The sequence below is a fragment of the Pecten maximus genome, chromosome 6 (assembly GCF_902652985.1).
Source record: "Pecten maximus chromosome 6, xPecMax1.1, whole genome shotgun sequence".
In the NCBI taxonomy this organism is placed as follows: Eukaryota; Metazoa; Mollusca; class Bivalvia; order Pectinida; family Pectinidae; genus Pecten; species Pecten maximus.
This window is the reverse complement of record NC_047020.1, coordinates 38704701-38848879: the sequence shown is the minus strand read 5'-3', so window position 1 is coordinate 38848879 and position 144179 is coordinate 38704701. Positions and strand designations below refer to the sequence as shown.

General features: G+C 37.2%; 6 protein-coding genes across 16 annotated transcripts in view; 3 read left to right on the top strand and 3 right to left on the bottom strand.

Annotated features, from left to right (window-relative positions):
• Positions 1-29354, top strand: part of LOC117329737 (leucine-rich repeat-containing protein 24-like) — a 57292-nt gene extending 27938 nt beyond the window's left edge. For 2 of the 7 annotated variants that reach the window (XM_033887840.1, XM_033887837.1), the window contains exon 2: positions 21768-29354. In XM_033887840.1, the coding sequence (XP_033743731.1) occupies positions 22169-24202 (2034 nt within the window). In that variant the 5' untranslated portion in view covers positions 21768-22168 and the 3' untranslated portion in view covers positions 24203-29354. Of the gene's footprint in view, positions 4-11136; positions 11185-14615; positions 15148-15708; positions 16067-21767 lie in introns of those variants that run through there. The other 5 variants (XM_033887836.1, XM_033887839.1, XM_033887838.1 and 2 more) reach the window with 5 other exon arrangements.
• The window catches only part of LOC117329739 (protein YIPF5-like), an 80742-nt gene extending 43050 nt beyond the window's left edge, over positions 1-37692 (bottom strand). The window contains exons 1-4 of the mRNA XM_033887842.1: positions 37633-37692; positions 35218-35344; positions 32535-32707; positions 32084-32118 (exon numbers count right to left, since the gene is read on the bottom strand). Of these exons, the coding sequence (XP_033743733.1) occupies positions 32084-32118; positions 32535-32707; positions 35218-35324 (315 nt within the window). The 5' untranslated portion in view covers positions 35325-35344; positions 37633-37692. The remainder of the gene's footprint in view (positions 1-32083; positions 32119-32534; positions 32708-35217; positions 35345-37632) is intronic.
• LOC117329740 (60S ribosomal protein L9-like) lies at positions 37645-42636 on the top strand. Its single transcript, XM_033887844.1, has 5 exons — positions 37645-37750; positions 38895-38945; positions 40612-40817; positions 41661-41874; positions 42489-42636. The coding sequence occupies exons 2-5, from the start codon at positions 38900-38902 to the stop codon at positions 42587-42589; spliced, it is 567 nt and encodes a 188-aa protein (XP_033743735.1). The 5' UTR covers positions 37645-37750; positions 38895-38899; the 3' UTR covers positions 42590-42636.
• A 5316-nt stretch (positions 42637-47952) lies between these two features.
• Positions 47953-58291, bottom strand: LOC117329736 (protein YIPF6-like). Its single transcript, XM_033887834.1, has 7 exons — positions 58221-58291; positions 56865-56981; positions 55907-55985; positions 53874-53916; positions 53063-53194; positions 52150-52307; positions 47953-51310 (listed from the first exon to the last, which is right to left on the bottom strand). Exons 1-7 carry the CDS (start codon positions 58248-58250, stop codon positions 51192-51194), a joined length of 678 nt encoding a protein of 225 aa, XP_033743725.1. The 5' UTR covers positions 58251-58291; the 3' UTR covers positions 47953-51191.
• A 56-nt stretch (positions 58292-58347) lies between these two features.
• LOC117329735 (coiled-coil domain-containing protein 134-like) lies at positions 58348-97622 on the top strand. Of its 2 annotated transcripts, XR_004533256.1 has the most exons (7): positions 58348-58638; positions 66504-66625; positions 67310-67394; positions 76017-76195; positions 88283-88363; positions 93350-96029; positions 96151-97622. XR_004533256.1 is itself a non-coding variant. In XM_033887833.1 (6 exons), exons 1-6 carry the CDS (start codon positions 58491-58493, stop codon positions 93449-93451), a joined length of 717 nt encoding a protein of 238 aa, XP_033743724.1. In that variant the 5' UTR covers positions 58348-58490; the 3' UTR covers positions 93452-97622. The 2 variants fall into 2 exon arrangements, 1 of the variants encoding a protein (XP_033743724.1); XM_033887833.1 differs by having other exon boundaries at positions 93350-97622.
• A 16160-nt stretch (positions 97623-113782) lies between these two features.
• Positions 113783-143504, bottom strand: LOC117329734 (proton channel OtopLc-like). Of its 4 annotated transcripts, XM_033887828.1 has the most exons (8): positions 143373-143504; positions 142504-142583; positions 138334-138573; positions 128247-128367; positions 127511-127853; positions 126392-126552; positions 118951-119119; positions 113783-118672 (listed from the first exon to the last, which is right to left on the bottom strand). In XM_033887828.1, exons 3-8 carry the CDS (start codon positions 138549-138551, stop codon positions 117771-117773), a joined length of 1914 nt encoding a protein of 637 aa, XP_033743719.1. In that variant the 5' UTR covers positions 138552-138573; positions 142504-142583; positions 143373-143504; the 3' UTR covers positions 113783-117770. The 4 variants fall into 4 exon arrangements, with proteins under 4 accessions (XP_033743719.1, XP_033743722.1, XP_033743720.1 ...); XM_033887831.1 differs by lacking the exons at positions 142504-142583; positions 143373-143504 and adding an exon at positions 139990-140098; XM_033887829.1 differs by lacking the exons at positions 142504-142583; positions 143373-143504 and adding an exon at positions 139135-139596.
• Between the last annotated feature and the right edge of the window lie 675 nt (positions 143505-144179).

Genomic DNA, 144179 nt, shown 5'->3' with positions numbered 1-144179 from the left:
CAGGTAAGTGTTTATATATATGTATATCGGGGAGATATATCTACCGTATAGGTATATAACTGCATGTACCTGTGCAGCAATGACGCACACGTGTGCACCGCTTATATGTGTGTCGGTGTTGATGGGAATGTTTTTCAGACAACAGGGAGACATATCCCCCGGAGTGTGACTGACAAGTAGTTACAGAAATTTGTAGCTGAAGATGACCATTGAGATGTATGTTAGGTTTGACAGCCCAATAATTATAGTCCTTTGACTGAGGTTGTCAGGTTTCTAAATATGACGAATGGGGAATGCGTTCATAACAGCGAATATTACTTGTTTATTTGACAATTCAGTTTCAATAACAAACAGGTTTATAAGACAATTCAGTTTCAATGACAAACAGAGTCCGATAATGTTGAAAGATTTTATGATTTACTGAAATATGTATCATTCTCATTGGTAATACAGAGAAAATTTGCTTTGACATTGAAACAGACACCTTGATGAGAGAACTGATGTCTATATCAGAATCCAGATGTCACGTTACCATTTCAAACCAATCAGAAACCTGAGGCCCTCTGTCAGAATCATAGGTAAACACAACTAGTAATTATTAATGATGTCTGAGACCTATCGGCATCTTCCGCCATTAAGATACATTAGTAGATGTATTAACAAAATCAATCTCCGTCGACTCGATTGTAAATCAGTAGTGGTTTCCTCAAAACCTTCTTTATTAGTTTGGCTTCCAGGTGATTGTCGTTGGTTACGTAATTTTTGCCAAACAATCATAATAAACTTGAATTCTGTATATGACAGACTGTTTCTGTCACACATAATACCTTGTCACTGGTGCAGATTGAGTCTACGGGGCTTCAGAAAACTTACGGTATACTTGACGTTCAATTTATGCATAAGAAAAAATCTCTACTCTGCATAAGCTTTTAGCTTGTGTCTATATATATATCTGAAAATAGATCTGACACATTTTACTCCTATAGACTGAAACCTGTCTAGAGTGACACATAAAACCAAGATTTCATTAGGAACATAAAGAATTTTGTATTTTACAGATTATAGTTGTACTTAGATAAAATATTAGTTTCAGGATTACACAAAAGTCAGTGCGGAATATCGAGTTACACTGCATTAATTTAATTGGTAAAAATAAGACAGCAAAGTCTTCTAAGTTGAGGACAACGCCATGACAGATCAAATCCATACATGTATATATATCACCCTCTTCTAGTTCACGATATTAATAACCCACCCGGTATAAAGATTTATGATAGCTTGGGTGGCAATGAAACAGAGTGCTCTGTATACACAACAAAATTCAACATAAAATTTCTACTTAAAATCTTAATGGTTTCACAAAATTCACTCACATGACGCTATATAGCTTTCAAAGCATTTTTTATCAGTGAAATGAGTAATTATGTTTCAATATATAGGTGGATGAATTGTCGAAAAATCTTCACAAAGTTCGGATTAATATTCCATCCGTGTTTCATCCTGAATATATACCAGAACACAGGCCTCGGCAAAAAGTAAATATAGCTAAACCACATGTAGATTTCTAAAAATGTGGAAAAATAAGTCTGTACGTCATCTTGAGCTAAAATGGTTCATTAGAGAAAATAGGTATGTGTTTCCATTTAAACCAGAAGTAAACAAAAGAGTTAGCCAAAGATCTGTTTCTCTGCTTCAACTCCTGTTTCTGAGGGTTCAATGCAAATGCCTACACCGGACTTCTAACAAAATAGGCTCTTAAAATTTTTGGTAATGCATTGTAATAAGAGCTGTATTTCATGCATTCAATTCTCAATTCTTCAAAGTTTGGTTAGCTCACAAATCCAACTATAAAATGTTTTCCCTAACTAATTTAACAAATCAGGATTTCTAGTTAAGAATTAATCATGATTTCTAGTTAAGAATTAATCATATCATATAAACTTGAATTTTTTCATATAATATAAATTACATTTTTGAAAACTTTTTTTACTCATAATACTTCAGTAGGCTCAAATGTAAGCTACCCAGAGTCTACTACTCAGACATAGAAATTTGGACTGTTGTGTATATGTTAGTATAATTTGATTCTATTCAAACCAATTACAGAATTTTGTTGCTACATATTTTCACAAAGGAAACGTTACTGTTTTAAACAAGAGCTATTTGAGTCAGACAATTCAGCTATAAATAATGTCTTGCCTATGAAAATAGGAAAAACAACAAATATGCTCTTGGGTTTAATGTCAATATTTACGCCTGGTCAATAAACTTCAGACATTTTCCTGCATCAAAAACTACACGATCAATTTGGCACATCCCCTCGAGATCTACTCTTTCTATGAGGTATTCCTATTTTTATATGAATGAAATACAAACATTTATACAGATACATGCAGGTGGACTTCAGGAAAACCCATCCCAGTTCCTTGTCTAACTTGTTGAGAAACAGGCTGGTCTGTGCTGTCGTGGTTGTGTCCTTGCAGGGCAAGACATTTTACCCTGATTGCTCTGGATGGCATGCAACAGGCCTCCTGTATGTTGTTCAGTGAGGTAGTCACCAACTACTACAAGGAGACCTCAAAATGACCCTGGCTGTTCACAGGATGATAAACCCAACAAACAAATTCTTTTGTGGTTGGTTTCAAGATGCTATTCAATCACTCTGACATACATTAATGTAGAATTTGATCTGTTTATGGTGTTGTTCAAGGGTAAATTACTGTATCTAATTAAATAATTTGATTTTATTTACTGTTAAAGCAAATTACTGCATATAATTTAATAATTTTGTTTTATTTACTGTTAAAGCTTTATTGTCTCATAGAATTGATAGATCTTGGCATTTTCATCAAAAAACAACTTCAGCATTCTTAAACTTCACATAATAAATTATTCTGGTTAAAGCTGAAGTGTCCTAATATATGATAACAGCACAATTTGACTGTGAGGTGGTAGTGATTGGCCACCCTGTCAGGTTTCACACATTCTCAAGGTAGTTTGGAGATATTTCATGGCTGTTTTCATACTCTATTGATAATTGGAGGATAACACCAGCTAAGTCATTCTCCTTCCAATCAGGGACGTCCTGCTGGCAATCTGAATCGTCACCACTCACAGCATTGTTAGCTTAACCACGCTATATAGCAACTTTTGACTGTTGCAAATTTCAAACATATAAAAATTTGTTGTCCTTCTACAATATCTGAATTCTATACTAACAAGATTATAGACAGAAAAGGGCAGAATACCAATATCACAATACACTTATTCACAGATTATTCTTTTTCTTTCTTTTGTCGTTAAGATAACAAGTTTAAAGAATGCTGGTGTTTGAGGAGCCTACTGACAAGGCATTGTGTGATTTTACTTAACCCCTGTCCTTGTTACCTCACTTCTGTTATTGAACAGATCATCCCTGAACTTCTGACCCTTTAATTAAAGTCTCCCCAACCATGATCATGCTAATTTGACCTTCAAATTGGATATTTCATAATAGGACAATTAATTCTCTCTAAGCCAGCAAATCCAAAAGAGACATATGACTTCTCTCATGAGCAATTATGACAATGATTTCTCATTCATGATCAACTATGATAATGATTTTTCATCAGAATAAGCGAATTTCATGAAAATATATGTCTCATAATAACAGAGATCTATAAAGTAATTACTTCTCACTCGAATAATAAATGTGTGCATATTAATATGATTTACACTACAGACTTCTGAGTGTGACAAACTAGCTCCCTGGTAATTTCATATGAGAGACAATTATAGTTGGGACAATTTTCTAGAACACGACAGTTTGTGACATTATCACACCTGTTCCAGCCTGTATTTTACACTGTCTATAAAGGCCTGGGGACTTTTATATCTATATACACCAGACGATCAAAATCAATACCCAGAGTATTACTTCACCAGAACAGCCGATAGGATCTGTCTGTGAATGTATATACATCTGTCCGATTAAATGTCTGGTAAGTCAATGTGATGAATCTGCGTGAATTTCATGTCCAACATTGTAACATCAAATTGTATAAACCTAGTATTTCAGAATTTTTGTTTTGTTTTCAGAATTGGTATTACATTCAATATGTTGAATCTCTGCAATATCAGTTAGATTTAACCCTTCAAGGGTATAAGTTACCTTCTTAAACAACCATTTATCATAATTTATTAGTTATCTTTCTTAATTTTGATAGTCGATCGTTTCTCATAAATTCAAAGTATTAGCATAATATTGACAGATGCAAAATTATGTGTCAACCAATCAAATTTAGTCTCAAGTTCTTCCTAGATCTGCATTTTTACATAATATTGCATGAAGCCATAAATTTTGTCATTGTGTTGAGGTATAGAATCTAGTAACAATAAATTATTGCTGTTTTTAAGGCCATAAACAAAAAATTATATGTTTTATAGTCATAAGTATAACTCATGTCAAGAATTTGTAAAATCAATAATTTTTAAGACCATGAATATAGTGCCAGAGTTAAGCTGTCAACTAAACTGTGAAAACAACTGTTTATGGCAGGCCTTATCAAACCGTTCCCTATAGAATGAAACTCATTTCAGTCAAAGTTCTGCGTAGTATAGTAAAATATTTTCAACAAATTATCATTACTTATAAACAAATTTTCATTGCTTTTCCCCTGGGTATAATTACAAATGTCATTTCTCTTATGAAATTCCCTCAGGTTCAACCCATGTGATATTTACCACATGCCGGTAAATTTCTACACCACAACAGTCTGTCACCACTGACAGCTATATTGTACTATAATTATCAACGCACATGCATCCTGTGACAATTGCATGTGAATTTGGCTCCTGGGTATGCTTCATGCCTGGTTAGACTGTGTTCCTCCTATAATGACTGGGACTTCACTGTTGTCCTAGCAGAAGCCTCTGGGATTATAAATGTCACTCTCATAATCACAGGAAACTTGTGGGGAGATCCTATCCAGCTACTATATCAGTAGCTATCTGTCAGAAACCGTGCCATTAGCTGGATGTGCTACGATTTAAGACTTAACCGATAAAACTTTCACTGGATTTAAAACAAAATCTTCTTCTTTATAAGGTAAGGCCATTATTTTGAGGACCAATTTTCTTTTTATAAATGTTGCTTTCACTGGATTTAAAACAAAATCTTCTTCTTTATAAGGTAAGGCCATTATTTTGGGATAAATTTTCTATTTATAAATTAAATGTTGATATTTTTTTTATAAGAACCATCTAAACAAAGGAATCAGAGGCCATGGAGATGATGATCAATTGTTTTGCTTTCTTCCAAGTTTTCTACAAATGGTTGATTAATTGCTCAACAGGCACACAAGGTCTTCAGCTCCATCTGATAGCTTGTCCACCTTTAATGTGTAATACAGCTTCTAAATCTGGGTTGAAGTGTGGAGTCTGGTACAACAGCTGACCCCTAGAAGGTCAAAGGTCAGTCACAGACAGGTGCTAGTAGTCCTCAGGGGTGGGGCTCCAGAAACTGGCATAGCAATAGTAGCATCAACAGACAGGTATATTATTTATATGATGCTGAAAGGGGGAGGGGGGTGTTATTTTTGATGGGAATGGAGTCATATGTTTTGGGGATTCTATATATACATGTATACATATATATACATTTATACATGTAAACATGTATATAAAATCTCATTGCAAAAGAATGGCTCCTTAGGGGTTAGGAGGGGGTTAGCTGGCATACAGGGAGTTGGTAAGAGGGGTTAATTTTACACAGGGGTGTAGAGACCAAACACTACTATAATAGAACAATGCTGGATAGCATGAAACTGCAGAATGAAAATAGAGTTATCCATTAGGTACAACAGCCAGATGACAGAGGGTGGAGTTCTATGGGAGGGGCTCCCAATGAACAGACAGATGTCTGAGAGGCAGAAGGGGAGAACAAACTGCATCAGGCTCGGTTAAGGTATTTATAGAAACCTCATCACTTATTGGAACAAATCAAGACCTCAATTGTCTGGAAAGGCCATGAATTTCAAGATGGTGATTTTCATTTGAAACCACCTCTTGTCCATTGTGCAAGTCTCAGCTGGACATCCACTCAACAATTATCGCCCATCTGACCATTGTAGCCATGTGTGTATAGCAGGTCAGACTCGATATGTCTTCATTCTGTTTAAAATTTGTAACACTGAGACAAACATCTGGCTGTGCCTGAAGTAATAATCTAACATCAAGACTGATTTGAACCAGTTGGAAGAACATCAGTCAGGTAGCCACACTTTTGGTAGGTTAAGCTTCCACCCACTGTGAAACAGGTAACTATATCATTTATCATTGATGACTAGGGTCATCTCCCCAGAATCTATTCACCTGAGCCCTTTAGTTCACTATCCCTGAAAACACAGAGGGTCTGGCCAGAACAAGATAGCAAGTCTTTAGTGAGATTGGTTTATCATTATAATAAGCAGATCATGATCAGGTCAAACTTTACATGGAGCTTCCATGCTGATGTTGTGGAATTTCATTCTTGTATAAAATCAAAGCCAGTGCTGTTTTGGGGATTACTGACTGAGCAACACATCTTTAGTCTGTTAAACAGGCTATTGAATGAACTCTAACTCTTTAAGTAAACATATTACTGTATAACCAAACACTCCGAGATAAAGATCCACACGATCATCTCCGATTCCTGGTGGTACTCAACAGTGCACAAGTCACAACTGTCCTAAATTTAGATCATAACTATTGACATTTTATAAGCTAATATTCGGTCACCTAATATTCATGGTAGATCCTACCAGGGGATTGTCTTTATACTCTCTATACACACTGAGATACACAACTCTACAGCCCCAACTCCACTCAGTCAAATAGTCATTATCAAACGATGTATCCCAATTTGTCAGTATTATTTGAGTGCTCGTTGACCCGATTCATTAGCCCTATGTGCTTGCTTTGTGTTGGCCCAGAGTGAGGGGTTGCAGCGTGCAGGGTGATGTGTATTGGCAGTAAGTACATCTGATATATATAAATACTTCCTACACATTTGACACTATACCGTGCATAATCAATTAGCTAGGTACCCTAGCACATTCCAGGCCACAGGCAAATCACAAGTAATTGTGGCTGTCTTCAGTAGCCTCAAGCTTCAGATATCATGCAATGTTTTGGCTTTGGGCTAGAAGTATAAGTTTCCCTAGTCCACACCAGAAACAGCATGCAGGTACCTGTGCCAGGTGTCGTAGATATGAGTTTCTTTCATTCCTCAGGGCTAGGTGACTTTTATGTTATGATATATATCCCTGATAAAATGCTGACTTATAATTAAAACAGGATATGTCACCAAGTTTTATTAGTCCTTAGACACTTCCTTTACTTCACAATTGTCTGGTTATAGAACAGGAGGAAATGGAGAACTCTGAACTGAAGTTGAGCATACAGAGCAGGTAGCCAACATTCTGATACATTATACAAATGATATTATCCAATGACATTTAACCAGCATATACTGAGATCTTTGAACTAAAGGCCATACACTGAAATATATAAGATTTAATGTCATGGCACAATTATATTACAAAAACCAGCTATCATAATTGGATTCAATTTGCCAGCACAATATTGTACTCAGTATATGAAATTTATCTTAAAATATTTGAATCTCAGATACTGAGTTTATACTAATTGTATGCAAGTCATTTATTTCAAATTACAATATGTGTTTATGAATATGCCTGCATGATGTAAATACTTCTTCAAAAATGAACTAAGGTTCGAAGTCTTCTCAGAACTCTAAGGAATTCAATGTTATGAGAATGGTCCAAAGTCGGGTTCGGAGAAGGTATGCATACCTGATAGATTCTGAGATTACATTATTCTGAGAGGTACAAAGTGGGCGCTGACATTCATAACCTATAGTGGGTTGATAACAGATCTGAAAATTCGGAGCTCAAAAGAAATAACAAAGAGTGCCGAGAAACGGATAACTGATCTTTGGTCAGATTCACAGGAAGCAACAATACATAAGACGTTGACCAGGAATTCACTATCTCCGTGTTTTTCGAAATCGACAGAGATTAAGACGAGTCCTGATCTATATCTGCATACAGGAGATTCTCCTGTCGAATGTGATGTGAAATGGGAATGAGTTCAAGAGGAAGCTACCAGTCTAGGGTTAGCACTACTTGTAATTCTTGTCCAAACAAATTTAGGACATGAAATGGCTATATATGGTCAATAGATGGCTCTCTCTGAGAAACGGTAATAACCTGCGGCCTGCTGTAAGATAGTATTGACCATGTCGGGATCGTTTCCAGTCATGTGGAAGATGACCGTGGACAACAACAGGCTTATATACCCATACGTTAGTATATACGTACCAGGAAAGTTTGCAGAACGCCATTGCTAAGCAGTCATGCGAAAGGCAAACATGGTACAGAATTAAGACCAAGCTAATAGCTACATTGTGTGCATATTCCTGGAAAACTTGGAGAATTCTGATGTATAAGCAAGTTCGGTAACACTGGTTGCAGCATTCATTGAGAAAGGTTATAAAGATTCGTAGTAGAGATAAACAATTACTGTTCGGCCTTACCTACTTTTTAGAATAGGCAATCAGCCTGGGATTCCTAATAGAGTTACTGGCCTGGAAGTGGCTTTGACAGTGTTTGGTGATGGCAATCCCAGGACAATAAGTGGGTCGATGTCAGGGAGAATTAGCATTAGTTGTGTGTGGTGGTCTTTCACAGGAGACCAACTGTCGGGGAGGGTGCAAGCCTCCAGATAATTCAGCGCCAGTTGATCCCTTTGGGAGCCAGCTCTATTGCTATACTGGTAGGTACCGAGTGTGGCCGAGTGTGGCGTTTAGAAAGTGTGAATGACATGCAATGGAGTCAAGAAATTGCATTCAACATGCAATTAACTTGATGGATGTCTCAATACATGTACTAATTATATATCAATGCCTAGATCTAAAACATTCATCAGACATTCAAGTGTCATTAACCAAAAATCTATTGTTTATACAGTGCACATATCAAACATTAATCAATATGTGGAAATAGATAATTCCTTAAAGGGGCTATAACTCTACAAATCGCTATTAGAAAATATTATCTGGTGTGATATTTTTTTCAAAGATATATCATAAAACTAACACTTTCCCTTAATAACGAAAATCAAAAGTGTCTACAACCATCAAAGGGTCAAGGTCAAATCAGGCAAAAGTAATTTGTGTATCAAAAACATCTATTGGCTCATCAACCAGCCATTTAAAAAAAAATTCAAATTTTGATTTTACTCAGTGCAGTTTAAAATTTACCATACCTGTATTTTACACATTCAAATTTTATATTTACCATGTAATATAGGTATTGGGTATTGGTTTTCAACAAATGTTTTGAGCCTTTTTGTTCAGTTCAACGCCTTTGAAAATGTCTCAGTTTTAAATCACTGCAGTTACATAGAGACATTTTGAAATTCCTTGTATAAATTGTTTCCAAATACCTGATATACATAAATCATGTCCTTCCCCACACATTACTAACTATTAAATCCCAGAACATCTCCTAAGCTCCAACACAAGCCTGTAATTTTAAATCCAAATTGATCATGCAAATATGTACCGAAGCCTGTGTCTAACCCCTCATTAAGTTTTAGAAACGGCAGATGCGCATTTTGCAGGTGTGCGTTTGATTGCAAGTTAAAACGCATCAGAAAGTTTTTATATCCAATCTTCGTAGGAAAACATTTTTGTAGTTTTGTATCGTTTGAAAGTAATTGTGCTATCAAGTAAAGGAAACAGGCGTCCTATAAAAATGGCGCTGTGTTGTAGAAAACGGAATTCAGATATAAAGGTCAGTGTACTTTATCTTTCCAAGGTTCCAATACATTCCAATGAAACTCATTATCTATAACAGTGAGGTCTATACTCCAGCCCAGAACCAGGAGATATGTTCGTCGATGAAAAAATTATCTTGTTGGAAAGTTTTGAAAAATCAAGAATGGAAATGTAGAAATGACTTTTGTATGAATTTAAAATGTGCAACTGAAAGAATTTATCATATTTACAAGAAAGTATGAACAGATTTTAAAATTTATTTAACTAATGATAATCTTAATAGCTAACAATGCTTTGATAGACTCAGCACAGATGATAGCTAAGTGTCCTTAAGGCTATAAGAAATATATTACATATTTTATTTATGGGACTTGAATATATTCTAGGAGACAACGGCTCACCTATGATGTAAGCTATAACCCCCCCCCCCCCCCCCCCCCCCCCCCCCCCCCCCAACCACCACAACTACAAGGTTGTCGGTGACATCTCCAGGTTTTCATTAAAAACAGCAATGACATCATAACATTAATCTCTACAAAGAAACCAGAGAAGGGCACATTGAGTAGTGTCCTGTCCAACATGTTCTTAAAAACAAATTTACAAAATTTTTAAATAGGTATATGCCTGTAATTCTATATCCTGTTTTAGGCCGTAAATACATGTAACTAGATTTCGTTTCACCATGACGTCAGAATATTTTTCATCTTGTATTCACATATTGTGGTTAATGCAGGCAAAAAGCCATTTAATTTAAATGTACGTCTGTCTCATCCATCTTGTTCATGTGTTTTAAATAAAACAAAGGCAGTATTAAACAATGCAATATTTATCATATTACACTTGTTAAATTCATTAAACAATACAATATTTATCATATTACTTTTGTTAAATTTGATCATATGAATTAATATGCAAATTATGCTTTGAACTTTATTTTACAAATGGCAGGAAGACATTTAACGTGTGTATAGTTCTTATTTGATAATAATAAAAGGTATTAGACAAAGAGCAGTCCTTCGACCACTTTTGTTATAACAGATGTCACAACTTTTCAATACTGGTTATCATAGTTGGGGTCGTCAGGTACACTGGTGATAAAAACTGGATCTAATCTACATGTACCTGTCACATCCAGACTGACTAGCTAGGCCATCATCAGGTAACTACATGTCTCAAAATATACAGTATTTACAGCCGATGAGCCAGGATAGAAAAAACTACCTTCGAACAAATTTGATAAATATTGGCACCTGGATTTAGCCAAGCTATATCTACAATCGTCTTCTATATACGGTGTGCCATGGATATATACCGGTGGGAGTGTAAATGGCCTGGACACCATTAGCCTGCAGAATTTATCTAAAGTAGGTAGTAATTATATTAAACTGATCAAGATAAATTAAAATTCCTCTGAATTCATGAATTTTTATATAAGATCTTTTTTTTTTTTTTTCTGATGACCTATGTTAAACTTGACAGTTTGGACAGGATAGGACAGAGAATGACCGTTTATCATTTCTAAAAATAGATCTGATCTAAGAACATCTGTTTGTAATTTTTAAGATAGGGGAAATGAAATCTTGATAATACAGATTTTGTATATAGGAATATAAAATAGAGAGAAATGTTTTCATTAACTCTTTGTTCAGGACAAGATTCTGTTTGTCTATATATTTAGAAATCTTTGTATAAACACAGATTAAGTGAGAAGCTGGCTTAGCAGGATAAGTAATGTACACAAACCAGACCAGATGATGAAGGCCTTGTCAGTTTAAATCTACAAAGAACACAACAGAAATTTTATTATAGATATTACAGGTCGGAATAACGATGTCATTCCAGGTTCCAGTAGGTTGCAGGACCCAAGAAAGTATAAAATTTATAAAGATCTGATAAAGTATTTCCTGGAAATTATTTAATCAGTACCTGCAAACTTGACAATTTATAAAGCTACAATAGATAAATATCTGTACTCACTAGATCAATAATGACCTAAGCCAATAAGGCCATAATGAAGCCAATCTGTCCATTTCATGCACACTCTATCAATTTTTAAACAAAATTTTAATATTTGTCGGATACTAAGATGCAGTTTCCTCAAAAAGAAAAAAAAAAGAGGAAAACTTCTTATTAGAAAGAAGAAATATGAAAAATAAAAATAAAATTGTTTTAAACAAGGTGTAGATGATGGCTTCTAATCACAAAATCCAGTTGTAATGAAAACCACCATGACAAAACTGCTTGAAGGACTGTATACATATATACTAGAAGTGCACCTGAGTATATAATCAAATGAGGATGAGTAATGCTATCATCTATAACACTGTCATTAAGAATTTGCATTGTTACTGTATACCGCGGTGTTCTGTCAGGTAATACATATACTTTATATGTGATATATGTATTGGTATGACACTCACTTTTGAGTCAGACATGGTACAGCTGACACACATGTTCTCACACTTGGCTGTACAGAGTCACAGCATGACTCTGGACATACATGTTCCGAGACTCGAGAGACTCGTATAATGGTACATGTATTGTACATCAGGATTACATATAATTAACACATGGGAAGTTTAAGTTACAACATACAAAACTAAATTTAAATGTCAAGTTAATTAGTTTACTGCAAGGGGTGATGCTTTAGGGTGAACTTGAGTGGTGGTGGTGGTTGGTGGGTGGGTTGGGTTTGGGGTTGGGTTTGGGTTTGGGGGGGTGGGGGGGGGGGGGGGGGGGGGGGGGCAGATTAGGATATATGGATTGTAACTGACATGACAGACACAAGAATGAAGCAAGTTGCAGCATGATCATAACAGCGTGTTAATCATACCTATTGCTAATTGTCAGCAGTGTAAGACACATATAGTATGTCTCCTATCATCATAAAGTCTCTTCCTCTAGGGTGGTACGGACAATCTTGATCATTCCCAAGTGAGAGGAGGCATTAATTGTCAGAGGTGATTTATTAAGTCATAGACAACCTTGATCATTTCTGAAATCTATCAACAGTTAATGATTACAGAAACAGACATCCTTTGTTAAAATAAAAACCTGGGGCGTTTCTAACTACTAGAGGATAGCAACGTCAGAATTAAACTGAAGTACCTATTTATGAAATAATCGGAATTTATGAATTAATTAGTATCCAAATGCAGAACAGTTAAAGGTAACCGAAATGGAATTTGGACACAATTTAAAATGAAATGAACAAAATTTTATATTTTGAGACTAGATAGGACATTAAACACAATACTGTAGGAAATGATAGGAGATGAAAACTGGTAAAGTCAGGTCTAGTGGTAGGACACAGGGCTATGTGACTTAAGGGTCACTAGTTCAAGTCACAACTGTGTTGTATCCTTGTACAAGATATTTTACTTTGTTGTGTTCCAGCTGAATCAGCTGTTAATAAGTATGTGGTAGGGCAGTGTAAGAAATGTCATTTGTAAGCTGTAAGTGCTGAAATGGCAGCTCCAGCTGTATGCTGTTAGGGCCGAAATGGCAGCTCTGGCTGTATGCTGTTAGGGCCGAAATGGCAGCTCCGGCTGTAAGCTGTTAGGGCCAAAATGGCAGCTCCGACTGTAAGCTGTTAAGGCCGAAATGGCAGCTCCGACTGTAAGCTGTTAAGGCCAAAATGGCAGCTCCGACTGTAAGCTGTTAAGGCCGAAATGGCAGCTCCGACTGTAAGCTGTTAAGGTCGAAATGGCAGCTCCGGCTGTATGCTCCACGGATAGCAATTTGTGAACCGCTTGAGACGGCTATGTAGCTGTTATATAGCTGTATAAAAAACTCCATATTATTATTATTTTGAGGAGATGGGATGGGAGATTTTATTAATTTCCAAATGTTACAGAGGCTGAAATGTACGTGAGAGGTATAGACAGTGATGTACCTTGTTAGAAGTGCTGTAATCTTCAGGAAAGGCTACAGCACAGATTTGTCAGCATCCCAGCTGTTACCTAACTGCATACTTTGTGATAACTCATTGTGCTGGAATCCTTCGCACTGTAAACCAATTGTGTCTTTTCCTACATCAACTTGGCCGAGTTCTCTAACACACAATATCAGAGAGCATATGGCAGGTTATACAAAATATCAGAATATTTATCTATATAAATATATTTGACTATTGATACATTTGGATCAATATTTACGCAGAGTTACTCCTTTTATTTGCTTAGTGAACCAACCTATAGATCAATATGTACACCAGGTATACATTTAACAGACCAACATAGATGTGCATTTCCCAGGTAATTGTGGACACAGCTGTCGCCGTTACAATAGATAAAGAGTGTATCTACTGTACAAACAAATGTGTCAGATCTGACCAGTGATTCCAATTAAATGTTGTAATGTAGCTTTGCTAAGTTACAGATCTCGATCCTCTTATACTTGATTATTCAGCTACCGTGCATTAAAAGTTAAATATTTAAAAAAAAAAAAACAATTCTGAAAATGAACCTGAAAAAGTACCCGCGCACTTATAATACATGAATGTGCACTATACATGCAAATTTTACAGTAATTAACGACTTCTTATATAGATCATTAAGATCAAAAATTAAAACTGCACTTTCAGTTTCGTAAATGAAACAAGGATTACCGTATAATCGATAGCATTAAACACAGTACTATGGATTATTTTTACCTCTTTAATTAATTACAGGTATATATATCTGCAGGTAACATCGGTATTAGCATACCTGTCTGTCATGCACAGATACACGTCACGTCACTGTATAAGTCACATGGTTGATATGACACATTTATGCTGTACAGAATCAGACGATCTCGAATCATTATGGGTCTGTATTACACAAGTCCAACAACCAGCTTAAGATATAGAATCACCTGTCCGTAACAGGAAAACCGATGAGTGAAGTATACGTGTTTCTGTGTCATTGACTGACAGGTGGTCTTAGAAGTAGATTGATTGTGACATTTTCAATTATACCTGGTTGTCATGGATACGGATATAAACGAAGCACAACAGAAAAAGTCATATGCTGCATTTATGAGTTTGCTATAGCAGTGATGCTGGGTATAATGGTGAAATGGTTAATGAGCTGAGGTACATCATACTTGGGATTTATACTTATAGCCATACTTCTGGTAACCTGGACATACAGTAGCCTATCTGGCCATATGGGCATACAGTAGCCTATCTGCATGGCCATACGTTATAGGGTATTGAAGGCTATCAGGATCCATAATAACTACAACAGGCTATCTGCAATGGTAACAATCCCTGGGTGTGGCTTCAGTAGAGAGCAGGAGTTGAACGTTGAACACTGATAAACAAGGAGTGTTGGCTTCTTTCTGTGAGTAATTAAGTGGTTTTTTTGTGTGTTTTTTTTTTTTTTACATTTTTATGTACCCTCTGACTTGAGCTGTATCTGAGAAAGCGTATAAACACCACAGAAAATGTGTAAATCAGATTATCCAATCTCAACACATAATTAATTCTGAATTTTTTCCCCTCATTGTGTGCCCATCCATCCACCTGGATAAGACTGGAAACCAGGATAAGAGGTATTGTCTTAAATGTAAGAAAGTTTTCACAATCAGACACAAGTTAAGGAAGGCTATATACTATTGTCTATATCGTAGTGTTGATCGAGACACAGGCCAGATCGTTCAGGGCAAGATATCTTTATCATGTCGACAGGAGTTTCCACGGCAGATAGACACTGGTTCTTCTGCTACACCTGAGAACGCGTGACTATCAGGCACACATGCACAGAGAATTATGTGTTTAATGACAGAAACACTGCTAATACAGAAGTATTATCGCTGAACTAATCACAGCCCAGTCTATCCGGGTTCATTTTTACAAATTACATAACCTGACTTTTTCAGTCCGATACTACAGGACACTGGATACTTTCACAATGTCTATCAGTGTTTTAGTCTTATCCAGTACTGTACCGCAAATACACTGTTCAATTTAACGAGGGCTGCTACACTTCCTCAGCGACTGATAACAAGCAACTTGATCTTTGGAACTTTAAACAGTTAGTTAAGATATGACATCATATTTCGTGTTTTCAAAGATTAGGATATGATATAATTCCTTGTGTAGGTATATAGGTATAGCCGAATAATGATTTCCGCCATTAGCAGCGCTGCAGGCCGTGTGTGTGGTTTAAAGGCCGGTGCACTTTAGGTTGGTATAGCACTAAAGTAAAGGATAGCATGGCGTACTGTTGTGTGTGGATATATATTTACATGAACGTAAAAGTAAGTAATTTGTTATTTCTAGAACCGTTTAATTTTGATAACAAATCTAAAATTCAATTTAATTATATAAAGTATATCATTCTAAAATTTCACTCTTTCACATGTTTTCATGTTTGGGTTTAGAATTAAAAGAAAGAAGCCGATAAATGTCAAAAAAACTCCAATATCTCAAATTACACATTTCTTGTAAAAGTAGGCACTCACGTTGTACAATAAACAGCCCAAATTATCTACACCTGCTAATCAATCACTGAATTGTTGAATTTCAAAACCAATCACCTATTTTTTACATTAACAAATTCAAATGAAAGAGATTAAAAAGATAGTTAAGATGTTTCTTTGAGTGTGAAACTCTTTTGAAAGGAGATAGATATGTCACATTAAGGTAGCATATCCCTTTAACAGGTAGGAAGCTCTGAAGGTCACTGTGGAGGCGATACTAGAAAGTGACAAGGATAATAAAACTAAGGTTGTTCATAGTTCAGCCTACAATGTCTCTCAAGTTTGGGGAAACTTTCAAGATTAACAATAAAATTTACATTGGAAGAGATTGTTTATCATAAACACTGACTGTTTATTCTGCAAAACAATTTTGATGTTAAAGACTTCTGAGCTACAAAAAACATGATGATTTTATCATAAGAGAGTAAAGCAAGATTGTACACCAAGATTAATCTACTACATGCTGATGAGCACGGATAGACACAAATTTTATAGCACTCTCTCCTGCTTCCCCTTCAAATCAATAATGATCTGATCCAGCTATTCATTTGGAACGTTGTATATTGAAGATTAGGGGTGCTAGGTTTAATAACATTAGATCCCGGAAACGGACAGGGTTTTCAATAATTTAAAACAGGTGTATTTAATTAGGTGCTGTATGTTTTAATTAACATCACACTGACTACCTGTCAGGTGAAGCAGGATGATGTGAACCCCTCTATGACATGTGTCTGGGGTTTTTATTTCCTTGTATTTCCGGGGGAGTATCCTTCCTCCAATTAAACCACATCTCTAACCCATATTGGATATTACACCCCACAAATGCATTACGTGTTGCAGTAAGGTTCTATAAAGTGAGTCCCCACGCCTCCAACATTTAGCCCTCCTACATATACAATGTATATTCCAATCCACTCCAACATATAGCAGCCATCATTTCCTGGCAGAGAATGGTCAGACTTCAGATTTTAATCCTCTTCAAACATGCCTTATCTGGGCCCTTTGTATGATTTAATTTATGAAGTTGGTTTCTCCGTGTGAGATAGAGATATATGGATACCGGGAGTTCCAGTATCCTGGAAACTCGTATACAAAATGGCTTCTAGGGGGAAAGGGTGTAAAATGTCTTTATGGAGAGTTTTACATTTCAGTGTTGAATCAGTGTTTTGTGGACAGCAATTTAAATGATGGAGTTGGTTTGTGTTTCTGTAGTTCAGTGACTCTGGGGACAGCCCACACTTGACAGCTACTGGGTAACTATGAGACTGTCCACACCTGACAACTACTGGGTAACTCCTGTGAAGTATTACATAACCGCCCTATCCTATCAGTCTGGCTACTGATTACACACAAGTGAAATTCATGCTACAATATTATAATATAGCTTATCACAGAGTTTGTAATTTGAGGAAGTGTGAAGCACAGACCTATTACAGCTATCCCCCAGGCAGATATGTACATTAACCTTCTTGTAACCAGATATATCTCGTTATACATTTGATCTTAATTACTTTATGTACTTTTGTATTTTGTCATTAACTTTTTCTATATAGAGAACAATATCCTGCCACTGAAGGTCTAATTTTAGATGTTCTGGAGGTAATTTATGACTTTTCTCTCTATCATTGTACTTTAATTAGTCATATTACATAGGGGTGGCAATCAGCTGGTGGCAATAATTTGTGGCAATGTCAGCTGGTGGCAATAACTTGATTATGGCAAAGTCAGCTGGTGGCAATCATCTACAGTATATAGCTACCCTGGGTCTGTACCATAGTTGATGAAAGCAAGTAACTCTATTATGGGGCAGCCAGCACACATTGATAAACTTTAAGGGTACAATTTACACTCCATTGAAAATTCTGATCATTTCCCTAGAGATTCTGATAATCTCCCTAGAGAGTACAATTTTCATCCCTTCCAAGATTCTGATATTCTCCCTTGAGGGTACGATTTGGACCCTTTGGTGATTTCTTATACCTCTCTGTAACATGCACAATTATCACGCTGTCTTAGTTTTAGACACACAAGTCAGCTTCTCAATGAAAAGACAGTAACTCTGTCAACAAAGGACAGGGTCCTTGACCCCTTCTACTACTGACCATGTCATAAAGTCTTATCAGAAGGAAGACAAGAGTCCATTTCATATAACTTGACCCATATATCTCCCATATTCCAATAAATATTGAAGTATTGGGGTAATACTAACAACTCAGCATTATTTTTTAGCAGTTCATAAAATAAAAAATAGTCTTCGGTCTTAGAAAGGCTTTCCAATGGGGGAAAAAAATAATAATACAGTCGAATCTGTCCAAACCACCATCTCTATTTAGCGACCCTCTGTTCTAAGCGACCATTTCAATTCCTCCCGAGCGTTTTCGCTATATATTTTAACTCTATTAAGCGACCCTCTGTTTACGCGACCAGCGACCACAATTTTTCGTTCCCATGATAACAATAACTCTCCAATAAGCGACCAGAAGTCTCCAAAATGCCTAACATTACCATTTTCGCCTTGAAAACACCCAAGTAGTACATATAAATAAAAAAAATTCTGAAGCTATATGGATCCACATTCATGATTTCTCCCAGGAATTTTGTCAATTTCTCAGAGAAATGGAGACTGATTATCCAGGTTCCACTTGAAATAAATAGGAAAACTTTCAAGAAATCTGATATATATGATGTATTCCTACAAGTGGATAAGTCAGAACCAGACTCAATAGGTCTTCACCCAACACTAAACAATATCTTAACCTACAGCAATACACACTGCCAGAAATCGTGCTTATGTAACGCCAGAAATCGTGCTCATGTAACGCTAGTCATACACAGAGTGCGAGAAAGGGATTGATTTCTCGGTAAGTGGGCCGGATGCTGTAGAAGTACCCATTCAAATGCTTGTCAATTTTCCTGGTGGGATTAATTCAACTTTTCATAAGATATTTTCTTGAAATGTTAATTTCAAATACTGGTATATTACAATATTTCTTGTCTTTAAGATGTAATTTTCAAATTGAATTGTCGAAACAATTGTAGTGAGAAAAAGATCTCAAAGAATTTTCTGACTGACATATTTCCTGCAAAAAACCAGAACAGTATCAGATTTATAAATATTGAAAAAAATAAAAAAAAAAGTAAAAAAGTATATCCTTCATACTGATGTATTAATGTGACATTTTCCAGGTAATTTAAATCTATATTGAAATTTAATATTTCTAATATAATCGGACCTTTAATTTTAACCACTATTAATTCTAAATTAAAAAAAAAAAAACCTGCTCTGGGTATTTTCTAGAGCAACTGTATGAAATTGACACCCCATTATTCTGAACAGTTCAACTACTGATCCCAATCTAATGACATTTTAAATGACTAATGCCATTTAAATCATGCAATTTTTTATTTTATAAACATTTTACATTTTGATGGTCCATCGGTTACAATGAAATCCACTGAAGTGTTACAAAATAAAACGTTTCCTTTTTGTTTTGACATTTTCTCTAGCATGCTGGCGTCCTATTACCTGTTGAAACTCAAAAACCCCAAACAAGACATCTGGAGATTTTAGGCATGACTAATTTTCAGTTTTCCCACGAAATGTGGGACGAATTGACTCACTTCTCCATTTTTTTACACTCCATTCTGATTACATGGTCTGATTATGAGGTTTCATCTGCAAAAGTCATTACCAGTATCTGCCTCATGTAAAAAGGGTTTGGGGATCTTGATAGGAACAGATGGCAGGACACATTATCAGGACCCCCTGATCTGGTCTCCCTAGCTACTCCCCAACTCCCTCCCTACTCTGCACCCCCCCCCCCCAATTCTCCATTTCCATTTCCCCTGCCCACATCTCCCCCAGCTCCCACCTCCCCAGACCCCCCCACCCCCTCCCCCTACTCTCCATCTTCCCTGCCCCCAGCTCCCTAGCTTTTCCCTCCCCCCGCTCCCACCTCCCCAGACCCAACATCCCCCCTCCCTACTCTCATTCTCCCCTGCCCCCACACCACCTCCCCAGCCCCCATCTATCCACCCCTACCTCCAACCTCCCCCCTCCCATCCCCACTTCTTCATCACTCCCATTTCCCAAGCTGCCTCCTCTCAACCCCTCCCTGCCACGTCCCCAACCCCCATCTATCCACCCCCTCCCTCCAAACCTCCCACCTCCCCAGATCCCAAATCTCCCCCCTCTCCATCCCTCCCATTTCCCAAGCTCCCTCCTCTCCACCCCTACTATTTCAACAGCTCTGGATGATGGTCCAGATAAAACACTATCATACATATAACTCACTATACTCCCTTGCCACTAGAACACATTATATCATTATTCTACACACTATTCTCCAGTTTTCAATACATACACAACCTACCCAGCTTTCTCTGTTAAAATTTAATAGATTAAACATAAGCTTCTTACTCTCCAGAATTTTTTTAAACTAGATAAACAAAAAAACAAGCTTATTCTTTACCCTAAGCCGGAGTATCAACTCCCTGTGTGTTCATTTGATCCCCAGGCTGCCTACCCAGAGTGTCCATCATCTCAGAGGTCTGAGAGTATCCCTACAGACTTTTAGAATCTCCCTCATCAGATTCCCATTGGGGGGTTCTCGAAAATGAGATAAACACCTAACTAATTTGTAGTGATTAATAAGGTGAATCCTACACCCAGACAGTAACCTCACCTCCCTGTGTGTATAGGAGGGGGAGGGGGGATAACCACTTAAGGAGGGGGGGATTGAGGGGTAAAAATGGGGGTCGAGAAGGGGGAGGGGCACCACTTATACCCCAGTAAATGTCTGTACATGTGTTCTGGTGATCACAGAAACAGGAAGTTTGTAGAGATCGGAGTTACCACTACAGACAGACCAGCATGTTAGACCATCTTAATAGACATCTGTTTTCTCGGTATGGACATTTTTAGCCAAAATAATGGGAATGTTTACAGAGTCTAATTCCTGGTAATCCTAAAACTGATTTCCAGGACCCATACAACCAAGTTCAAAGTATGTGTTGCTGTTCAGAAATCAAATTCATGATAATTCTGGAATATTCCAACTACTGTTTGTTTTCAATGGGATTTTTACTTCTAATAGCATTACCCTGGAATCAATGTTGCTGGTAGATATTCAAAAAATGGTTTTCAGTTCCTTATTTTACAGGACCAATGATATATTGGAAAGCTTTGTAAGCCGATATTTATGGAAACAGCCCCATTACATAGAAGCAATGATTTTACAGAATTCCTGAAATGCATCCCTTCATACATTTAAAACATACAATTTAAATTTAAATGAGACAGCCCAGTAAACACAATCTTTTATTTCACAAAATTTCTAAAATTTCCCAATAAACATTGGTTGGACTTTTACTTCATTTATCACAAAAGCAGACTTAGAGCTTTGCCTACTATTGCTGCTGAAGCTGTATATGTACATATAGATGGGAATCAATTTTCTTTTCTATTCATGTGTTGTAGGTTGAGATGCTGACAGTAGCAGCCCACCATGTGAGGAGTAAAATACCACGGCAGGATTAGAGTGAACCCACGCAGCCTGATTACAAATTACACACACAACTTGTCTCATATTAACCAGTGTATAGGGCTGGCATACTATACCACCACCACCACCACGCTCTGTCCAGATCAATGTGGAGAATCTCCAAGTATCTGCTTGGTGACAGTCGCAGGGAATGACTCAACAAGATTGGACACAATTCTAAAAGCTCAACAATTAATGGTAACGGCTCAATGTTCTGTCAGAGATATGGTACATAGTGATACTGGCTAGAATATCGTCAATACTGCATACTGATACACTGGGGTCTCAGAGACACACAGACAAGGAGGGCTGTGAATGCTGTAGAATGGGTTAAACCATGGACTGCTTTGAGAAGATGTTTCGTGTTTTTGTGTGTGTCGTGATCGTTGTGCTGGTGCCTTGTGTCAACCTGATGCACGTTCCGTGTGCGGAATTGTACGACATGAAGGATGGCTATTATTCAGCTAACTGTAGCAGCCGTGCACTACAACACATTCCCTTCGACCTGCATCATAACATTAAAGTATTGGACCTCCGGAACAATGAACTGGCAGAGCTAGGAGCTAGTTCATTTGCAAAATATGATACTCTCAGAGAACTTTATTTGCAAAACAATTCCATAAGGATCATTAAACGGAATGCATTTTCTCTTCTTGGACAATTACAAGTCCTGGATTTGTCAAGCAATCAACTTGCTACAGTGCCGTCTGCCTCCTTCGATGGATTACCGTCGCTGAGGAAACTAAGCCTCCGTGGGAATCGGATTAACCTTATTCAACCTGAGGCTTTTTCACCTCTTGTTAATCTGAGAGATTTACATTTGGATGGGAATTATTTACAAAGTGTTGCCGACGATGCTTTTAAAAATTTGGATTATCTCGAAAATTTGGAATTACAGCATAACAATTTGGAATATGTAAATGAAAATATAGTGCAATATTTCACCCATAGATTTACATCTTTTAAGCTGTATAATAACCCATGGGTGTGTGATTGTAAAATTCGTTGGCTGGAGGATTACCTTCTTCATCAATCGACCAATCAGAGTGAAGATAACATCCTCCAGTGGATATTTCCGGAGGGTCAGCCTGTGTGTCAGGGTCCTGCCGACCTCCAGGCACGTGCTTTTTCGACGTTGACCGAGAGGGACTTTGTGTGTCAGATAAGTATGTACACAAGCGGACAGGATGTGGTATTGGAGGTCGGAGGTCAAACACAAATGTATTGTAAGTACATGGCAAATCCACACGTTGATCCAGTGTGGACATTAAACGGGGACGTTTTAAACCCGTCAGATACTGAAAAATATGTCATTGTGACTGAGGGTTCAACAATTGTTACAAGTATTCTTTCTATCAACAATTTCCAGAAAAGTAATATCGGAGAATATAAATGTTCAGTTGAAAATGCCCGAGGGCCTGTAGCGATCGCATTCACGGTGACAGTTAATGGAGTTGACCCAATAGCTTATACACTTCCTGTGTCAGAACTGACCAATCAGACACCTGAAAATTCTCACACTGTCACCATAGCCCTGTCTGTAGTTGGTGGATTCATATTCTTACTTTTAGCTTCGGGATTTATAATTTTTGCAATTGTGAAGTGCCGTAGACAGCAAAAGAGAAGGAGTGAACAACGTAGCAAGAGATTTAAGGAACATCTAAAGACGAATGTTCTCAATCATTCCGAGATAATGGAGTGTAAAGACTATGAAAAGCCTGAAATATCTATGGCAACAGAGCTTCAAGAACGTGGTCCTTATGACCGTGACACCATTTATGACCCTCATCCATTATATGACCAGGTACCTGTAGGGTCAAATTTGGACCAATCAGAAAACAATACCTATGTGTCGTTCAAGTCCGAGTATGTTGAACCGGACGAGATGACTCAGTTATATACTGGGGCTAATAGAACTAAAGGAAGTGACGGGTCGCAATGTGAGTCGACGTCGCCCCTTCTGGACAACTGTTCTCCGATCATGTGTGATTCGCATGACCTACTTTACGAAACGAGCACGGGGAGCTCTATATATACCCCCGCTTTTTTTCCGAAGTCTCACACGCTTAATTCGCGCTACTTGCCCTCAATGAGTTCGTACGACACGTATTTATCATATACACCCTACAGCACTATGTCACATAGTTCTCAACAACCTACCTCCACGCCGCCCCTCAACCCCTCCGTACGTAGCAAAAGTGCTTCTGCCAGCAACATTGGGCCTGTGCTGCCCCCTAAGAAACCCCCGCGTGTGTTCAACTCCCGTGACAGTATGTGTTTGTCGAACACCAGCAGTAGTGGAAGTGACACTATTCCTAAACTCTCGCTCCCCAAACCTGGCACGGTGGACGAATTCGGCACCGCTGTATGACCACGCAGGATGTGGTTGTGGCACAAAGTGGGCGTCGACCCTCTGTGGGCGTCGCCGGCCAAAGTGTTTCTCAGTGCTCTTGTTATTTTCTGTATGTAACTTGTGTAGTTTGTTGTTTTCGATAAAACATGAAAGTCTATTTTTGTATCTGCGGTATTGATTGTTTAACGAGATATTGTTACTAGCCAGAATAAATTGGCTGGTCTCTGTACGGTACATAAATGTTTTATCCTTTTAGAATGGAACACCTACAGGATAGGAGTCTCAGAGCGTTACAATATAAATGCATAATTTAGTGATTTTATCTCTACAAATACAGTATTGAATGTCCACATACAGTTTTTATGATTATGTTTCTGAATGCTTCACATGAATTTAATAAAGTGTACTGTACAGCGATTCAAATTTATGAACCATGTCTGACCTCAAATTGTTACTGTTAAAATTATTAATATTTGGAAACTGTTACAAATTGATGAAATGTCTTTTCAAAATTCATCGACAATATTTCAATAACTTGGATTCATCACCAACAAAAACCAATATATTTTATTTTTGAAATTATGCTTAAAAGTTAAGCTAAATGGGCACAGATTCAAATAACATTCCATTTCAAGCCTGTAGCAATTATTGAAAAAAGCAAACTTGATTTTTGTTTTTCCCCTAAGAATTAATCAAAGAAACATCCCTAATTACCCGCGAGCAGTATATTGTCGCACTGTGGGAGAAGGCGATGTTGTCAAACATTCACCGATTTGGCAAATATTTGATTAATCAATAAAGCATTCTTAACAAAAAGCTCTGAAGCCAATTGTCTGTGTAAGTTTGTGATGAAGGTATATGAATTATGAATCGTACTGCACTAGGATGAGTTCAGTCAACCCCTCTGTGTTTATAATCACATTTCCATGGACGGTTGGGATCTCTGTTCCAGCCATGGGTTCTCCAGCTCCATTGATTGTGCATCTTAATTAACTTCCCAGAACGGAACATTTCCTTTAGGCAAAAATTCCACAGAATTCCAAAACAGCACACAAACAATTGTTATCCTTTGTTGTGGCGGATCTAACAAAATGTTTTTTGAAGTTTCTATTTAAACTATTTTATGTAAGATTTAGAAATATTGATTATAAAAAAAATTAAGAAATAAAGAAAAAGTCCTTTTAGAACTTAAGATAGTTTGAAAAAAAAATTAATTCTAGACCGAGAGAAGGAATCAGAAATTATTCTAAACTATGAAATGCTAATTAAAACAAACACTTCCGTGATCAATCGGTAAACATCTTTTGCACATACACAAATATTATGATAACTGAGAGCTTCATCTTTCCTAAATCTAAATCTGATTATAAAACTACACAACAAATGCCCACACAGCCCATCCCAACATCCTAGTACCCCAAGAAATTATACTAAACAAAGGTTAAACAATCAAAAATATCATGCCGTGCATCATATCCTCCACAGGTTTAATGATAAAAATATAAAACAAATATACACAAGTTTTCAGGATGTGTATTTCAAAGGTCAAAGGTTAAAAGTGTGCAATACAATCAAGTGTTAACAGACTGTAATAGATCCAGGATGGTGTAGAGTATTCGGGGACCAGATGGCTGTCTGATCCAGATGTCGGCCATTGTTTTTTTCTGTAGACATACCACAGTAATGGCAAAGGTGCCAGTAACGTCAGGTCCACTTGCTTCTAACATAAACACAACTATGAACACCTACAGTACATCTGAATACAGTCAACTTGAACAACTCCACTTCTTTGCCAATAATTTCACACAAATCAAGCTATACAACTTGATTCGCCTCAAACAAAAAAAAGCATGATTTCGGACTTCTAGGCACCCAGTAGACCTATGAGAGTATGTTTTGTTTCCCCGAAATGATATCTGACTTTTGGATTTATAGGGATACGTCTATATGTTTTGATCCTTCAGATTTCTGAGAAAAATAGGGATTTGACTTCTGAAATTGGGTTTTTCAAGGATCAACTGGGTGGACGTCCTGAGTATTCTGGACAATTTCAAATCCAGTTTCTGTTAAAAAAAAAACCCAAACCCCCCCAAAAAAACAATAACAAATAATATGCAATAAGATTTCATGTAGTTATCAGTTTGTATGTTATAGGGTTACAAGGAACCTTTATACTACGTAATTATACCCAAAATTAAGAATGACAGGTGCCTCCCTATAGTTTGCCAAATTGTAGCGGGGACCAATCCCTCAGAGTTTACAGCTGTATCTAGAGCTACAGAAGCTGGGAAGCTCAGGAAGCCACAGGACACCACAGGAAGCTGGATCAATAACTGTCCAATTAAACTAACACTGGGACCAATAGGAACTGTATCTATGTAAACAAACCCTACATCAGGTTTATGTAAAGATTCCTTACAAAATTCTTACAAATTCTACAATAACATCTACACACACAAATTTCCTTACAAGCAATGGCAGACCCTGTCACAGTGATGTTAGGAACAATTTTGAGGACACATTCCAGATCTTGGTAGATTCGTTTCCACTTTTGACTAAATGACTATATCTTTCTCTTTTTGCTAATTTCCTAAATCTTTAGGCAGGTTTGTGTTAAAATCATGATGACCAAATAAGATACATGTAATGACTAAAAAGATCTAAATAAATAATGTGTTTCCACTAATACAAGCCAGAACAAAATTGGGCAGGTAGAAGCAGAAATTTTTCATTTTCTTTTTAAATAGTTGATAGTAAGGTTATATAGCCAAGGAACCTCGACTTTAATAGTCCTTCCTTGAAAATGTTAAAAAAACTTCAGGATGGACACAAAAATATAGAGTAAGTAGGGTTAGCGAAACACAGGTATTTTTTAGGCCTGGGTCTTTGAAGCAAACTCTCATTGAGAAATATTTTAGAAATATATGAAAATGTTGAAAAATACCAGAACAATTTGAGGAATAATTTGAATTTTTGAGAAACATGTTATCAACATTTTTTCTCTTTAAGTACAGATTTTGAATCTTGAAATGTCTGAACACTAAACAGCTATTGTATACATTATATTGAATTTGTGTTATATTTTTTGCAATTATATTAAGTTGTTTGTATGATAATTGCTGGTGATGTAATATAATTTGCATAAAATTGCTTTTTTAATTAATGCTTCAGTAGACATTTATGTTCTGAAAAACAATTTAAAGCAAATAATTTTCAAATGACATCTTAAAATATGACTGCATGGTTCAACTTGACGTCCTTGGATTAAACATATATATTTGTGCCAAAACTCGTAGCTAGAGTAATCTATAAGAATAAAATAATAACAGAACGATTTTGTCCATGTTTTTGAGACCCCTGTAATTTGATGTGTGCAATATATGCTTAGCTGGTATTAAACGTAGTATTTATTGTTTGTTTGTCAAATTGGCAGAAATGTTTACAATGGAACGCAGGTGATAACAGCTCTAGTTACGTTCATAAAGCAATGAATTACAGTACACATGCATTCATACAGTCATGAACTACGGAACACAATACTGGATTTTAATATTGTATTCCATAAAATGTTGATAAATGTCTTAGTAATACTGTGTGACGCCACCTTTGTCCCCGTGACAAATGTAAGGCGCAAACGTAATTAAACAAAATAAAATACTTCTTGTTCAAATCCCACTTTAATCACCTTGACCCAGTTCTCAACAGAAGAAAATCCACATAAAACAGACCAACAACTTATAATGACAATAATCCATATACAATTCAGTTATGTACAGAATACACCACTGTCTATAACTACCAGATAGTCTATTGTGACACGAGATTTTTATCACAAAGGTTTTGGGGAGAGGAAATTCTGTCTTATATGTCTGTTACAATTGCGGCCCCCTCCTTATTCTATGATTACAGCCTGAGGGAGGGGAAGGGGGCAAAAGGAATGCTCGGGAGAAGAATGGTGGAGGGGAGGGAACTGGAAGGACAAAATATGACAAATATTCCACAACAGCTTGCTGCATCTGAGTAAGCCATACTTCTTATAAATAATAAACTGGGCTCTTACATTCATGGGATAACTGCCCTCATTCCAGAAGTTCCTTATTTCTCATTTTAACATCTAGATCTTTCTGTTTGTTAAAGTCCATTTTCACTTCTCACAAATTTCTTTCAACATTTCAAGCTGAAATGATTCACTGCAATCTACCCCAAAAATCTTCCTACCCCATAAAATCTATGATTTTCATTCTTCACCCCTAAAAATCCTCCTCTCCCCTTCCCTCACACATCCATAATTTTCTTTTCTTTTCCCCAAATATACCCCCACCACCAATATCCACGCTTTTCTTTTCTTAATTTACCCCAAATATTTCTACTTTCTACACAAACCCCCCTAAACATCCACAATTTCCATTCTTCACCCCCAAATATTCCTACCCCCTACCATCCATGATTTTCTTTTCTTAAACACTAAATGTTGATGTCAGAAACTTCAAAATTAGGATGTGTTTCATATTTGCAATAACTGTATTAGACCTAATTTGACCAAAGCTTTTTATTTGAACATAGCAATGGCTTCATTATTATTATTATTATTTTTTGTATAAGTGTTGTAATGTTTTCATGCTTAGTAAACTTTTTGCTATTGGGACAGTGCTGCTCTGCTATAGAGGTTTGGGGAGCTGATTATGTTGTAGTCCGAGTTTCCTCTGACCCTGACAACGGACTTTGAAATTCTGACAGATGTCGACAACAGACATCTATCTGTCAAAATGTCTAAGTCGGGTGCAACAGGGTCAGAGGAAACTCAGACTAATTATGTTGTTGTAATGTATATACTGATATCTCACCTAGATGCAGAGGAAATTCATCTGAGCAGTTTACCTGTATCACTGTATCTAATAGATGAGCATTGTTAATCCAAACAATTGTGATTCCAATTAAAATAAATTACTTGCATAATAACTTTTAAAATATGTTTTAAGTTTAAATCTTAAGCAAATACAAACACTTTTGAAAATATCAAAATCTGAGGCAATGTGTTCAGATCATTTGGTTTCACTGGAATGTTTTTGATTTTAAACTTGTAGCTTACAGCATACCGACATTCACGCAATCAATGCTCAACAGGACTTATAGAATCTACCATTGCTATTAAAGACATTTTCAGAGAATATTAACGTGTTTTGTTTTCTTTTTAACTTTCATGGTGTTCACAGTCAAATCTATCAAAAGGTCATCAATTTAAAACAATTAATTTGTGAAATTTAAATCTCATTGTTAGTAATTTGGAGAAGGTGGTGACCTTTGTAAAGATACTGTAATGCACTCTGGGTTCAATGCAACACTGGTACATACATATACCAATTATATACGGGGAAAATTGTTTGAGATTAACAATCTGGGAAACCAACCAGCCTAACCGAAATGGTGGTACAGACAACACGGTCTCAAAAAAAGTATTAAAATTTTAACATGGTCTCAAACAAAGTATTAAAATTAACTTGCAGGCACTGTCAAGAAATATCTGACTTCTGTTTTTAGATTTGAAATATTATTTGTACAGCAATCGATAATTTAATCACCAACTGATACTAGATACCATGGTCTCAAACAAAGTATTAAAATTAACTTGCAGGCACTGTCAAGAAATATGACTTCTGTTTTTAGATTTGAAGTATTATCTGTATATATAATTGATGTACAATTTAATCACAAACTGATAACTGAGGATTTATTGATTTTGACAGAAAATGAAAATTCATGGAACTTCCCCGTTAGAATTGGAATTATACAACTCATGGAATCAAACAAGTCTTGGAATCAAAGAACTTGAATTGAAGTTTTCACAGGTTGCAATAAAACACGCACTATGCTCCAGGCTCTGTACATTGGTGACAGACGAGACAGTGCTCTCTCAACACATCACCACAAAAATTAAAAAAATCTCACAACTGAACAGGTTTACAGTTTCCACAAGTGTGTTGCTTAAAACAATCCGATAAATTGCTTACATAAATCAGCTGACAGTCTGAGAAAAATGTACCAGTAAAAAAAACCTATCAGAAATAAGTGATTCTGTGTTAACTAGTATGGAGCCAGGCAGGGTAAGCCCGATACATGTTGGAGATTCGGAGGCTGACAGATGCTACAGTCACAGTAACAGACAAGGTCTGATAAGACACTCATTAAATGGAACATCCACCTATGAATTATCACAGCTATCATTGATATAACTAGTTTACGATTACTGATATACAGAAACCCAGGGAACTAACCATCTGGCTGACGCTAAAGTTTATTTCCAATTCCAACAAATCTTCCACAAATGAGTTAGTGCCATTGATATGAGGAGACTTCTGTTTGTTACAAATCAAACCCCACTCCTGTGTTTGTTATAGACCCGATACTGGAACAATTTTCCATCATTTTAAATGTGATGGTGAATTAAACATTCGCTGGAAAAAAATTGTATTAATAGAGTTTTGATTACTGGTCATTGTGAAACTGGGCTGAATTCAACACTCAGTGATTTTTTTTTTCAAAATATCCAGGGATATAATTTGGTGAGGTGAAAAAATTGGCAAATTCTAGAAAATATTGACAAGAGGCTTCTACAGGATTCAGTAATGGATGCTGGAAATTCTTGTAAAGAAACCCAACCATACTGAGTACAATCTATTAACACTATCGGCCCTGACTAACTATTATGGTCCTTTATAAATGTCTGAAGTTTGATTAAATCTCTCAAGGAATGAAGCTGTGTGAGCATCGACAAAGATTTATCGAAAATAGTATCGGCCGACCTTGATATACATCCAACAAACATGTTCTTCTCCGAGATATTATGGTCCTTTTTCATTGTGTGAAATTTGATGAAAATCTTTTAAGGAATGAAGCCGCTAGGGCACTGAGAAACTTTGGTGTTACATACATAATTGATGGAAAGGAAAACTACAAAGTCCCCACTCCCCTACCTCCAGTTTCACCATTAAGGGACTAATAACTGCTTTAAGAATACCTTAGCAATATAATCTATCTCACTGAAGTTTAAAATCAGTGGAACTAAAACCCTGAAGAAACTCCTGTGTATTTGTAAATGTTTAGCATGGGTGTTTAAATTCACATTACAAAAGATAAACTCTTTCAGGGGATTTCAAAATGAAACATTAAACTTATCCTGACTGTCGATATTACAGAAATGGATATATGTCTTACGGAAAGAAAATTTAAAAGATTAAATGAATGTAGTCTCTGGTAGGACTCAAATCCTGGATTATAGACTGATGATTCAGTGCTATTCCTACTAAGTAAAAGAGAAATTTCCTCAAATAGCCTGATAAGTAATAAAATGGTTCCCCAATGTGACACATAAAATCTATCATTTCATTTTCATAATCCTGAAAGGTAACAACTATGAAAATTACCTTAAAATGTTCTAAAATATTATGTAATATTAAGAAAAAATACAGTAATATTTGAACAGATAATGAAATGAAGCAACAAATTTGAATAAAATCAGAAAATAAGGAAATGAAGATCAGGTACATTTCAAAGTAAGGACGGAAGAGTTATCTCCCTCTATTTTTTTTAACACTACAATCCTACAAGGATACAAAAGTTATGTCCCTTGTATTGTTTGTCTATTTCCAAGAAATGTAATCTTATCTCCCTTCTCTCTCTTATTAAAAACTCATTCAATGACAAATTGCCACTTTAACTAAAGGGGACAAAATATCACAATGCTGTTTATATGGTTTCAATATAATATGAGCTTATACTATTTCAAATTACCAGTCTGAACTGAACTTTAATTTACTTAGTATCCATAATACATTTATACATTGTATAACATCTATTTACCTACAAGCCATGCTTAATCCTTTGACAAGAGCAGTCACTTACCTTTTGCGTGATGTGATCAAAGTTGATTCCAAGTTCTGAAACAAAACATTAAAATTTGAGCTTGCATGCATTTAGTATATTTCTTTAACATCACACCTAATATTGGGTATAATTTTCACAGATTCTTACTCAAATAAAAAAAACCCAAAGATTTACAAACAATTCTGGAAATTTTCTGATTAATTGCCTTTTTAAATCATCATCGATTATTGGTTTTATTATTTTTTTTACTAATCTTTTTGATTATTTTTCTATCATCGGTCAAACACTAATTAAAAGATACATAGTAGCTTTAGAAGTTATCGGTGAGTGTTTACAAAGTGTAATCATATCTTGAAAGTTCTAACTGTTTGGCAACAATGACAAAACAAACATTTAATACTGAATTTCCCCAAGAAATAAATGACTCAAATTTGGAGCCAGAATCACACCAGTAGACATTTAAACAGACCTTCCATGAGAGGCGGTTCATCCTCGAAGTTGTCGCCGCCCCCCTGACTTCTTGGTCCCGAGTAGGTGTTGGGTACCTCAGGTGTCATGATGGATCCCGTGTAGACATTCTGTGGGGCAGAGTAACTCTGGTCTCCTGTGTACCCCTGGGAGTAGTCAAACTGACCAAATTGTCTGGAAAGGTCAGCAAATATTAAGCTTTATATCACAGAATATTCATTTGTTTAAGTTACATACTTATTTTTTGAAAGACAATTATTGATTAGTAAACATGCAGCATTTTACAATATAAATTTAAATGTAACAATAGATATGTAAAATAAAGCAATTCTAACTCTTTCAGTACGGTTGTCGACTATAGTCGACATACTTTCAAGCTCCCTCTTCCCGCTGTCTACTTTAGTCGACAGGCTAAGCTGATGTTATTTGAGTGTTGATACCATGTTTATTCCATTGGAGTAATAGGTGATATTTTTTCAATAGCTTGTTAATGTAAACAATATGGCGGCTTGCTACATTTTCATTTTAGATATCAGCGTCTAGGACGTTTCATAGTATTCAATGTGACATCTAGATCTAATTTAGTTAAATATTTCTCATCAATGTACAATAGTAGCAATAACATTTGGTTAATAGAAGGCAAAATCCTGGACATTAAGATAAATAAAACAAAGGACAGAAAAATATATGGCTGTCTGCTGCCAAAGTGACATAAATTCTACTGGTATCAAAATATTGAAGTGTAAAAAGAATTGTACAACCAAAATACCACTTATGAAACCAGAACTACATGTTATGGTAGCAATCATACTGTGTTTCATGGATATTGGTTTAAAATAAAGTCAGACGATCTCTGCATTGGGCATGACTAAAATACTGAAACAAACAAAGGGCAATAACTCTTCAAAGAGAGATGCCCTGGCAAGATCAAAATACCGAAATAAACAGTAATATTTGTCTCCAAAATTGCGGAATCAAAAAGCTGCTGAGGAAACACAAATACATAAATGATAATAAAACGTACCAAGTTTCTAAGAGATCAGTTGAGAGTGCCAGAAGGAGAGACAATGCAATACCATAACAATCATGTCAAAACTGTCATATAAAAAGTCAGGATCAGGATTATCCAGCTATAGATTTCAAATCTGAACAAAAATACAGATGATTTGGTTTATTTTGTTTAACGTCCTATTAACAGCCAGGGTCATTTAATATAAGGACGAGCCAGGTTTTGAAGGCAAAGGAAAGCTGGAGTACCCAGAGAAAAACCACAGGCTTATGGTCAATACCAAGCAACTGCCCCTACGTAGGTTTCTAACTCACAACCCAGAGGTGGAGGGCTAGTGATAAAGTGTTGGGACACCTTAACCACTCAGACACCTCGGTGCCTTAAATACAGACAAGAGAAAACTCTAATACTGTGTTTGGTTTTTAGTTTTGCATTGTTTAACATCTCAATAACAGCTACAGTCACTTGAGGCACCAACAGTCATGGTCATATATATGAGGACAGGTGTCTAAGAGGAGGGGAAACGTGGCACCAACAGCCCTGGCTGGTCATATGTCTATACGAAAACGTGTCTTGAGGGGACACCAACAGCCCTGGTCATATGCATATGAGGACAGGTGTCTAGGTGGACATCAACAGTCAGGGACACATGAGGACAGTTGTCTATAGGGACACCAATAGCCAGGGTCATATGAGGATGGGTGTCTAGGTAGACACCGACAGCAAGGGTCATATGATGACAGGTGTCTAGGGTGACACCAACAGTCAGAGACATATATATATGGAGTTGTCTAGGGGGACACCAACAGACAGAGACATATATATATGGAGTTGTCTAGGGGGACACCAACAGCCAGGGTCATATGAGGACAGGTGTCTAGGGGGACATCAACAGCCAGCCCACGGTCAAATGAGGACAGGTGTCTTAAGGGGGACACCAACAGCTAGGGTCATATGAAGACATGTGTCTAGGGGGACATCAACAGTCAGAGACATATATATATGGAGTTGTCTAGGGGGACACCAACAGCCAGGGTTATATATGAGGACAGGTGTCTAGGGGGACATCAACAGCCATGGTCAAATGAGGACAGGTGTCTAGGGGGACACCAACAGCTAGGGTCATATGAAGACGTGTCTAGGGGGACACCAACAACCATGGTCAAATGAAGACAGGTGTCTAGGGGGACACCAACAGCTAGGGTCATATGAAGACGTGTCCAGGGCGAGACCCACAACCATGGTCATATGAGGACAGGTATCGCTAGGGGGACATCAACAGCCACGGTCATATGAGGATGGGTGTCTAGGGAGACATTGACAACCTGGATCATGTGTCTATGAAAACGGGTGTCTAGGGACATCAACAGCCATGGTCATATCAGGTCGAGTGGTTAGTGGGAACATATGTCTATATATATGAGACGTGTCTAGGGGGACAATAACAGCCAAGGTCATAATGAGAACAAGTGTAGAGAATGGAACCAACATATGAGGATGGGTAACTTGGGGGACACAGATAGCCAGGGTCATATGTCTATGAGGACGGGTGTCCACTCCAGGGGACCTCAACAGTTAGGGTTAAAAAATTCATTGTGTTACAGATCATGATCAAAAGAACAAGCTTTTTGAGCTTTTCCATACACATTTGACATCTCAAGAAATTCCTACTTACGGATCTTGTCCAAAGCCTTGTGTTGAACCACTGTTCATGTCATAACCTTGATTGGTTGCATCATAGTTACCGCTATAAAATCCCTCCTGGCCGAAATCTTGTGACATGGTCAACTTTGTAATGACTCCCTAAAAATAACAATATTTTCATGATCTAAAAATGCAATTTTTGATTATTTTTTAAAAATGTAAGCTGTTACATTTCAAATTTATTTTCAAATGTGCTTACAATAAAAATTAACATATAGGCATGTGCACATGCACATCAATTTAACATTAGTTACTTGTTTCTAAAAATAACTTTCAAAAATTGTTAACTTTAAGTGAACACATTTAAGCAGTAATCTTACAGCTATTTGTGCAGATGTATATATCTTTATGTCAGTTACTAGATTATTATGGCACCGATTTTCATTTTCTAGTTAATTTTTTCTGACAAATGTAAAGTTCAGTATGTGAATACATCAAAACTAATGCACTAACAGAACCTTCAGCACCTGTGACACTGAAAATGTACACATTAATCTCTCCAACAAGGTCATCATTTTACACTGGACATAATATACTGTAAATTATTTCATGGGTACAAACTTTCATGGTTAGCCCATATGCCACAATAATATCATAATAATACATACAAAAAAAATAATTGTATTTGTGTTTCCATTTAAGATTGTATGTCATTTGTCTCAATCATTTCCAGTTTATTGTGCAGTTCTGAGCTTTTTGTTACTGAAATTTGGGTTGTGTGGCTCCACAAGTGATCAAACCCTCAGCTTCACAATCCACCACTCTGCTGATCAGGAAATTTCCCTCAATGTTAAGTGTGAAGATAAATGGGACTGGTAACTGTATTCCTAATATGTTAGAAAAACTGTGCCACTAGTCTGTCTTTTTAAGTATCTATCTTTTCCAGAAATCCAGTTCTCTAGCTACAAACAACGTTAACCAAAACCTCTTCATTTCCTACAACCTGTGTTGTGTCTTGCTGTCTATAACATCTCTGTCAATGTCTCACGTCATCATTGCAAGATTCTTCAAAAATGTCCTAAAGCTTGTGCCCCATCAATGTGATCAAATCGGGTTGTAATCTGCTTTATCCTCTATTATTACAACCATGTTTTGTGCTGGTTCGGTTTATTTTGTTTAACGTCCTATCAACAGCCAGGGTCATTTAAGGACGTGCCAGGTTTTGGAGGTAGGGGAAAGCCGGAGTACCCAGAGAAAAACCATCAGCCTATGGTCAGTACCTGTTTTGTGCAACTTGTTTGGCATGAATATGGTTATATTCATCAATTTATTTTTTCGGATTATTCTCAAAGAACTAACTTGTAACCACTGGATTTAATATACATTCTGAGACAATATTTTGACACTACTCAATCTGCCTGGTGTTTTTTTTTTTTTTTTTTTTTCTCCAAATCTCAATTGAGACTCCTTACCACAGTTCCTTACTGACACTGCCAGATTTGATTGGGCACAAACTGTTGTTACAGAAATATAAGATAATTTAACTAGTACATGTATACATGTGTATAAACTATATACTGTTAGGATAATCTGATAACACGTCATTTTTTGTAAATTCTTTCAATCATCTTCTAATATAAATTCTGTTGATTTATACTGGTTAATATGTGATTTAAGACCTATAAACCTGTTGTCTCATCCTTTTTCACAAATGGTTTCTTTAATAAACTTTGTTGAAATCCAAAGCAAAAAAATGCATTACGGCCGAGACCACCTACAAGGGTCTCCAGTGTGATTAGTCCCTGGATCTACCAACTGAGAAAATGTGTCAAGATTATATCTTCTGAGTTGTGAAAACACCAAATCTGAACATTACATTCAGTCCATCATTTTATAAGTTTAGTAAGTACATGTATATTATAGACAGCTGATGTACATGTTTATCCTAAGCTGATAAATAATTACTAATAAATATGACATTTTATATTTGCCAGGCCACATGCATTTGAAATTCTGACAATACACTGAGGGCAAAACCCTAATATATAGCCTACATGTAACTCAATTTACTGTCAGAATTTCAAACGTCTGTGACCAGACTACTTAATCTGTTAATTAATGAGAAGCTAATGAAAAGATTAGAAAATTTCAAGACAAGGCAATGTATCACTGTCATTAACCATTCCTGCATGCCCCTTAGCAGAAAGAGACACATAATAATCAACATTGACGGTGTTCTCTAACAATGAGTCGAAATATAATACTCTGTTTCAAGAGTCGGGGGGGGGGGGGGGTGGGGGGGGTTATGGCGGATGAATTATAGTGTATTTCAAGCCATATACATTTGGTTCATGCCAATTTTCTGGAGTTTGCGAAATATGACTTTCTTTTACGAGTAAAGAATAATGTTCCGTGTGGTAGAATACTTAATAAAAACATAAATCACCTTTTAGGAGATCTGTGATTCAGGACAGACGACGTGTTGTTACCGGAAGTTGCTCTGACAGTCAACACAGGAGAGCTCTTCCGGTAAACTACCTTTTCCGGTAGGCAATACCACATAGGTATGAGTTAGAAATAACATGCAACTAAAATCTACCCAAATCAGCAATAAATAGATAGATCGTTGCAAATTGGATGTCCCTTGTGATACACAATGGATATCTCCATCTGTTTCTTTTCATATTTTAATCCTAGAGACCGTAGATTATCTCCAATAATGTTCCAACACTTTGTCGTTTGCTTTTCATGAAATATTTTCTGTTCATAATCTCGCTCACTAGAGTACGTTTAACATCTAAAATATTAACCAGACATACTTTCTCATTGGAATTGGTTGATGTCGTTGCGTGTTTGTTAATGTTAAGATCATGCCGCTTGGCTACAGTTACGAGAAAATACTAATGTAAATATATTTCACGATTCTGTTTTGATTCATCGTTTGACATGAACATATCCATTATGATTTAGTTAGTCTTCAAAATGACGATTGGGCGAGAAAATTTTGGGATGTAGAAGCATTAGTCTATATATGACAAAAGTAAAGATAAAAACAGAAGCCGAGACGTGTTATCAGCGTTTAAAGGTTTCAGATGTCTTCAATATTAATATAAATTCCTTGTATCATTGGTACATGTATATGTCGACCCTGACACATGCAACTGTTTCCAATGAAAATATACATTTAGCCTTCCAGAGCCGAAACACATGTCATCTCTAATAAAAGAAATGAGCATTGTAGCAAAATGCTGCAAAATTTTTTTACTGATTAGTGATACAATAGTATAAATGGGCAATCCTACATCCAAATTGTTTGTCAATGTCATACAATGCAACAAGATTAGGTCTAGACGGAGACCATAGTGAGATGAAAAAAGGAATAAGCATGCATGGCAATGGGGGGAACTTTAAAAAGTTGTTCATGATATAATTATATAGCCAAAATAGAGGAGGTTCCAACATCAATCAAATGGGCTAAAATCCTAAATTTTGATATGAATTTTGACATATATACTGTTAAACTATAGCTATATGCACTCAAAAATAGAATACAAACACTCCAAGAGAGTATGCAGTCTTTATTGTTTTGTTTCCTTTTGAAATAATTGATTGTTGAAATTTGAAAACAAAATATTATAATAGCAATTCAATGTCCAATTGAAGTATTGCATGTAAAGATATTAAATGTATTCTAAAATTTAATTTCAGCAAGCATGAAGATCGTGCAGAGTAACCAGCTTGTGAAGATCCCACTGGAGCGTAAGTGTTGCAATTGTTTTGACTTATTTGAAACCTGGTATGTGTACACATAGATTCTTTTGTTATTGTCATTTTGTACCCAAAACAGTTCCCTCCTATATTATAGTCCTCAAGATATTTTTTTGCACTACAGTGGATCCTACTTCTTATAAGATATTGAATATTATCATATCCCACTTATCATAATATGTTTCCCAGCACTGGAAATATGGTTCCTATGTAAATGCAGTTGTAAATATATATGCTGCTGATTTAATTGTTAAACTATACTGAATTTGGATTCATATAGAAAAACAATTAATTTACTGGCATCCAAATAGGCATATATATCCACTGAAATGCTTTTTGTTAGCTCACCTGGACCGAAGGTCCGGTGAGCTTATGCCATGGCGCGGCGTCCGTCTGTCGTCCATCAACATTTGCTTTAAATCACTACTTGTCATAAAATACTCGGTGGATTTTAAACAAATTTGGTCAGAAAGATCCTGAGGGAAGAGGAACAGATTTTGCATAAATGGTGACACTGACCCCCGAGGGGCCAAAGGGGCGGGGCCCAATAGGGGAAATAGAGGTATTTCCTTTAAATCGCTACTAGTCATAAAGTTATGAATGGATTTGAACCCAATTTGGTCAGAAACATCGTTGGGGGAAGGGGAACAGATTTTGCATAAATGGTGACTCTGACCCCCGAAGGGCAAAAGGGGCGGGGCCCAATAGGGGAAATAGAGGTAATTCCTTTAAATCGCTACTAGTAATAAAGTTATGAATGGATTTGAACCCAATTTGGTCAGAAACATCCTTGGGGGAAGGGGAACAGATTTTGCATAAATGGTGGCTCTGACCCCAAAGGGGCCAAAGGGGCGGGGCCCAATAGGGGAAATAGAGGTAATGCCTTCAAATCGCTACTTGTCATAAAGTTATGAATGGATTTTAACCTAATTTAGGCAGAAACATCCTTGGGGGAAGGGGAACAGATTTCGCATCACTGGTGACTCTGACCCCCAGAGGACCAAAGGGGCAGGGCCCAACAGGGGGAAATAAATATAATTCATTAAATCGCTACTAGTCATAAAGTGATGAATGCATGTTCTAAAAATAATTCTTGAGGTCTGTCAGACCTTCAAGAATCTGGACTTCATTAATCTTTAAAGCAGTTGGGATCCCCCTTTCTATAACCATATATAGCATTGTTTGAGATTTACAAATAAAACAAATTGAACATGTCAGAACATTACTTTGACATTTGGTCTAATCCAACTAGGTGAGCGATACAGGCCCCATGGGCCTCTTGTTTTTGTTTGGATTTAAGAAATTCAACAGATCATGATGAAATTTGATATTGATCAGTTCAACTGAATGTAACACTACAATGTGATTCCAGTTTAACGTAATTTCTTACAGAAGTTAAAAGTGAAAATTGAAACATGCTTTTATTTCAGTGCCTAGTTGATAAATAGGGTCAGAATACTGACGGATACAAAAAATCATCACAGATGATGTCAAAAGACATCACAATATAGAAATTATCAAATTATCACTATACCTATGTTGTATCTGATCAGTAATTATAGGTGGACATCACAATGTATCAAATCATCACAAATCATTCTCCTTCATGTCATGCTATTCCTGCATATTTTGATGTATATATCTTTCTTTATACCAGTCACTGGCTCCGTGAAATCCCGCAAGGTAACTATTACTGGGCCGAGGGGCACTCTCACAAGAAGCTTCCGTCATTTGGCAGTTGACATCAGTATGATCGGAAAGAACACCATCAAAGTTGAGAAGTGGTACGGCAAGCACAAGGAACTGGCTGCTGTCAGGACCGTGTGCAGTCATATTGAGAACATGATGAAAGGGGTCACCAAGGTAAGGTCATACAAAGGAAACTTTTTCGCGACAAAAAAACATGATATGATCTGTTGAAATCTAAGAAAATGGAGTCCTTAGTCAGTACAAAGCTACACTATAGGACTTGGACTTCAGTTATAGAGGCCTTACAACCCATCACTCAGTAAATTTGACACGAGAATTTCTGCAGAATGCTCAAATCTACATCAATGAAAGGCAATATGTATAAACAAAGAGTGAGAGAAAAAACCATTGGGAGATTTTAAATGATATTCTTCAAGGATTTTCAAGTGCCCCTCTTTATCCAAAAGAAATCTGCCCGGCCATTTTTAGCTCACCGGTTATGAGTAAACTTTAAAGTTTTTGGAGGAAATTTTTGGAAAGCTTGTAAGTCCAAAAGTATACCCCTCATGCCCTTCTAAATTGGTTTATACACTCATTTAGGATCCAGGAGTGAAGCAGAAAAAAATTGTGATTTGTTTTTGGCATTTTACCATTTAGTGGACTTACTTTTTTTGACACAAAAACCCACTTTAAAGATTTTGGGGGTTAGTTTTGGAAAGCTTGTAAGTCCACACCCTTCTTATTTGGTTTATACATCCATTAGAGGTCTAGGAGCGATATTATGACATACAATTTCCAAATGACATGCTTATACATACATAAAAAATGAATGCATAGTGATTGCTGCCACTGGTGAGCCTTCGCAATCATTGATTGCACTTGTCTAATATTCATATACTAAGAAAATAAGCAGTTCTCACAGACCAAACTAGATCCGGCTTTGAAATTAGAGTTCTGTGCATGTATTTGTTAAAGAAATTGTTTTGATTTAAGAAATGTTTTCCTTTGTCATTACAGGGTTACCTGTATAAAATGAGATCAGTATATGCTCATTTCCCAATCAACATTGCCATCCTTGATGGTGGAAATTCCGTGGAGGTTAGGAACTTCCTTGGTGAGAAGTACACCCGTAAAGTTAACATGTTGCCAGGAGTGTCATTCTCCACCTCCCCCTCTATGAAGGACGAGTTCTACATCCAGGGAAATGACATTGAGCTGGTGTCCAGATCGGGTACATTTTTTTACCGCAAAATCTGACTTGTACAAAGTCTGCTATCCATGTAGCTAAAGAATTTAAAGTTTTAGCACACTTGAATTTATATCTGACATGACAAATAATTATTGTTTAGGGAAAGACGACAGCAATTTGTTAACTGTACACTTGGGTCTTATAATTTTGAATTAGGCAGTAGCGAGAAGTCTCAAAATGACTTCAATGAAGTCTGTATGGAGTTCCAAAGTTTCTAGGGTTTACTGAGAATTTTAAGAGTAAATCATGAGTCATGACCCCTGTAATTTCAAACCCCTATGGAATTATATTTATGACTTGTGAAGTTGTGAAATGTCATTTGTCAACTTGATGCCTTGAACTGTCAACTCTCCCATCCTAATTAATAGCCATGCCCATGGAATTGTCCAAATTCTAAAATTACCACCAAAAATTGTTTAATCTCAAATATATCCAGGGTTTGCACTGGGTATTTTTTTTTATAAATGGGGTCCTTTTTAGATAAAATGATGGCTATAGGGATGGCTTCAATGCCAACTCTGACGTCTGTTTAGTTTGATTTTGCCCATATGACCACTATGACAAATGCTATAATGAAGACATTGTATTAATTTCAGCTGCCTTGGTGCAACAGTCCACTACAGTAAAGGACAAAGACATCAGGAAGTTCTTGGACGGAATCTACGTTTCTGAGAAGACCAATGTGGTCACAGAATAAAGGGACTGTACTGATTGCTAAATTAAAAAAAAAAAAAGGAAATATCAGTTTTGAATTTCTTTTGTTATTGGTCATGGTGACAGAACTGTGCTTTACCCAACTGTATGTCAAAACACAGGTGATAAATGTGTGGTGTGGGGGCCTTTGCAGAATCATGCCATCGTTGTTTTCTTATATCGACGTTTAAAAGGGGATATTGGAAGAACCAAGAGTAAGTCGGTCGTATTTCAAGGACATTTATATCAATAGAATCTAACATGGGTCTGTTCCGTAGACAGGGATATCTCAACCTGAGTGTAAGAGTTTGGCTAGTCAACACGGGGCTTACTGAGTGCTGGCCAGCCAAACTCTTATACGAGGGCCGAGATGTCCTTGTCTGCGGAACAGACCCATGTTTGATTATTTTCTCACATATTTGCAAACAAACATAAGCTTTTATGAAAGTTTCTTTATTACGCCATCTTCAATGCACCTTCGAATGCATATCGAAGTTAATGACATCATCATTTACGACATGGTTACTCTACGTAAAATGATGTTACGTTATTGTGAGCAGCGACATATAGCGCGTGTCAGCTGTCTTTATAGAGTGATCTTTTCCCTGGCAACCGCATATAACCCTGTGAAGTATGTGAGAAAGTGCATGGGTCTAAATTTTCTTCCTTGAATATTAACTTGTCAAAGTCTTCAATGCCTGTAGCCATGAATGAAAATTGAAGGAAGAGTTGTCCAGTCAAGAGATTGGCCAGAGCAAAGAGGGAACATAACGGATTCAAAAATATGCAAATGAAACAAAGTGCTGACTACAAATGAAGTTTTACAATATAAGGATGGATTATCCAGACAAGGAAAGTCGAAACAAGAGGCCCAATTGTCTATTGCTCATGCATCTTTAAAGGTGATATGGATGCTATTTAAAGCAGAATACTTGGTTCATTCTAATAGGAGAGTAAGGTAACTTAAATATCTTGAAACTAGCCAATTTTAATTCATTTAACCTGTGTTCTTGAAAGTAGGTAAAGTCATTTATTTGAACTGTCTTTGTTGCCCTTTATATATGCTACTGGTCCAATATATATGATCCTGGGCCTCTTTGTCGTCAGTAAGCTTGAAAGTAGGTCAAGGTAATTGATTTGAACGATCTTTGTAGCCCTATATGTCAGCATGTTGCTGGCTAGATATAACCCCAGGCTCTCATTCAATCAAAGGCTTTTAAAGAATTTAACATGCTTGACCCATGCGACTTCAGAGTAGGTCAAGGTCATTTATTTGAACAAATTTGGTAACTCTTCATCACATCCTGCTTACTGTCCCAACATCATGACCCTGGGCTTGGTTAAAGAGAAGTCTTCGATATTTTTACACATTTGACCTGTGATCTTGAAAGTAGGCCAAGGTCATTCATTTTAACAAACTTTGTTATCCTTCATCCCAGCATGCCAAGGCTATATATCAGAATCCCAGGCCTCTAAGGCAATGAGAAGAAGTTTGTTTTAAGATTTTAATATATATTTGACCACTGTGACCTTGAAAGTTGGTCGACATGATTTATATGAACAAGTTGGATTCCAGGCCACATGGTTATTGAGAAGAAGATTTTGGTTTATTTGACCCCTGTGGCCTTCAATATCAGTCAAGGGCATTCATTTGAACAAACTGTGTAGCCCTGCTTTCTAATGACCTTATATGGTGACCTTTCAGATATTTGGTTATTGTGAAGTATTTAAAGGGAAAAGTTGGATGGAAGGACGATGGACACCACAACACAGCATAAGATTGATTGCCCTTGGGATGAGTGAGCTAAACATAGTTACAGTTGCTCAGGGTGTGATGACTATTCCAGTGATTTTTACATCATTTGGATAAAATTGGTAGGAGTACCAGAAGATGGTCAGGCAAGATTTGGTCTACAATCTTTGTAAAGGGACTTGGTTTGGTTTGGTTTATTTTGTTAAACGTCCTATTATCAGCCAGGGTCATTTAAATTTAAGGACGTGCCAGGTTTTGGAGGTGGAGGAAAGGCGGAGTACCCGGAGAAAAACCACCGGCCTACGGTCAGTACCTGGCAACTGGCAAACGTATGTTTGGAACTCGCAACCCAGAGGTGGAGGGCTAGCGATAAATTGTCGGGACAACTTAAGCACTCGGCCACCGCCAAAGGGACATAATTGCTTGAAAAATTGGGTGAATCCATAGAATTGGCCCAAGTGCACATCTTGGCATTTGACAACTTATATTCCACATCCACAGACTTTCGCAAAGATTTGATGAAACTTTATGTCGAGACATACAGACAACCCAATTCCAGTATAACCCCCTGAATTTGTTGTATGGGTGTAATAAAAAGATAATTTTGTGTTAAAGAGTTTTGAATATTTAATCAGTGATCCGTTACTTCAGGTAACAAAAACAAACTTTCTCAATACATTATACAAACAGGTCAACAAAACAGGAAACATATAAAATTGTGTTTGTACAATTTATACAAAAACCCTTTCTTAGCAGTAAATGTGAAATTTTACATGTGCATCAATGAGGAGTGTCGATTGCATATTATACTCGACATATTGTTATACCATGGTTAATATATCGGGACAAATTCTCAGAATTCAGCTTCTTGTAACATAAAATAATCATCAAAAAAATAATGTTCTCAAAAATTAAGGAATTTGCAGTATTTCATTTTTCTACTCGTCATTACCAAATCGCTGACCGTTATGAACACATATTTAAATCTCAAAGATGCATTTTCAATGTTGAATATTTACGAAACTTAACATTGAAATGCATTGCATAAATTATAAAACCCCGGGGGCCCGGGGTTAAACTTTACTTTAGTTTATATAGGGAAATAACATTTTTGACTTTTATTTGTTTTTATTTCTATTGGAATTCATTCTAATTTGTAAACATTGTCAGCATGGGATGACAGTTGATGGCATGCACATGTGGGCCCTGACTGACCCCCAGGGGCTGATGGACGGGGGCTAAAACGGGTTAAATTGACTGAAATTTCAAAAATCTTCTTCTCAAGACTGAAATAAGGTGGAATCAAATACTCTTTATAGTTTGAAGGGTCTTATGGTGCTTTATTGAAATTTTTAATTTCATGACCCTGGGGTCACAAGTTTGCCCCTGGGGAGGGGGTAAATTTTACTATAGTTTATATATGGAAATCACATTTTGACTGATTTGTTTTGATTTCTATTGGAATTCATTCTGGTTAACATTTTCAGCATGGAATGAAAGTTTGATAATATGCATATGTTGGCCCTGACTGACCCCCTAGGGGCTGATAGGTGGGGGGGGGGGGGGGGGGGGGGGGGGGGGGGGGGGGGGGGGGTTGGGGGGGCAAAAGCAAAAAGGGTCAATTAAATAAACTGAAATATTTCAAATCTCAGGTGACCGTTAAGACCCATGGGCCTCTTGTTTATTATGCCATCTTCAATGCTCCTTCGAATGCATATCGAAGTTAATGACATCATCATTTACGACATGGTTACTCTACGTAAATGATGATGTTACGTTATTGTGAGCAGCTACATATAGCGCGTGTCAGCTGTCTTTACCCCCATATGAGATAGATTTATCTTTTCCCTGGCAACCGCATATAACCCTGTGAAGTAGGTGAGAAAGTGCATGGGTAAATTTTCTTCCTTGAATATTAACTTGTCAAAGTCTTCAATGCCTGTAGCCATGAATGAAAATTGAAGGAAGAGTTGTCCAGTCAAGAGATTGGCCAGAGCAAAGAGGGAACATAACGGATTCAAAAATATGCAAATGAAACAAAGTGCTGACTACAAATGAAGTTTTACAATGTAAGGATGGATTATCCAGACAAGGAAAGTCGAAACAAGAGGCCCAATTGTCTGTATTGCTCGTGCATCTTTAAAGGTGATATGGATGCTATTTAAAGCAGAATACTTTGTTCATTCTAATAGGAGAGTAAGGTAACTTAAATATCTTGAAACTAGCCAATTTTAATTCATTTAACCTGTGTTCTTGAAAGTAGGTAAAGTCATTTATTTGAACTATCTTTGTTGCCCTTTATATATGCTACTGGTCCAATATATATGACCCTGGGCCTTTGTCGTCAGTAGGCTTGAAAGTAGGTCAAGGTAATTGATTTGAACGATCTTTGTAGCCCTATATGTCAGCATGTTGCTGGCCCGATATAACCCCAGGCTCTCATTCAATCAAAGGCTTTTAAAGAATTTAACATGCTTGACCCATGCGACTTCAGAGTAGGTCAAGGTCATTTATTTGAACAAATTTGGTAACTCTTAATCACATCCTGCTTACTGTCCCAACATCATGACCCTGGGCTTCTTGGTTAAAGAGAAGTCTTAGATATTTTTTACACATTTGACCTGTGATCTTGAAAGTAGGCCAAGGTCATTCATTTTAACAAACTTTGTTATCCTTCATCCCAGCATGCCAAGGCTATATATCAGAATCCCAGGCCTCTAAGGCAATGAGAAGAAGTTTGTTTTAAGATTTTAATATATATTTGACCACTGTGACCTTGAAAGTTGGTCGACATGATTTATATGAACAAATTGGATTCCAGGCCACATGGTTATTGAGAAGAAGATTTTGGTTTATTTGACCCCTGTGGCCTTCAATATCAGTCAAGGGCATTCATTTGAACAAACTGTGTAGCCCTGCTTTCTAATGACCTTATATGGTGACCTTTCAGATATTTGGTTATTGTGAAGTATTTAAAGGGAAAAGTTGAAGTCGGATGGAAGGACGATCGACACCACAACACAGCATAAGATTGATTGCCCTTGGGATGAGTGAGCTAAACATAGTTACAGTTGCTCAGGGTGTGATGACTATTCCAGTGATTTTTACATCATTTGGATAAAATTTGTAGGAGTACCGAAAGTTGGTCAGGCAAGATTTGGTCTACAATCTTTGTAAAGGGACTTGGTTTGGTTTGGTTTATTTTGTTAAACTAACGTCCTATTATCAGCCAAGGTCATTTAAGGACGTGCCAGGTTTTAGAGGTGGAGGAAAGGCGGAGTACCCGGAGAAAAACCACCGGCCTACGGTCAGTACCTGGCAACTGGCAAACGTATGTTTGGAACTCGCAACCCAGAGGTGGAGGGCTAGCGATAAATTGTCGGGACAACTTAAGCACTCGGCCACCGCCAAAGGGACATAATTGCATGAAAAATTGGGTGAATCCAAAGAATTGGCCCATGTGCTCATCTTGGCATTTGACAACTTATATTCCACATCCACAGAGTTTCATGAAGATTTGATAAAACTTTAGATGTCCATACATACAAACAACTCGATTCCAGTATAACCCCCTGAATTTGGTATGGGTGTAATAAAAAGATAATTTTGTGTTAAAGAGTTTTGAATATTTAATCAGTGATCCGTTACTTCAGGTAACAAAAACAAACTTTCTCAATACATTATACAAACAGGTCAACAAAAAAGGAAACATATAAAATTGTGTTTGTACAATTTATACAAAAGCCCTTTCATAGCAGTTAATGTGAAATTTTACAAGTGCATCAATGAGTGTCGATTGCATATTATACTCGACATATTGTTATACCAAGGTAAATGTACCTGAACAAGTTCTCAGAATTCAGCTTATTGTAACAAAGAAATCATCAAAAAAAAATAATGTTCTCAAAAATTAAGGAATTTGCAGTATTTCATTTTTCTACTCGTCATTACCAAATCGCTGACCGTTATGAACACATATTTAAATCTCAAAGATGCATTTTCAATGTTGAATATTTACAGAAACACCTTAAAACATTGAAAAAATTGCATAAACCTCTCACCAAGAAAAACAATAAATAATATATATGATGAACATGTACAGTTGTTGGCTAAATACAATATCCCGAAGATTTAATTCTGCTATAAATGTATTTCTTACATTTTCGATCAAAATTACCCTAACTTTATTCGTGGATGGATTTCAATGAAACTTTGTGTCTTAAAAAATAAATACCTAGATTTTTCTCGCGTTATCTATATGTGCATTATACCGCAAATGATTGAAGAAATTGATATTGACAAAACCAAACTTCCTTCAAACACTCACCAAGGTATTGTCAAAACGGCATTGTAAAAAGTTCAGGTTGTAAAAACTTTTGTTTTCTCTATTCAATAGTAACAGAAATTATTTGAGTTATCTTAAATTTGGCCTATCAATAAATTCAGGAAAATTCATTGAAAAAAACTTTATATTGTAGAATTGTGTTTTCATATTAAACACGATATTGACAGAAGACCCATTTTTGCATTACCATTAAAAATAACTCTCACACCTTCACCATAATTATCTACAGTCTCTGAACAAAAGGTATTGTTTATAATGATATATACAACAAGAATGTAAAGATATATTTAGCTAAGTAACACCTTAAGTTCGAGAACAGCCCTGCAATGAGCATTTACACAATGAATAAAGCTGGTAGGATGAGTTTTAATTCATATGAGATTTTATGAAATGATCGAGACTCATTTGATAAAATCTTATATGAAATGAGTCTTAGCAGTCTCTATTTTTGGAAATGAAAACAAATTTAAGATAATATTGAAAAACACACCATGGTATATTACACTAGTGGCATATGCAAAATTATTACACGAACGAATTCACTGGATTTAACAGGTCGATTATGTGATAAATTATCTTCCTAACTTAACAATGATACCTTCATGTCTTAACTAGCTCCTAGCAAGAAATTACCTGACAAACATCAAACTCAACAGCTACAGTGACCTAGTTTCACAATGTTCTTTTAAATACTCAGTACGATTTTCGGCATGAGACCGGATCCAACTCGAAGCAGGTTTGTATTGTCTAATTACTGATGTTAATGCCATATGTATTTATATTTTTATATTTTTGAAAGATGACGGCTTTTGGGATTTTTAAAATGTTCTGAAGATGTTTATTTTTTATTTTGATTTACGGTATACTTTGTATGTATGTATATGTTTCATCTTTCATACGGTTATGGAAATTGCATTGATCACTACAAGGTATATATAAACTCTCAATCTGTCTTGTATTAAAAGTCATCTTACATACATACATGGACAGGAACTTTTCCTGAATTTGGCTAGACTTGAAATTAAAATCAACTTTAAATTGACACAATCATAATTGAAATAACAAGTTCATTGATGTTGCATTGACACATAATACATTTCCACACAAATTTGCGTAAGTTCTCTCTAGAATTCAAAAGATATAAGACAGTGATGTACGCATGTATACTATCAGTTGTAGATTGAAAGCTATAATTAACGTTTTTGAAAAACATTAAATCTGAATTTTTTAAGTATGATACGTAAATATTACAGTTAGTCACAGAGACTAGTCAAAATCAAGAATATTAACCAAGATCCATGTTTTATTCAAAAATGGAAAATATTCCACAAAATTAAGGATGTTTTACTACTCTTTGCAGCTCCGATATATTTGTAACAAATATTTACTCGGAAATTTCCTATAATACAAACAGAAGCCAGACACATTTTAACGGCTCGCATAGATTAACATTTCGTCAAAAGTATTCCACAATAGCCTCCTCTATTTAAGGTATTTTCCATTTGCCGAAAATGTAAGTTTCAAATAGAATCTGTATTGAAACCAGGCCTACATTTTGCAATAAGCCCCCTCCCTTTAAAATTTCTTTATTTCTGACATGTACTAGAGGTGGACGGCTTATTGAGTGTAAAATTCTTAAGAGTAATCTACAAGACTTTGTCATTAAAACAAAACCTGTCTAATCTGACACGCCTGTGAGAAAATATAATAGCTGGATTAGACAGGTTTTCAGAATATACAGGTGACATTATCAAAACTGGGAACTGGGATTGCAGCACTATTTTGGATCTGTCGAAATGTCAGAAAACTTAGGGGTCAGATTAGAGAGGTTTTATAGAAAATACAATATGTGATGCATCATGCCTAAAATGTTTTTTTCTGTACTACAAATATGATACGAAACAAATGCAGACTTGAGTTTCGGGCAATCCATGGTTTTACGAACCTAACCTGGAAAGTATTCCCCAAGGCCAAAAAAAGAAAACAAAACAAAAAATAAAAACTAAGAAAGATTCTTTAAAATACCTCATCACATCACCGGGAGGTCAATATAATGTTTCGCCAAGTCCATGCAATGTTATATTAACCTCTGCTAAAAATACATCTCAGCACAGATGACATAATTTCTATTTTTTAGCAGGAGTCAATATAAGATTCCACGGACCTGACAAACATTATACTGACTCCTCGTTGATGTCATGGGGTGTTTCCAAGGAAATAATTGATGTCATGTGATCTCATTAGGACCAATGAGTGATAGTGTTACATACCAATCATTTATACACATTGGAAATTTGAAAATGAAACCATTTGTTACTTATACCCATCTATTTTTTAAATATTAATTAAAAAACACTGAATCTTATAAAGTTGAACTCTTTGTATATATATGAAAGACACAAACTTTGTTCAACATGGAAAATAATTCATGGAAATGATCTACAGAATGGAATAACCCCGCAATTATTAAATTATATCTATAATAATATTAGTTTAAAAGCATATCTGCTATGTATGTGTATGAGATATAATTAACCAACTAATGATAAAATAAAACAAGAATATTGGATATACGGCCAGGGCCTTCCTGTTAGCGGGTTGGCTGTCAGCAAGGAATGCTGTGGAGGCTGAAAATTCAATAAAACAGCTAATTATCATTTGTACGAAACCTCAACTTTAATTTTGTACAAAATATGGATCATGAAACAGAAATATGACTAAATCTAACTTCAAACTTGTTCTTCAGAAATGAAATTAAAGCTTTCTGAATAAGAAAGTCAAAAACTCAGGAGACAATAGGATGTCACATTTCAAGGCTCAAACTAGAACAGACATCATGTCAGATTAGATATATGTATTATGTAGATAATCTGGGCTTGGGACTCCGATTTATGCGGAAATCAAATACTTTTGTCATTCCTTATTCTGATGTACGACTTTTAACATTTAAGATCTGTTTCAGTCTAAGATATCACTTTCTAGGAATCCAAATTAACATGGCACTATATATACTCTAAGTTTTCTTTAAAATAAGGATACACGGTATTGCTTAAGCAATACTATCATCTACCCACCCCCCGCTCAAAATAGCGAAAAAACACAAGCATAAAATAGTATCGCCACTATTGGCCCACACTAGTTATTAATGCCCTTTACAAATGTCTGAAGTTTGATCCAAATCCCACCAGGAAAGAAGGCTCTAGAGCACTGACAAGGATTTTCTAAAAATAGCTATGGTGACCTTGACCCAAAAAACTCTGAATTTAATCAAACTTATCTCAGATATAATGGTCCTTTATCAATATGTGAAGTTTGATCAAAATTCCTCAAGGAATGAAGCTGCTAGGGTGATGGCAAACTTTACATGCCTGTATACAAGACGGACATAGAGGACACCTTTAGACTAGTCCCACTAGTTTCACTGTTAGGGACTAATTATATAATAAGATTGAAGCAAAAAACTTACCAAAAGTGGACCAGGCAAATGCTATGACCACTATGATGAATCTGACGATAAACAGTGCTGTTGTTTGAGAGGCAATTAGGACAATACGACATACGATCAAGGCCACCGTCAACGGAAACACGCAGTAGCCCAAAACACAGATACTCTGGAAAAACGAGCTGCAAAACAACGAAAAGTTAGGTAAACAACTTCAGGTTACTATTGTACATAAAAAATTATGTATTTTGACAAGGACAAGTTATTTTTTTTTATAATCAAGCTGAAATATCCAGAAGATATTTTATCCATTATATTTCTGTAATTATTTATTAAAATCTTAGTACAGTACAGTACATGTATAGTATAATTGATTAAGTCGAACAGATGGATCATTACTTAGTTTCACCTTATATTGTTTAATGTCCTAAAAGCTTTGGTCATTTAAGGACAGCTTCCCCTGTGTGTGTGATGCATGCGTGTGGTAAATGTATGATTTCGGAGGCTGTGGTATATTTGTGTTTGTCTCTTTGTGATAACGCGGAACTGATGCTGACTTTCGTATGATTTAATATCATAACAGGAAGTTTTTTTTTCAATACTCAAGCAATAGTTTTATTTTTAGAAATTGTACATAAGATGTACATATATAGGTATAATATGGTATCTATGACAAACTTGTTATAACAAATTTCACAGGACCAGAGAAAGATTTTCTCACATCCAAAATTTGTTAAATATAGGATATTAAATATACATAAGGTTGAAACGATTTTTGAATTTTAATTTACTTCAAAATAAGCAGACTGTTCGATTTAAGAAAGATTTACTGTAAAACAGGCAGGTGAAAAAAAAGTTTCTGGACTTCGGGAGTTAAAAAATAGTGCCCCACCCCCTCCCTATGTTTATTTCTGATACTAGAAGTAATTTTACTTACATGTTCCCTCCTAAAAGTTTAGTGTTGAGTGTGACAACCACTGCTCCGACCCAGTAGATCACAAACACCTCTGCAAACTGTGGGCCTCCATCGTTCATCTTGTCTAGATGTTCCGATGAGCCCTGGAGCATCCTATCGATACAGATCAGAGATGGCCGTCAACACATGAATGATTAAAACAAAGATCAAATGATACATGACATATACATCGCACTTCTGTTATAACATTTTTACTGGATTTTTTATTCAGGTTTAACACCTATAACATAGGCAACATGTGTATCATTTCAGGTTGTTTATTTTTATATAATATTGTAGCCATGTATGTCATTTTTTTTATTCTACCAACATATCTTACATGTGTTTTTACCTGCTAAAAAATATTAAAGCAAATTACAAATAAACATAAATTTCTTGTGTTTCCTTAAAACAATGATGAAATGATCATTATTCAGAAGATTTTTAACTTCTTAAAATACAATATTTTTCCTTCAGAGTTTATGTCAATGTACAACAAACAATGAATTTTTTTCTTAACTGAAATTTATGACAGTTTAAAGGGATATTAAATTTCATAATGACTGTATTATCTTGAGTACTCATTCTCAGGGAAACAGAAAAATTCCATTATTTTCAAAATCTATATTTTCACAGTAAAAATTGACTAAAAATCTACTATAGGCCTTGGTTGAATGGTGATTGCTGTAAGTCTTTGATCATTGTGAAGTGAGCAAGCAGGTTCTGCTGATACAACATTCTGGACGGGTATATGGCTATATTTAGATATTGTTAAAATGGTACTTTTACTTACATTGCCATAAAGACACACAGGATCAGTGGTCCCCATAGGTCCCCTGAAAGCAAACAGAATTTGAATTTTCATGTAACATCCATAAATGTTTATATTTCTATAATATATGAGTATATTTTTATCTCTAAAATCTTATATCTTTGTATCTTGTGCAGTTTTCATTTTTTGATTCACATATTTGTGGTGCAATAAAAACAAGAGTTGTCAGAAGACAACATAGCTTGCCGAGTGGGTTGAAATTCATCTACAGCTTTTTAAAACTAGGTCAAAGGTCAAGGTCAAGGTCAAGGTCAGCAGATTTGCCATGGAAAGGTTTTGTCATAAAGAACACGCAATACCTAAGTTGTATCATTACTACTGAGAAAAAAAAGCAAATAATACCATACTGCTTTATAAATCTGACTGCATGTACTGACACTGGGTACTGTACTGAAATTTTGAGTCTAGCTGATACTTGATTCATGTGCTGAGAAGGGGATGGTGCCTATATGGTGGGTTGGTATATATGCTGACAATGGGATGGTGGGTTGTTGGGCTGACAAGGGGATGGTGGGTTGGTGTGGTGACAAGGGGATGGTAAATAGGTGTGGTGACAAGGGGATGGTGGATAGGTGTGGTGACAAGGGGATGGTGGATAGGTGTGGTGACAAGGGGATGGTGGATAGGTGTGGTGACGAGGGGATGGTAAATAGGTGTGGTGACAAGGGGATGGTGGATAGGTGTGGTGACAAGGGGATGGTGGTAGGTGTGGTGACGAGGGGATTGGTGGGATAGGTGTGGTGACAAGGGGATGGTGGATAGGTATTGGTGACAAGGGGATGGTGGATAGGTGTGGATGGACGAAGGGGATGGTGGATAGGTGTGCTGAGGAGGGGATGGTGGGTAGGTGTGGTGACGAGGGGATGGTAGATAGGTGTGGTGACAAGGGGATGGTAGATAGGTGTGGTGACGAGGGGATGGTGGATAGGTGTGGTGACGAGGGGATGGTGGATAGGTGGGGTGGCTGAGGAGGGGATGGTGGGTAGGTGTGGTGACGAGGGGATGGTAGATAGGTGTGGTGACAAGGGGATGGTGGATAGGTGTGGTGACAAGGGGATGGTGGGTAGGTGTGGTGACGAGGGGATGGTGGATAGGTGTGGTGACAAGGGGATGGTGGATAGGTGTGGTGACAAGGGGATGGTAGGGTAGGTGTGGTGACGAGGGGATGGTGGATAGGTGTGGTGACGAGGGGATGGTGGATAGGTGTGATGGCGAGGGGATGGTTGGTAGGTGTGGTGACAAGGGGATGGTGGGTAGGTGTGATGGCGAGGGGATGGTGGGTAGGTGTGGTGACGAGGGGATGGTGGGTAGGTGTGGTGACGAGGGGATGGTGGATAGGTGTGCTGACGAGGGGATGGTGGGCAGGTGTGCTGACGAGGGGATGGTGGGTAGGTGTACATGTGCTGATGTGGGGATGGTGGGTTGGTGTGCTCACCAGGGGATGGTGGATAGGTGTGCTGACAAAGTGATGGTGGGTTGGTTGGCTGAGGAGATTGTTGGTTGGTGTGCTGATGAAGGGATGGTGGGTAGGTGTGCTGACAAGAGGATGGTCGATAGGTGTGGTAACGAGGGTATGGTGGAATGGTGTGGCGACAAAGGGATGATGGGTAGGTGTCCTGACGCGGGGATGGTGGGTTGGTGTGCTGACGAGGGGATGGTGGGTTGGCATGCTGAGGAGGGGATGGTGGGTAGGTGTGCTGACGAAGTGATGGTTGATAGGTGTGCTGACATTTGAGGGGCATGATGGGTTTGTATGTTTACCAGGGGATATAATGTTTTTCCTTGATATTTTATGGAAATTCCAATTGACCAAATTGGGAAAATTTTACATGTAAATTATGTTAAAAGTTCACATGCTTATATCTGTTTCATGAGTGTCATACCAGTTCTATAATGCGTGTGTGAATTCTAGTTTTACATGTCGGTTAGGGAATGGTGTTTTGGTTTTAAGTTGACAATTCTATACAGAAGTGTATCAGGTAAAGGAGACTTACATTCCTTTAGAAGAGCCCTGCTTGTTTTTGGATACAACACATGGAAAAACTTTTGACCAACAGCTTTGACATCTCGCATCTGAAAGGAGAAAACAAAATTCATTGTGATAAAAAGTTCTCTCCGAGGAAAACTTATATACAATGATGTTACCTACTAGCATGTCAGACATCTTGGGGTGTGGGAATCTACCTTGTGCACAATGATTAGAGAATGTATGCTTTGTGCAATCACTTGAATGGAATTGTGATTTTAATAATTCATTGCAATCATAAAAGTCAAAAGATGGAGGTATTTCAGCCTTTAAAATGATACTTCCTGTCTCATTTTAAACAGAACCTTTCATTGAATAGTGGAACATGTATTTTCTTGGAAACAGGATTTTCTAGTATGGTTATCATTTTGTTGCCTTATACAACATGCATTGAGATAAGTAAAGCAGGCTAATGCTTCCCTGCTCCAGCATGCATGGTTTAGAATTATACATTGGACGATTACTTTTATTTTAAAATCTAATAGCAATTGTGTAAAGATAATTTGTTTATTTGTTTGCTTGGTTTATCATCCTTTGAGCAGTCAGGGTCATTTAGAAACAGGGTCTTCTTGTAGTAGTTGGTGATTATCTCACTGAATAACATACAGGAGGTCTGTTACATGCCATCTATATAGCTAGAGCAAATAAGATAAAAGTGTCTTGCCGAAGGACACAACCATGACAGCAAAGACCGATCCATTCTCAGCTTACCAAGAAACACAAACTGCCAAAGGAAGGGAGTGTCGAACCACGCAACTCAGATATTCACCCTGAGGTTATGTGGCCAGCACTCTTACAGACTTATATAATTAGCCATCGCAGCCGCTGTGTATAGATGAAGCACACTATACATTTAGAACAGTTTAATATTGGAAAAAATATTCAGTGACTGGATTTTAAGCTACAATTGGTTTTTTAGTACATACCACCGTGTCTTTAACAGGCTCGTCCAGTGTAGAGAAATGATCATCATCATCTTCTGTTTGAGGAAGGCCAGGAACAGTTATCTCCCCTTCCAGAGACACATCGTTCATCAATCCCTGCTGATGTAGTAGAAAAACAGAATAAAGTGTTCATACAAGATAACATTCAGAAATCACTCATAGCATTTGTACCCATGTAATATCACATTTTACCCCTAAAAGGTACTACATGTATAATTATAACATCTGATTTTACTTCATTAATTGGTACGACCTCAATTTAAATTTGCAGTCTGGACAGGCAATGATGAAAATGTCATTTAAACATCCTTTTTATACATGGACAGTATATGGGTAAAAGTAGAGAGAATAAGGTCACCTTACTATAGTTAAGACTAGTGGGAATTTCCCTTTAGCCTAGTGGTAGGATGTTTGCCTTCAGAGCAAAAGGTTGCTAGCTCTGACCTATGGGCAGGATATTTTTCATTACTCCTTCCTATTGCAGATTTGGTGCTATTGACCACTTCAAGTGAAATGATAGAAGATTATGAGGCTTCCTTGAAGCTAAAGAACCTGCAGCTGGTTGTGGTAGTCTTCGGGGGTGAAGACTTTGTGAAGGAGGGATCCAGAGGAATGTGAAAGTAGAGAGTATATAAGATAAGACTAGAGGGAATTTCCCTTTAGCCTAGTGGTGGTACGTTTGCCTTGAGAGCAAAAGGTCACTAATTCGAAGCCTGGCATGGGCAGAGTAATTTTCAGTTCTCTTTCCTATTATATATGCATATAATTATGATATTGGGGCCTCTGGCTCAAGGCAATCAATTTACTTCAACAAACTCACACACAACTAATATTTTGGACAAAATGTGGAAAACAAAATGTTGCTGTCATTGCACACACACACACACACACACACACACACTATGTATGAGATCTAATATATATTGTATACTACCTATAGTAAGTTTTGTAGCCAAAAAATTAACACCAGCCCAGGACTAGGAGCTTGAGGTTTTCAGTCCACTAAATACACAAACCAACTAGAATGTGCTTAAATAAATGCCATGGGAACTCCTTCCTTTGTTTCAGTTTTTAGCTGCTCAGAAGGAGGGACAAGGATATGTGGCAATTAGGATAAACTGGCAAGTTTCATGTCAAATGATAAAACCAGATGAAAATGAAAATGTCATTTGACAATCATCACTCAGTAACCAGAATGCTAAATTAAGAACAAACATCAATTATTCAGACATCAACATATTCCTACATTTGTCGAGTAGCGTACAACAACTTCACATAAACATTCAAACAAAGATCAAATTATAAAACGGCCAAAAGAAAAACAAATTTGTTGCTAACCTCTTGGCTGTGGAACTCCACGTCAGCCATGATGAGAAATTCCCTATTTCCGGTTGTGCGCGTGTGCACACACACACTCGTCACACTCTAGACTTATGAACCTTTTGCATCTTAAACCCCGAGGTGCTCTGAAAGGGGTGTTTCCCAAGTTTTTGTGTACGTCTTCCACGTGTTGACAGCTCAGAGAGAGTATGGATACCGACGCCGGCGGATTAGAAATCTGACATCGACTGTCATTTATCGGCGTAATGTGTTGCAAAACGTGATACAATGCATCTTTTACTCGCAAACGTATTTTTTGTGACATGTGTGATTATTGGCGGGGCTTCTGCTAATGACAGAGGAGATAGCAACACAGAAGATCTAGGCCTACAGAGCCACGAAGATGGTGAAGGGAAAATCTCACATATAGATGTGTGTATCCTTTTTCTTTATCGATGTGACCACATACAAATGTAGGCCTACAACATCCTAACAAGATGAACAAATAGTTGCAGTTATATTTGATACTGTTGCAAACGTATAGTGTAATATGAATGCATTTTATATCCTTTGTTGAGTAACTTTTTAATCAGATTAAAAGTTCAATGTTACAAAATTCTGAGATTTTATTCGCCACTAAATATGTGCTTTAAACATATGGACATTTGTTGTCGGTTATGTTGTTGCAACATTTAATGATACTCAACATCCATTTAATAATATGATTTTATATCCAATTAATCAATATTTATATAAAACTGTAAAAATGAAACAAAACAAAATTACTTGACTTGGTAATTTTTATCAAAAGGCTGTAGTAACTCAATTGGTCCTGTTCTCTTTAGCAAATCAATTGATTTTTTTCTGACAGTCATTCGTGCAATTATGAAACGCAGACCAAAGTTGATGTAATATTAATACCATGCATAATTAAAATATGCTAAAGTAGACCAGAGAGACACAGAACTCTGGCAACAGCGATAATAAAATAATCTATAGGAACAATTTCGTTTTTGCACTTGTAGTGGTAGTTGGAGTATTACAATGTCTAGCCAGAGAATTCTGTTTGGTCTTTATGAAATAATTTACAATAATAAATTTTGTATGATTAGGTTCTGTTCCAGACATATTAATTATTATTGTTCTATCATGGATGTATACAGTTAAGTAGCATATAGTTTGATATTAGCTTGATTCTTCATCGTGTAGTACAACAGAACAATATCTCATAAAAGATAAATTGGAGGGGAAATTTATCGGTTAGTTTTATGCTATATGTGTATATAACCAGAGGTGAACTGTTTTGGATATGGAGGCACAGCCTGCCCTATCTCCCAGTCACGACCATTAACAGCTATACGATGTGCCCATACTTCACCCAGTGGTATTGATCTGACTGGGGTTCCACTCCCTAGTACAAACAGGATTGATTTTTGGGTACTGAGCATCTTGATGGGAAGCTTGCAGAACTAGACATATTCCGAGGCTTTATTTGGGATGGACCATCAGTTTATTTGATTTTGTACTTGCAAGCATTTTTTGAATATTGAACACACATAAAAGTTGTAAAATAAAATAAAACCTCGCTGCTACTTCATATTTCAAATTATGCCAGCTTTTCAGAAATACTGGACCATTTTCCATCTTTACCAAAGTTGCTAGTGAAAGCATCCGTTTTGCTGTTAATTTCTTTATGGATTAAGAATGATAATTGATGTGCATTCTCGTCATTTTCAGCCATTTTTGACAATATAAAGGAACACTTTTGTTTGCTTACAGGGTCATCATAAAAAAAGAGAAATATTGCAGAAAATGGTCAAAGCAATTTTACAACTCTTTGTGGAATCAAATAAAACCTAATCTTTCACCCCAGTAATTGCAAAATTACAAAAATGAGTTTAAAGTACACAATTTGTGTGTTCCCATCATATATTACACTTTTTAACTGACAAACATATGCCATAACCTCATATCCGAGCATCCTTTTCTGTTTAGACATGAAATACATGTCCATCCCTATTGGAGTCAACACATATATAAAGATTAAGAAAGTCACAACAAGCTAGAATAAAAAAGTATATATATGTACATTTGGATTTTGGCACATTTAAAAATATTTATTTCAAACTGTGTAATATACATGTATTTTATGGCTAAGTAGATGCCTTGTACATACAACTAAAGCATTGTGATGAGTAAAATACAGTCATACATGTCAAGAAGATTGCTTGCTTTTTACAGCATATCATGATCACAATAGTTGAAATTATCAATATCTATCAGTATGAATTATTAAATATTATTTTAAGGGAGATAACTCTAACACAGAATACAGGTACAAGATTTGCTGTTGGTCTAAACATATCTTTATTGCCATGAATATGACAAAAAAGGATTAGGCACAAGTTCTTACAACTTAATTGAGCCCTCTCCAACTTAAATACATTTTACATACATCATGGCTGTCTTAACATGTACATTTAAGAAAATCTTAAACTAAATTGAATTAACAAAATATTTTGTCAACAGTTCTTTCTCTGTACCCTAGATGACCTTCTCTAGAGAATCAACCACAGTTTTCACACAGAATACAAGATTTTTTTCTTTAAACATAAAATATAAAACATTAATTGTTGTAATTAAGTGTCTTGGAGATGGTTTGTATCCTCAATGTATTTTACATACATTTTTAATTGTATTTTGGTGAAAATTTTACTATTTTGTTCAAAAGTGAGGAAAAGAGTTTATGTCAGTTAGGAGGATCTCTGTAAGATTTAATTCCTAAGATTTCTTACAATTTAGTAATATGGATATGTATAGACATAGTGATGTACATTTGCTACTTTCCCACATAAACATTTAAAGGGTTATCGCTGAAGTTAACTCTATCAAGATTATATTATAGAATGTTTTATTTTTACATCAGATACACTTCAGTTAGATAATGGTCCACGCACACATACATTACTGGATACTGTAAATGTACACATTTTAGTGGTAATCTTATTTTAGCATTTTTAATGCTGGAGAAATTCCTCTAAATTATGATTGCGCTAATTGTAGTTTATGTACCTTGGTTTCTATGGCAATCATGGTTGGTGCGCTTATTCATCAATACGCTATAATCTATTTCACTTTGGTTTCGCACTGAAATTTGAGTGCATCAAATTACGTTTACAGTATAGCAATGCAGTGGAACCTATATGCAGACTCTTACACATGTATACAAATGTAAATTTTGGGTGAAAATTAAATCGGTTGGCTATTGCCTAAAGACATTTTACTGCAAACTGAACCCTGGAAAGACTTGTCGATACGTGGTTTGATATTGGCCTAAGACTCTCCTGTCCAATGTAGACGGCCTGTTTTTCTGTTTAAAAGTATTGATGTCTATCCATGTATGGACAACTACACTTTTCTGCAAAACAGAAGCCTTTGTACCTAATTCACAGCCATTGATTGATACGTATGTATAAGCTCAATCAGTTACAAGTATTTGTTGTTGACTGATAGCTCCAGTCACATCCATTTCTATCTATGTACACAGCAAAATCAATGACATTTTTATGTTTTGAAATTTTTCCAACATTTAAAAGTTTTAAGACGAAAAAAGAGACGTGTCTGGTTGTCGAGAGAACCAATACCGGTAACATGTTTTTTGGTTGTATGATTCATAGCTGTATTTTACCAAATAAACTCCCCACTCCATCTGTTATGTTAGAACTGTATTTTACCAAATAAACTCCCCACTTCATCTGGTATGTTAGAACTGTATTTTACCAAATAATCTCCCCACTCCACCTTGTATCATAGAGCTGTATTATACATAATAATCTCCCCCACTCCACCTTGTATCATAGAGCTGTATTATACATAATAATCTCCCCCACTCCACCTTGTATCATAGAGCTGTATTATACATAATAATCTCCCCACTCCACCTTGTATCATAGAGCTGTATTATACATAATAACCTCCCCCACTCCACCTTGTATCATAGAGCTGTATTATACATAATAACCTCCCCACTCCACCTTGTACCATAGAGCTGTATTATACATAATAATCTCCCCACTCCACCTTGTACCATAGAGCTGTATTATACATAATAATCTCCCCACTCCACCTTGTACCATAGAGCTGTATTATACATAATAATCTCCCCCACTCTACCTTGTACCAAGAGCTGTATTATACATAATAATCTCCCCCACTCCACCTTGTACCATAGAGCTGTATTATACATAATAATCTCCCAATCCCACCTTGTACCATAGAGCTGTATTATACATAATAATCTCCCCACTCCACCTTGTATCATAGAGCTGTATTATACATAATAATCTCCCCCACTCCACCTTGTATCATAGAGCTGTATTATACATAATAATCTCCCCCACTCCACCTTGTATCATAGAGCTGTATTATACATAATAATCTCCCCACTCCACCTTGTATCATAGAGCTGTATTATACATAATAATCTCCCCACTCCACCTTGTACCATAGAGCTGTATTATACATAATAATCTCCCCACTCCACCTTGTACCATAGAGCTGTATTATACATAATAATCTCCCCACTCCACCTTGTACCATAGAGCTGTATTATACATAATAATCTCCCCACTCCACCTTGTATCATAGAGCTGTATTATACATAATAATCTCCCCACTCCACCTTGTACCATAGAGCTGTATTATACATAATAATCTCCCCACTCCACCTTGTATCATAGAGCTGTATTATACATAATAATCTCCCCACTCCACCTTGTATCATAGAGCTGTATTATACATAATAATCTCCCCCACTCCACCTTGTATCATAGAGCTGTATTATACATAATAATCTCCCCACTCCACCTTGTACCATAGAGCTGTATTATACATAATAATCTCCCCACTCCACCTTGTACCATAGAGCTGTATTATACATAATAATCTCCCCACTCCACCTTGTACCATAGAGCTGTATTATACATAATAATCTCCCCACTCCACCTTGTACCATAGAGCTGTATTATACATAATAATCTCCCCACTCCACCTTGTATCATAGAGCTGTATTATACATAATAATCTCCCCACTCCACCTTGTATCATAGAGCTGTATTATACATAATAATCTCCCCACTCCACCTTGTATCATAGAGCTGTATTATACATAATAATCTCCCCACTCCACCTTGTATCATAGAGCTGTATTATACATAATAATCTCCCCACTCCACATTGTATCATAGAGCTGTATTATACATAATAATCTCCCCACTCCACCTTGTACCATAGAGCTGTATTATACATAATAATCTCCCCACTCCACCTTGTACCATAGAGCTGTATTATACATAATAATCTCCCCCACTCCACCTTGTATCATAGAGCTGTATTATACATAATAATCTCCCCACTCCACCTTGTATCATAGAGCTGTATTATACATAATAATCTCCCCACTCCACCTTGTACCACAGAGCTGTATTATACATAATAATCTCCCCACTCCACCTTGTACCATAGAGCTGTATTATACATAATAATCTCCCCACTCAACCTTGTACCATAGAGCTGTATTATACATAATAATCTCCCCACTCCACATTGTATAGAGCTGTATTTTACCAAATAATCTCCCCACTCCACCTTGTACCATAGAGCTGTATTATACATAATAATCTCCCCACTCCACATTGTATAGAGCTGTATTTTACCAAATAAACTCCCCACTCCACCTTGTACCATAGAGCTGTATTATACATAATAATCTCCCCACTCCACCTTGTATCATAGAGCTGTATTATACATAATAATCTCCCCACTCCACATTGTATAGAGCTGTATTTTACCAAATAAACTCCCCACTCCACCTTGTATCATAGAGCTGTATTATACATAATAATCTCCCCACTCCACCTTGTATCAAGAGCTGTATTATACATAATAATCTCCCCACTCCACCTTGTACCGTAGAGCTGTATTATACATAATTATCTCCCCACTCCACCTTGTATCATAGAGCTGTATTATACATAATAATCTCCCCACTCCACCTTGTATCATAGGGCTGTATTATACATAATTATCTCCCCCACTCCACCTTGTATCATAGAGCTGTATTATACATAATAATCTCCCCACTCCACATTGTATCATAGAGCTGTATTATACATAATAATCTCCCCACTCCACATTGTATCATAGAGCTGTATTATACATAATAATCTCCCCACTCCACCTTGTACCATAGAGCTGTATTATACATAATAATCTCCCCACTCCACCTTGTACCATAGAGCCGTATTATACATAATAATCTCCCCACTCCACCTTGTACCATAGAGCTGTATTATACATAATAATCTCCCCCACTCCACCTTGTAACATAAAGCTGTATTATACATAATAATCTCCCCACTCCACCTTGTATTATAGATCTGTATTATACATAATAATCTCCCCACTCCACCTTGTATCATAGAGCTGTATTATACATAATAATCTCCCCACTCCACCTTGTATCATAGAGCTGTATTATACATAATAATCTCCCCACTCCACATTGTATCATAGAGCTGTATTATACATAATAATCTCCCCACTCCACCTTGTACCACAGAGCTGTATTATACATAATAATCTCCCCACTCCACATTGTATAGAGCTGTATTATACATAATAATCTCCCCACTCCACCTTGTACCATAGAGCTGTATTATACATAATAATCTCCCCACTCCACCTTGTACCATAGAGCTGTATTATACATAATAATCTCCCCACTCCACATTGTATAGAGCTGTATTTTACCAAATAAACTCCCCACTCAACCTTGTACCATAGAGCTGTATTATACATAATAATCTCCCCACTCCACCTTGTATCATAGAACTGTGTTATACATAATAATCTCCCCACTCCACATTGTATAGAGCTGTATTTTACCAAATAAACTCCCCACTCCACCTTGTATCATAGAGCTGTATTATACATAATAATCTCCCCACTCCACCTTGTATCATAGAGCTGTATTATACATAATAATCTCCCCATTCCACCTTGTAACATAGAGCTCTATTGTACATAATAAACTCCCCACTCCACCTTGTATCATAGAGCTGTATTATACATAATAAACTCCCCACTCCACCTTGTATCATAGCGCTGTATTATACATAATAATCTCCCCACTCTACCTTGTAACATAGAGCTGTATTATACATAATAATCTCCCCATTCCACCTTGTAACATAGAGCTGTATTATACATAATAATCTCCCCACTCCACCTTGTACCATAGAGCTGTATTATACATAATAATCTCCCCACTCCACCTTGTATCATAGAGCTGTATTATACATAATAATCTCCCCACTCCACCTTGTACCATAGAGCTGTATTATACATAATAATCTCCCCACTCCACCTTGTATCATAGAGCTGTATTATACATAATAATCTCCCCACTCCACCTTGTATCATAGAGCTGTATTATACATAATAATCTCCCCACTCCACCTTGTACCATAGAGCTGTATTATACATAATAATCTCCCCACTCCACCTTGTATCATAGAGCTGTATTATACATAATAATCTCCCCACTCCACCTTGTATCATAGAACTGTATTATACATAATAATCCCCCCCCCCCCCCCCCATTCCACCTTGTACCGTAAAGCTGTATTATACATAATAAGTAGCTATTTCCTGAGTAAATAACACATGCAATGGGTACTTTCTATATACAAGAATAAAGAGTAGGGTCTTGAGATTCTGAAAATCAAAAATATACACTCCTGGTATGAATAGAAAGATGTAGGATTCCAGGTGTAAAAAAAGGTGGGAATTCCCCAGGTCGGGGTTCCCCAGTCCAATGTAAATATCAGGGTAACTGTCTTCCGAGTATTGGTGTGCTCTTATATGCTGTTAAACCTATCCAATAACATCATTTTTCTGGAAGGGAAATCTTCAAACTTTAATTTGATATGAATTTCCCAATATTTGAACTTCAAATGAGCTATAAGGGGATTGAGTCATTAGTAATAACATTTAGTAAAATAATTAGTTGTGTGAGACCTTGTAAAGTTAAATTTGTTTATAGCAATTAAATTACTACTTTGATTATAAATGTGCTGTTAAAATTGAATTTAATGAAATTTGATATGACACATGTGATATGATACACTCTACATAAATTTAATGAATTATTAATTAACTATTTAATTGTATGATCACAGTCCTTGATATACTCAGTGAGATTCAGGGGAGATAACTGCAGTTTCCTTAGCCTTTTATCAGACAGAAGCCTATTTGAGAAACACCGTGTGATGCAACTTGATGCTGTGAAATCAATCCAAACATTCGGGGATTATGCTCAGCGTCACCAGCTGGTTAAAATCATGGTACAACAATTGTTTAAGGTAAAGACGTCATCACTTTCGACATTCTGATTATTTCATAATTGCCTTCAGGGACATTTTTTTTTCTTTTTAATTTTGAAGGTAAGGCTGTGTTATTTTCATATTGATACTTTGCACTGAACAAACTTGTATCATTCGAAGAAGATTTAATATTTAATTAAAAAAAAAAAGGAAAAATCAACTCAGACAACTGTTTTTGACATCTTTGATTTTAAGACTGCTGTAAGTTCTGGGTACAGTTTCATCAATGTTTTTTAATTTATAAAGGCTCCGTATAACTTAGAATTTCTCATAGGAAATCATTACAGAATTTAAGTAAGGTTCCTTAACTAAGATTGTCCCCTTATATCCAATATATAATGCTTTCCTATGGAAAATTTTAAGTTCATGAGTAATGTATATGTATACCTTAAGAATGTTGATGAAACTGCAGGGCCCTGCTGTTGTTGGTATACCATTTAAATGACTACCTTCAGTCTGATGTTGGTATTTTCAGACGATAGCACATGTAAATTGACGATTGACCAAAAAAATTGGATCATATTTTTAAAAAAAAACATGTATTACAAATTTTTCAGATAATGATGTAACGATAATTTGATGATTGATCATGGTTCTTTTATTTTCTTTAGTTGTTAAAAAAAAATTGAAAAGTTTTACAAATTTTTCTTTGCACATATCCAGGTTCTTGGTGAGGGTAAAGTGAACTTGACAGAATGGGGATACATGCCCGGTGATCCATTTCCTCTGAACACGACCATACGTGACAGTAAGTAGTCTTCAAAGGATGGTACAAAATTCATACAAATATGTCTTAATTATGTAACAATTACCATAAGATACAGGAACCTTCCTTATTTCACCAAAATTATGTACATATCACATTGTGAATATCACTATCAAATTTTTTCTCATAAAAATCATGGCTGTAGTAGGTGACCACCTCACCACAAGTCTAAAGACTTGATTTAGGTTACTTCGACTCTGGGTTAGAGACTTTAGTCTGGGGACGAATGTTAGATGTCATTAAAAGTTTCTCTCATCTTTTCTTAACATGGACTTGAGACCAGCTATGGAGGAGGTATTAATTTAATTAGCAAGTTCCTGTGGTGATGTCTCTATATATATCACAAATGAGAACAAGTGGCATCCTCTCTTCTCATATCACAGAATGAGGACTGGTGGCGCCCTCTAGATCTGTTCTCATATCACAGAATGGGAACAAGTGGCTCCCTCTGTTCTCATATCACAGATTGAGGACTGGTGGCGCCCTCTGCTCTCTTATCACAGAATGAGGACAGGTGGTGCCCTTCACATCACAATTAACAGGAGATTGTGACCCTGTTTTTCTTATTTTACTTATTGTACATGTAAGTGCTGTTTTCAGGAGATTCTTGATGTTTCACTTTTTTGGAAAAGACAAAATAGATGTCTTGAAAATAAAATTAATAGAAAATGCTGATCGTTCTTTTCATAAGTTCTGCATGAAAAGTGTTTATTTTGCAACAAATTTATAGTAAAAACCAACAAAATTTTAACCATCTATAAAAACAACTTTTGCAGTATTGTAGTAATCCATGTACCTGCCAACAGGTACATAGTCTCTAGTTTGTGCACTTATATCTCAATAGGTGGCAGCACCTGTACACATGACAGAATGACAACAGGTGGCGCCCCCTTCTATACATCAATCTGTGACTGACGTTTTGTGGTACCACTATCTTAGATTACAACAGGTGGTGCCTTCTGTAAATCCATCCTTCCTGATAAATCATCAACTATATGTATATATATATATCTGACTGATAAAACTGATCCCAAAGGAAATACAAACATTGACATTTCATGTAGCTAGGCTAATTTTTGACAAAGTAGACACAGGTTTATACTTGTAGCTGGTGAAGGGATACTTATTGCCAATATTATTTTTTTTTTGCTATAATTAGAAGTTTATCTGTCCGAGCTGTGAGTCATGAAGTTTGATGTGTCGGGTGATTAAGTGGGAGGGAACGGGAGGAATAGCTGAGGTTTGATAATCTACTAAGTTATACTAACACTGTACAGTCATAACAGAGTATTGGCTAAAGGTGAAGCACATGGAAGGATGGAGGAAAGCACAGAGGAACATAGATATGGGGTAGTGAGGAGATAGAGAGAAGGAGTTTAAGATGGATATGTATGAGAAGCTATATCAGGACAATAAGAAACGGCTAGGGTAACGAAAGGGTGTTATATTAAATGGAAAATAAAAGGAATTACATGGACAGACAAAAGATACATAGAAAGGATAGAGAGAAGGGATAGAGAGGAAGGAAAGAGAGGAGAAAGGATATGAAGGAAGGGATAACCGGAAATCATGAGGAGGAGTAGGGGTGGGAGGGATTTGAAGGATACAGCCACAGGGTTTTATCACATCAAATAGTGCTTTTATAGCCAGGCCCCTGGGGAGGGGACATAACTTCTGTACTGACTGATTATAAGGTTTTATTTTACTGTAAACAGGCCTATCTGGAGATCTGAGCATTAAAGGGCTATCTTTGTGGGTTAACACCCCCCTGTGTCAGGGCTCCAGTGGCTGGGTCTCTGCAGACCTCCATAGCTACTGATGAGGATGATCGGTCGTTACTCCCCTCCCCTCTCCCCCTGTATCCCCTCAATATCAGATTTAGGAGATTTGGAATCACATGCAGTGATCGGTTGCTTTTAAATCAAGGTTCAAGGAGAAAACATTTTATTGATAAATCTAGAAGTAAATAAGTATGAAATGTCATGTCACAAAGGTCATTCTTAATGCTGAACTATTCATCTTGTTTTTATATCAAAGGAGACTTTCATTTCATACTTGTTGGTTTTTATATGTTTAAAACATTCATTACAAAGCACAGGGGCTTGACAGTTTCCTATGATCCTGAATGAAAAATCAACCCCAGGATTATTATGGGTCTGCATGACCCCAGATTTAATCTTTTATTCTGGGTCATAGTAACATGTCATGCCCCTGTGTTACAAAGTACACATCAAATTCAGTTCGTGATAATATTACACTCTATTATCTTAATAGTGTTTGGAAAATTTGTTCGTGCCTATTTTTAGGCGATTGTACGTATCTTAATTAGAAAAAACATTAAATCGTAATAATAGAAGAAGAAATGAATGTACTTATGGATGATTAATCAGTAGACGTATTATTACTTATGAGTCATATTTATCTACATCTGCATCAATCAACAATTATAACAAGGATGTATTGAGGTCAAACTCTAGACTAAAAAAGTGTTCATAAAATGATCCGATTACAGCTTTATTATTTCAGTGTTAAAGATTTTCTCATTTTTACATACACTATACAAAAAAGTTATAAGGGAGTTCAGGGTTTTTCCCTGTAATTTTTTTATGCAGGGTTCCAGGGACTCTCAGATGTAAAAATTGGGAGTCCCTTTTTGAAATGCAGGCATGCCATTGCATGACAGAATCATTGTTAAGTAGTTCCAGCATTCAGGTTGGTCATCTGCCATCAGGTTTAACAATGTTGCCTTAAATAATCAAATACAAACACAATACCTTCATTGTATGTTAGATTTTGTAATTTTAATACATCCCGATGTTGCACAGACATTTAGTTCAGGAGTCCTTTATGTTTTTTTCTGTGTCAAAGACGCAGGAAACCTGCGTCATGGAAAACCCTGGGAGTTACAAGAAATACAAAGAGTTTACATCAAACATGAGCACATATGTAAAGACGGATAATGAACCAGAAAAAGGTTCATTAAAACACGTTTGTAATTTGTGTTAATTACTACTACGAGATCTTTACCTTAATTATGTTACCATAGTAACCAGTGAGTTTCGGCCTATATGTTTTATCTGGGAGATGTTTCATACCAGTGGGAACCTTTTATAAGGATGCTGAGTCTAGCTGGGTATAACAGCATCCTTCATCTCAAACCCAGGATCGGAATAAGCAACTGGTTAACTTTGTCAAAAATTGTCGAAACTTCATTGGATATTTTTCTATTTCACTCTTCACTCCATCATTTAATGCTGACATCATATGTGTATTATTTAATCTTTATCCTTCCTATTCTCATTTATTACTCGTAATAATTCATTTCTTCACAGATTTTATATTTATTTATCAACCGTACAAATATCAAATACACATACCTTAAATTAGTTAGTATTTTTAGAAACCAACGGTCAACACCAAGTTCATCCTGCTTTAATTGCTGTGATCATTTTCAGGGGAGTAGGGACATTATGTTAGGCAAAGATATTCTAGTCAGATAATTAATTTACATCTTTTCTTCTTGTCTAAACTGGATATTTTGAAATTACATTACCTGAGATTGTTTGTTTTCATTAAAATTCCATGAACATTTTCAGAATTTTCATTTTGACAATTGGGGAATTTTCATTAGTTTATTTTGGTACCTCAGTAATAAGGGATATTTAACAGAGATATTATCAGACTTGACCTCCATTACAGAGACTCTTGGTTCATAAAACCTGTAAATTACCATGTGTACAACACCAAAACCCTGGTTCTTACAAAGTCTGGTTAGCTTGGATAACAAGATAGACTCGACTCTTCTTCTCTGATCTCTAGCTTTTTCTTTGAAGATTTTACAATATTCTTGCTTATGTGATAATTTAAACACACTTAGGCATAAAAAAACATTAAAATGTTCGGGTATTTAAACAGAAACAGAAATATGTAATTTTGAATACTTTTGCTGATGTTGCCATAAGCTGACACACTTTCGGTCTGAGACTTTACCCAGCTGTTGGTGTCCATCAATAGACCAAATCTTCTGAAATATTTTTATTCTGAATCCTGTCAAGTATCTTAAATATTTTTTACATCCTGTAATATCTTCCTCTGATCTATTTATACATGGAAGTTTATTTATGAATCCGTCACATAAAAATATTTGAGATAAAAGATTTGCCTCTTGAACTTTTTCAATTTTTGAAGATTTTTAGTTTTTGACCTGTTGCTAAACTTTTGGGAAGGAGTAGCTTTCAAAATCAAAGAGTTACATGTGCATTTCATAGTAATTTCTTTTTCATCATATATCCCAGCTCTTATAGCCAGGAATTAACATACACAAAACAATTATTTATTTGATTTGCATGTATTAGTATGATCAGGGTATACTGACATCAGTATGATCAGGGTATACTGACATCAGTATGGTCAGGGTATACTGACATCACCAGTATGATCAGGGTATACTGACATCAGTATGATAAGGGTATACTGACATCAGTATGATAAGGGTATACTGAAATCATCAGTATAATCAGGGTATACTGACATCAGTATGGTCAGGGTATACTGACATCATCAGTATGATCAGGGCATACTGAAATCATCAGTATGATCAAGGTATACTGACATCATCAGTGTGATCAGGGTATACTGACATCAGTATGATCAGTGTATACTGACATCATCAGTATGATCAGGGCATACTGAAATCATCAGTATGATCAAGGTATACTGAAATCATCAGTATGATCAGGGTATACTGACATCAGTATGATCAGGGTATACTGACATCATCACTTTGATCAGGGTATACTGACATCATCAGTATGATCAGGGTATACTGACATCAGTATGATCAGGATATACTGACATCAGTATGATCAGGGTATACTGACATCAGTATAATCAGGGTATACTGACATCATCAGTATGATCAGGGTATACTGACATCATCAGTATGATCAGGGTATACTGACATCATCAGTATGATCAGGGTATACTGACATCAGTATGATCAGGGTATATTGACATCAGTATGATCAGGGTATACTGACATCAGTATGATCAGGGTATACTGACATCATCAGTATGATCAGGGTATACTGACATCAGTATGATCAGGGTATACTGACATCAGTATGATCAGGGTATACTGACATCAGTATGATCAGGGTATACTGACATCAGTATGATCAGGGTATACTGACATCATCAGTATGATCAGGGTATACTGACATCATCAGTATGATCAGGGTATACTGACATCATCAGTATGATCAGGGTATACTGACATCAGTATGATCAGGGTATACTGACATCAGTATGATCAGGGTATACTGAAATCATCAGTATGATCAGTGTATACTAACATCATCAGTGTGATCAGGGTATACTGACATCAGTATGATCAGGGTATACTGACATCAGTATGATCAGGGTATACTGACATCAGTATGATCAGGGTATACTGACATCATCAGTATGATCAGGGTATACTGAAATCATCAGTGTGATCAGAGTATACTGACATCAGTATGATCAGGGTATAATGACATCATCAGTATGACCAGGGTAGACTGACATCATCAGTATGATCAGGATATACTGACATCAGTATGATCAGGGTATACTGAAATCATCAGTATGATCAGGGTATACTGACATCAACAGTAGGAAACTTGCCAGTCTTAGTTGATAGTTTCTATGAAAAATGGACAGTAATAAAAAAGCATTACTGGTATTGGAACACAACATAATGTTCAGATTAGACAGGGCATTGGTATCTACAGTTAAACCTGCCTTATCTGACACCCTGTGGTACACAACATATCAGTCATATTAGACATGATGCTGGTAAACCTGTCTAATCAGACCCCTATGATATAAATATCAGTCATATTAGACTTGATATATGTAAACCTGTCTAATCTGACATCTGATATAAATATCAGTCATATTAGACTTGATATATGTAAACCTGTCTAATCTGACACCTGATATAAATATCGGTCATATTAGACTTGATATATGTAAACCTGTTTAATCTGACACCATGCAGTACACAATATATCAGTCACATTAGACAGGATGTTGGTAAACCTGTCTAATCTGACCCCTATGATATAAATATCAGTCATATTAGACATGATGTTGGTAAACCTGTCTAATCCGACACCCTGTGATATACATATTGGTCATATTAGACATGATGTTGGTAAACCTGTCTAATCCGACACCCTGTGATATACATACTGGTCATATTAGACATGATGTTGGTAAACCTGTCTAATCCGACACCCTGTGATATACATATTGGTCATATTAGACATGATGTTGGTAAACCTGTCTAATCCGACACCCTGTGATATACATACTGGTCATATTAGACATGATGCTGGTAAACCTGTCTAATCCGACACCCTGTGATATACATACTGGTCATATTAGACATGATGCTGGTAAACCTGTCTAATCTGACAGCCAGATGTACACAACATATCAGTCACTTTAAACAGGTAATGATGATGTCAGGTTGTTTGCAATCATTAGAACTTAGATGTCAGATTACTCAGGGTTCCAATTAGACAGCATTTTCTGTAGTTTAACTAATGTTAGTTATTTTTTATCTCCAGAATGTCTCTAGATAGAAATTTATATGCTATGTCTACTTATCATTTTTTATTATAAAATGAATATGAATATAAAAAAACCAAGCTAGACATTCACCAGAACTCATGGTTTTGATAATAAATCATGATGGAAACCAGTTATTAAAGATGTTTTAAAATGATAGCAAGAACACAATACTGTATATCAAATCTGTAAGTCCGGGAGTGAACTATTCAAGTCATCATAAAAACCTTCTCTGTTACCATGTGGTTTGTAACAAATCGGCATACATTTCCTATGGTACAGGTTTTACATCATATCTGATTATCGCAGAAATCGGTGCCAAACCCTCCAACAACCGAGGCTATTGTCGAATGAAAGTAATTGCTAGTTTCCTCTTAACCCTCGCTTAAGTTTACTATATCTGCCAATCTTTTCCTCCGAGGGGACCTGCACTCTTGTATTCACCGATGTGCCTTTAACATCATTGAAGCAGTTTATTGAATTTGTGGGAAAATTAGATTTGAGAAGATAAAAATTGTGAAAATTATGCATGGAGGGTGACGGTATGCCGAAATGTCAACACCGATCATCAGACATAGACAAACGTGGCTGTACTTTAAAAGTGGATAAATGTTTCATACCTTTTTATTTATTCTGACAGATACATGTGTTTAATGCTAGTAGACAAACATCATCTGATGTCCCATTGACAGACAACTTTCTGTACAAATGTAGGAGCTGTGCACTTTCCCAAGCTGCCTGTTAAAGTTTATGTAATTACTGTTAAAATTGGTACTCCCTCTCCCCTCCAGCTCCCCACCACCCACCCCCACCCCCAACTTTATCACATGTATCTTACTTTCAGCCATTTACCCTCCAACAAATCTACCCAAGGTTGAAATCAGCAATTAATGTTGAAACCTTTCTAATCTGACACCCTGTAGAAAAAACATTGTCAGATTAGACAGGAGTTGTGTGCCATAGTGACCATTCGTCCAACTCCTGCTCTCTGTCGACCATAACCAAACAAATTACGTGTCCCCCAAATCTTCAGATATTCACCCTGTTCTATATAATACCAGGCTGTATTTTCTAGTCATTATTTCTGACTATCAAAACACATGTTAGACACCTGCCTGACAAAAACTATAAGGATATTGTGTATTATATCGGGGTGTGGTGTCCGGAAATTTCCTGCTAAAAATCTCCATATTATAATTATCTTTATATAACAAACAATTCATCTATTATTATATACGCAACTATTTTTCTTTCTTGATTCAATAATGGGTTATTGTTCTCTGTTGCCAGGACAACTATGATTGGCATTACCCTGTATTTTCATGTAAATTTCAATAAAATGCAAGGCCCTCCACAGAATCTTGGATTTTCTTCATGTCTTTCATTCAGGGGAAATTTAAGAGACCAAAATAGATCTGCTGTCCCTGTCTTGTCTTCTTACTTTCCTGTCTTTTTCATTTCTTTCCTCTTCTGTTCTGTCTTTCTGTGCTGTAGGTGTTTCCTTGACAATCCTCCTCCTAAATCCTTATCTTGGCTATGTATTAAACAAAAACAAAGAATATATTGTAAATATGATATCATAACGCCGGTCTGTTCTTTAATACAATGGTTGTTGATATGATATTGAACAATACCAAACCAAACAAAATCGAAACTCCGGGTCAAAAGCAGTGCATGACTGCATGAGGCGTCAGAAGTCCCACAAAGATCTCTCACTAACAAATGTACAAATTAATCAGACAAGGCTTCGTAATTTTTTTACGGTAATTTCAGCTGTGATGTTATAAATATACAAGATAATGATAACACCAAGGTGATATTCATTACATGTATTTTAATGTGTGATATTTTTTTTCAGAATCGAGTATCGTAAATTAAAATCCAAAAGTTGAAGAAAAAGTTCTGGATTAATAATTAACATACAACCTTATACCCAAATTTACATGTAGACATGATTGTATTTTGAGATTTGTTTTTCATTAACAGGTATGTCGAAGGTTCTTGAGAACGTAGCCATGTTTGGTGACCTTGTACTACGACTACCAGACATCACCCATGAAATATTCGATAAGAACAAAGAATGGCACCTAATACTGGGCTGGGGTGTGTGGTTCTGTAACGAATCCAAGATCTTTCAAGGAAACAGTGCAAAACTTCTATCACTGGTAAGTTGTACATAGCTTAATTTGTCTCCAGGTGTGTCTTTAGGGTGACAACACAGAACACTGTTCTTAGTTATTCTAGTTTAACCCTTCCACCCCTACTGATCATATTGGACTCCAAATAATGAATGAATGGAAGAGTCTACTAAAGTTTCTTAGGGTTGAAAGGGTTAACACCTAGCAGAACTTGATTGGTTGTAGGTTCCCATGGTTACAATTGTAATGCCTTCAAAGAAAGAGACAAAACATGGCCAACATAGATTCTACTTTGGTTTGATTTTGTCAAACAGCCTGCTGTTTTCTATATATTTCCTCTTGAGTTGTCTTAATTGATGCATGTATTTATGTCATAATTTTTTCATTTCTCCAATTAACTAGCGTCCAATTCCTGGACATGATTCTCAAATCTCATATGCAATGTAAATATCTATATCATGGTCAGTGATGGGTTTTGTTAGTCCAGATTTTGTGAGGTACAAGTATTGCTGAATTCTGATGGCTATAGTTAATTCATGCCACTCGTGGACCTTTGCTTGGAATGCTGGGTAAACAAAAAAATGCATTGCCTCAGTATCAATGATTTATTTTTAGCGACATCTCTCATTGTTAGACAAAGGGTATACGCAGACAAAAGCCAGTAATTCATACTTTTATGTATAACCGTTGACAATTCCTGTCATTTGTGGCAAAAAGTTATGTAATCAGCAACAGATGCTTTGGCTGTGGTGGGATGTAACATGGTCCAAGGACAACAGGCTTGATGACAGCTCTTGTTTCCAGTGCATTGAGTAAACACTGTATGTGGTTTTTCAACCAGCAACTTAAAATATATTGGGGAAACCTTGTTATACTGCCACAAGTTAAAACCTTCTTATACTGCCTCAAGTTAAAATCTTGTTATACTGCCACAAGTTTAAACCTTGTTATACTGTCACAAGTTTATACCTGCTTATACTGCCTCAAGTTAAAACCTTGTTATACTGCCACAAGTTAAAACCTTCTTTTACTGCCACAAGTTAAAACCTTGTTATACTACCTCAAGTTAAAACCTTGTTATACTGCCACCACACTTTAACATGAAAACCTTGTTATACTGCCACAAGTATAACCTTCTTATACTACCACAAGTGAAAACCTTGTTATACTGCCACAAGTTAAAACCTTCTTATACTGCCACCACACTTTGACATGAAAACCTTGTTTTACTGCCACAAGTTAAAACCTTCTTATACTGCCACAAGTTAAAACCTTGTTATACTGTCACAAGTTAAAACCCGGTTTTACTGCCACGACACTTTGACAGAAAAACCTTGTTATACTGCCTCCACAGTTTGACAGGAAAACCTTGTTATACTGCCACCAGAATATTGTCAAGCGGATTCAAATATGCTGTGGCCTCAAACGATGATTTTTCACTTGTTTTGGCACATTTTGCATCAAAGTGGTATTGAATCGAGAAGTTATATGCATGTAATACTGTTTTCTTTTAAAATATTTTTTTTAAATGGTGCAAACAAATGAAGCCAGTTAACCTGTGCTAAGTTTTTAGTTCAAAATATGATGAAAAATATGCAACAGAATAGGCAACATGTAAAATACTGTTTTTTGGGAACAATAGATGTTCAGGTCAAGGTTGTGGCTGAGAGGACAGCTGGGAAATGTATTGGGTGTGTATTTCTACACCCCTACTATCAACAACCACAGACTCATTTTTTTTCTGCAATTGCACAATTTACAGATAGGAGCTTTTAACATAGTTGATTACTAACAGTGATTTAGGGGTCTGAGATGTAATATTTATAGAACTCCCGACCAATTAGATGTTGTTACAGCCACCGAAGCTACCCATAAATATCTACATCCGAACCGCAGTGATGATAGAATGTGACAAGTCCAATTTCAAAACAGACTTTGATAAAACAGTCAGTCTGATATACAAATTGGTATTTTATGAAATTTCCTTATCAATTTTTATGAATGTTTTTTTTTTAAAGAAATGATTTTAAAGTGGTGTAAATATGTTCCCACGATGAATGGTTACCAGTGTATGTAACAGTTACCTTATCTCTGATGGGTCCAGGAGGGAAAAAAAACATTACGGGAGATGTAGTTATCCTAGCAGACCAGAGTAAGGAGCCAGGGGCCGTATCCCAGGATCACTGGGTACTCAAACCGTTGGCAGGGTGCCAGATTTTTTAGGGAAACTTAGTTATCAGTTCATACACTTGGAAATGAATTGTGTCAAAGACAGAGCCATGGAAAGAGAATGTTGTAAAAGAGAACTGAAGGAAAGGAGCAGACATCGGGGTGTAAATAAACATTCCCAGTTCTCATGGTTAGTAAGAAATCAGGAAAGTACTGTAAATCACTTATCTTTCCATTTACCTGTCATATCCGACAATGATTGGTCCCAAAAATATCAGTAAAGTCAGGTTTCACTGACATATCCAACACAATGATTGGTCCCAAAAGTGTTGGTAAAGACAGGTTTACCTGTCATAGCCGACACAATGATTGGTCCCGAAAGTGTTGGTAAAGACAGGTTTACCTGTCATAGCCGACACAATGATTGGTCCCAAAAGTGTTGGTAAAGACAGGTTTACCTGTCATAGCCGACACACTGATTGGTTCCATAGTGTCAGTAGACAGGTTTACCTGTATACATTTTCGTTAGGGTTACATTATTCGTAAGACAAATATTTTTGGTTTCTTCCTTTAAATTGTTGTAGCATTGATAGCCTATTAGCCCAAACATGGCCCACTGTCTGGTCTAATAATGTCCATTTCGGGAGAAGATGATATTTCTTGTCAGGAATTCATTCATGGATGGTGATATTTTTTTTGTCTGGATTGCGTCCCCCAAAGATGATTTTTTTTATCAGGATTGCTTTCATGGATGGCCATTTTAGTATACCCCTGTACAAATGTGTCAGTAGCATGGGATTAGACAATGTGGTCGTGTAGCAGTGCTCCAGTTTACTACAAGTCCAATATGTGGGGCTTAGTTCAAGCAGAAAATATGGTTACCATCTGTTATACTAACCACAAAAAAAACTGTGTTTCTAGACAAGTAGCTATCTGGTGTAAACACATTTATGGGGCATCTTCAGCAGTATCATTAAAGGGCAGACGCTTAGAGTTGGGAGACCCATGCAGGAACAGAGGATCGCAAAATAGTAGAGACACCCAGCCTGGGAGAGAATTTGGGTGGGTGGAGGATCGCAAAAATGAAGAGACACCCAGAGATGGAGTTTGGGTGGGTGGAGGATCGCAAAATTGTAAACAGACCCAGGGATGGAGGTTGGGTGGGTGGAGGATCGCAAAATGGTAGAGACACCCAGAGATGGAGTTTGGGTGGGTGGAGGATAGCAAAATAGTAGGCACCCATTGACAGAGGTTGGTTGGGTGGAGGATCCCAAAATTGTAGAGACACCCAGGGACCCAGGGATGGAGGTTGGGTCAATGGATAGCAGTAGAGAGACCATGGAATGGAGGTTGGGTCAATGGATAGCATAAGAGAGACGAAGGGATGGAGGTTAGGTCAGTGGATAGCAGTAGAGAGACTCAGGGATGGAGATTGGTTGGTGGATAGCAGTAGAGAGACTCAGGGATGGAGGTTGGGTCAGTGGATAGCAGTAGAGAGACCCAGGGATGGAGATTGGTTGGTGGATAGCAGTAGAGAGACTCAGGGAGGGAGGTTAGGTCAGTGGATAGCAGTAGAGAGACTCAGGGATGGAGATTGGTTGGTGGATAGCAGTAGAGAGACTCAGGGATGGAGGTTAGGTCAGTGGATAGCAGTAGAGAGACTCAGGGATGGAGATTGGTTGGTGGATAGCAGTAGAGAGACTCAGGGAGGGAGGTTGGGTCAATGGATAGCAGTAGAGACCCAGGAATGGAGGTTGGGTCGGTGGATAGCAGTAGAGAGACCCAGGGATGGAGGTTGGGTCAATGGATAGCAGTAGAGAAACCCAGGGATGGAGGTTGGGTCAATGGATAGCAGTAGAGAGACTCAGGGATGGAGGTTTGGTCAGCGGATAGCAGTGGAGAGACTAAGGGATGGAGGTTTGGTCAATGGATAGCAGTAGAGAGACCCAGGGATGGAGGTTGGTGTGTGGATAGTAGTAGAGAGACTAAGGGATGAAGGTTGGGTCAATGGATAGCAGTAGAGAGACTTAGGGATGGAGGTTGGGTCAATGGATAGCAGTAGAGAGACTTAGGGATGGAGGTTGGGTCAATGGATAGCAGTAGAGAAACCCAGGGATGGAGGTTGGGTCAATGGATAGCAGTAGAGAGACTCAGGGATGGAGGTTTGGTCAGCGGATAGCAGTGGAGAGACTAAGGGATGGAGGTTTGGTAAATGGATAGCAGTAGAGAGACTTAGGGATGGAGGTTGGTTGGTGGATAATAGTAGAGAGACTCAGGGATGGAGGTTATGTCAATGGATAACAGTAGGTAGACCCAGGGATGGAGGTTGGTTGGTTGGTAGATAACAGTAGAGAGACCCAGGGATGGAGGTTGGTTGGTGGATAATAGTAGAGAGACTCAGGGATGGAGGTTGGTTGGTTGATAGCAGTAGAGAGACCCAGGGATGGAGGTTGGGTCAATGGATAGCAGTAGAGAGACCAACGGATGGAGGTTGGGTCAGCGGATAGCAGTAGAGAGACTCAGGGATGGAGTTTGGTCAGCGGATAGCAGTAGAAAGACTCAGGGACGGAGGTCGGGTCAGTGGAAAGCAGTAGAGAGACTCAGGGATGGAGTTTGGTCAGCGGATAGCAGTAGAAAGACTCAGGGATGGAGGTTGGGTCGGTGGATAACAGTAGAGAGACTCAGGGATAGAGGTTGTGTCAGTGGATAGCAGTAGAGAGACTCAGGGATAGAGGTTGTGTCAGTGGATAGCAGTAGAGAGACTCAGGGATGGAGGTTGGGTCGGTGGATAACAGTAGAGAGACTTAGGGATGGAGGTTGGTTGGTGAATAGCAGTAGAGACCCTGGGGTAGAGAGACCCAGGGATAGAGGTTGTGTCAGTGGATAGCAGTAGAGAGACTCAGGGATGGAGGTTGGGTCAATGGATAACAGTAGAGAGACTCAGGGATGGAGGTTGGGTCGGTGGATAACAGTAGAGAGACTCAGGGATAGAGGTTGTGTCAGTGGATAGCAGTAGAGAGACTCAGGGATGGAGGTTGGGTCAATGGATAGCAGTAGAGAGACTCAGGGATGGAGGTTGGGTCAATGGATAACAGTAGAGAGACTCAGGGATGGAGGTTGGGTCGGTGGATAACAGTAGAGAGACTCAGGGATGGAGGTTGGGTCAGTAGATAGCAGTAGAGAGACTCAGGGATGGAGGTTGGGTCAATGGATAACAGTAGAGAGACCCAGGGATGGAGGTTGGTGTGTAAATAGTAGTAGAGACCCAGGGATGGAGGTTGGTTGGTGAATAGCAGTAGAGACCCTGGGGTAGAGAGACCCAGGGATAGAGGTTGTGTCAGTGGATAGCAGTAGAGAGACTCAGGGATGGAGGTTGGGTCAATGGATAGCAGTAGAGAGACTCAGGGATGAAGGTTGGTGTGTAAATAGTAGTAGAGACCCAGGGATGGAGGTTGGTTGGTGAATAGCAGTAGAGACCCTGGGGTAGAGAGACCCAGGGATAGAGGTTGGGTCAGTGGATAACAGTAGAGAGACCCAGGGATAGAGGTTGGGGTAGAGAGACCCAGGGATGGAGGTTGGTTGGTGGACAGCAATTGAGAGACCCAGTATCTCTCTGTTTTCTAGCAAACGAAGAAAAGATCTGAAAAAACATTTTAAAGTTTGCAAGTAGGACACTCTCCGTGAGAGTATTATGGGTATAGAATATGTGTGTGGGCACTTCAGTGTAGAGTTGGGTGTAGTTATAAAGAACATTGAAATATTGTGGCAGAAGAGTTTTCTGTTTACTCTCTGTAAATGTCAGAAATAAACATTTACTTCAGATACATTTTATCAAAAAATATCGCCTTGCCAATACATGTAAATGTTTATATGTGTCAAGTGTTGTGAGGATGGAATTGTACAGTAGTGGTTTGTGGCTCCGGATGTTTATGTGGAGGTGACAGAGATGATATGGAAGGTCACAGAACCATTAGATACACTACTGCAGAAAGAAGATAATAAAATCAATGAAAAATATATGATGGCATGGATACTGCTAAATGTCCGATTTTGAAGTTCGGTTAAAATTTACATTTTCCTAAAACACCATTAATGTCACAACTGCCTGGAGAGCATATGTCATTCTATAGCATCCGTCGTCCTTCTAGTATCAAGTTTTCATTAACCATTTCACACCTACTGACTATATATTTGACTTTAAATTATGAAAGAATGGCAGAGTCCACTAAAGTTTTTTAGGGTTGGAAGGGTTAAATCAGGTTTTTTCTAACAGGGCAAGGGCATTTACTTTCAATATGTAATTAGCTCACGTGGTCTGGAGGACTTAAAGGTGAGCTTATGTCATACTGTGGTGTTTGTCGTCTATCTGTCAACAATTTGACAAAAAGAACTTCTTCTTAGTTGCTGATTGGAATTAAACCTAATTTGACTGAAAGCATCTGTAAGTGTTGGGGATTCAAAAAAGCACAAATGGCGTTGCTGACCTCTCCCAGGGGGCTGAGGCATGGGGCCAAAAGGGAGCAATTTGGCTATCTTACTACACACTGCTTTTTCTCTGGAAATAATTGATGAATATCACTAATATTTTGCTCAACCATGTTGAGCGCTACAGGCCCCCAGTTTAAGTTAGGATGTCATTGGACTTTCTCTTTAGGAAGCCAAAAGCAGATTAGTTGATTTCATTTCACAGCTGTCTGTGACCTTTCTGCACTGGAGTTGAATAATTGCCAAATTATATCATATTCTCCTCTAAATATCATCATCTGCATGTCTGACATGTAAGGGAGATAATTTGATTAAATTGGTCATCACGTACCTACTAGATAATGTCACCGGACCATATCACAGCAGCCATGTAGAAATTAAAGTGTCTCGCCAACCAAACCCTGTACTTAGGGGCTCGTAGTTCAACAAGATACTTCAATTGTCATCAGTAATTGTTAAGATCTAGAGGAGTTTAGGAATTTTTATGTAAAACACTTGTGAAATTGTTGCCCCTCCTTTATGTATACGTTGTATAAGTATAGTGAGCTGTCATACAAATCAGCGAAAAATCTTGAGGAATGTGTGTGATGTTCTAGTACACCCAAAATATAATAGATGTGTTATACTGATGTAACAGCCAACTAAAGCTTTATGTATACTAGACTGGCCCCCTGTCTCTAGAATATCAAAATTATGAATAGAATTAAACTTTATGATTTTTGTGTTGCCTGCAAAAACCAGGCAACATATAGGTATCAAGTTGTTGGTGTCAGTGTCGGCGACGGTATCAGCATTGTCCACACAGAGGTCCAGATCTTTCTTACTAAAAGCGCTTGCTTGGGATTGCTTTCCAGGTCTGAAGGTCAAAGGTCAAGGTCACTTTTACTAAAAATATGTTTCCGTTCGACAACTCAAGTTTCCTTGGGCCGATAAAACTAAAACTTCGTGTAAATCTTCCTTACCGAGAGTACTTGCTTGGGATTGCTTTCCAGGTCTGAAGGTCAAAGGTCAAGGTCACTGCTACTAAAAATAGAAAATTTGTTTCCTTGTAATCATGCACAAGGCAACACATCCACTTCCGTGGAATTCTTGTGGTTTCTAGGTTATGACCGATTCCTAAGTTTCAAACTTAACGGGGAGATAATCTAGTATTAGAATTTAGCTGAGCAATCCTTTACAAAAAACTCAGGGGCTGGTAGCCAGTCTACATGGAAACATGCACCATGTCTATATCACTGATGAGGCAACTCATTGCAATTACATACTTGAATGAAAATATCTTGTAATACAAGAATAAAGGATTGTACATCTTTGAACCCTTTCATCAATATCTGCACTTGGTGTATATACTTGATGTGATGATTGGACCCAGATTTTTAAAGAAAAGTCTCCTTAAGTGAATTAAGTCAGTTCAAAATTTTCATTAGGGACACATATTTTTGTTTGAAATATTGAAATTGAAAAGTATAGGAACTTAAATGCTTTAACTGACGCAAATATTAATCCATGAATATTTTTGAATTTGGAGATTTTCTTGTAAAATGGATTTTGAATATGTACATATTAATTGAAGTTGAAGCTATTTAGCATAAAAACATCCCCATCAGCTTTATAATTTTGGTGTTCAAGTATTCAGCTGGACAATTCTTTATAAAATACTTTATAGGGGTCGGTGGCTATAGACTGTTGCTGTGAAGAGCTCCCCTGTTTTGACAGCCTATCTTATGATGGTTGTAGTTTCGTAGACTTCATAAAATGTACCCATGGAAGATGTTTTAAGATAGGAACCGGCCCAGTAATAACCCCTTGGTTTTGTTTGATTATTTCATTGTCACCTTAATCATCATTTGATAAAAAAAAATGTATAACGTTTTATGTTATTGACATTTGCGACAATGGCTTCCAAAGTACTCATTTTCTTTTTCGATTCACTACCATATTGAAATATGACACTTCAAGGTTAATCAAATACTTCATGAAATTACTGGCAGATGAAAATCTGATATTTTTGTTTGGTTAAGCTGACAATGCTCATTGTGAGAGGTACCTTTGATGTTTTCTATGAAGCTGTGTCTATACTGCATCAACATTCCACTGACAGAGATTAATAGAAACAGGAAATTCAATTTTCAGAACAATAAAATTCACACAAGTCTTTGTTTTGATCTCTGCTCTCTGATGAAGTGTAAAGATTCTGGACCTAATTATCCACAAAGCCTGGTTAGCTTTGAGATGCTTTTGTATCTACGATATTCAGCATCGCTATGGAAACCCTGAATAGGATTTATCCAGGTTACGATCTAAAATAATGTTTTAGAATAGAATTGCAAAATGGTTCTTCTTAAAATGAGTTAGAAAATATCATTTGAACAAAGTTTTTGGATGTTAAGCTCGTTATGCTTGGAGTAAAATACCAAAGATCATGTAATACTTGCTTGTAAGTAGTGATATTTTATTACCATGGTGACCAGGTGTTTTGTGGAGTGTGTAACTATTACAAGATAGATTTCTACTTTTATCTCCTCACATCATCAAACACATACTACACCTCCTCCCTCAGTGTTTAACATACCTTCCTCATCTTTTAAGACATCTGATCCCTCTACTATACCCCCTCCCCTGCCCCCTACCCTGTCCCCCTATCCCCTACCCTATCCCTCTACCTCCTACTCTGTCCCCTACTCCATACCCTACCCCCTACCCTGTCCCCCTACTCCATACCCTACCCCCTACCATATCCCCCCTACCCCTATCCCCTACCCCCTACCCTGTCCCCTACCCTGTTCCCCTACCCCTACCCTGTCCCCCTACTCCATACCCTACCCCCTACCCTCTACCATATCCCCCTACCCTATTCCCTACCCCCTACACTGTCCCCTACCCCCTACACTGTCCGCTACCCCCTACCCTGTCCCCCTACCCTCTATCCTGTCCCCCTACTCCATTACCCTACCCCCCTACCCTGTCCCCTACTCCCTACCCTAGCCCCTTACCCTGTCCTCCTACTCCATTCCCTATCCCCTACCCTGTCCCTACCCCCTACCCGTCCCCCTACTCATTTACCCCCTACTCCATACCCTACCCCTACCCTGTCCCCCTACTCCATACCCTATCCCCTACCCTGTCCCCCTACTCCATACCCTATCCCCTACCCTGTCCCCTACTCCATACCCTGTCCCCTACCCTGTCCCCCTACCCTACCCATACCCTACCCCCTACCCTGTCCCCTACCCCCTACCCTGTCCCCCTACTCCATACCCTACCCCCTACCCTGTCCCCCTACTCCATACCCTACCCCCTACCCTGTCCCCCTACTCCATACCCTATCCCCTACCCTGTCCCCCTACCCCATACCCTACCCCCTACCCTGTCCCCTACCCCCTACCCTGTCTCCCTACTCCATACCCTACCCCCTACCCTGTCCCCCTACTCCATACCCTACCCCCTACCCTGTCCCCCTACTCCCTACCCTGTCCCCCCACCCTGATCCCACTCCCTGCTATATCCCCTACCCCCTACCCTGTCCCCCTACTCCATACCCTACCCCCTACCCTGTCCCCTACCCTGATCCCACTCCCTGCTATATCCCCTACCCCCTACCCTGTCCCCCTACTCCATACACTACCCCCACCCTGTCCCCTACTCCATACCCTACCCCCTACCCTGTCCCCCTACTCCATACCCTACCCCCTACCCTGTCCCCTACCCTGATCCCACTCCCTGCTATATCCCCTACCCCCTACCCTGTCCCCCTACTCCATACCCTACCCCCACCCTGTCCCCTACTCCATACCCTACCCCTACCCTGTCCCCCTACTCCATACCCTACCCCCTACCCTGTCCCCCTACCCTGAACCCACTCCCTGCTATATCCCCCTACCCCCACCCTGTCCCCCTACCCTATCCCTATACCCCCTACCCTACCTCCACCTTCTCCCCAACATATCCCCTACCCTATCCTCCTTTTCCATTACTCTATTCTCTACCCTCTACCCTATCCCCTATACCCTATCCATACCCTACCCCCTACCCACCCCTACCCATACCCTTACCCCCCCTACCCCTACCCTTACCCCCCCCCCCCACACACACACACTATCCCCCTACCCCTACCCCATTACCCTACCCCTACTCCCTATCCCATTACCCTCCCCCTACCCCTACCCCGTTACCCTACCCCTACCCCTATCCCATTACCCTACCCCCTACCTTATCCCCCACTCTATCCCCCTACCCCTACCCCATTACCCTACCCCCTACCTTATCCCCCCCCTATCCCCTACCCCATTACCCTACCCCCTACCTTACCCCCCCCCCCCCACCCCTACACCTACCCCGTACCCCCTACCCCCTACCCCCCTTACCCTACCCCACCCTCTGCCCTACCCTACCCTACCCCCCCTACCCCTACCTCTACCCCACCCTATCCCCTACCCTACCCCCTACCTTATCCCCCACTCTATCCCCTACCCCTACCCCATTACCCTACCCCCTACCTTCTCCCCCACCCTATCCCCCTACCCCATTACCCTACCCCCTACCTTATCCCCCCACTCTATCCCCCTACCCCTACCCCATTACCCTACCCACTACCTTATCCCCCACCCTATCCCCCTACCCCATTACCCTACTCCATACCCTACCCCCTACCTATCCCCCCACTCTATCCCCCCTACTCCTACCCCCACCTTACCCCCCCTCTCCCCCCCCCCGACCCCCCTACCCCCCTCCCCCACCCTATCCCCCTCACCCCACCCCATAACCCAACCCCCTACCCATACCTTATCCCCCACTCTATCCCCCCACCCCCTACCCCATTCCCTACCCCTACCCGATCCCCCCACTACCCCCTACCCTACCCCCTACCCTACCCCCTACCTTTCCCCCCACTCTATCCCCCTACCCCTACCCCATTAACCTACCCCCTACCTTATCCCCCACCCTCTATCCCCCCTACCCCTACCCCATTACCCTACCCCCTACCTTATCCCCCACCCTATCCCCTACCCTTCTACTACCTCATCCCTCAACCCTTTCTCCTATAGGTAGCTTCCCTGTCCCTCTCCCTATTCTGTACTGAATTCAATTTTATTTGTAATGGAGGCCACAGATAAGAATATAATTAGGAATGTGCCTGTTTCAAATTGATACACTTTCCCTTGATTTTCTGTCTCAGTGAAATTTAACACCTGTCGATGGATTTTCTGTAACAATGAGAACTGATACCTATTATAATCATAATTTAGTATATTTTGACCATGTTTGAAGTTAATACCTGAAACTTATAGGCCTCACATATACTTCAAAGATATATTGACATTTTGCAGAATAGAACGAGTTCTGGAGATGAAAATCATTTCAAACTTTTATTTAAGATACTGAATCTACAGTTGCATATGTAAAATTGAGGGCTTCCTTTGAAGTTAGCGATAATAATTCTATATTTTCCCTTTTTTGCAGATGGCTCAGGAAGTTAATCTGGTTCCAAAGGAGGAGAATTATGTAAACCCATTCAAGAATGAAAATATTATGAAAGATCAGGTGAGAACTATAAATTACAATATAATCCCTTAGATGGTAGCTAGGTTACCAGTTACTGAAAAAATACAGGTGAGAATTAGAAATTACATTATGATCCTTAAGCTGGTTGCTAGGTTACCAGTTACTGAAAATACAGGTAAGAACTAGAAATTACAATATGACCCCTAAGATGGTCGCTAGGTTACCAGTTACTGAAAATACAGGTAAGAAGTAAAAATTACAATATGATCCTTAAGATGGTAGCTAGGTAACTAGTTACTGAAAATACAGGTGAGAATTAGAAATTACATTACGATCCCTAAGATGGTTGCTAGGTTACCAGTTACCATACTAAAAATACAGGTAAGAATGTGAAATTACAATATGATCTCTAAGATGGTAGATAGGTAACCAGTTACTGAAAATACAGGTGAGAAATAGAAATTGCAATATGATCCCTGAGATGGTTGCTAGGTTACCAGTTACTAAAAATACAGGTAAGAATGAGAAATTACAATATGATCTCTAAGATGGTAGCTAGGTAACCAGTTACTGAAAATACAGGTGAGAAATAGAAATTGCAATATGATCCCTAAGGTGGTAGCTGGGTTACTATTGACTGAAAATAGAGCAAATGGCAAGTGGTGATTGGGAGCATTTTCCATTTCCTCAAGTTCATTAGCAGTTGGTTTTGCCAACCACTGAAGTACTCCCTACCTAGCCAGTTTTATGATATGATAAATGTAATTGCATGTTTAGTTTTTGGGGAAAAGGTTTTCTGCAAGTTTCTTAGTTATCATAATTATACCAGCCAAGAATTTTCTACAATAATCACTTACGTTTGGCAACCTGTAGTCAAACACATGTGCAAGATTATTTCTCTGCAGAAAGCTGCAAAAACAGATTCAATCATCGCAGTATCGTTGTAACAGCAGATGGATATGCTTCCTGACAGGGTGCGAGAAGAATCCTCGGTTAAAAGCATCGGCCTGGAAGTCACCTACATAAGGATATATATATAGCAACATGCATTATTGGAAACATGAGTTTTACGAGCAGAAAAACAGCGCAGATTACAAAGACGCTGTTCGTTAAAAAAACAAACTCATAACAAATGTTTCCACATATCCACGGGACAGTGTCTGCCTGATTCAAGGAGCAGTCAGGTTGTGTTTATTTCAAAATCAAACCATCTTGTTAAAAAAAATCTGCATGAATCATTTTTTACTGTACTGTACCAGTGTAAAGAATCAGGTCATGGTGGTTGCCTTGTGTTACAGTGGCTGTGATCACTGTTCCATATTCCACATGAGGCAACTTCATACTATTTGTTTGTTTGCTTATTTGTTGGGTTTATCGCCCGGTGAACAGCCAGGGTCATTTTGAGGCATGGTCTCCTTTGTAGTAGTTGGTGACTACCTCACTGAACAACATATAGAAAGCCCATTGCATGCCATCTAGAACATTAAGGATAAGTATCTAGCCCTATGACACAACCACAATAGTACAGACTGGCCTGTTTCCCAGCTTCGCGAGTAATGCAGACTGACAGAGATAGGGAGCTTTGAACCATGCACTTTGGATGTGTACCTGAATTTATGTGGCCAGTGCTCTTACCGTCTGAGCTATCACGGCCCAGTCAACTTCAACTTCAAATTCAAACAGTGCAAGATTCTTTCTCAAACCCAGCATGTTTCTCAGGGAGCAGAGATCATGGGTTGTCCTGTGCTGTCAGTTATATTTCCAAGAACAAGGCACTTTACTTCATTTGCGTAAGATACCCATACAGTAGGCCTCACTCACTGAGGTAGTCACCAGCTACTACAAGGAGATCCCGCCTCAAAATGATCCTTTCTGTTCATGGGGAAATAAATCCAACACATAAAGTTTTCCTGAAACTTTTTAAGCTTAGAAATTGAAATCATTTGCAACTTAATATTTCCCTTCGTATTGAATGCAAAATAAGATGTAAAATTTACACAGAAAATACTTAAAAGTCCTTGACTGATGTCAGGTTAAAGTGCTCAACGGTGTGCTTCCCGCCCAGATAACAGCAAATGTATATAATTATAAACCAAAATGCAACCTGACCCAGTTGAATCTTCTTATCAGCTCTCTGCAGAAATATTGCAGTAAGTTTGTGTTCAGATTTACCATCCGCAGGAATCGTAATTATGTTACTCAGTTCCTCTACCCTTAACATTTAACACTCGGACAAAAAAAATCACAAAATATTTTAAATGAACATGTTATTCCACAGATCAGATGTTATAATTGCAGAGTGTAAAATGAGAAGACTTTCATAGTGATGGGAACTGATATTTGATACTAAATTGCCAATGTTGATTTCCAAATTGACATTTTCAATCTCTGGCTGATAGAGCACAGCATGTCTCTCTGATCACACCGTTACTGAAGTTTCACATAAAATTGGTTTAGCACTTTGTATACTGGTGTATCTATTTTATACAATGATGAATATATCTTAATTTCTTTTTAAAAAGTTACAAACATTTGATTTTAAAAAGTTACAAACATTTGATAAATTACTTTAAAACATTATTCAATTTAGATGAGATATTAGTTTAAAGTTTTACAGAACATGAGGCTTCCATCCATCTTTTATACATTTTACAAAACCTTGAGGCCTCAGTTAAAAATCATGTTATACCCAAATCACACTCGACCACTTTCCCTCTATGTCCAACCATGTCCTGGAAAATTTTGGAGGATTCATTAAGAACATAAGGAACTTGTACAACATATTGATAACATAGTAGAATTGACGTAGTGATGACGCAGCCAAAACCTAATGAGGACTTCATTGACACAGTCAAGATTTCAGTTCACAGTAATACTGACATCAATAATCAAGGTCAAGGTCAATAAGGTTAAGATTAAATTTTGTATCTTTCCATTAATGAATATTTTTCTATGAAATTATGAAGCAAATTAAACAAGGAGTCAACTGACCAAAGATCAAGGTCACTGGGTCAAAAGTCAAGGTCATTTTCGTCCAAGGACAATGTGGAAGGAAACGAGAAATATGTCATTGTACATATTTAATGTTTATTTTGCTTACTTGCTGTTGTTTTTTAAGTCCATTTATCAAATGTTTGGAACCAGAAAGATAAATTTTGGTTAAAGGAAAATGTTAAATGTTATGCTTGATAGTGGGTGGCAGATCCCAAACTTGGAAAATACAGGGTATCTGATTGGATATGATTCTTTGTACTTAGAAAATACAGAATGTCTGATTTGGTATGATTCTTTGTATCATGATTAGACAATTTGTTGAAGAGGGGGCTGTGGTGGCTGAGTGGTTAAAGTGTCTCAACACTTTATCACTAGCCTTCCACCTCTGGGTTGCAAGTTCGAAACCCACGTGGGACAGTTGCCTGGTACTGACCGTAGGTCAGTGGTTTTTCTCTGGGTATTCCGGCTTTCCTCCACCTCCAAAACCAGGCATGTCCTTAAATGACCCTGGCTGTTAATAGGACGTTAAACAAAATAAACCAATTTGTTGAAGAAGGAATACTTTCATTACTGTTACATCAATATGATGTTTTAATAAGGTCAGTGGTCACATCAGAAAATAAAAGTTGCTTTCTATCAACATGAAGGGAAACACAGCAGAATCACACAGGGTGAGGCAGAATCAATTTCTGCTGACTTTGTACAAATTGGTCCTGATTTGGTTTAAACACCTTGGCCATAAAATGTCTGTCCTGATCTGTAGGTTCTGTAAAATCCAGATCCTTTCTATCTTCACATTAGGTTCCACAGTCAATATAGCAGGTCTGTAATGGCCCCTGTCTGAGGCCTGACCTCTGGTAACCTCTAGTAACCTCTGGTAACCTCTGGACAGTGGCAATGACCTGTTAAATCTGTTGAACCCTGTCTTAATAAGTCTTAGAGATCTTTGGAACATCCTTACTACTTTGTAGCAGTTCTAGGCAGGTTGGTTTGCTCTGAAAAGTCTGATACATATTACGATCAATGGATAAATGTTTCACTGTTACTACTGAGGTGGCCAGGTTCCTGATCCTCTGAGACAAAAAGCATGGGAACACCAGCTTATAGATCTGTTTACTAGTAAAAAACATGTTTCATACTTGCATCTAAGCTGGATCAATATAAAAATGTAAATGATGTTGTTTCTAAAGTATGATATAAACAAAAAAAATCTTTCAAATTGTTAAAAATGCTCAAATTGCTGTTCTCTCTAATTTGGATATGTTCTACAAATTTATGCTCCTCAGATAGATCTCAGCACAGTTCCCTTTGCTCCCAATGTTCCTAATGTTCCCTGTGTTACATGTGTTAACCCAGCAGTTCCCTATGTTCCCTTTGCTCCCAATGTTCCCTTTGCTCCCAACGTTCCTAATGTTCCCTGTGTTACATGTGTTAACCCAGCAGTTCCATATGTTCCCTTTGCTCCCAACGTTCCTAATGTTCCCTGTGTTACATGTGTTAACCCAGCAGTTCTATATGTTCCCTTTGCTCCCAATGTTCCCTGTTTTACCCCAGCACAGTTTTCTGTGTTACCTTTGCTCCCTGTGTTACCTGTGTTACCTATATTTCCAGTGTTTTCTTACACTTTATTTGTCTATCATTCAACATATCTGTTACTCCAAAGCAGGAACATGATTTTTTTATGGAACATTTGCAAACATATTTCTTATACCTGCCATTTCAGCCTAGCCATCATCACCCTTCATATCGACCTGCATATTGAATTGTACAGCATTAAATTTCACAAAAACCTCATTGACATTTACTACTTCAATGTATTCTGAAAGGCATCTCAGTCAGAAAAGGAAATTTGATCTCTAGGGTATAACTTAACCTCTTTATCAGAGTTTTACCTATCAAATTATAACTAGACATCTGAACTTGCTCAAAGGCCAGTTCCATTTGATCCTCTCAATACCAAAATCATAATATTTGCAGCATTGTGTTTTAAACCTGTTTTCATCAATATCATTTATATGTTCTTTGTTACAGATGAAGTTCAAGGACAGTAAACCAAAAAGTAAGAGCAAGAAAAAGAAGGAAAGAAAGAAAGGACCAAGGCTAAGTGGGGGAGGTCAGCACACAGAATTGTGACCTCTGATCTCTGACCCCATACCACTGACCTCTGACCTTACCACTGGTCTTTGACCTTGTTTTGATTGTTTCTCAGCGTTAGTGTCTGATATGACTTTTCTATGTTAGATCTTATCGTCAGCACTTATGACCTCCATGACCCCTGAACCAATAAATGACCTTAACGATTTTTGCTCCTCTGCTGTCCACACAGCATTCAACATTGATCTCTGACCTTTGTAATGATTGCGTCTTCAAATCAGCATTTTAACTTTCAATTCCTTAAATTTGTACTACTAAGGGAATTTGATTGACAACTTACCAAAAGTATTGACGATGGCCACTGATCCCGATTCCTGATTTACATTCCCTTCCCATCGTCATATGTGCTGTGAAGATTGTTATTCTTATGCCTTCAATTGTGTGGGATATTTTGTCACATCGGTGTAAGGAATTGATAAAAAAAACAATGGCAGTTCCTCGTCAAGACAAAGCTTTGGATTATCGTCAAAAGAATTGACAAGATTATCAACTTTACATTAGAGACTAAACTATGACATTAGAGACAAGGACAGTGTGGGATTGAATGTGTTGCTGGGTTGACTTTGATTACCAAGGTAAATGAGAACATTGGTTAAGAGGTGGGTTGATTAATTGAAGAAAACATCTGCATGTGTTTGAAATTTGAGTGATTAATATGAATGTTTGGGATGACAGACAGCAAATATAATCCTACAGTGATCACGAAGTCATAGTTGTAGATTATGGAGAAGGTCAAAGGTAGCTCATCACTGATTGGCTGCATATATATATTGTCACATGATTCTTTTTATGCACTTTGAATTTGTCCAATGTTTATCTGACTAAAAGACACTTGTTAAATATTATAGTTATCAGCATAAACATTAATGATTCTTTTATAATGCTCCATAGTCACATAGTTTGATAATTCAATAATTAACCAATCATTGATTAGCCCCATAGTCACATTGTTTCATTATTCATTAATATAACCAATCACTGATTAGCTCCATAGTCACATGGTTTCATAATTCAATAATATAACCAATCATTGAATTGCTCCGTAGTCACATGGTTTTATATCCATTTTAAAAATTACCAGTTTTATTAAGAATGAAAGTTACCTATTTAATTGTTGATGGTTCATGTTACTTTACATCTACACGATTTTTTAAAATAATGTTTTTTGATGAACTGTTTATTGTTAAGGTTATAGAGATGTATTTCTGTTAAAGATGAAGTGAGATAAGGCTTCTTGTGAATGCAATACTTTTCATAATTCTTAAAATTTCTAAGTTTGAATGTATTATGGTACATACAAACAGTCATTTCATTTTTGTGGGGATATGCAAGAATACTTTTCTGTAATCGTTATTAGTCCCCATGGAATCGTTATTAGTCCCCTACCGGTGAAACGGGGGATGGATGGACTATAAGTTTTCGCTCCGCCTGTCTGTCTGTCTGTCTGTCTGTCCACTAAGTTATCCGATTTTTTGTCAGCCTTGCTTCAAGGTGTGTTGGTGAAAGTTGGGATCAAGTTTGAGTTTCAGTGTTTTTGTGTCTGGGGTCAAGGTCACTGTTACTATTTTTAGCGGGGGTCAGTAGGGGACATGTAGTACTTTAGCAGTACCCAGCATGCTTGTTCATGTTTGTTTGTGTGTTGATTACCATACGTTTCATAATTGGTGCTGAATATAAAGACGGCTCAAGAAGAATTACAAATGATATAAGTAAGGTGGGATTGAATCGATACGTTGTTGTAGACATTTTATGACGAAAGACTGCATGTTTGACCTACAAAATGTACCAAACGTACGCGGTATCAGGGTCACAATATCAGTTTTATGTTACATAAGATAATCACAAGGGATTCCGTCTGAAATAAGGGAAAGTGAAACTTGGAACATTCCCAGATTCCGGGAAGAACTTGTAAGCTACCTTCATGGATTGGTTTGGAATATTGTTTCAATACCATCATGAGCACGGCTATGCAATCTCTATATATTTGACCCACTTTCACAGTAAGTTAATGTGTTAACTACATGCATTTCAATATATCAGTTTTAGAACAGATTTAAGCGTGCTGAGAGGTGAGAAGATGCTACATTTATCATGTTCTTATCATATGGTGTCTATTTAGAAAGAAAGCGATTTAACGTAGTCAAGAAACTTATACAAATCAGTTAATTTGTCTTTGATAAATGTTCAGCCATGATCTGGATAAGTTTCTCTTTTTAATATAATTACAGATTGGTTGAATGTCTAATTAAGTTATTGAAATAAATTCTAGATGGTTGAATATTTAATTCAAACCTATTTGTGTCATTGTAAAACATGAAATGTTCGTGTGCAATTTCTTTCGTGGTTTGGAGCTTTGGAATTATTTTGTGGGTGCAAATTTCGCGGTTAACCCATGTAACAATAACATAACAATAATGCATACAGCAATATTCGTTGTATTTATATTCGTGGTTCCGTAACAACCACGAAAACCACGAAAGTTTATACACGCTACATGTTATACAGTATCAGTTTTAATCTGTTTCGTTGTATAAAATGAGTTCTGGTATGAATGAAAGTCTGATGTACTGGACGTCATTCCAATGGTTTGTCCGACATTTTCAGTTGGCAGTACTGTTTCGTTTCGTTACAGTTTCAATCTGTTTCGTTGTATAAAATGAGTTCTGGTATGAATGAAGGTCTGATGTACTGGACGTCATTCCAATGGTTTGTCCGACATTTTCAGTTGGCAGTACTGTTTCGTTTCGTTACAGTTTCAATCTGTTTCGTTGTATAAAATGAGTTCTGGTATGAATGAAGGTCTGATGTACTGGACGTCATTCCAATGGTTTGTCCGACATTTTCAGTTGGCAGTAGTTCTAAAACTTTTGAATCGGCTACATGTTGGCATTGACTCCTAGCGTTTCTGTATATAGTTTGTGTTAGGGAAGGTGCACCATAGTTGTGTAGTATCCAAAGGATATATTACTCTAGATGAAATGTGAGTTAATTGTTATTAGTTGTGTTTGATGCCATGAACCTGTATTGGGAAAGTGAACATGAAAACAGACTTGTGTTGATTGAAAGGCGCCATAAACTGTTCTATAAGAATTCGTTTAACAAGCATGAAAGTGGTGACGTTTGCCGTAGGGATTCTACTTAGTTTACCGTTGTAGTACGTGGGCAAACTATTCCGTTATTAAACTGAACGAGAGCATGTGATTTTGTATTTGTTTCTTAAGGTTATTTACTATCCAAGTTAATATTTATATCAACTTCGTGGATTAAATTCGATATGAAATGTGAATGACCTCGTTTAAAAAAGAATATGTAATAGTCGATGAATGTTTGCTCCTGCAACATAATCATTTTTATGGATAGAGTTTTTTTATTGCATGTCCTACGGGGATATTTTAATTAGTGTAAAATGCTATTGATATGAAAAGATCCTGTAAGAGTCATTGAAATTCAAATAATCGTATTTATGGGTAAGATTTGTTATTGCATGTATGCCCTACGAGAGCATTTGTGTAGTGTTAAAATGCCACTGGTTGAAAATGTCTGTTGCTGTTTGAAAGTGTGCATGTAAATTCATTAGAAATATACAGGAATATTAAAGAAAGATAGTCAGTTAAGGGTTTTTGTTTGTCTTTTTTTGTGTGTTTCTTTTTATTGTTTTTTTTTTTGTTTTGTTTTTTATCAAACGGCTCCAAATGAGGGCGTTCTTCAGATTTTCAAAATCATCATTTGTTACCTATAGTTGTTGGATGTTCCAATATTTTAAGAAAATGCTCAGATTTTTGACATTTTTAAGTTCATTCTTAATTATCAGAAAAATGCATCATTTGTGAAGTTGTTCCCCGTGTTTAATGAAATAATTTCCAGCGGTCCAAGTAAAGAAAGCTACCAAAAGTCAAAATACATATTCTGAACTGTTAGTTACTTGTGAGCACTAACTGTTTTATAAAGTCAAGGATGCCCAAGCTCTGGAAGTTTGATGAGAGTAAACAATGTTTCCAAGCATAACTTTTCTTTGTTACTAGTAATTTGTCTTAGAGGGGACACCTTTTTCGGAATGCATATTAAAAAAATGCCTCCATGTTCAAAAGAGTCAATGTGATGTTCTTATAAATTTGGATCTATATCCTCAATAAAAAAAATATTCACCTCATCTGCGGTATTTTAGTGCATTTAATTGTGTATTGGCCTCTATTGTGTAATTCTGTCGTTTTTTTTGCTTTTATTTATATTCCGTCAGTACATTTGTTTTCGTCTTAGAATTGATTGCTGATGATAGTGCTGCATCTATTTATAATACACAGCCCTGGCTGTTTGTCGCTCATTTAATCTGCTTCTTTTAAACTAAACACGTTTTATTGAAGTTTTAATTTCCTGTTAACCCCGAAATAAAGAAATAAAATAAAAACACTAAACAAAACGTACTTACGTTGTTCAAAGGAATATTAAACTTGGTGAATTAAGCTAATAAGATCCATATGGAAACTATTCAAAGATAGCAAGAATGTATAGACTTTAGAATGTTGTCTAAAATGAAATCTCTCTCCCGTAGAGCTGGGTAAGTGTATCAATAGGCTAAGAGGGATTGCATTTAAATGGATGCCCGATAAACTTCAGTAAGTTTCAATTACTAGCAACCATAGTATTTTCACTGTGACTTCGCACCGACACCTGCAAAGCGACAGTTCACTTCTCAGGATAATGACCTTTCGCGAGTACTAAGCAATTTATCACGTTGTCCCAATCAGTAAAGAGTTCCTAGGCAGGTTTGAGAAACATACCAAAACAGCCAATCTCTTTCTTATGCACAGAGCTCCTTTTCTTCCCAAAGGTAGAAATCACCCATGTATACACGCTCCTACGTTTATGAATTCATGAAAGAAATTCTAATCTGACAACGCGTAATTGATGCTAATTTTGCCATGCAGTTGGATGTACCTGTACGATATGGGAAAACTGTGTTCAGTTTTCAAAGAAAAAGAATTTAGATAAATGAATGAAAGGTACTTTAAATTATTTTATTTTCATTTTAACACATTATGTAGTAATATCAATGAAAAGGCTTTTTTCTTATTAAAAAAAAAAAAAAAAAAAAAGAATCAACTGAAATGGTTTGATAAGTGTCTTCAAATTAAGAATACTTAGTAGTTAGTTTTCATTGTTCCGTTAAACGATACTGATTTCCCCAAATACACGGACTTAAGCATTGGTCTAAACATTCGTCTTATGTTGCAATGAGTTAAACAATTCTCCTGCATACATCTGGTGCCTCCCTACCAATGTCTAATGCATTAAACTTATCTGCTGTGCTCTTTGGCAGATCTTAAGGCTGATTATTTGACAAGATTGAGAACATGTAAGTACCTGGAGCACTTTAAGAGAGATTTACAATCATTTAACGTCCCCTTTTCAGTCTGCCCAGGGGTGGTTCTCCACTGATAAAGCTCACACAAGCTTTGTAAAGCTTTGATCCCAAGATATAGTCAAGATTTCTCAACAGCGTTGCTAGCGTTGTAGGTTAAAACTTTTTACATAATACTTCAGGTCCTTCAGGAATTATATTGTAGTCACAGGGTTCACCACAAATTAAAATTACATATATAAAAAAAAAATCCAGTTTTGTATATAGTTTAATTGCATTCCGTAAATCTTGCTATTTAGAAGTGTAGACAAAGTCGAGCACAAGTCATTAAAAAAAGCTGACTGGTGAAGTCTGTTTGTCCTATAAATGCATGCTAGTCGGTAACATGAGTTCACAAAAATGATCATATCAGCGACATGTTTGCTACCCTTATGATGACGTTGATAGTGTTATTAGTGTGTTTTTGAAATCTTCTTTAGAACCAATGATATAGTAAATAAGCCACATTGATTGCCTCTCTATATTCTTTCAACCAGAGCAAGTCACGACGCCACATACTTCCAATAAGTTGTTACGTAACAAAGTCAATTTACTACCAAAAATGATGTTTGTGAACAAAACAATATGTGCGATGTTTGATTAACACAGTATTGCATTGTTTCCTGAACAAAGTGAGTGCATTCAAAGTTTGGTAAACGAAATATCATATTTTATTTTTATTATGTTTTCATTTCGTGCGAGATTCGTGAGATTCAAATTTATTTCAAATTATTGGAGTATTGCTGGGTCGTTTACGGAAATTATGGTATCCTAGTGTAAATCTGTTAATCCAGCATTAGTGTAATTTGTGTAGTGGAGGCCAAAGTGAGAAGTCAGAATGTCAACCTGGCACGTAAAGATAACAGATGGGACTTCGTGCAAAAAAAAAAAAAAAAAAGCTGCAATTTGGTTTGGCGATTTTAATATATTATAAAAAATATGCCAGACGTTCTGGGAATGTCAAGGTCACATCGTAGAGATTCCAAAAAATGTTGGGTCTACATTCGCGAGGTTAAGTAAGCGTTCTCCTGAGAGTGAAGGCTGCCTTGTAAACATAATTACTACGTGTAATCGTGTTTTGATTAGCGTGGTTAGACTTGATGATGGGTTCACAGACACTTGTCATGGTAACCATGGTCTCGTTTACATGGTAACCATGGTATCATAGTAACCATGTTCTGTCCTATGACCTCTGTCATGTGTACTTTACCGTAAATACAATGTTCTCACGTACAAATAACTCGCGTATGCACACACACTGCAAATAACTAATCTAAGTACATGTGAGAATGTATAATTTCTTGTTCATTGATTGTAGCTGATGGATAAATAGATTCACGAACACTTTATATATAATTGATATAATCTTTCCCTATCTCGAGGGACAGAAATCTGCAACCCGACAGGTGATATTCATGTTCATCTAACCTGAGGCTCTATCGAGGTTTAGCCAATAAAAAATATCACCCCGGGGGTTGGAGATTTTTCTGTGGCGTCCTCAATGTCGGGATGATTATTTTTCTCCCGTCATTGCATTATTTGTTTGCTGGTTTTATCGCCTCTTGAAATTGCCAGTCATTGTGAGGCGGGGTGACCTTGTAATAGTTGGTGACTACCTCACTGAATAATATACGAACGGCCCATCACATGTCATCCACAGCAAAAAGGGTAAAATGCCCAAGGACACAATAACGACAACTCAGACCGACTCGTTTCTCAGCTTGCCGAGAAACACAATCTGACATGGGTAGGAACGTCGAACCACGCACCTCGGACCTTTATCTGAGGTTACGTGGCTGGCGCTCTAACTGACTGAACCATCGCGGCCCCCTCTCACATCATATTGTTTTATTTAGGCAGTTCAAGTTAGTCAAGTAATTTTTTGTTTGTTTTACAAATATTTTACTTGTTTGACAACACAATGTTGACGTGACGTGACGTGACGTCATGGCATTGTTGCCGATACGTGATTTCTGTCGTCAAAGCGAGCGACAGAGAAACCTTGAAGTTAAACGGTAAAGATATATGTGACTGAAAGTTATTTGTCAGTGAATGGGAAAAATCCTATTGTATGTTATCAATTAAGAATGTTTGATGTTGTCATGTGACCTGATTAGAATCAAGAAAATCCACAACTTTTTAGTTGCTGTTCATATTATTATGATTAAGATTAAGATTAAGCTGTCCCATTTCAGGCCTATGCTGACTGTGGTCAAGAATTTCGATGAAAACAAGATGTCTTTGTTTGATCTTAAATGCAATGAATGAAAGGTGCCTTCCATCGTTGCCGATAGGATGCGTTTCATGCGTACATTGTATTACGTCCAAATATTCAGCTAGTGGTTCTGTAAGGGTATCTTTGACCTTTTTATGTGGCACTGGAGTCATCGCGTGTTGAAGCTATTATGTATAATTATATCAAATAAATTCTTGAAAACGTTGACATTGTACTCAATGTAGACTAGCTGGCCCCCTGTTTCTAGAATATCAAAATTATGAATAAAATTGATCTTTAAGATTTTGGTCCCTAGGGTATGTCTGATTAAGTTTCAAACAGTGTAGGGATAGCCATTAGAATTAGCTTGGCATTTCTTAACAACAACAAAACAACAACTTAGGGTCTGATGGCCAGTCTATGCTCAATTGTCAAACACTTTCGGATTTTATACAGTATTTATTCTTTGGCATGAGAGAGGAATAATCTAGCAGCAGGCATTGTACAATGGTAATCAGTTACTAGTACTGCTGTGAAGTAGGCGATGCATTGTTCTTGTAGGACCTGGCCCCTTTATAAATACCTACTGGCACAGTTAGGAAGCCAGGGCGGTAGGTACAACAATGTCAGTATGTCAGTAAGTACCAAAACCAATCTCTAATTCATTGTGATAAATCAACTTGTATATTGTAAATTACGAAACTGAAATTTTATATTTCATTGTAGATGTTATGGACGTAACAAACCGATGATAACGTGTATTATCCTGAGCACATTTTCAAAATCTAATATAATCTGTGGTTATTTTACCTCCAAATGTAGTTATTTGTTTTCAATATCGGTGATGAATAGGATACTTGCTGTCCAAAGTTTTGCTTAGTATGTATGTGTGTATGTGTCAATATCATTAATATCTAAACCCTAACATCGGCATTTGTTTTCGTTCCGTCTGTTTTCTGTTATATTTTCAAAACATCTGAGAATTCTTGTGAATTCTTGATCATTATTTGTTAAGTATGATGCCCCGATAACAACAGATAACGCTCTTTACTATGACTGCAATTTCTGGTGTGGTGAAATAATTGGTTTGTGAAAATAGCATGCAGATGTTTGGGACAAGCACCAGATGACCGATGTATAGTGGTGGTAGTCTTAATGTGTTTGGACCAGGATTCAGTGAAAACCGTTTTTAGGTTTCCTGAATTACTAGTCAATAGGTATACTGTGAGAGAGAGAGAGAGAGAGAGAGAGAGAGAGAGAGAGAGAGAGAGAGAGAGAGAGAGAGAGAGAGAGGGAGTTATGCTCTTTGAGATTTAGGCCTTTGCAAGACTGTAGCCTCTTTGTCTACACAGAAGACATTTTGAATTGTTGTTTTTGTATAATAAATTACGTAAGCGTTGAGTGCTTTGTATTTATTTGTCCGACATTGTTTATTGACTACAATTCATCTCGATTTTATCGTGTGTTGGAAAACTTGGACGTTTCGGTATTTCAGTCTGTTGGATGTTAGAGATTATGTCGGATGTTAAATGTCGAAACTGTTTAAAAATCAGTCTGCCTTTACTCAACAAAGTCCAGATATCCTACACGCTAGATGTACATGGCAGGAAATACTTGGTTTTAAATGTATTGTTTCAACTTTATCTTTCGGTTCCTGTACCCTTACAGAGTACCAGACTTTGTGATTGCGTAGCAATCTAAATTAAAAGCTCGCATATGATTTTTTGAAACATTTCTTTGCTACATACATATTATATAAAATTTAACACAACGTTTCAATGGCACAGACATCTTTTTTTAAGTGTCAGAATGTTTGTGTTGACATTTATTTTACATTTTCATTTACCCATAGCGATCAACGCAAACATTCTGACACTTGAAAAAGATGGCTGTGCCATTGAAATGTTGTGTTAAATTTTATATGATATATGCTAGTAACATTGTCTAAAATACTGTTTCTTACATTTTCATTGTGCTACATAGGATTAAGCATTACCTGTACGTAAATTTCGATATAGGTCGTGATGTAATACTCACAAAACCAGATTTTTTTATATTGAAAACTTAATATTTCATGTGTTTACTGTAGCTGAAACCTGGGCCCAGTCATTCAAAATATGATTAGGCTAATCACAGCTTAACAACAATTTTAAGTACTTAAGCAATCAATCTGGTAAAACTAACTTGATAGTATGCCTAGCATACGTCAGTAAATTCATACCTGTCTATTTTAAGGAATAGACACAGGGAAGATTTAAAGTAATGGAGAAATGATATTTTCACTCATCAAGTGATTACGCTAATCAACTGGTGAACAATTTGGCCCTGGTGTCCGTTTTGGAATCTTCAAGGTTCAATATTTTTGTTTTCCTTTTCTATTAGGTTAGGTAAGAAGTTGATGAACTTGAATTTGTACGATATGGTACATTTATTATATATTTTCTTACTTTTGATGTTACTGCATAACTTAATACGTCAATCTCATAGCAGCCTTCTAGTTTGTCGATTGGTCCCGAAGAAGTCGACACTATTGGAGCCAACCCCAGCCACTGCTGTTCATATCCTACAAATCAATGCATTGCCCATTCGTTCAACAAACCATGTCAATCGTATGTAGTAATTTCTCCTAATCATTAAACCTATCCATATGGTATACACTGGAAAACATAACAAAGATGTCAGTGTCTGTTGTGGATTCGACATTCATCCAAGACTCCAAAGTACATCGCACACAGCCTTTGTATTTGGAAGGTCACAAACACAAGTGGAACTTTAAGTCAGTCAAAGTCATTGGAGATGTAACCTAATTTGTTTTTGGTCAGTAAAAGTACTAAACCGTCCGCAGATTTCTCGCCTGTATATGAAGCCTGTAAATCAATTGTCATTATGTCATGACCCGAAATTTTAATAAATTCTTACTGCGTCATAATTACTGTACTTGGCAGAGCGAAACATAGGTCTAAAAAAGAAACAATAGAAAATTATTTTTACTTGCTTGTTGAAGCTTTGATGAGACTGGTGAAGCATAAGTCAGCTGTCCAGTGATTAATTCAGCATTTACCAAGGTTCATGATCATCAGGTCAACGTAAAGTCATATTCTGTACATTTTAATAGGTAAAAAATGTTATCATATGAAGTAAAGTATATTTTAAACAATAAGTGATCTCTCCAATGTTCAAGTCACAATTGTACAACTTTAACCATGTAAACGTTTTTAAAATGTCAGTGTCATGGGTCAAATATCGAAATCAAATTTTGTATCTGATAACTGTTGAACATTTATGATAATATTTAAAAGTAAAATTGGTGGAAATTTAGCAAAAAGTAAACTGTTCTTTTTCATGTCATTGGCTCATCTTTAATTTTGTCCAAACAGCAGAGCGTGGTTATGCATGCTGATTATCGTCGATATCATTCAGGTATAAAACACAGTACTTACTGACCTACTGTATAGTTGTTAATTTTTGCTGAGAATTTCATTTCGCTGTCACTGCAATGTAAATGTAGCGCAAAAATAAAACACCCCGCTAATAAGGTGTGTTTGTGCGAAATTTAAATCTCGCGAACTAGGTCCAACTGGAACAACCGCGAAATGTTGTATTCGCCTCGCAAAATTTAAGAACTATACAGTATGTCAGTACTTTAGGAAACAAATGGAGATATCATTTTTTATCAGGCCATAGTGAAGGAATAAGAGTGATATCAATAACTGATTTCTTTGTTTTATGAAATAATTTATTGAAGTTTCTTACATGCACAATGTAAAGTATGTATCCTGAGACAATGCTATGTATTATACAAATATATAAACATGTTTATATATATAAATTTAGCATTGTAGTAATCTATATCTACTTCGTAAATATAACAAAATTACTCGACCAGGGGGCAGCTTGTTTATGTCTGCCGATCCGTTTTGAAAAGATAAAGAATTTATTTTGCCCGGTAATTTGTAGTATTGTACAACTTTTGACAAAAAGTTCTTGAGAGAGTTGTGTAGAAACCACTTAATACCATCAAAATATTTGAAATTAAAATGCATATAATGTTAAATAATATTTATTTAAATTAGAGAATTTATAAAAGAAATTAAAATATTAAGCATTATCAATACAAAATATTTTAATTTTAAGCGCAATCAAGAAATATGATTCCTTAAAAAATAATTGAAACTAATTTGAATTTAAGTAACAACTTCTTGTCATATTACTGATAGGTGACAAGAAAAATACACATATTACATATAAGTCATTTCTTGAAAGCTATTGATTTCCACAATGTCCTGCATAGCAGCAATAATGATGAGAAGCACATAACAAATGTACATGATCATTGTTTAATTCGACATCCTACGAAAAAAACTCATACCGGAAACCGTTTAACTTGTTTGCCAAAAATAGGCACACGTGAAATGTCTAAGGTTATGGAGTAGAGAACTATCTCCCCGTGTGGTCAGTAGATTTTACAACCGGTGGCTGATATTTATTCCTTCTCTCCATCTGGAGTTCATATTTCAGCTGTTCAATTTCACGTTTTTGTTCACAGTTCACATGGGAATAATAATTAAGCTGAGAAATTGATTTGTTGTTCTGCAACAATGCTCTTTTAAAATCAGAAATACGGCGCATAAGTTCCTCATTGTGCGACTCAACGTTTTCGTTTTCCATTAAAAGGTATGACACTTTCGCCCTTAACTCTTCATTAGTCTTCTTTAGATCCTCCGTTTCGTTGATGAAGTCCATTGGATGTTGGACTGGCTGTGGCTTACCGCGTTTTCTTCTTAAAGCTTTGTTTTCCTCTAGGAGTTTCTTTTCTGCCTGAGTCTTCTCTTTCAACTTCTCCGTTAACAGTTTGATCTCATCCTGAAGCTTGGACTTGTGTTCCACAATGTATTTCAATTTTTGTTGTTGTTGATTAGTTTCGTTTTGTGGGCTGTTCTTGACGTCACAAAGTGGTGCGTTCACTAGTGCGTGTGTTCTGTAACCTGCCATGGCGGAAAAAGTTCCGAATGTATAATTTAATGTTCCGAAAGAAAATGAACGATATAAATGATACACGTATGTGAAATGCGAAACGGCTCCAAGTAGTCTTGGTAGTGTAGGCGTTGCCTTTTAAACACTGGGCATTTCACAGGCAATCACATAGTTGATATTCTTCTACTATGTCGCAGGAATTGTTCTGGAGAATTCGTTATCCAAGATTTAGATTCCAATTTCCACAACGCCAAGAAACAATATTATATTGTCACCAGACTCAACTCGTGTCATTGAAACAACAATGGTCACCTTTTGCTATGTTCCCAATCAAAGTAATAACCTTGTCACATAGACCAAATGAATCAACAGTTGAAGCAATTGTCACTTTGACAGGTGACGCTATTGACACGAAAACCGTCCTTCCACTGCGTCTAGATTGTATGTTGTTGTATAGTTCACACCGGGGCGAAATATCATCAATGTAAACATTAGCAGATACAAAACGCTAGCTAAATTTACCAATCAGAGGCTACAGATGTCCTGATCCATCGTATAATTACTACTCGGCGCTCCAGGATGGGTGGTGGGCAGGAAGTCCAAACCACACTGGGAAACGTTATCTCACTTCATCCCACCTCTCAGGAAATGATAAAAATATATCAACTCGCATCCTGTGCGATAACACATATCGGACGAAATTACAGTTTAAATGTAAATGTTGTTTTGAAGACTGGCGAAACAAGGTTTACAGTGTACAGATACCGCTGTTTTAGAAGTCTGGCCGGTAGCAGTATCAATCACACAGCACAGATCCTTGTCTGTCCAGTCTGCCAGCTTGGACCGACAGATGCTTAATGCAATTGATTGCAATCATTTAAACGTCTGGCATCCCTCACTTAAATGTTTTATGAAGTTTCATTGGATAAGTGTTTGGTAACTGTATTTTTCGTAACATATCATTTTGAAAATAAACATATGTATTAAGAGAACTTGTGTTGCAGATGTTTGATATGAGATACACTCTACAATTCTTCAGTGCATCAGTTTGTATGTGCATTCTATACTTACGTGTGTGTTGTAATAAACAAGTATACAAATGTAGCATCGTCACAATATCTTGAAATACTTTGATACAGATTCAAAAGTCCCTTCCCGAACACAATGACTGACATAAAGTAATTTAAAAGTTTATTTTGTGTGAAAGAAAGGCAGACAACCTTCTTTCCACCTCTCCAGCATCATGTCTTGGCCATGACCTTGTCTTTTGGCGAGAAAAGTCTTAAGAAATAACCTTACTCATACCGAATTGTATTATCAAATGCTAGTTTACGTTATTGTTGGAGAAGTTCCACACACAAGCAATGTTACTATCAGTTATAATATATAGATGTGACGCTTGCCGTCACCTGTATACCACGTTTAATCCATTTGAATAGTAACATGATTCAGCATATGCACATTTAACACATCCAATATAGAAAATTATGAAATTCATTTAGTTATGGGTCTATTGCACCTCCCCATCTAGATTTTTAGTCTATTTAAAGGTTTCTGTTCCATGCTTCAAGACTAAATCAGAGTCATTTTTGGGTTTCGTCAGACGCCTCCTAGTTAGCAACAAATTAGGCTTTTAGCAACACTGATGAGTCCTAGAAGGACAAAACAGCTGTATGGTGCAGTATAATTCATTTTGGCACTACTGAATCTAACTCACAATTTGCAATTAAGGGTATTTTTATTTTATGTATCCTGTGTATAATTCGGATTGCTCCAATAGATAGCTCTGTTGCAAAATGCTGCCCTGCTATGTCCTGTTATGTCAGATGTTTGATATGCAGAATACGTTTAAATCTAATAGTGCGAGGATACAAGGATATGATGGCAATCACCTAGACTTAAGATTCTCGGGTAGAACGCCCTGACCGAGTAGTTAATTAATTAACAGGTAGAACCTTACGGATACGTAGTTCATTGGTCAATAATTACTTGAGCAAAACTCTGACCAAGACATACACTTAGTGGAATTTTTCAACAGGTTGAAAACCATGAACAACATGATTAATGGTCAAAAAGTACTTGTAGAAAACTCTGGTTGGTTAGTAGTTGGTCAACAGGTAAAATACTTAATACATTCTTTATCTGAATAAAATATTGGCCAACAGATAGCAAGTCGTGGCTAAGTAAATTATCAATATCTAAAAGACAACGGATAGGTAAATTTATTGATCAAACGAGCGAAAAATCATGTTAGGTAGTGATAGCAAATGTAGTTTATTTGTCCACAGGTAGGAAACCCTGACTACGTAGTTTATTGTTGTGAATATTGGTTGTTTAATGGCCAAAAATTATGCCTGTCTATTTTACTTGCCATCAAGTAGATAACCATGGCTAGGTCTTGGTCAACAGGTAGTAAACCCTGTCAACATAAAGTTATTGTTTATCGGGACCCCAAAATTCCTCAAAAGATTGAAATACCATGCTCCCTGTTTCCCATCTCTCCAAAGCACTTTATTAAGGGGATATGGTACAGAAAGAAGCACGTGTTGAGTAGTATTTACTCGTGACGTATGAAACAGAAGCTTTAAATAGAGCCTTATCATGTCAGAGATGTAATAAAACACAGTCAAATTAGAGGCCTAAGCTGTATAACAAATGATCCGAAATCCTCACTTACTTTATAACGGGCGTTGCTGTTGCTGGGCGGAGACTGTTGCTTAAGTTTATGAGGGAGAGTTTGTTCTTAATGTGTTAGCTTGCTAGAGGAGGGTTGTTACCTGTTATCGAGAAAGTGGTTGTTGTAGATAGATTAAGACAGGTGTAGATTTGATAGTAACTTTAGATTATATATACGTATTCGTAATTGGATTTGTACTTTGAGTAAATGGTAAGACGAACTATTTTAGATACCAACATATGTTAATGTAGGTATGTTCCTTGAGTAATTGAAAAAAAAAGACTGGACAAACGGCAATATTGCTAAAAATTTAATATATTTTTCTATGCAGAGAAGGTCTTCATAACCACGTTTTATATAAAGCCAATGACTACTTAGACAAAAGTCTTTACCGACGAGATATTTTTTATAGGTAGTGAGTCTTTCTGAAAAGGTCGCTGGAGCTTCCGATAGCAACTGGTGTAAGTATAAAGGAGACAACAGTCGGCTTCACAGCAAAATGAAACCATTTTACATCAGGAGCATTACTGACAACATTACTTTACTCTTGAATATGAACAGGTGTAGACCTCTCGCCTGTATGACTAGATAACACTGACATCTAACACGAGAGAGAAGTACCGGAGATATCAATTAAACGTCAGAGTGTGGCCAGTACAGTAGCTCCTTCACAGCGGTGTAAAAACACAGTAGCCTTTCAGGCCATCCCACGAGGACTACAGGGGTGATTAGTACTAAAAGTCACTGACCTCAGAGATTAGAATTATTATAAGGAGTTGTCATTTGAATGGCTTGTGCATAAGGCGTAAAAATGAATGGCACATTTATTGAGGAATTCGGTAACGCATACAATAAATACATATAAAACGAAAGTATAAAACATTATCAGTTACAGGGATTATCGTAACTAGAGATTAAAAGGGATTAACTGTAAATTGCCTACCGAACAAAGAAATAGATCAGAGTTATCTGGACTGTATAAACAGAGAAATGAACTAAAATTTAAAAAATCGAAAAAAACTACTTTACAATTCCAAACAATATCAATTTATAAATGTTCAAAATTCAGTGAAACATGTTAAAATAAACGGTGAAAAATATAACTATGAAATTTTAAAGTATTGGTACCTAGCAAGATCGATTGTATTTTATTTATAATTTGAGGCATTGTCACAAGTTTGATTGTCTGACTAGCTTGATTCTTGTTTGCTTCAAACACAGGTGCGAAATGTACCCGGTGTAATCAAAGCTCAACTAAGCCCTAATTGACTTGTATGGTTGTTATGATGCAAATTTTGATTGTCATAGTGTATCAGTACTACATCGACATCTACTTTTGTATCTTCTCCTCTGATTGGATACTTTTACTGTGGTAGGTGTGTTTTTTCTCTCTGATTGGCCAGTCCTGTTGTGGCAGGTGCGCTTTTCCCTGATTGGTCATTCATGTTGTGCTAGACGTATTCTTTCTCTGAGTGGACACTCCGGCTGTGATAGGTGTGCCATTTCTCTGATCGGATTGGTTTTTGTCGACATTCACCTACCGAAGTTCCAAAAGGCGAGTTAAGTTATGCATTCGCCGTTGTAAAGAAGTACCTACAATTACACATTTGTATTAAGCTGGTTGTAAAAATAGATATGAAATTAACTTGATTTGATTTAATGAATTGCAGAAAAATATGATCATATACGTTGATTACAATTTCGTGATCTTTATATCAAATTAAAGGTTCCTCGCCATTTTATGGCTGAAACCAGAAGAAACGTTGGTGTGGGTGTCCTGAGGTCTAGTAATGCGGAATAGCAAGCTTTCTGATACATGCAATCTCCATCTTATGAAATATAGAAATAAACGTTTCAATTCAGAAATTGAATTATCTTACTCATAGACTCGCCCTTGTGTACGCCCCAAAGGCATTGGCATATACAGGTGATGAAAGGATTCTTTACATTACACACACACATATATATAGGTACGGGCACAATCACAATACGTAAAACCAAAACAATTACAGGAATGACACTATCCAGCATTACATTGTTATGTAAGATAGTTCTCAATAGAATATACATTACCCTGATGAGTTTTCCGAATGTCATGTAATGGAGTACAGTCATTCGGAAGAAATATGTAATTACGTGTAATAAATATCTGTTTGTATGACGAAGCCATTCCTTCATTAGTATCTCAGGAAAAGGGAGCATGGAACTAGTAAAAGACCGAGAAACCTCGGGTTGCATTAGCCGCAGAACTCGAATGATAATGACTTCATGTTGATGATACACGCCGTTAAAATGATGCATATTTACACATTCATTTTTCAAGATAGAAAACGTCTTAAAATTCAAAGAAACGTAAATTCTCTATGCAGAAGTAACTTTTGCAATAAAAACATTCAACACGGCGTGTAACAAACCAAGAATAAGAGAATCGGTTCCATCGACCCCCTGGCACTCGTGGACAAATGTGATCGGCCTCTAAGCTACTTTGGACAAATGTGATCGGCCCCTAAGCTACTTTGGACAAATGTGATCAGTCCCTATGCTACTTTGGACAAATACCATTGGCCCCATGGTACTTTTGGACTAATATTTTCGATCCCCCATTGTACTCTTGGACAAATGTGATCAGCCCCTATGCTTCTTTGGACAAATGTGATCACCCCCTATGCTACTTTGGACAAATGCCATTGGCTCCATGTACTTTAATTTGTACAAATATTATCGATCCCCCATTGTACTCTTGGACAAATGTGATTGGCCTCCATGGTATTCTTGGACAAATGCCATTGACCCCTATGTTATTTTTTTTTACAAATGTGATAGGGCCCCGTGATATGTTTGGACAAATGTGATCGGCATCCATGCCACTCTTGGGCTAATGTGACCGGTCCCTATTCTTCTATTAGACAAATGTGATTGACCCTCATGTCTTGGACAACTTTGATCGGCGCCCATTGGAATCTTTGACAATGTGATCGGCCCCCTCCGTCCCCATGGCACTTTTGGACAGATGTGATCAGTCTTCTTCGTCCCCTTGGTACTCTGGGGAAAATGTAAACCTATACGCAATGGTTTAGAGATCAATTACTGATCATGATATCCTTCGCTGGACGCGACAACTGTTTAATTTTATTGCAGATTAAAGCAAATGGATTGGATAAAAGTTATACAACTTACTTACGTCCTTCCCGTAACAAGGGAGTATATACAAAGTTTGTCGCGCCACATATTTATACTAATATTGTATTTTTACGAAGCATGGCAAAAATATAAAAAGGAGAAGAACAGATAAGGAACACCAACGAAAACAGAATGTGGAGTTTTGTAAGATGAAGAAGATGTATGTGGTTTATATCTGGTCCTATCGACGTAGGTTGATCGCTTTTCTAACACACTATTCCTTCTGCTTTCTAATGATCGTCACATCCTGTGCTCCGTATCCTATTCCCTATTCACTCGTAATTCTTCTTTGGTCTCACTTCGACCAAAGAAACATCACGAGTGAATATGGAATACGATACGACAACTGTAGGATTTAGTTTGATTTTAACCATTAATAGACCATTAACTATGTAACGCATTGCTCAATTCCTATTTAAAACAGACATTCACTTGTGTTCGCCTTTTGTACTCTTATCTAATTAAAAATTGATAGATCGCTGTGATAGCTAATGGATGGATTGAACGATCATTAATGTTTATTTAACTTTTAAAATTGAAATACTATGTCTGGCGTGTATCCTGTACCAGACAGGTATCCATTGGGTGCAACAAGGTGCATGAGTGCTTCCAATTTCACTTCCTCCATTAATAAATTCTGACCTGTATCATGGCAGCAGCGGTTCACGGCTGTATCTTCAAGCACTTGGGCTGTGATACTTGAAATTATTTTCGGAACTAAAGACAAATCATTCACGACTTGGAAACGCAATATATCAGTAGATATAAAAAAGATAAGTGTTGATACGCGCCATACGGGAGAAATTGACATTTAAAATGTGTCGGTATGTTAATGAAAATGAACGCTGAGTTAAGAGTCAGCATTTTGTTGAATAAGGTGTACAGTATAACATGTTGTTTATATTTTTCTTAGTTTCTTGTGATGGTGATTTAAGAAAATTGTTACAAGCGATAAGAAATATTCTTGTTTTTACCTTTATACCAAAAAAATAAACCAAATTATATTGCTCACTTTATTATGTAATATATATATATAACCATTGTTTACATACTTAAGGATAAGCATGAGGCTTTGAATTATTTGACATATGCAAATAAAACGATGGCGTTTCTTTACGACGATATCCTAATATGAGTTGTGACGCTTTCAGAATAAAGATGAAGTGTGGGCGAAGTGTGAGTTGGTGTGATTTTTGTCGTCCGCCTGTCGGGATTTTGAGTTGATGTGAGTTGGCGTGTACTTGGTGCCTGTCGTCCGTACGTTCAATTTCAATAAGCAATTTTTTTCATGTAAATGCATTATTGTGCTAATTACAATCTGTGTGGTTTCCATTTTAAATTTCCATGTTATATTACAGAACGCCAGAATTACTTTTCAGTTTTCAAAATGCTATTTCGGATCACACTGTCGTGTGTTTCTACACTTTTATTTCGGCGAGTACATGTTCATATTTTTGTCCTAGAATTCATTGATTATTTTTATCCACTTCTGTGATATCTCAGGAACTTTTTTTTTTTTTAACTTGTCCGTCATATTTTGAAGAGATATAAATACACGTGCATATGTTAACGCTTATCTTAGTTTAGCATTCTCTCCCCTACCGGCCTCGCTAAAAATAGTAACAGTGACCTTGTCTTTGGAAAAAAAAACAAAAAAAAACTTCCAACTTGTCCGTTTTATCAAAAGTCCTCAAGGAATGAAGCCGCTAGATCGATGACAAATTTTGGCGTAACGTACATACGTATGTACAAGGCGGACGAAGAGGAAACTTATAGTCCCTTCGGTTTTATCAGTAAGGGACTTACAAATGCATATCAAGGAAGCATACAGTATCATAGTTATAACATACAAATTAAAACCACGTCTATGGTATAAATACTTTATTTCTACAAAAAGTCTACCTATGCATATTTTTTCATAATTACACATAACATACATATTTTACAATATTGCCCCTTTTGTGCCAATGTTCAAAGTTGCATAGACTATTTTCCATAAGGATCTCTTAAGAAGGTATAAGAGATTATGTCTCCAGGAAATACTATTTTAAATCTTTGTCCTTTAAAAATCATCATGGTTCTATCAAAGAAAAACACAGAAAGCAATTATCAAAACAGGAAACATCACTCGATGGCATAAAATGTCAATTCTAAACGCTTAGCAATTGATATGAAAATATAGCTTGAAGAACTTTTGTGAAATGCTTTTTTACGTGATAGTTTCTCATTCGTATATGAAAAAATTACAAATTACAAAAACATACAAAACCTGTGATTTTACAGGTAAGCGATATTCGCTGTCATACAAAAATACAAAACGTGGGTTCTGTAATCAAGAAACCACAAAACACTGCTTTGAATGTAGTCCATTGTACATCTAGTTTCATATGCCGTTACGTTTTATGACTTCATTTAAATGCTTGATTTGAAAACAGTTCACCTAACGGAAAAAGGGATCCTTACATTGGACAACAGAGGTAAGACGGACTGTTCTACATCTATTAATGTATGTACAATACAAATGTACATAAATATATACCTATAAATGTTTTATATGTAAATATATATAAATATATATCAAAATACCTCGTCTTGGAATACCAATATTTTGAGAGATATCTTGCCAGGACATGAAGAAAAAATCCTTATATGCGACAAGTATAGCACCAAATCAAAGTAATTTTCATTGAACATTCATACTTTGAAAATTTCTATAATTCGAATCATAAACAATGCAGATTCGGTAATCCGGTCCGAATACAGAGTCACACTCAAGTCCAAGTCAAGATCCATTCGACGCTCCCTACCCATGCCGGTTTGTGTTTATAAGGATTCTGAGAACCGAACCGGTCGGTAGTGTCGTGTTTGTGTCCTTGAGCAAGACATTTTACTGTAATTGCTCTGGATGGCATACGACGGGTCTCCATATCATTTAATGAGATAATCACCAACTACTACAGGGAGGCACTGTCTTGAAATGACTCTGTTCACGGGACGATAAGCCCAGCAAATAAACAAATTCATTAATACAGATATTTTCTTTTTCTCAATTCCCAAACATCCGATATCAATGGTCTAGTTGTGGATTGGGAACCCAACTATTTCATGCTGTTATTTGCTGTACTTAACAAATATATACAGATGTTGTTACCAGATTATCATATGTAAAGAGATAGATTCCAGTTATAAGATGAAATAATTGTTTTCAATTAGTAAAAACATACTGGATATCAAATCATTAATTAATTATGACAACTAAATTAATATGATGATATTAATTATTTAAGGCACGTCCTGGACGTTTTCTATGTCTATTCAATAAATAAATTAATGATCTATTGTTATGTACAATAATGCATACACATTAACGAGTGAAAATTGAGACTTTTAACGAATTACGATAAAACCAAGTTTGTAGGACAAATTGATCCCAAGGTACAAGGAACATATAGCACTCAAAAAGAAAAAGAAAAAGAAAAGAGACAAGCAGTAATTCCAGATCTTCCAGATTTGTCGGAACTGTAGGTCCCTCGACGTCATATCATGAATTACACATGATGGGTTGATACTACAAAGATGAATTTAGACATGGAATCTTTCACGGTTTTTTCAGCATACTGTATATTTGTTAAAATTCGCAGAGCTTTTTTCGCGGTTATGCCAGTCGAAGCTAGTTAGTTCGCGGATATTATATTTCGCACAATCATGCCTTGTAAACATTATGTAGCAAACACTTCTCTGTTTTTATGTTAATTCTAATTTTGCCTTGTATCTTAATTTCGCGATATATCTAAAGAAAGAATGTAGCGAAATTAAATCCCCGCGAATATTTCAAAATATACAGTATGCTGAAATGAATAGAACAGAATGAAACCGAAATGAAGTAAATTTATATTCTACCCTAGTAATCGATAATCGATAAACGCTCTTATGAACATGACTTCTTTGTGATAAAAATCATTATCAAAGATACCTCCAGAGCTTCATATCACTTGAAAGATTTGTATAAATAATTATCATTTTACGAGGTATTTATCCACATGGATATTTACCCCGTGGGTCTTGAATACAACTACTTTTTTCAGGTGTGTAACGAAAACATTACGTACCTGGTGTCTCATTAGTAAGGATAAAATATCCGCGAGCAAGTTATTTAAAGAAAAAATTGCAAAAGGTTTCGACAATATGAATTACTTTCAGAAATTAGATGAAAAAAACGCAATATTAGTTGATAAAGAAATGTTATCAATTGGAAATCATTGCAGTCTCGAGATTTAATGAAAAGACAATCTTGTCCTCAATTTGTTTATTTTTCCTTATATAATATACACTTATTCAACGTGTTCGGTAGTCTCTCTTATCAATATCGATATCAAAGATTTTGAAAATATTCAGTTCTAAAATATATCAATTAGGGATAAGTTAGAAATAAATATAAATATATTCTGATTCAACTTGCATCCGAACGGAGACAAATGCATTCGTATAATACACACACGCACAATGACATATGAAGCATTTTAAGACTTAAATTCCTACTTTTCTGAAGAGAGGATGTGATCTGTGTGCTGGTGAATTAATCAGACGACGGATATTACACCTGGTCCCTACAACCATGTTCACAATGTGTGAGCACAACGTCAACAATGTGTGAGCACAAAGTCAACAATGTGTGAACACAATGTTAACAATGTGTGAGTACAACGTCAACAATGTGTGAGCACAATGTCAACAATATGTGAACACAGTGTTAAAATGTGTAAGCACAATGCCAACTATATGCAAGCACAATTTCAACAAAGTGTGAGCACAACGTCAACAATGTGTGAACACAGTGTTAAAATGTGTGAGCACAATGTCAACAAAGTGTGAGCACAAAGTCAACAATGTGTGAACACAATGTCAACAATGTGTGAGCACATTGTCAATAATTTGTGAACACAATGTCAGAAATGGCAAATATGTGTAAATATATGTCGATAAACCGTCTAAAGCAGAACGTATTGACGTCACAATGCCACAGAATGGACACGTGACAATCATTATAAAGTATTCCTACAATATTTCATTGACACATTCGTATATTGACACGAAATGTCCATGTTGTGACGACATTATCGTAACGACATTGGCTAGATGTTGATCAACACTTCATCACCACGATATCTACAGCATTCGTCCATATCTTCATGGCGAAACACGTAATCCCTTAAGAATCATTTGTGCTATGGAAATAATGCATCTCAACAGCATTTAAAATCCTTTGTAGGTCCAATACGTTTTTCATACAACGGAAACAGCATAAAATCCATATCCACGTGTCTGGAGTTGCTTTTCACTTCGAACAAATCTACAAGGTAAATTGTAGTTCGAACATTCTGAGATTCCCCAATGTTGCACCGTTCATAATCCTCCGTATATATATATCCCATAATTCCACGTTGCCTTAAGCGACCTGTGGAAACAGTCGTTTATGCATAAATTATTTTATACTGAATAATACATCCAAAATTGTTGAGCATTGCAACACAGACGTCATTGCACCCATTAGGCGTCACATCACTTGTGTAACACAAAGTGTCATTAGCGAAAATTCACGTGTGAAGACATTCACAAGCACAACTTTGACAATACATATGATACAGTTGTGCTTATTGTTGAAGTTCTTAATCTCAAAAGGCAGTTGGGGATTATGGATTCCACATTTCATTTTGATCCCTGCTTTTTGGAAATACACGCCACCACAACACGAGTGGTCTATAAGAGATATTCCAATCAACAGTTGTAGAGCTGCCTGATATTCTCACAAGACAAGGATTGTCAAAAATAATCCAAGGTTCCACATATTAAGGCTTTATGGTATCTTTTCCTTCTGGTAGGCATTGTACCATATTTTGGATAGACAGATGGCTGAATGAAACCTAAAGAAGATAAGTAGAGGAACACAAAGATGGTTGATGATATTCCATGCCAGAATTCCGTAGAAATTTTCATGCATTTCGACCACCTTTGTCTTCTTCATCTCGAACATACTGACAATCCACATGGCAAGGTTACAGATGAGAAGGAAGGTAACGACCGCCCGACCGGGCTTGGCCATCATCTGTTCGTCATTCTCAGCACAACGACAGAGGCCATCGAGGATGAAGACGGTCTGAAGAGTGATCTGGCAAATGGCTAGGGCGATCGTGACAAGGCTGAGGATACCTTTGATGGTATCCGTCCCCATTTCGGAGCAGAAGGAGAAAACAGAGATCAGTGTAAAACACAGGTAGATGTAAGACCCTGATAGCGCCACAAGCAACAATACCGAATCAACTGAGAAGAAGATGGTCTTGAGGAACTTCAGGATTGACAGACGCATGTATCCCCAGACAATGCCGACACTTGTGATGACCATCAGGATGATCTCTGTGGTGAAGAAGACTTTAATTGCGTTATCAGGTGATTCTACCCTCGTGTCGAACACAAAGAAGATTGCCATGGCGATGAGAGTGAGGACGGCCACCAGGAGACCTAGGAACAGTCCCTTGTTGGCCTTTTCACAGTCGATCGCAGCGGCCCCTGCCGGTACAGAGCTGGTCAGAGAGGTATGACTGGGCCACCTCTGCTTGATCCTGACGCCGATGTACTGGTAGAGGCGGTAGATGATGCCAGCTGCGATGATACTGTAGATGATAAGACTGGGGAAGAGGTAGGGAGAGGCAGATCGGGCGAGTGTCTCCTGTCTGTAGCAGCTTCCAGTAATATTATCCTCTACAAGTAAAGAAAACGTGGTTAGTTAATAGTTAATCGTCACAAGGTAAATCGAGACGTCATAGTTAAAATCAACCATAAGTCTCTTGTAATAAATTTTAACAGTTCTTAAATATTTTCTTTTGTTTACTTTCTGTCGTTTCAGATTGAACAATATTGATAAAAATAAACAAAATAATTACAGTTACATTTTTGTATATAATGTAGCATAGTTTGTCAGTAAAACGTGATGGCTGAGCCAGAAATAACAAGAAATTAAAAAGTTCGGTATAGCTTACTTGGTGTTATATTGTTGAGTTCTTGGTATTTCAACAGGTTGTTGAAGTAATCCTGTCGGTAATCTTCGGCTGTTTCCGTGATTGCAGTAACGATGACAACGCACAAGTTAGTGGCCATCAGGTGCATCATTCCAAATCGGACAAGAGGCTTTGCCTTGTCAATCACCAACTGTAACGGTAAAACATTAAAGGCATGAAGTTTACCCTTCAAGTCACTGTCAGCATATTTAGGCCATCAAGAGCAGAACATGACAGATATAGCAAAGGGGAAAAGATGCAACAAGAAGCAATGTTATCGCCTCTTTTCACGTCATGCTACATGTGTTTACAACATGTATTTTATAGATTACGGTGTGATTTCACACTGGACGCGTAAATTTGTAAACAAGAGGTACAGGATCTGGTGAAATGAACTAAGAAGGCCCTATAATGATAGAGTTGAAAATGTTCATAAAAATATCAGCAAGCCGATGGACATTTTATTGCAGTGCGTAAAGTAAATCAGAAGACATCAGTGGAACTAAAAGCCAAAAAATACTAAAAACCAGAGGTTTTCGTAAGATCAGTACACGTTTAGAGGCAAGTGCACACATCAAAATCTCAATTCTTTAATTGATAATTCATTATAAGTTGCTATTTAATGTAGATCATGCCAACAGAAATTCAAACTGCAATGTGTATAAAGGGGGCACGGTCTGTATGAACGCGAATGAAATACAAAATCACAATATTTAAAAGAAAGTATTTACTCAATACATAACGTTAAGTTGAAATAAGAATGCAGATTATCGTAATGTCTACTTGTTAGAATTCTTCACATTGTCAGACTATCGATACATACACTATCTACAATTTCTTTCTGTAATGAATCTGCCAGACACATTCCTCTATCAGCTTATCGTACTTAAAGTTAATTGCTTAGACACCAGACACATGAAAATATAAGAATCTTATTGTCTTCATCAACAGGCGATTCTAGGGATGGAGACTAGTATGAGCACGTGTGGAATGCCTTGTTGTTTATATTTAGCAACGTTGAATAGTAAAATGCATTTTTATGTTACGTTATGTTCGTTAGGAGTAGATATTTGAAATACGTTTCTGTTGTTTTGTTTTTAGATTTTCGCCAAAACTTCGTGGAGACGCAGTTCTTTATAAATATGTTGATGACAATACTTTCTAATTGTCTAATATAGTAACCTTGTTACGTTGTTACGATATAGTTAAGGTAGTATTGTTGTGTATAAATCTGAGAGAAATGATAAGGTTTTGTGTAGTAAAAACTGGAACACGCAGGAAACTGATCACAAACAAATCAGTTTCAAACTTGAACACAAAGCATAGATGTTCTTATCATATATTCCAACCTGAGCTGCAATCACTGAGGATCTTTGATGTATTACAGGAATATATACACATTCATTCTGCAATGTTAGAATGCTTGAAAAAGTACAGGTCTGCCTAACGTTAACCCAAGCACCACATGGTGCATTTTATAGTGCATAGGGTACACATATATATTTCAATATTTGACACAAGTATCTTATCACATTAAAGATTATTCCCCTAGAAACACAGACCTTCCCTTTCAACAGAAAGTGTTTACGGTCGAATAAAGATGTCACGAATTATCTTAGCATGTCATTGCCTCCTAGACGCATACCAAAGTCTGATACCAAATGCTTGGCACCATCTGTCATACAGCTATACTCGTGAGAAGTTTTAACATTCTGGCGATAGGAGAAATTCAGTTGCCATTTTAAAATTTAGATTATGTGAATTGAAATCGTTGGAGGTAAAAGATACCAGTCATGATGTGCTTTGTTTCGCTATCTTTTCCACTAGCAGCTGTGTCTACACTGACGAATGTTGCTTCCATGTAAATTTTTGAAGATGATTTAAAAATAACCCATTATTGGTTTGTTAAATAAATATTTTAAATATAATTTTGTAACACGAGGTATAAAATGAGACATTATGAAGTCAGCAATAATTTACCGTTGGGTGATTAATTTCCTTCTTATATTTTTCATTATTCCTCATCAATCTTATACCGAAGCAGTGGACAATGTTATATTATTAAATAATTTTTGTGAAAGATATTTGTTTGTTTGTAATTAATTAATTAATTAATTAATTCAACGAAATTGTAATATCGAGATTTATATATCTCAGCAAGCATTTTTTTTAGTTTTTTTTTTAAATTATTTTACGTGATACTGTTTTTTTCATGTACTTTCTAACAAAGATGTTTTTCCCATAAACCATAACATATATTTTTGAAATACAATTAGACCGCTTTAATCAATGAACTGCTGTGAGAGTGATGAATATTTAACTTTGAACCACATGAGGCATAATAGCTGATTTTCACAGACTTAAATAAAAAGTCACATAGTACGCTTTAGAATACGCTGTAGTAAGTTCCTGACAGAAAAATATCCCATGTGTGGAGAACTATGTTTATCTACCAAATGATAAACTCGGAATCTTTATCAAAATTAAATAACATGTGTTTTATATATAAACATACTAATTAACTACTGCTCTATGGGGGACCACGATACTTTATGATTATCAGCGGTTATTTAGATATTCCCATTCCTACTCTAGATTCACAAACAACAGACCTACTGTATCATGCAGTACATTTTCACAAGCGGTGATTAGTGTGTGGGAGACCTCGCAGAGTTTCTACTGTGTTTTAATAGGAATAATAAACAAACCTAACTTATCTTTTGCCGAATTTGAGTCGCTTGTGACCTTTTTTTCTTTTCTTTTTATTTTCCTGCCTATTTTACTGGGTTTTCCTATCTTTATATGAACAGGATTTTTGCAATGTCGATGAACTTGCGTTACTTCTACTTTTATTATTTCTCGTGATAAATAAATCATATTCCGTTGATATCCGAATTCCCGTTTGACTGTCTTCATACAATGAACATAAATATCGCTAAGAATTATTAATTTGCAGAATGTAAGCATGTCAGCGTGTTATGTTAGCTAATTTTTATCTGGAGGTGTTGATGATGCTGCAATTTATGAGATTACTCATGTACAGAGTATGTACCAGTTGTCTTAGATATACTGGAACAATGGAATACCGGCCAGCATGTCTGATAACACAACACATGCACACCTCCAGTACAAATATGCTGCATCACTCAAAGCTTGGTCATCTTAATTATTGGGTTTGCTGAACATCAACTTTTTGTCGTGTTTTCAAAATGAAAGTTATTTCTTGTTTAAGCTTTAAATATATAAATTACGGTACTGTTACTCTTCCCAAAAATATTTTTGTTTATGAAATTCTCACGGTTTTCCAACGAATGAGACTTATATTTGTAAATATATTTTTGACATGCTAACAATGTTAGTTCTTGGCTCTAGGGCCACAGTGTGATGTCTGGGATTACACTTCGATGTTATATAAGTTTGGGCTTTGTTTACCGTCTGGTAAAATGTCTTACAAAGTATTATCAACACATCATCATCATCTTGATTACCGATATTTCTGACACGCGTCTAGAAGAAGTTGATAGTAATATTTTATTTACAGCCGATAAATACATCCGGTGTATTTGTACATATACGTATAAGATCCCTCTGTATATGACTCGTGTATGTTTACTGATGTGTTTTTGTTTATTTAAATTTTACATAATAATTACATTTTATATGCATGTTGCATGTGGTGTTGACATCAAATCAAATAAACATGCATTTTTTTTAAATATCAATTTGACGTATATTTCAAAGTAAAAGAATAAATGTGTTTCATCCACGACAAAGAGCAATTATGGTCGAGTGAATAGAGGAATATACTGTTGTATGTTTTAAAAACATTTTTACCAAAAGTTACATATTTTACACAATCACTACCCTCCAGAAGTTAAAGCTTCTCTTTTTTATCCTTTGAATTCAAAATGAAAAAATAATCAATTACATCCGGAGAAATTCTCTCATACTCCATCTCTTTAATTGGTACGTAAATTTGGCTTTGAAAGATTTAACGACGCTGTTATAATTATATGTTTGCTAGTGTTACATATAGTCAGATATACTTCTATACCATGGGTGCCAATTTCTGCCTTTTTGTGACAAGCATTGAATACGCTGTTAGCGATGCAGCCTCTTCATTGTTTAAGTACCCACTTCTTTAACTCGTTTCTTATAATATTTTGACTATATGAGTGTTTCTTTTCCCTAATTATATAGAAATACTATAAGTGTCAAAAGAAAACACTAGAGCTCGGCTTGACAATGTCGTAGTAACACAACAATCATGTAATTTAGAAACTTTCGAACTATTTTTTTTCGCGTTATCAGTCAATCTATCATAATGGGTGTAATCTACACTGTTCACGCGTTATTGCGTATCCATACGCGCCTCGTTGTTTATAAACACCATCAACATACCATTAAATACAAGTCACTGTGAATTGCCAATTATCCTGCCACTATGTAATAGCCTGAAATGTGTATAATGGGAATGTTTGTGGTTCATTTTCAATCATTATATTAGATGTTTACCGAAATAGCTAAGTTTATTGCGTATCGTCTGTGATGGTGTATAAATCTGTCGTGCAGCCAATTAATAGTGATAGGAATATATCAGGACGCAATGCAGTCTTTCCTCCAAAATTTTATAAAACAAAACAGTTTCGCCGACTTCCAAATCGCACGCGGGTTATTTTTTTTTTATATTCGAAGTGGTTGGATAAATTTTATGATGAAAATATCAGGTTTTGAATAATATCGTTTAACCATCTGTATCTACCATAATTACATGTATACTTGTTCACTTAACTTAGGTCTTTTATGACATATATATCGTTTCCTGAAGTTGAGAAATCGCAATGGGTTCCACTTGAGGTATGTTGCTGTTCCCCACTTAGCCAAATAACGGTTCTTTTGGTCTGCATTGAACTACTCAATTATTGAAAAGGTAATTCAATTATTTATCGTAGTTCTTATCCATTTGTCTCAAATTGTGTTATAAACCATTTTTATATTTGAAAGATATTAAATATTTACGACCATCTAGACTGTGAGATAAACACGTGCATTCAGCAATTCTTTCGACGCTGTTAAAAAATAAACATTTATTCTTGCAAATCAGAATGATCCGTTTACCGTGGTCATTTAAACTATTTTCTTTTCAACAATTCATTATCAACGTTCATAGATTTAAGAGTAGCAGTTGCATTTATTGGTATATATATACATACCCTGACAACAAATTGTTTGCAGTCAAGTTTCATAACAATAGTAATTTCCATGCATAGCGATGAACGTCTATGTGATTTCGTTAATTGAGCAATGAACGACTGTTACATAAACACATGGATACGTCTCCGTTCGGGAGGGGTACGGTGGTCTGGCAACCATCGCCGCTGGAATGCACTGTTTAGATACAAATGCCAGTGAATACCATACGAAAGAATGTTACTCATACGAATTACTACTCACGCTGACAAAACAAACCAAGGTTAAAATCCACATTGGTTTGGTACGGGCAACAGAACAGGTTTTCTGTAATAACCATGAATCTAAAATGTCTTCTTAATAATCTTCACTATATATTACATAATTCTAAATTCGCTTTGACACTTATTATTTCTATTTTTTTCAATATTTTTTTTAGATGAAACAAATCTTAACAGTGAAGGTAATTTTATTGATTGATAATTAAAATATTGAAAAAATCACAGATATTGGTTAGTTTTTGTAACAGTCATGATTTCTTTGGAAATATTGTACTTCCATCTTGAAGAACGTTGACTAATAGAGCTTAATTTTGATATCTATATTTACATGGCAGCAGTCTTCGATGAAACAGATGAGGATTATTCGTCCAAATCACTTTGTCTCTTCTACTATTGCAACAATCTTCATATAAATGGTTCATTCATCTTATCATTTCCTCACTTCATTAATTTTGAGTTGGAATCAACGTTTTGTTTTCAATTTGCATTGTATATGATGAATACCACTTTTTGTTTGAGACCTCTTTTTTAAACAATTAGGACACATGCTAATCAGGTTCTACTATCATCACCATCGTGCGCGTGCGTTGTAAGCAACATCATCTGACGTATCCAGCAGATCGGTGCCAAGGTACTACGAGCCAGTAATCGTTATTCATGTCAAGAGTGGCATTCATGAAGATTTCCCAGCGTTCATTAGCAATGTTTAGTGCTGGATTACCAGTCATCCGTGACATGGGACGCTTACATGCCTGAGAACCGCCCACTTCCGGTCTCCTGCATCGCAGTCATGACCGTGTTTTGTCATAAAATGCGCGAATCGAACATTTAGAAACACGAATGTGAATAGTTACACGTGAAGCATGCAATGTTGCATATCATTGTAGACATGATTTCTTCCATCAAACAAAATAATCATCGGTTCTTCGGTAATTCCCTGCAGGTGTGTATGGCAACAGGCCAATACAGCGCTTGTAATTCTCATCTGCTAGCATCATCACAATTCAGCACTATTCTGAATTGGATAGAGGCGTAAATCGTCATGGATACGGATATGATAGAAATAAAGTAGGATCCATGTAGTTTCTTTGATCAAAGCTTGGAAACATAACAGCAAATTGATCTCATATTTAACACAGTCCTTCATTAAATGGAACAGAAACGTAAGTTGTTTACTAAAAGGTCGGCAATGGTTTCCTATTTAATAACGGGCTCCTACGGCAATGGCATGTTAAGCACATTAGAGCGTATACTAAATATATCGTCGTTTTCAACGCTATATTTAACCTAACGCTAGCCAATTAGATTAAGATTATGGATATGTATTTCTGATTTACCTAATGTGTCTATGTTTATTTATTTATTTATATAAGCGACTGGCGTTACCTGGTGTATTTGTTTTTATAAACGCTTGTGGGAACACTGAATTTATTTACTTTATAAACACGTGTTGTTGCTTTGTGTTTTATTTACGTATTTGCATTTGTAGGACTGCCTTGTTTTATTTTCATGAATTTCCAGGGTATCGTGGGTTCATTATAAATTTTAGGGTAACCTTGTGGTTTTATTTGTATGAATTTTCAGGGTAACCATGTGCGTTCATTTGTATGAATTTTCAGGGTTACCTTGTAGTTTAATTTGTATGAATTTTCAGGGTTACCTTGTGGTTTTATTTTTATGAATTTTCAGGGTTACCTTTTATTTTTATTTGTGTGAATTTTCAGGTTAACCTTGTGGGTTCAAATTTATGAATTTTCAGGGTGTACTGGTGTCCTTGTGGTTTTATTGGTATGAATTTTCAGAGTTACTTCGTGGTTTTATTTGCAAGAATTGTCAGGGTTACCTTGGTGTTTATTTTAAATGAGTTTTCAGGGTTTCCTCGTGGTTTTATTTGTTTGAATTTTCAGGGTAACCTTGTGTTTGTTTTTATTTTCATGATTTCGTAATGTTACCTTATGGTTTTTGAAGAGGAAGAACGTCTGGACGAAGGTGAAGAGGAGATGCATGACGTAAACGAAGATGAAGATGGGACTTTTACATTCTTCTGTCATCTGCGTCTCAAAGTAGGTGGCGATGTGGAACCCGTCCAGGATCACACTGCCGCAGGCGAATGCTGGAAAAAAGCAGAAAGAGGTACTTCAACAATACTGTCTTGGTATTTCGTCCACACTTAAGCATGCTATTGATCATCAACTGTACAAATTGTATGAAACTGTGAAAATGCATTATAGGCCTCTTCAGAAATTAGTCAGTATATTTCAAAGCAAAAATATATTTTATCTTTTGCAGAGAACAGCTCATAAAATGCACCATAACGACATTGATTTGAATTAAATTACGTTATCTGAGGAATACCGAGGCAAGTTAACGCGTTGTTGTTGATGAAATATAACCTGAACTGTAGCCTAACGTAAACAAACGTCATTCAGTTACGGGAGATACCAATTGAAAACGAAAGTATACAGTAAACAATACAAGCCTGGCGCATGCGTATCTACAATATCTTGATGTGCATTAAAGATTAAGGAGAAGGTTTGATTTTTTAACCGAATATTGGTCTACCCCCAGGGCCCTATAACACATGAGAATTGTTTTTTACACGGAAAAAAAAACAAAAAAAACCCCGCTATCACCGAGTTGTGTGATTTCGTGTTGTTGTTTACATGGTCCCAAATTCACATCATGTATATTGGTAGTTGTTTTAATTGTCCTCATGAACGTTACCACGGCTAATCATTTTGCCTTGTTTCGAAATGAACATGAACAATTTTTGTTATAATTTTCATGAGCTAATTGAAAACTTCACACAATAACACTAACGTACATTGTCACTTTAATGCAACACTAAATCTGTTAAACTAAATATGAAAGTGGTTCGTTCAACTTGTCGACAATTTGTTGTTAAAGTGCATTCAGGTGTATATCACCAAAACAACACGACAATGATGTTTTCCTTTGTATCTTGAATGAAATTCTCTTGCATGGTAGAACAATAACAGCAGTTCCATAAATGAAATGTGAAGATTCCCTGTGATATCTTATTTAGAGTTCCATGCGATTTTAATACATACCAAGTGCACCCAGTCTGAGGTAGAAATTGATGCCCTCCCCTGCGTGTGCCACGCCCCCGGGGGAAGGCAGCTCCATATGACTATGAAAACTTCCAACAGAAACCTGTTCTGCCTTGCTTTGGTCCAGAGGCTGAACCTCCTCCGACCTGTTCGCTCCAGCGTCGGCTGCGCGCGTTGGATATGGCGACGCAGTTGGTGACTTGTGGATACTTCCGTCATTGCGCACTGATATCCGGATGTTAGGTTCATAATAATTGTTTTTAACCTTGACCCCACTTAGAAGGCCAAGTTGGAAATATATCAACAACCCGAGTGAGAATACATACAAGTACACCAGAAATACCTGTAAAGGGGAAAACAGGACTTCATTATAAGAACTCACAAGAAGAAAGAATGTTGATAAAAATATATACTGCATAGTTGTTAATATTAGCGGAGGATTTGATTTCGCTAAATTTGCGGTAATTAAATAAAACACGAATATAGATACCCAGGTAATATTTATATATGTATATATTGAAATGTATACAATTTAATTTCTGCGAATTAGGTCTGAATAGTATAACCGCGAAATAGTATCTAAGCGAAACTTAACAGCTATACAGTACATATATGTCTATTAGACTTGATTTAAAGAATGTTGAGAAGCAAGGATAAACAAGCTTACACATGAAAATACAAGATTATAAACGAACGTGTACGCCAGTGACCTTTACCTCTAAAATACAAAATTTACCTCTAAATAGAACTGATGATGGCGCTCCCTGGCGGTCAGCGACGTGGCAGTAGAAAACACTATCCCGAGAACAACAATTATCAGAGCGTACAGGCCACACAACAGCTTCACCAATGACGATCTGAAATGGACAACAAACATTATCTTCAAACCGGAAGTCATTTTTAAAACCGGAAATGCGTTGTTTAAACGAAGAAGCAGTAAAATAGGACATTTATCTTAAAACTGGAAGTCATTTGCAAAACCGGAAATGCGTGGTTTAAACCAAAAATCAGTAGAATAGGCCCTTTATCTTAAAACCGGAAGTCATTTGTAAAACCGGAAATATGTGGTTTAAACCAAGAAGTAATAAAACAGACCATTTATTGATTAATGGTTCTGAATAATTCTGAAGCAAGTGTTTGATTAATTGATAATACGAGATGCATGAAGTCTCTACGAATAGCTCGGCATTTTGTTGTTGTTCTCAGTTTGGAATATGATGACACTTGTTTCTGTCTACTGAGAATCCTTGCTTATGCCTGATGTTGCGATATTATCATATAACAACCAGACAATGCATGTTATCTACATCAATCGTTCTTGTAGTGAATCCAAATACTGCAACTGTAAAGCATGAGTAACGAACAAGCCTTTGGTACACAATGTTTTGGCGGGAAGTGTTGTTGTGATACAAGGTACATGCAGATTGTTGTGATAAACAACGTTAACATATTGTAAGTACAAAGATAGAATGTGAATCTGATGTTTATCTGTACAAATCACTCAACAACCGGAACTTGGTGTAGCTTATCTGTACAACACATTCACTTACACACAATTAGTACTGCTGTATTACAATACACAGTACAACGTAAAGCGAGGTTGTCAGACATTCAAGGACGTCAGGGAAAAGCGAGGTTGTCAGACATTCAAGGGCGTCAGGGAAGAGCGAGTTTGTCCGACATTCAATGACATAAGGGGAGAGCGAGTTTGTCCGACATTCAAGGACGCCAGGGAAAAGCGAAGGTGTCAGACATTCAAGGACGTCAGGGAAAAGCGAGAGTGTCAGACTTTCAAGGACGTCACACAGAAAATAGGCCAAGTGAGAGATATTGGACGTAGGGGTTGGGTGGGGTCGGGTTAGGGTGGAGGTTAGGATGGGGTTGGGCGGGCCCCGGTCGAGGGGGTTGGTTTTGGGGTTTGAAGATCGGAAGTATAGATATATATAATTAAATTGCGTGGCATATGTTGGAATAATGAAGAAGGAAAAATGGTTTGTTTATGGGGCGAGGATGGCGACATGTGGGAGTATATATGATATGCTAGTGGCAAAGAAAATAGTGTATTACATGTGGGCGATGATAGATGATGTTTGTGTACGTATGAGTAAGATGGTATCTGACTAAGGCTGTGATAGATATAACAGTGGGAAAGTGATGGGGACATTTTGAGTTAAGAAGAGACCAAGTAGAGTAAATACTGAGGATACCTGTGAAACAGGTTTATTTTAGGTTGAGTAGAGGAAGTGATGAGATGTTAGCTTGGGCTGAGATAGTAGTGATGAAACAGGAGAAGTCTTACGTCACACATCAGTGACGTCATAAATGTAGAGGAATTGTTCGCAACAATAATACTAGACAATTGTGTAACAAAGAGTTTACGACGTTGCTTTCAATTGCCGAGCTCCAATAATTCAGATTAAACATCAAGTTGGCCATTAGAACCATGGGTCCCGATACTGACCTTAAATACACACCAAACGGGATATGTTCGGCCGCAATAAGAATACCTCAAATTGCTTCCAAATGATTGTCGGACAAATTGAGCAGAACCACGTGATTACCATGCATGGTATATGTAAGTCACGAAGGTCAAAGCAAGCACGTGGCAAACGTCACTGACGTGCTCCCATTATACAAATGCAAATTTCATGACATGTTCTTAAATAAAACACTGAAAAGAACACGTCAGCAACCTGCACGCGCAAGGCGACCTTCACCTTATAAAACACTAAATGTCTTCAAATCAAATCTTTTGGAAGAAGACCAAAAAAACTGAATTAACAAATACGGAGAGAATTTTTGTCAAAGGAGCGGAACAGCGAGGTGGCCATTTTGACCCCGACCGACCGTCGACAACCTCTGGTTCGCATCCCTGTTCAGCCCCGTCGCTGAGATATCTCAAAGAAACGCCAACAACACCGTGCTGATAAAACTAACAGACAAACCGACCGATATTATTGTTGGTTAATCTGTCCGGTCGATACGTACACCGACACTAGTACTTATCATTACATACACGTACTTGGTAAAATCTGCCTATAAGGAACTGTTTATATATATATATCAGACGGTACTCTTTATAAACAACTATTAAAGGTACATGTTTTTACATTTCTCAGACAGGAGAATGCATTATTGAAGATGACTACGCCCCGTGCTATCACACCAAAAAAAAAATATTCTAAGTACATCCATCTGAGGAAAAGCTGGAGGCTACTTGCACTTGTCTAATTCAAATACTTGTAAAATTTTATTTGTATTTTGAATGCAATAAAGAAAACAATCGTAAGCAAAGTTAAGTTTGAAATCTGAAAACCTTACGTCGTTTCAGATTTGTCACGTGTGTTAACTCTGCATATAACACTTTCACTTAGATTTTTACATGTATATCTTTCCAGTGTCGTCCTGTGATTTCAAACGTTGAAAAGCACAAAATGAACAAAAATCAAGAAAACAGCTACACAAAAGGGTTGTAACCATATAAATGCAATAACACTGGTTATGAATTGTTTCTGTTGTATATGAAAACTTCCATCCTGCAGAGGCTTATTGAACAATGCCAGAAAAAAAAAAAAGATAAAATCCGAAACATTGCGAAACACGTTGCAACAGATATACCACAGGCCGTAATATCTTATTTCAAATGATATTCCATTCCCAAAGGCCCTTCCTCCTCCAGTGACGTCTATTGGCGGATGACTGACATCAGCTTGGCCGCCATTTTGGTTCAGGTTTCTAAATCCATTGGAGGTATAATGTATGTTATTGCACATCCCCTGATATCAAACGTTTAAATGACCATAACAAACACGTGGGAGACAACGATTAATTGAATACTTACGGAGCCGTATTCCGGTGTTCGAACCAAAACCTCATCATGTTTGTTTCCCCCTGTAGAACACACACAAAATGAGCACCAAAGCTACCCAGATCTTCCGGAAACTGTTATGGTCACAGAATCAACAAACATTCCTCCTCCCCCGAATTATCAAAACAAGACGAGCGAAATCTTTACAAGAGATAAAAGCGAAAGGAATTCCGTGCAGGGGCCGATTGTGCTAGCCCGGGACGTCCTAGTAGTGTTAGCAGCGAGCACACTGGCTGTGAAGGGCCCGCGGTTTTGTTTGGCGTCTGGTGTAAGTAGTTCCAGAGCAGCACGTACGGTGATAGTAATTAACGTGTAGAATCTTATGTGTGGAGTAAATATATATTTCCATGTAAAACCACAGGAATTAACCAAAACTTAACCACCACAAAAAAATCAAAACTTGAAATATCCGGCACACGAACAACCACATTATTTTGATAAATGAGGCGTATACATCAATGTGTTAACCCAGTTTCATGTAAAAAAAAAAAATTCAAAGTGAAGAAACATGACCTTCAGGGGTTTGACGTGAACTGACCTCTGACATTTGCATCTGGTTTGCATTCTTTCAAGTGAGAATAACTGTCAACGCCAAAGGGATAAAAGGGTTACCCCGCTATGATTCATACACACGTTTAATAAATAACATGCGGGATAAGCTGCTATGTGGCGAACACTGTCGTTAAAAATAAATTATAAATTTTTACAGGCAAAACAGAATAAATATTTGGAATGCAGTATTAAATGTCGAGTATTGTTCTCTTAATTTAATGACAAAAATAAACACAATCTACCGTTGGTGATATCACAGATAGTATTTATATACAAAACACAAAAACAAACGAAACCTGTTTAGTTCAATCCCCAATCGGGAACATTCGGCCATTCCGGAAAGTGCCGAAGTTTCCCAAATTGATTCGTTGATTCGACCCCCACCCCCCCTCCCCCAGTATCTCAGTACTCTTACACTATGTCATATTCCAGCTAAACTAACTATAGAACTATATATTACTAAGTTGCGCCCTTCCTTAAACAACAAAACAGCGAGACCCAGCAAAGTGTCGGATTGGACAGGTTCTGGTTACGTAAACGGCATTAAGGAAAGAAACACACGTTGTACTAGCCCGAGTTTCCTCTGGCCCTGACACCATGTCTGGTGTAGGGCCCCTTAACCAGACACGGTGTTAGGGCCAGAGGAAACTCGAGCTAGCGTTGTAAATGTGGCCGTTGATCAATATTAGGTAAAATAACATTTTCAGACTTAAGTATGTGTATTTTTATCTTAAATAAAAGATACATTTCTTCTACTAAGTGTTTTCTCTAATCACTTATGAACATTGACGCTGTATGGCAAGGTGGCCGAATTACGACTTGATCTAATTACAAAATGGCGGTTAAATTGAAATTGTACTTGGAATCCGAACTAGACTGTACGGAGTTGATGCCAACTGTTGAATCTATTTCTCTCCCGTCTAAAGCATCTCTAAATACATCCACGCAGTGGAAAGCAGGTCTTTGATAAAAACTGATACATTTTGTGCCAATCCGTTAGCTTCCTGTTTTTACATACTAGAATATATTATATTAAATTAAGGATGGCTACATAAAGTCCTCTTTTAGTATATACAGTTCAAAGGCATTGCAATTTACGTCTTATGCCTCCAATAACTGAATAGGTTTTTCATAAAGATAGAATATCGCTCAGATGTACTTTGTGGTAATATTGGGTTTTTTTTTCATGTGATGTTTTCTGGATGTTAAGACGCCTTAGTACAGAGTCGCTGGTCCACATGGGTTAAGTATGTACGTATCTGCGGCTCCGAAAACAACGCCAAAGGTTTTCCCGATGTGTGGTTCCACTTGAATGAGTGTTTCGTTCAATTACTGGGGCAAAGTATTCACATTGAGCTTAAAAAGATTTACCACAAACGAAGATAACACCACTAACGTAGATAGAACTACCAGCGAGTTGGTTTCAGGAGAGATGTAAACAACATGCACGTGCATGATTTAACTGCTGTAGGGACATGGCAAAGCATGTAAAAGAACATGATAATTTTGTGGGGTGGTTTACAATAAGGATGTTCACGCCTTATATAAACAGAATACAAATCACTAATAAGTCATAGTTAGAAATAATTTTCTGCGTTTTTATCCTGATTACACCCTTTCCCATTTGTGGTACGTATTTACGAATTTTACTTATTAATTACTTTACTCAGTTTCTTTACAAATGTATGACATATTATAATACTATTTTAATGTTTTAATGCCTCCGCGAGGGGTCGAATCTCGAGAGTCCTGGCTTAAACTTACCCTCTACCAAATGAGTGAAAGAGAATTAACTCTATTTCACCCGGTACTTAGCGTCTAGCTATTTTACCGGAGTGAAAGATTTACTTTTTTTTTTATTCAAATTTTTTTTTTCTTCATTTTTTTTTCTTCATTTTTAGACTTCCTACTAGACTCACCCCTGTCTATAGAAGTTCTAGGTAATGAATTAAATTGAGCTTTATAATTTGGGTCTCTAGAAAAAATCTGATTCTCGAAACCCATGTTTTAAAACTAGGGGGAGATCGCCTAGTGTAAAAGATTAAGGGGTAGGAGCCAGTCCAACTTCCTCTAAATGTTCTTCATATAGATCGCACATGCACGTTGCAATCAAAACAATGCTATGTTAGAACATTAACACCCAGCACGCGAGATACATAACCACAGACGAGCTAAATCCATGCACGTGTTTTCACGCTAAATTAAATTTACAAATATCTACAAGATATATCCATACTATGCTGGTATAGAGAGACAGGCATTTCTGTATACGACTTTGGAAGCTAGATAAAACTGTAGTGTTTATAGACTCGTATTACAGAATGCATTTAAACATTATCTGTTATGAGGATATCTATATACACAGTCTGTGTGAGTTCCTTACTGTAACGCGTGACCCATTACAAAATTAAAAACGGGCTTTTAAAAATTGTATCACGTATTCATATAACCACAAAACGATAGCTAATATCCCGAGCGGGCGACAGAAACATGGGTAAAAGATCTCCGTTTTATCTCTCTTATAACGTAGTTATCAGTTCTAATAAACCTCGTTTACCTCCGCGCTACTTCCTGCGGCGGAGTGATACGTATTACATGTCACAGCTGGCCAACCATCTGACATCACCGCACGCGCCGTGGCCGCGTGCACGTGACCCAGCATCTGTCGGAATTACGAACCCCCCTCCTCTTTTTTTATCTATATTAATTTCCTATGACCCTTATCTCATTATGTGATCATCTAATGTAAAAGGTCGCAAAAAACGGTTAACATAAGTGGGCACCCACGTGTTCTATCGGGACACGAGCTTCCGAGCACGTGACTGTGTTCCGTTATCTTTGTGACCTTCATTGAATAACATAAAAAATGTGCTCATCATGTGTCATATTTGATACGATGCATAGATATTATATATATACACGTATCTATATATATAACAACAGCTGCTACCCAGCATTCCTATCACTGACGGTGTATCCTATCATCCTATTATACAATTACGATGAAAACTCATTAAACCGGAATCCCGTTTATCCGGTTATCCGAATTTTTGTTCTTAATTAGCAATATTCATCTAACAAGCTGTTCACAAAGTGTGAAATTTTCCTAACGGTCAACAGACGTAAAATTTCCAAAGAACACGAGAATCCCATCAATCCGAAACCCTTTTAATCCGAAATTGTCAAAATATTCATTTCTCTTTTTCTCGTCAAATTTGATCTGTCATTCAACGTTAATAAGGAATGTTAAAAATGGATGTAGTCTTCACTCAGGAATGTCAATATATACAGATGAGTTTGCACCGACAACTACTGAAAGTAAACATAGCAATTAGACCGATGTACGGTGTATGTAGACTGAAAATGAGCACTGAAAAATGTTCCTCTTAATAGAGGAGGAGGAGGAGGAGGAGGAGGAGGACGAGGAGGAGAAAGAGGATGAGGACGACGAGGACGACGAGGACGACGAGGACGACGAGCAGGAGGACGAGGAGGACGACGAGGAGGAGAAAGAGGACGACGACGAAATATGACAATATTAACAGCTGGTATTTTTTTTAGTAATAGATAAAGGATACAACTATCACAAACATCTACATACAAGTATTCCCCAGTCACAGTTAATAGGACTCGCAAAAATTTGAAGTCCTTGATATCAGATGGGGCGAGATGCTGTATATATACAGGCCCATCATCTTGTAAACATATACGGAGTACTCTGGTTTTGATGATAGCTGTGTAAAACTATGTTACATCTGAAACATCTGTTCAAGTGCGAGTCATGTTGTGTAATTTGATGTGAAATAAGATATTATATACGTAACCCCCCCCCCCCCCCCCCCCCCCCGTATCATCCTTTGCCCGGTGGTACCCATGTCCATCCTTCGTTTTTCCTTTGCTTGTACCTCCTCAACTTAATGATACCCTCTTCCCAAATATATTTGTTCCTTTGGTCGCGTGTCCCTTGATAACCCTATCCCCCTTCATCTCTCCCTCCTCCCCATACCGTCCAATTTCCTCTACCCTCCTCCTCTAATCATAATGTAAGGTTTCCTTGTTGTAACTTCTTTCCCACCGTCATCTCCCTAATTTTATTCTTCTTCCCTCTCCTATTTTTGGCCACACCATTTCTCTTTCCTCTACCTTTTCATCCCTCCCCTCTTCATACAAATGTTCTTTTTTTTTTACATGATCATTTCCTCCCCACACTCTCCTCCCCATCCTCTTCTCCACCCTGTCCTTCATTCTTCATCCAATATCTCTTCCACGCACCCTTTCACCCTTCCCTTCCTGAACCTCTCCCCTTAACCCCTTCCCTCCTTTACCCCGGGCTTCATCCCTCCCCTCATGTACCTCACCCCTAACACCTTTCCTCCTTTACCCCGGGCTTCAATCCTACCCTCCTGTATCTCACCCTTTTACCCGTCCCATACTTTACCCTACCCTTTAACCTCCTCAACCCTGCCCCTTTACCTCTCCCCTCATCATACTAATGTACTCATTTTCAATGTCATCGTTTTCTTCCCACACTCCCCTCCCTCCTCTACCCTGTTCATTCACTCCTCCCTTAGTTTTCTCTGTGCTGAGTTTTCACTGCGATGATATTATCTCCCCTTTCGTCCACTCTCCCCTCTTCCCTGTTCCTACACCTCCCTTAGTTTTCTCTGTGATAATATATAATATCTCTCTTAACTCGTCCCCCTAGTTTTCACTGCGATCATACCCTCTGTCCATCCGGCCCAACCCTCTCACCTCTCGTTCCCCTCATAGCTGTCTCTATGGTGAATCCCTCTCTACACTCGCTCCACTTCCCTAGTTTTTTTCTGCGACGATACCTATTATACTTGTGCTTCGATAACCCCTATACCCTAACATACGTTTTACATTAAACAACGTGGAGTCGTCTCGTCTAAATGACATCGCTTCACGGTGTGAAATAGATTTACGGTATATCTCTATCGGAAATTAAATTAAGACAGAAAATGTGGTTTTGGCACACACAAAAATGTCATTTCCGGTCTGGCCTAATGAACATCCTTACACAGATATACCCTTGCTAAGGTCAGTGTCATTCATTCTTAAGATAGATTTCCTGGTTTTGAACTAATCTAGATTTTGAAGAGTAAATCACGAGGAAGCTATTTAGATCGCAAACTGACTGCAATATAACCAAAACAAAACAATCTTCTTTAATTTAGTAAAATAATTATTTCATCTTGTTTTCTTGAAGCGTGACATTGGAAATCCAGAACAGGATGAACAATCATTAATGCGACGCAGTTGGGTTCATTAAGTAAATCCCAGGACGACAGCAAACACAGGACAAAGTCGGCCAGGGCCACCATAGTGTTTTCGTTTTTCATTAAGGATGCAGAGTTTGTTTTAAAACTATACTGATTAAATAGTTGTCGAGTGTATCACGCCATGAGTATCTTATACCGAGCCTATCACAACGTCTCTCTCTGAAGTCTTGATCGACGGAACGCTTGTCTCTCGAACCCAGCAGATCGTATACATGTAGCCAAATATTTCACGCGCGTCTTGGTGCAATATCGTCACGCCCCATATCAACAAGGACACGTACACGTAACAAAGTAGTCCTGTTATCAAAGTACTGTCAGCTTTACGTAAATACAGGTCTTTGGTAGAGTCCGTAAAATACTCCTTTTAACAGCGCACTTAGTGACATTTAAAATTTATCAAAATACACCACTAAAAGCTAAAAAAAAAATAGATTCTGACTTAAAGGATCCTACAGTTCCTGTTTAGAAAAAAAGATTAAAAACGTTGTTTTGTTAGATTTCTGTTTTCAGTTTACTATACTTGAAAGAAATGGAAAGACAGCAATTGGCTTATATGTCCCAGTCAATGCCAAATCACGTGAGGGGGAGCTTTTGTGAAAAAACGTACAGAAACAAAATGAAAGTTGATTAGAAGGTTGACAGAAGAGCTGTTTGTATCAGAGATGATTTATAGCATTCTGGTTTTATTAATAACTCGTTAATGTTTGGCACCGGAACAAGTAGATCGCCAGACATTGGCACCCCTCCCGGCCAACAGGTGTCGCTACAATCACCCACTACCGCCGGCATGTCCGGGTAGGTCGACGGTGCGGAAATCGTCTGAATTCACACAACCTAGACTTATTATCTGTTATCACGTTAAATTAAATAGATAAGGACACGTATTATCTATATCGTTTATAATGAAAAATGCACGTGACTTTTTAGCCACAGGAGCAAGACACGGTTTATGGGTGGGAGAACAACTTTGATTTAATCTTACAAATTTTACGCATATTTAGTCATTGCATCAAGCCTCTGTGACAAAATTCACAAAACCGTCCCGCCTGCTGTTGGAAGACAATACCAAAATGACGTCAAACAATGATATCATCACTCACCTGTATACGGAGGGGAGACGAATCCTTTTGGATTTCTTTGGTGTGGGTGTGGACGCCTCAACCGGAAGTCCAACTGTATCGTTCATCATTTCCTCCCCCATTCCGTTCTCACCTTCTTCCGACATTTTGTTTAAGTACACGTGGTCTGGTCCTCCGTTCTCTGCACTGGGTGGGTCCTCGGCTGGTTCATTGACAATATACACACCGGATCTCCTCATGGTCGGGGGGACACACCAAGACCTGTCAAAACAACACACAATGTACATTGTCGTGCCATTGTACCCTGACCGATACAGTGTCGGTATTGGTCAGTGCACGTGTAGTGTGTAGTAAAATAATTGCACGTGCACTGACCACTGGTAGTTTAAACAATATTATCACTGCAACATGTGTACTACTTTCCGTACAGCTGTTGTCAATGTGGCAATGCAAGAAAACCCGTTGCCAAGGAAACATCATCGGTATAACCGTTGTCAAGGTACTTTTGTCGAGTTACCGTTGCTAGGGAAAAATTGTCCTTACAGCTGTTGCTAAAGGTTGTATCGTCTGTTGAACCGTTGTCAAGGAAATATTGTCGGTTAAAATTTCGGTTAGTGATGTCAAAATAAAAGTGGAGTATAACAGTTGAAAAGATACATACTGGATAAAGTAATTCCACAAGTACAATATCAACACAGAGGATAATAACTAAAATGGTTACTGAATCATTCGGAAGTCATTTTTGTTGATTCCAAGTTGAAACAATTTCACAAACTCCTGAAATGAATTACATAAATCTACATTGGAATTCAAATTTCTTACCAAAGGATGCAATATTCCAGTAAATATGATCACTGTGTATCTCAATGTAATAAAGGTACTCCGAACGGCTATTGAAAAAATGTGCGTAGTATTTCAGTACTCCGAAAGAATGTACTGCTTCACACACGGCAAGATTCTGAAGGGCGACACTGAAGTCTCCACTCAAGTCTGTCAAAACAATAGTTGCTACGCGATAAATCAAATCCTCGTACGGTCAAACTCAGTTTAACGTGCAGGCGCCTCTAATGGGTAGGCGGGTCCCCAATCGGTGGAGGGAAAAAAACTGCTCTAACCGAACGCACCCTTTCCGTGGAGAGATGGGGAGGTTTACACGAACGCACCCTTCTAATAACTCCACTGATTAGTCCAATGTGAAGTAAATATGTATCAGGCGTTCAGTGACTATCAGTCCCTCTCATCTTGGCCAGATAAATACGCTACGATTGCTGTGAAAGATAACTCACACGGGTCGTCTCTGTAATGCCACTAGAACGGCAGAGCATAGTGAGGATGTTCGAACGCGCGCCGTCTCTACACCCCAGTGCCCTCGCTCAGCTGGTGTTGACAGCAGTTTACAAAAAATGGAACACATTCGGGGATATAGATTCTAAAAATATGTTCTTTATCATGTACATAAAACATACGTTTCCTCACATATCAAGAAATAAAATTGTATCAATTTTCTCGATTCAGGAATCGGATAGTTTGTTTTGCAAGTTGCCGTTTTGAATGACGCACTTCTTTTTAAAACTATAATAATTATACCCCTTGGGGAGCCTCTCATATTTTAAAAAGATGTTACACATTTCATATCTTTTGAACCCTATACCAATATACTAGCAGAGCTATACATACCGTGGATTGGCCTGATGTTTGGCTGTGTTTACACGAGTTCCCAGTGCACATTACCTCCCTCTCCCAACATCTGAAGCCGCCTAATCGTGGGGGACCGGACTGACCGATGGTCAGTTATCGATAGTTAATGAGTGTTGTGAATAGGAGTGGTCAGAGAATTTGGTTGTCCGGAATGAATTAGTGGCACATTCACAATGCGGCTTTCGTATATAATGACTAATTGGTATGGGCAGAGTCCATCCCGTCCTTGTCCATTCCCCCAAATCATCATTACCTAACCCAACCCCGACCCTCTCGCCCAACACCTCATTTAGTCACCTTAGTCACCTCCAGAGGACGCACACGCACACACTCACACATATGAACTCTTGTGTACAGAAACCTGTCTAATCCGTCTAGTTGACACACACTCACACACAAAAACTATTTGATTGGATTTGAAAATATTTTATTGTTATAAACAAATGGATCGGGCACAAGTTATTACAACTTAGAAAACCCCTCTCCACAAATACATGTTACAGAAAGTGTGATAACAAAAACTATTGTGTAGAGAAACCTGTCTAATCCGTCTAGTGGACACACACTCACACAAAAAACTATTGTGTAGAGAAACCTGTATAATCCGTCTAGTGGACACACCCTCACATATAGAAACTCTTGTGAAGAGAAACATGTCTAATCCGTCTTGTGGACGCATACTCCCACACAGAAACTCTTGTGTGGGGTGATCTCTGTCTATTCCGTCTGTTAGCCTCACACAAAATTAATCAAACTTTAATAAGCCATATTAGAAAGAGGAACGGAATACCCAGTGTCAGCATTGGCAATTTTAATATGTGTTGTTTTAGCTACCTGTATGCATTGCAGTGTTCACTAATTATTCTCATGTATTGTACCGTGACAAAAATCGTGAAATTAATTAACACATTCTAACAAGGTCTCCATTTAGTTATGAAACGTGTTAAATTCTGAGCACTGATTTACCTGAACTTCATGAAGGTTGAATGCATTCTTTGAACATTCCGAAACATTTTTGAAAATCACCAATGATGACGAAATACAATTTTAATTGCTCGTACATTTTCGTAACTTGACAGGTACCATTCATCAATTGGTATCTGTATTTCACTCGTTTTTTTTCCCCACACGTGCATCTGCACATCCATTAAAGAGAACCACGTGTTCGTGCAATAATGTATTGCTCGCGATCGGGTGTTGCGGGAACGTACCGCAAACCATACTGAGTGCCGAACGGAGCCAGGCAACCGGAACCCATTGTCATTTTCCCATAGCTTATATAAATATTCCGAAGGTGTTCAAAACGACTTAAATTGTTCGTGTTGGCAACCGTTTTTGATATATTCCTAACAGGAGGGCAGTCATGTCTATAAATTTCATAATGCAGCTATATATGCAATATCAGAAGTGCAATCGACCTTGACATGGTATTTGACCTCTGTAACAGATGTGCCCCTATCTCCATATATCAATTTACGGTCTAAATCGAGATAAAAATGTTTTAAACGTTTCTAAGTGCATGGCATATTCATCGTCACGTGAGAATGCGCGTGATTTAAGCATCTGTGCACACATGGTACATACTATTTCCACGATTAAATGGGATTTATGAATTAAAATATATCTAATGAAACCTTCCTTATCCGAAACCTGTGTATTCCTACATCCTGTCTGATCTAGTTTTATTAGCGCTCTCTTTGGAATCCGACACTTTTGTGTAATTGAAATTAATTAAAAATGTACGAAATCAAATCTATATCATTCTATACCTGTCTAATTTGATATTCTTTATGCAAAGTATGTTCAAGCATATATGAACACATTTTTTGTGTAATTTCGTTGAACGTCTAAACATTGGCTGAGTGCAAGTTTAGATTTTGGCGTGGTTTATTTTGTTTCACGACCTTTTAACAGCAAGAGTCATTTAAGGATGTACCTAGTTTTGGAGGAGGAGGAAAGTCGGAGTACTCGGATAAAAACCACCAACCTACGGTCAGTACCAGGCAACAGCCCCACGTAGGTTTCGAACTCGCAACCCAGAGGTGGAGGGCTAGTGATGAAGTGTCGGGACACCTTAACCACTCGGCCACCGTAGCCCTACTGTACATGTTTTGTTATATATACAATACCGTAGTAAGGACACTCTTTATATTAAATACTGTTCAATTCGACCCTTGAATATTCCGACACCTTCTCATACCCAGCAAGCACAATTTACCAATAGTAATATTGTAATGTTTAATTTTATGACAACCAATTTCTCTGAAAACTGCAAGTATATGAAGATCTGTGTATTTCGAAATCCTTTCTAATCAGACGAAATTACACGTGAAAAATTAAAACAAAAGTCGAAAATGGAGATGAAAGCGAACTTTTGTAGAGGCATTTTATGTACATACAGTGTATTACATCAAACAGTTTTGTATTTATGCATTTTAAACGCTAAATTAACAGGTTCAAACTAATATGAACAAAGAAAAAAACTTGACTTACCGCCATCAGTGTTAATCGCCGGTCTCGAGAGGGGTTGTGTTAGAACTTGTGAGCAGAGAAAGCGAACAACCTTACCAGATCTGTAAGGAGAAAGAAAAAGTTTGTGTTTTTTTAATTACATTTCCCAGGGTTCGTGAGATATATACCAGACTGAGGGCTGACGACCGTGAATATTGAAGGCCTAGATGTTAAGGACGATATTACCACCTGGAAATTTGGGATCTTATAGTAACCCCTAGGTTAGAATAAAACCGTCCACATCAATAGACCGACGAGTTCAATATGTAGAAATGGGGAAGATACATCAATATTTGTTAAATTAGATATACCATTTTGTTGTTGTAGATTTATTACGCACACACACACACACACACACACACGCACACACCTACAGTATATATGTACGTGTATCTTATAAAATAGAATGATCGTAACAAAAAAATACTTTTTTTTAATGTAAACACAATTTTGTATATTGTTTTGGATACGATTAGCTCTATCTATGATCGCGAGTGATACATGTGTTTACGTGAAGCAGGCACCCTAACTGCACGTGCTCACGTAGTAACTGCTCTCACGCATCACGTAACAATTAAGAGTCACTTTTACTTATCACCATTTAATTACAATAAAAAGATAGAAAAATGTAGAACCCACCGGACAAACAAAGCTACTTAAAGCAAGCTATTGTATTATTCAAATAAGACATTGTTTTCTCGCAATGGAAAAGACAAATTCCAAATCGTATTTAAAATGCTGTGAAATCGATCTTTATCTAATTAAACTGATATGTTATCCGTTGTGTGAAATCTGTTATTTGCACTAATCCTACTTTAACTGGAAAAAGTAAGGTTTTCAAAGAGACTTACCGGGCTGACGAGTTAGATAATCTCTGGCAAAGACTTCACGTCCTTATCGCAGGTTTTCAATTACTCCTCACATCCACCAACTTTAGAAGATGGCGTCCAGAAGATTGCAAACGCTATTTGAAAATTCTTTGAAAGATCGTATTTCACACACAACGGGAGACCGTTTCTGACAGCTAGATCGCCGGAACAGCCAGCGGTAACGCGGTGCATAAACTGTCTTGTGTGGGGGCGTCCGCAGAACAGCGACACGCCCCGAGAACAGATTTTTACCACTTGTTCCCATGGCAACAGAAAACAGAGCTCCTTTTTGTTATGTTTATTTTTTTGCTTTGAGTATATCTTTCTGTATCAAGGACGGAATCACGTGTTAGTTTGGTAAAGTGCTTCAGACGAAATGTTTTGCATAGAAATCTACTTTTAAAAAACAACAAAAATCGGCATGGTTTTCAATGGAATTTAATGGTCAGATTGACCTTTTGAAAGGTCGGCGACCCTTGATCGCCAATAAGATAAGAGATGTTATATATAACGAGAGATTGATTGCTTCATTCCCGGTTTGACATGGTGTCGACGGCGATTACACGGCAGAAAGCGGCGAACCCAAAATGTACGCGTGGTAATGGGTGTCCCGTTTCCAAGGAGATAGCCCCAGACGACATCTTATCAATATTAGCTTGATGTAGAGTAACTATTTTTTAAAGTACAACTTCTCCGGACGAAGAAAAGTACTTTTACCAAGACATTCTCTTTCGAAAGAAAAATCGAACTTAACAATCTGTAATATATTTTTCAGCATTTTTCATTCGA

Coding starts and splice junctions, on each gene's coding strand:
- LOC117329736 (XM_033887834.1), bottom strand. CDS start 58,250: ATGGCTGACGTGGAGTTCCACAGCCAAGAG. Junction 53,917..55,906: donor CAGGGCTCTTCTAAAGGAAT/GTAAGTCTCCTT, acceptor GTTTGCTTTCAG/GGGACCTATGGGGACCACTG. Junction 53,195..53,873: donor CTGTGTGTCTTTATGGCAAT/GTAAGTAAAAGT, acceptor CTGTATCGATAG/GATGCTCCAGGGCTCATCGG.
- LOC117329735 (XM_033887833.1), top strand. CDS start 58,491: ATGCATCTTTTACTCGCAAACGTATTTTTTGTGACATGTGTGATTATT. Junction 58,639..66,503: donor AATCTCACATATAGATGTGT/GTATCCTTTTTC, acceptor GCCTTTTATCAG/ACAGAAGCCTATTTGAGAAA. Junction 76,196..88,282: donor GTGCAAAACTTCTATCACTG/GTAAGTTGTACA, acceptor CCTTTTTTGCAG/ATGGCTCAGGAAGTTAATCT.
- LOC117329734 (XM_033887828.1), bottom strand. CDS start 138,551: ATGAGGAGATCCGGTGTGTATATTGTCAATGAACCAGCCGAGGACCCA. Junction 127,854..128,246: donor ATCATCAGTTCTATTTAGAG/GTAAATTTTGTA, acceptor TCCCCTTTACAG/GTATTTCTGGTGTACTTGTA. Junction 126,553..127,510: donor CCTCAGACTGGGTGCACTTG/GTATGTATTAAA, acceptor GCTTTTTTCCAG/CATTCGCCTGCGGCAGTGTG.
- LOC117329740 (XM_033887844.1), top strand. CDS start 38,900: ATGAAGATCGTGCAGAGTAACCAGCTTGTGAAGATCCCACTGGAGC. Junction 38,946..40,611: donor TGTGAAGATCCCACTGGAGC/GTAAGTGTTGCA, acceptor TCTTTATACCAG/TCACTGGCTCCGTGAAATCC. Junction 41,875..42,488: donor TGAGCTGGTGTCCAGATCGG/GTACATTTTTTT, acceptor TATTAATTTCAG/CTGCCTTGGTGCAACAGTCC.